This window comes from Loxodonta africana, chromosome 5 (genome assembly GCF_030014295.1).
Source record: "Loxodonta africana isolate mLoxAfr1 chromosome 5, mLoxAfr1.hap2, whole genome shotgun sequence".
NCBI classification, from domain to species: Eukaryota; Metazoa; Chordata; class Mammalia; order Proboscidea; family Elephantidae; genus Loxodonta; species Loxodonta africana.
This window is the reverse complement of record NC_087346.1, coordinates 103,839,582-103,983,760: the sequence shown is the minus strand read 5'-3', so window position 1 is coordinate 103,983,760 and position 144,179 is coordinate 103,839,582. Positions and strand designations below refer to the sequence as shown.

Here is a 144,179-nt window from a genome sequence, read left to right as displayed (position 1 = left end):
CCTTCTGGAGTCTCTAGGGGAGAGTCCATTTCTCTGTATTTTCCAGGCTTTAGTGGTTGCCCACGTTCCTTGCCTTGTGGCCTCACATCACTCCAACCTCTGCTTCCACTATTACATCCCTGTCTCAACCTCTGCTATCATCATTACATCACGTTCTCTGACTCTGACCCTCCTTCCTTCCTCTTATAAGGACCCTTGTATTTACAGTGGGCCCACCTGTATAGTCCAAGATAATCTTCCCATCTCAAGACCCTTAAATTAGTCACATCTGCAAAAGTCCATTATGCCATGTGAAGTAACATATTCATAGGTTCCAGGGATTAGGACGCTGACATCCTTGGTGGGGGCGGAAGGGAGGTGGGTGTGCCATCATTCAGCAGACAATACCACCTAATCTTTGGTACCCAGAAATTTGGTTTTTATCCTAGTTAATTGTGTGACTACTCACATTTTCTCTCTAAGCCTTGCCTGCCACAGTTGTAAAATGGAAGTAGTAATATTTTACTTGATCGCTTTACTGTGAGGATCCGTAAAGGTGATCTATACAAAATGTCTACTACTGTGCCTGGTGTGGTATAACAGTACAATCAATGTTAGTTTTCCTCTTCCTTCTCTGGCACAGGAGCCTTGTGGTGCAATGGTTAAGCACTTGGCTGCTAACCAAAAGGTCGGTGGTTCCAATCCACAAGCCACTTGGAAGGAGAAAGACATGACAGTCTGCTTCCGTAAAGATTGGAAAACCTTATGGGACAGTCCTACTCTGTCCTTTAGGGTTGTTATGAGTTAGAATCAACTCAACGGCAGTGGGTTTGGCTTTTTTGCTTTCTCTAACACATGATGAATAGGCATTATGGGTTGAGGGTTGGAAAGGGCATTGGGACTATTGGCAGCTGGTGCAGATTGAGTTCCTGGGAAAAGCAGACTCTGAGATGGAGATTTGTGTGCAGGAAATTTGCAGGGTTGGGGGCTTTTGGGATGAATACCTGTGGAGTTGTGAAAGAAGAAGGATTGGGCTGAGGGAGAGGTTGGGATGCAATGCACATGCAATAAAGGCTGCAACCAATTGCGTGAGGCACTTTGGAGCTGGGATGGCCCTTCAGAGCTAACCTGTGTTAGGGCAAGGGGCTAGCCCTAACCAGTCATTAGATATAGGCTGATCCAGCAGTGGGAGGCATGGTGTAGGCCAAAGTGAATCTCTCCCACCAAGGCAATCCCTGGAGAGGACTCATCAGACACCAACATTCCCGGCAGTTGTAGGGAGGCATGCCTCACATACAGGAGTGGTGGAGGTTGCAGAAGGGTACCATGGCATCCCTTACAGCTGCTAGCTCTCTTCTTGAGTGAAGACCGGAAAGAAAATAGACCGTAAAGAGCAGGCGGTGAAACTCAGACCTTCCCAAGCAAATAAGCCTGATGTCAAATCTTATCTGTGCTGTTTTCTGTTGTGTGATTCTGGGCATGTCCCTTAACTTCTCTGTTTCAGCTTCCTCATCTCTAAATTGTTGTTGTTAGCTGCCATCAAGTCAGACCCTGACTCATGGCAACCTCAGGGACAATGGAATGAAACGCTGCCCAGTCCTGAGCCATGCCCTGTGATCGGTGGTAGATCAGACCACCGTGATCCATAGGGTTTCCATTAGCTGAGTTTTGGAAGTAGATCATCAGCTCTTCTTTCTAGTCTGTCTTAGTCTGGAAGCTCCACTGAGGCTTGTTCAGCATCACAGCAATGCGCAAGCCCCCACGGACAGACGGGTGGTAGTTGAGTATGAAGCACATTGGCTGGGAATTGAACCTGGGTCTCTGGCATGGAAGGTGAGAATTCTACCACTGAATCAACAATGTACTCTTCTTAGAATTGCTGTAAAGATTAAATAGAGTAATCAGTGTAAAATGCTTAGTGTAGTACCTGTCATTTAGCCTGTCCCTTACTGTTAGATTTGGTGATTCACGTTATTATTCAATTACTTGAATTATCCAATTATTATTCAATCATTGAATCAATAAACAAATCCAATTGATAAATTATTTCAAGTGTACTTGTTTCGTAAGCTCAACTCACAATCCCTTACTTACTTTATTCTTTTTGACCCAAACTCAGACATTTAATATGTGAGCTGGAAAGGAAGGGGAAAAAACCCTACAAGAATGCCCAGCAGGTGACACCAGTCATGATTTAAGACACATATCAGTAAAGTCTGGGATAAAGAAGATAGAACCTGGAGCCCGGCTGCCCAGGTGACACTCCCGGTGTGCCACGAACTAGCTGGGTGACCTTGCAAGGTCATTGTGAGAACCAAACAAGATACATGTGTGAAGCTCTCAGGACACCCTTTGACACATAGTAGGTGTCATATGCGTTTGTTATTGTTGTTCTTGTACTACAATATTTCCACAAGGGCAACACTGAGGGAAGAAAACCCTAACTCAGGCCTAGCAGGCTCACCAAGAAGTTTAACACATTTGGAGTACACAGACTGAATTTCTAAAGTTAGCTGCAAATCCTTGGTGTCATCTGTTACTAAATTAACCCTTCACTAACGCCAATCCCCTGGGTTATGTGTTTAATCATTTACAATTGCAACAGGGTGGCCAAAGAAGATGTTTTCTTTAGTTGGAGGTGGGACTGGATGGAGAAGAGAGTGGAATATAGAGATGCTTAGGAAAATTCATTCCAGAGATTAGCCAAAGGAATATGGCGTTCCTTAACAATCCTGAGCCTTCTTTGAAGGTAGAGTAAGGTAGGTAAAGTAAGGTATTTTGAACCCCTTATGCATTATATGACCTTTTCCTAATTCTTCTTCTTTTTTAATCTAGAAAGATTACTAGAAGTTCTCTTACCCCTATCACAATGGGTAAAAAAGGCTCAAAACTGGGGAAACTTCAGACACTCTAATCCCTACAGATCTGCCACTTTCCCCATATTAAAGCAGTTGCTATTGAGTCGATTCTAACTCATGGTGACCCCATGTGTGTCAGAGTAACTGTATTCCAGAGGGTTTTTAATGGTGATTTTTGGAAGTAGATTGCCAGGCCTTTCTTCTGAGGAGCTCTGGGTAGACTGGAACCTCCTACCTTTGGGTTAACAGCTGAGCACATTAATCGTTTGCACCACCCAGGGACCTTTTCCCTGTCTTACATGTTACCTAATTTCTTTCTCCCAAGCCCATCCCAGCCTGGTACACATGTACTGGAAAGGGTTGAAGAAAACATGAATCGTCAGAACAAAGCTGAGACTACACTATTTGGACTTGGAAATGTGGAGTGTAGATCTAAGAGGACACTCTGTCACCAGAGGGCCATGCTCAGGGCTGGGAGCTCTTGCCCCAACCCCCTGTCTCCACTCCTTGCTCCTCCCTCTGTATTAAGTTGAAAAAACATCAGATGTTTACTTTGATTTTTCTTTTCAAGCATGCATGATTTTCAAGCCCAACTTGTTAGGGACATGGCCCCACTGGGCCCTGGCTGACTTCACTGGCTCCCTATCACACCAAGCAAAAAAAATAAACAACCTACAGAAATCCCAAGTCTCATAGCAAGTCAGTTTTTTTGGACTCATTTAAACTTTCTCCAAGAGTAATTCCTTGTTCGTTTTATTTGGTTAAGGGTCACAGTAAAACTTCTTCTGTAACTGTGGTGTCAGAGTTTTTTTAAAAGACCTAAGCCATAAAACAAATGCACAAAATGTTTTGATGAAAGGGACAATCATGCTGTTTGTATCTTTTAGAAGCCAAAGAACTTCTGGTGACCCAAAGTTTTGGCATTTAGGGAGATACTTAGCAGGCAGGATCGTGCCCCTGATTTTTATCTTTGTGGATTTAAACTCAGTAAAAGTCAGTTCCCAGAGATATTATTAATAGGCAGGAATGGACTGTATATTTCCTGCACTGACTTTCCATATCAGAAGGTGTGGCTGATTTTTAACATAGTGATTTTTACTCCACAGAAACAAATAAGAACAGGCAAACAAATAGTCGTGGGACTTAAGGGAAAATCCCCAAAATAAAACGTATGTGAATCTATTCTTTTCTATGTCCAGTGCCACCATCCTGGGGCAGTCAACACCCTCTCTTACAGAGGCTGCTGTTTTCAGTGGCCTCTAACTGATCTCCTCATGTCAATGTTTTGCCCAACTCCTGCCTGTTTTTGACATACACAGCAGCCAGAGGGATCTTCACGAACGTGTTAATAAAATCAGGTTATACCACTCCTCTGACTAAAATTTTATGGTAACGTCCCTTGCTCTTAGGATAAACCCAAAGCTCTCACTATGGGTACATGGCTCTGTGTGATCTGGCCCCTGCTTTTTTCTCCAGGTTTAACCCACTATCCTCTAGCCCCACTAGACTTTAGTTCCTTAAGTAAGCTTTTTCAGGCCTCAGGGTCTTTGCGCGTGCTGACTCTTTCTCCTTCTCATTCTTTAGACCTCAGCTTAAATGTCACTTCTTCAGGGAGAACTTCTCTGACTATACTTTGTAAACTAGGTTTCTCCTCCTTGTTTTTTTTTTGGGGGGGGGGATTTTAGTCCTCTTATATTATTTATTTATTACAATTTGTCATTATTATTAATTTTTTGAATTTTTTTGTCTGCTTACTGCAATTAAATATAGAGGGTTAAAATTAGGTGTTTCTTGTTTACCATTGTATCACTTAGGTCTAGCCAGGCACTGGGTACATATTAGGGACTCAATAAATATTTTTTAAATGAATGTCTTAGCCTGAGTTTTACCAGAGGAGCAAAACCAGTGAAGCGTATATATAAATATATATAGAGAGAGAGCGATTTACTTCAAGGAAATAACTCACACAATTGTGGGGGCTGGCAAGTACCAAATCTGTGGGTTAGGTGACAGGCTGAAAACTTCTGATGGTTCACGTGGTTGAAGGGGCTGAAAAACTCAAAATCTTCAGGTCAGGCAGCAGGCTGAAGGTTTCTGCTGGTTTACATTCCAGGAACTGAAGGTCAGGCAACTAGAAGAGTACAGGGTCAAGAAAGAGAGAGCGAGCGAGCCTTGCCAGAACATCCATTTATACACTGGAGGCAGGTCACATGCCCAAGGAAACTCCTCTTTCAACTGATTGGCTGTTCACATCAGATCACAAAATAGGTTATCATATTACATTATGGAAGCACAATCAGTCCAATGTCTGCCAAACCACTGAGAATCATAGCCTAGCCAGGTTGACACATAACATTAACCATCACAATGAATAAACACTTATTCCAATAAGGGGTTGTTAACATAGCTGCCTTTTCCACAAAGTAGCCCATTTTTAAAGGTTTAATTTGATTAAACTCTAAATAGCATTGAAGTGTCTACTAAAATTACCTAGCTCTATAGTTCACTGAGATTTTTTTCACCCCCGATTCCTTATGTTTGTCCTTTGTGAATTCCATAAATTCCATGAGTATGAATGTATGCTAGAATATGGGCTTTATTTTGCCTGTTTTGTTTACTGCTATATCTCCAGTGTCTAATCTGGAATAGTCCTTGGTACATAGAGCATTATACCCGCATACAAATATACACACATGTATACATCTATATGTTTACGTCTCTGTCTCTACTTATGGCTATTGCACATAAAATCTATCTGGGATGAATTTCTAAACTGATTTAGCAATGAGACTATAAACCCACAGAGCAATGCTTTTTATGATACAGACTTTTCAAATGGCAGTCTATCAGCTGGAACTAGCCCACAGCAGTGCATTGTTTGACCTGGTTAGGATTAAAAAAAAGAAAAATGTTTTTAATTAGTTTTGAATATTTTTTTAAAATTAGGAAATTTCATATAAAAATCTTGATGCCATTCTTCTTGAAAAGCCAGAAGATAAGGCCGTACGGGGTCCTTTTTGCCACAAGGCACATGGAGCTGAAGCTGGGTAGCAGCTGCCCCTATGGAGGGGCACATCCTATTCATTTCCTGTAGCTAATTTTTTATATGGCATCCCTTCGCTAACAGTTTATGCTCATGGAAGAGTCTGCTCCACTACATATTTCCTGAAAATAATAGTGGGTGATTTTTTAACTAGGTAAATATAGGCTTCCATCAGGAAATTCATCAGAAATGAAGAACCAACTCAGGAATATTAGTGCAAGATTGAGATGGAGTTAGGCCTGGTTAGTCCTTTAGAGATTAGTTCAAAGCTCTTTGCAAGTGGTACAGTAGGAGGTGGCTGGAATAGAAATTACTTACCCTCAAGATCTTCTACGTTGTTAAATTCTGGACAGGGAGGAAGAAGTTAAACCGATTTCTTCCTCATTACCAAGCTAACTCAGCTCATAATTATTCAAGGGCACCACGCCCCAATTGCCCAAGAAGGGAGGCAACAGCGTATAGGCAACATTTACATCTGTTACTGGTCCATATGATTTGGAAGTTGGCGAACAACTAGTGCCCTGATAAGACAAGTCCAAGTGCACATTCTACCAATTAATGATGGGTTAACAGCAGCAGCAACAGAACATCATCATCATCATCATTGTGGAAATCTGAGTTTTGACATTTGGACATTTGAAAACAAGTTAAGACCCCAAACAATATAAAAAGCTGCTTGAGCTTGATATGTTAAAGGGGCTCAAGCTACATTTGGTCAGGAAATACTTTGGCAATATGTGGGCAAAACCAAACCAAGCCAGTTGCTGTTGAGTTGATTTTGACTCATGGCAACTCTATCTGTATGTCACAGTAGAGCTGTGCTCCATAAGATTTTCAAGGCTGTGACTTTTCAGAAGTAGATCACCAGACCTTACTTCCAAGGATTCCCTGGGTAAGTTGATTGTGGAGCACTTAATTGTTTGCACCACCCAGGCCTAATATGTGGACTAAAACCCGTTGCCCTCGAGCTGATTCCAGCTCATAGCAACCCGACAGGACAGAGTAGATCTGCCCCATAGGGTTTCCAATGAGAGGCTGGTGGATTCAAACTACAGACCTTTTGGTTAGCAGTCAAGCTCTTCACTGCTATGCTACCAGGGCTCCAAAATGTGGACAGTAGGGTCAAAACAAGCAATTTATGAGGCCTAGAAATGAGTTATTGGCCCAATTAAATCTTGGTTGATTTTAAAATGATAATTTAAGCTTATTATAAGCATTTCTATTTAAAATTTTGCCTCTAGTCCCTTATTGTTTTGGTCACTGTGGGAAAAAAACCCAGGCCTGGTGAGGGTAAATACGTCCAATGCTGTGGAGTTGGATTTAGCCCAGCAATTACATACATTTTTACAAGTGCTACTAATTGTCCCTTAAAATAAACTGGGATGCTATGAAAATGGATGTCACAGTCTAAATTTACTTGTCTATTTTGAAATCTAATTCATGGCTTCCACTTAAATGTTTACAGATTATAGTGAAAAAAAAAAAAGAACTATCAAAATTATAAAATGTTTGAGCATCATTTGTGGGGAATTTATCCTTCATGATTTAATTAAGTAGTACAGCGAGGCTGCTCAGGTTCATGCCTGAATACAAATATCTTGCACCCCCAGTACTACTGGAAGCCAGAAGTTTTACCTCAACACAGCTAGTTTTTCTTCCTTCTTCTTCTTCTTTTTTTTTTTAAAGTGGGCAAAAACAAGAATGTAGGGAATTGGAAAAGAACGCTTTTTAAAACATGCACAAATTGACACAGAGTCACTGGAATCGTAGTGCTGCCCTATGCTTAAGAGCCACAATCTTGGATTGGAACTGATCTGGGATTCCTGGTCTACCCCACTTGACTCCCCAGCCTAGATCATCTGAGCTCCAGAACCAAGGATGGAGTTTATTTAAAATACAAATGGCTGAGAAGATTCTGATTGCTTAGTTCTAGGTTAATATTTGAAAATCTGTATTTTATAAAATTCCTCAGGTGTATCCGATGATCAGCCGTATTAAGGAAGTACTGATCTAGTACTTCCTTAAGAGGACGACGTAAAGGAATGGACTTGTCATCCGATGTCCTTCAAACTCAGGGGAGCTTCGAACCCATGCTCTGAATAAGTTAAGAACCCTCCAGGTTGATTTGCTACTTGCTGTCCAATTGTCTCAGATTCAAATGCCAAATTCAAGGCGAATGATTATAAAGGGATGGGCAATCTGAAGATTTGGGGTCTTGTTATCTTTTTGCTTCCAACCTGCAGTGTGGAATCATCTTTCTGGGCTGGAGCATTATCTATCTGTAAAGTGAAAGAGGTGGAATAAATGGCTCCTAATTTTTTTTTTTTTTTAAGACAAAGATCTCACTACCTGTCTGACAGTTTGTCTACTGTGGTAGCTTGTGTGTTGCTGTGATACTGAAAGCTATGCCGCTGGTATTTTAAATACCAGCAGGGTCACCCAAGGTGGACAAGTTTCAGTGGGGCTTCCAGACTAAGACAGGATAGTAAGAAAGGCCTGATAATCTACTTCGGAAAATTTGCCAATGATAACCCCATAGATCACAATAGAATATTGTCCAATATGGTGCTGGAAGATGATTCCCTTAGGTTGGAAGGCACTTGAAATACACAGTGGGCACAATAATGGACTCTAGTATACTAAGAATGGATTGTAAAAATGATGCTGGACCAGGCAACATTTCTTGCTATCGTACACGGGGTTGCCAGGAGTCAGAGCTGACTCCACGGCAACTAACAAGACGACAAAGATTGCAAACCCATGGGCCCAGGCCACATCCAACCTATAGATTTATTTGATTTTTGGTCTTTTTTTTTTTTTTTTAATTGAAGTGAAAACATACACACCAAAAAATTCTCCAACACAACAACTTCCGCATTTACAGCTCAATGACATTGATTACATTTTTTCTTGCCCTGCCACCATTATCACTATCCTCATCTAAAACATTCCATCACCGTTAACATAAACTCAATGCCTCTCAAACAAACACTTCCTCTTTTTCCCTCCCTGCCTGCCCAGGTAACCATTAATAATCTTTGTTTTCTATTATTTGCTTATTTCATGTGAGATCATATGGTATTTGTCCTTTTGCAACTGACTTATTTTGCTCAGCATAGTGTTTCCAAGGTTCGTTAATATTGCGGCACACATCAGAATGTCATCTTTTTATTGCTGCATAATATTTCATTCTATGCACATACCACCTTTTGCTCATCCACTCATCTATTATTGTACATTTTGGTTGATTCCGCCTTTTGACTATTGTGAAAATGCTGCAATGACTATTGGTGTACAGGTTTCTGTATGCATTCCTGCCTTCACTTCTGGGTACATACCTAGGATTGAAACTGCAGGTACGTTCAACTTTTTAAAGACCTGCCAAGTTGTTTTCCATAGCGGCTGCACCGTTTTACATTCCCACCAGCAATGAATGAAGGCTCTTGTTTCTCCACAACCTTGCCAACACTTGTTTTTTTTGTTTTATTTTGTGTGTGTGTGTGTGTTTTTATCATTGCTATCCTAGTGGTGGTGAGGTGCTATCTCATTGTGGTTTTGATTTGCATCTTCCTAATAACTAATGAGGAACCCTGGTGGAGCAATGGTTAAGTGTTCAACTGCTAACCAAAAGGTCTGCGGTTTGAACCCATCAGCCACTCAGCAGGAGAAAGATGTGGCAGTCTGCTTCCGTAAAGAGGATAGCTTGGAAACTCTATTGGGCAGTTCTGCTCTGTCCTATAGGGTCACTATAAGTCTAAATGAGTAATGACTAGTGAAGTCAAGCATCATTTAATGTGCTTGTTGACCATTTGAATACCCTCTTCGGTGAACTGTATGTTCAAAGCCTTTGCTCCTTTTTTTGATTGAGTTGTTCTTCTTTTCGTTGTTAAGTTGTAGAAGTTTTATATCTGTATTGGCTATTAGGTCTTTCTCTGCTATATGGTTCCTGAAAATTGTCTTCCAATCTGTAGGTTGTCTTTTCACTTTGTTGATAAAATCCTTTGATGTATGAAAATATTATTTTTATTTGTCTTTGCTGCTCAGGTTATCATACCTGATAATCTATGGCTAAACACTGGGTCTCACAGCCTCACCCCTACATTTCCTTTTAAGATTTTTATGGTTTTAGTTTTCACATTTAGGTCCTTGATTCATTTTGAATTGATTTTTGTGTGTGGTGTAAAGAAAGCATGAATCCTGATTCCTTCTTTTGCCTGTGGAAATCCAGTTTTCCCAGTACCACCTTGGAAGACCCTTCCAACCTGCAGATTTATATTTCTTGGGCCTGCCTGGTGTTGGAAAATGAGCTTGAAGAGTTTCCAAATAAGGAGATTTCACAAAATTCTGGATTTTCAGCCTGTCTTAGAAAATTGGAAATTCTGGGCAACACTGAGCTCCTCGTTCTTACCTAGCAGCTGTCACTTGGGTAGAGCAGTATCTGCCCCTCTTAAAGGGTATGAGATCTGACATCCAATAATGGTCTCCCCTTTTACCCACCAGCCTGTTCATACATGTATATTTCCTGATTGGCGCCTGTAGGTGTTGACTCTTGCCCCAGGGCCATCTTCAGTGCTAACATTCTTTGATTCTCTAGATAGCACCAAGGGGCGTCTCCTTTAACCTGGTCTGAGCCTGACTGGCACCCTTCACAGCTGCTCGAGCCTTCTTAATTTTTGAGTTAGAAAAGCAATTTCTGCTGTTCCTTTTACAGGGTATGGTATTGTTGCTATCAGCTGCCATTGTGTCAGCTCCTGACTCATGGTGACCCATGCACGATGGAATGAAATACGGGTCGATCCTGTGTCATCCCCATGATCAGTTGTGGGCCAGCCCATTGTGACACACAGGGCTTTCACTGGCTAATTTTGGAAGTAGATAACCAGGCCTTTCTTCTCAGCCTGTCTTAGTTTGGAAGCTGTGTTGAAACCTATACAGCATCATAGCAACATGAAAACCTCCTACTGACAGGCAGGTAGTGGCTGTGCATGAGGGGCACTGGCTGGGAATAAAACCAGGTCTCCTGCATGGACAGTGAGAATTCTACCACTGAACCACCACTGCCCCCTTTTCAGGGTATAAGGAGTTTTTAAGGAGGAAGCAAGAGAGTAGGCAATTAAAGAAATGTGGCGGCTGCTTCTTCAGAAGAAGGAATGAAAATTTCTATGTTTACAAATTCCTAAGTACAATATATCCAAATGGACCATATTTAGGCTGAGTGTTTATACCAAGTGTTTTAAAACTGCATGTTTCGTGCAGTTTTACCAAGAGTAAAGACATTACCAAATTACCAGGTTTTTGCAAATTATAACGAAAATTGTATGGCACTGAGTCCAAAATTCTTGTACCAATATAATAATTACCACATATCCAGCATTACTGAAAGGAAGTGGCTTTTCTGAGAAAATAAAAAGTAGTAAAAAACCTTTTAACCTTTTCAGAAACATTTTAAGCCTAAAGGTGTGAGGATTTAGGCTGAGGGGCTTGTGTTTTGGATGTTATTGAGTTGTTATAAACCTGATTGTGAAGTAATCAGATCTCATCATTATTGGAGGGATTGACATATTCAGGATATGTTTTTCACATCATTTTCACCTAAACTCCTTCAAAATAAGTTGAATACAAAAAGTGGTTAGTGTAGATATGACTCTTGGCTTACCAAAGAAAATTAATGTCAAACGCACAATCCCTGTATCATTTAACTCAGTTCAAACATTTCTTGGTCCTTAATTATGTGCATATTCTGTGTTATGTAAGATGTATAAAATCTGAGTCCAGAAGCCAGGGTATGTTACAGATATTAATGTTAGTTACAAAAACATTTGTTGGATGTTTTAAATGATTCTATTGTTCAGAAATAAACAATGCGCTACTGGAAAAGGGGAATCCCCGGGCAGTACAAATGGCTGATGCTCTTGGCTGCTAATTGAAAGGTTAGAGGTTTGAACCACTCAGAGGTGCCTTGGAAGAAAGGCCTGGCAAGCTAATTCTGAAAAACTGGCCATTGAAAACCCTATGGAGCCCAGTTCTAATATGACTTATATGGGGTCACCACTGAGTCAGAATTGACTCAATGGCAACTGGTTACAGGAAGAGAAGGAGGGTATCATTTAGGTTGGGGCTTGAAAAATAGGTTGAATTGGATGATGAAATGACAAGAAGCATTTAGGCAAAAGGCCTAACAAGAGCAAGGCATGTTTGGCGATTCTGCTGTGAATGGAACTGAAGCTTCATGCGTGATGAGAGAAGTAAAAAGGAGTGAAAACTGGCAAGAAATACAATTAAAAGCTAAGTTACAGCCAAACTGAGAAGGGTCTTAAGTGCCACGCTAAGGCACTGGAACATTATTTTTAGGTAATAGCGAAAGTCATTAAAGGTTTTGAGAGAGACATTGAAATACCATATTTTTATTTTAGGAAAATAACTCTCCCTGCATTGTACAGCATGGATTAGAGGGGTGGATATGAGAAGGGAGGAGCCAAAGTTATCTTGAGCTTTCTAACTTTCATTTGTTATTATCTTCTGCCTTAAGTCTATAAAATATCTATTAATTTGTATTTTGTTCTATTACATGGTTTAATGTTAATTTAATGTCAAATTTGAGTAGTGCCCTTCCTAGCTTACTGAGTTGTTTTGTTAAAGATACATATATCTCATTTTATTCTAAGGCATTCTTTTATTAAAAATTAGTATAAGTAAAAAAGTAACCACAGCAGCTTAATTATTTAAGAATATTTCCCCGTCTTTATGAATATCCTAAGGAGCCCTGGTGGCACAAGGGTTAGAACAGTTGGTTGCTAACTGAAATGTTGGTAGTTCAAACCTACCCATACCAGGTAATCTCCGGTAAAGATCACTGCCTAAAAAACCCTATGGGACAGTTCTACTCTGTTACATGGGGTAGTAATGAGTTGAAAATCAGCTTCATAGCACCTAACAATAAACAACATGAATATTTCTTCCTCCTCTGTCCCTCTTTCATTGTATTCTAAGCCATTTTGCAGTTCACTGAGAGCTATACTACAAGGTTTGCCCAAGGAGGCAGGTGATAGTAAAGTTTCAGATATGGTTTGGGGGCTCCGAATGATCCTTGATATCTCTGTTCTCTCTTGCGACAGCTGAGATTGTCATAAGACATATGGAATGGGAGCTATCAAGTTAAATGTGGTAGTAAACCAATAAACAAGAAATATGAATATGGAAAAGAAGTAGAAATGAAAAAAAGGGTAACCCACTGAGAAAGGGAAAAAAACAACACACGCATTAATTTTTCTGGTATGCCTTATATTGGTCCATATATATAGCACCTATTTCAGCCTCATGGAAAATGGATGATTTTCAGCAGAGTCTACCAATGACAGACCTTTGGGGACTTTGAAGGGAAAAGTGAGCCCTTACATATAAAATTACAACCATGTGAAATGTCTTCTTGCTGGGTCTGATATTATTACCGCACTGGCAGAGACATACTTAAAAGTTCAATTTGTGGAAAATATAGAAAATGACAGTTGATAAGGAATATAAGGCTGCTTCATGAATTTCATATAACTTGGGCAAGTTCTGCCCACTAGTATGCATGGCTGAAGAAAAAGTCCATGGAATGAGGGAAGGCTGAAGGTACTATTTCATTACTTTGTTAATATTTGTGTTATTTTGGAGGACTGTACACAAACTGCTTTCTGAATATTTGTGTTAAATATTACTATGACTAATTATGGAGCCCTGATGGCGCAGCGGTTAAGTGTTTGCTGCTAACCGAAAGGTCAGCAATTTAAACCCACCAGCCCAGTTCCCTGGGAGAAAGATGTGGCAGTCTGCTTCCATAAAGATTACAGCCTTGGGAACCCTATGGGGCAGTTCTACTCTGTCCTATAGGGTCACTATGAGTTGGAATCGACTCGACAATGGCAACTTTCTTTTTTTTACAACTAATTATAAAAAAATATTATATTCATGAAAATAATGCAATCTCAGAATACTTCGATGGGAAAGATGGTGAAGAGCTGTTAGTATACTGCAGTGCCCACATTCAGAGCAAAGGAAAGAGGTGGAGTTCCTTAAAGATGACAGTGCTAGGCACTAGAACCCCATGGCAACAAATTCTCTGTTATTTAATCATAAATTCTACTGATAATTCAAGATGGTCTGTCGCCTTTCCCACCAACATACAGAAGCCAAGGTTAAGACCTCCAGAGTCAGACAGGCTTGGGCTGGAAAGCTGCTCTGCTACTCATCAGCTAGGTGGTTTGGATCAAAACATCTAATCTTTATATTCCTCAGTTTCCTCATCTGTAAAACAGGGATAATAATCTCCTAGAGTTGTTCGAGTTTTAAATAGAGCATTCTTCTATAGCATGGTTTCTCAATCTGACACTATTGAGATTTTGGGCCAGATAATTCTTTGTTATAGGGGGCTGTTTTGCAGCATCCCTGGCCTCCACCCACTAGATGCCAGTAACAACCTTCTCCCTCCAGTTATGCCAATTAAAATGTCTCCATGCATCGTCAAATATCCCCTGGTGGACAAAACCACCCCATACTCTCCAACCACTGATCCAAAGTTATGTGCCTGTCACATAGTAATTGCTCAATAAATATTGAGTGACTTATGATCTTGGCTGCTAACCAAGTGTTGGAGTTTCGAGTCCAGCCAGAGGTATCTTGGAAGAAAGGGCTGGTGATCTATTTCTGAAAAATCAGTCATTGGAAACACTGAGGAGCATAAGTGTTCGCCACGAGTCAGAACTGACTCAATAATAACTTTTTTTTAATTCTTATTTGGATTGCCATTAAGGCACAGCAACTTGGCACTTACAGAATCTCTTCGTTTCCTTAGTCTTCATGAGAGTGCACAGAAAAATGGTCAAATGCAAGGAAGGAGCAGGGCAAGGGAAAGGATGAGTCACAAACTGTATAATCAGTTCCTGACAGGTTTGTTAATTTAGTGTTTTGTTTTTTTTTTCCCGCTATGGGGAAGAAGGTGACCTAACCCTTGGTTACCCCTGATATTTTCCAAGTTTTTACCAGGCTCTGCAGATGCTTGAGTAAAGAGAAGATTGTCACTGTACTAAGCTTGCTGTATGAGAAAAGGGAAAAAGATAACACGGTTAAATATGATACTCGCATCCTATCATACAAGTTTCGCTCTGGTGAGCCAAGCCGTCCTCGAATGTAATTTCCGTGTATTTCTTCACCTCTCACCTTCCACCATCGCAATCACTTAACCCACTGGCCCAGATAGCTGCATATTAACATTTAATACATGTGGAAGCGTTAGTGGGCTTTGACCAAAGCGTGGGGAAGTTTCTGATTTGCTTTTAGCTCTTTGCCCTTGAACCATTACATGAGTAATTCTTTAAAACTGCTAGGCCATTGCGAGAAGCCTAGCACATATTTTCTTGATTTAAGATAAAAATGAACAATTCCTGAAAAGACTTTGCCCCCTGATGCATGCAAGCTTTCATTCATTGAACAAATGTTGATGAGCTCTCATTATGCTGGACATTCTGTGCTAGGGAGGTTGAGGTGAACAGACACGGATTTTATTTTCCAGTGGATTGTATTGGGGGAGGGGGGGTTGGGAACCACAGACAAGTCAATGGGGAATTGCAATCCAGTGTGAGAAGTTGTAAGACGCAGGTGTGTCAATAGGCACATGGGGGCCAATTTAAACACATAGGAGGGCACCCAACCCAATCTTCAGAGGTTAGAGATGTTTCCTCTATCAAAAAGCAAATAAAAAGAGAACTATCCATCACTACCCTCCACTCCAATCATAATAGTAAATTAATTTAAAAAAATAAATTGCCGCACTGACAGAAAAATGCAAAAATCAATTTAGATCTTACACATTCAATTTGAATTCAAGAGGGAACCTGAAAGCTTGTGACATCTAAAGTGTGCCACCCCTCTTGAGACTATGTGGACAGCTCTTGTCTGGAGGCGAGACGAGAAGGCAGAAGGGGACAGGAGCTGGTTGAACGGACACGAGAAATACAGGGTGGAGAGAAGGAGTGTGCTGTCACAGTGTAGAGAGAGCAACTAAGGTCAAATAGCAATGTGTGTATAAGTTTTTGTATGAGAAACTGACTTGAATTGCAAACTTTCACTTAAAGCACAGTACAAAAAAAAAAGTGTGCAGCCCTGGTATATGCAAAATACAAAAGCATTTGGGAATAGGAATGTTTAATTTGGCGTAAGTGTTTAATTATTCCTACGTTTGTTCCAAAAAAAAATTTGAAGTAGCTATATTTGTCAAATGTTGTTGTTGTTAGGTGTCGTCTATTCGGCTCCGACCCACAGTGACCCTAGGTACAGAATGAAACACCACCCTGTCCTGCACCGTCCCCACAACCATGGTCACATTTGAGCATACCCCCGCAGAAACTGTGTCAGTTCATCTCATTGAGCATCTTCCTCTGTATTGCTGACCCTCTACTTTACTAAGCATGACGTCCTTCTCTAGGGACCTGTCCAAAATATGTGAGATGAAGTGTCCCTGTCCTTGCTTCAAAGGAGCATTCTGGTTGTACTTCTTCTAAGACAAATTTGTTCATTCATCAGGCAGCCCACGGTATATTCCATATTCTTCTCCAACACCATAATTCAAAGGCATCAATTCTTCTTTGGTCTTCCTTATTCATTGTCCAGCTTTCACATGCATATGATGCGATTGAAAATATCATGGCTTGGGCCAGGAGCACCTTAGTTCTCAAGGTGACATCTTTGCTTTTTAATGCCTTAAAGAGGTGTCACACTGGTTAAGTGTTTGGCTGCTAACCAAAAGGCTGGCAGTTTAAATCTACCAGCTGCTCCTTGGAAACCCTATGGGCAGTTCTACTCTGTCCTATAGGGTCGCTATAAGTCGAAATCATCTCAATGGCAACAGGCTTTTTTGCAGCAGGTTTGCCCAATGCAATACATCCTTTGATTTCTTGACTGCTGCTTCCATAGGTGTTGATGGTGGATCCAAGTAAAATGAAATCCTTGACAAATACAATATTTTCTCCATTTATCATGGTATTGCTTATTGGTCCAGTTATGAGGATTTTTGTTTTCTTTATGTTGAGGTATAATCCATACTGAAGGCTATAGTCTTTGATCTTCATTGGTAAGTGCTTAAAGTCCTCTTCACTTTCAGCAAGCAAGGTTGTGTCACCTACATATCCTCCAGCCCTGATGCCACATTTCTTCTTCATATAGTCCAGCTTCACTGATTATTTGCTCAGCATACAGATTCAATGAGTATGATGAAAGGATACAACTGTGACTCACACCTTTCCTAATTTTAAGCCACATAGTATCCCCTTGTTCAGTATGAATGTCTGCCTATTGGTCTATGTACAGGTTCTGCATGAACACAGTGAAGTGTTCTGGAATTCCCATTTTTCACAATGTTATCCATAATTTGTTGTGATCCACACAGTTGAATGCCTTTGCATAGTCAATAAACACAGGTAAGCATCTTTCTGGTGGTCTCTGTTTTCAGCCAAGATCCATCTGATATGAGCAATGGTATCCCTTGTTCCACGTCCTTTTCTGAATCTGGCTTGAATTTTTGGCAGTTCCCTGTAAATGTACTACTGCAACTGTTTTTAAATTATCTTCAGCAAAATTTTACTTGCATATTTGATAATTTCTGCATTCTGTTGGATCACCTTTCTTTGAAATGGGCACATATATGAATTTCATCCAGTCGGTTGGCCAAGTAGCTGTCTTCCAAATTTCTTGGCATAGACGAGTGACCACCTCCAGTGCTGCTTCCATTTGTTGAAACATTTTAATTGGTATTCTGTCAATTCCTGGAGCCTTGTTTTTCACCAATGCCTTCAGTGCAGCTTGGACTTCTGCCTTTAAAACCATCGTTTCTTGATCATGTGCTACCTCCTGAAATGGTTGACAGTCAACAAATTCTTTTTAGTATAGTGACTGTGTGTATTCCTTCTGTCTTCTTTTGATGCTTCTTGGGTCATTCAATATTTTGCCCATAGAACCCTTCAGTATTGCAACTCAAGGCTTGAATTTTTTCTTCAGTTCTTTCAGCTTGAGAGATGCCGAGTGTGTTCTCTTTCCTTTCGGTTTTCTAACTTGAGGTCTTTGCACATTTCATTTTAATCACTTTCCTTTGTCTTCTTGAGCCGCCCTTTGAAATCTTCTGTTCAGCTCAAATATTTACCAAATAGCAACTTATTTATTTTATTTTGTAAATTATGAAAATAATGAACATATTTTAATAAAAGCTCAAACAGTATAGAAACAAATAGAGCCAGAAGTAATCTCCTACCTAACCCCACCATTCTCCAATTCTGCCCCCTGGCCAGAGATGAATCCTGCTGACAGTTGGGTGTGTATCCTTTCAGAGATATATTTATATATTAGGTGGAACCATATAAAAATTGCTGTTTTTGGTCGAGGTATCAACAGCTTCATGTAATTCAACCTGATCTTTAACATAAATGCAATTATTTTACATATATTATTCTATATGTGTATATATATCCCTGGTGGCGTAGTGGTTAAGTGCTATGGCTGCTAACCAAAAGGTCATCAGTTCAAATCTCCAGGCACTCCTTGGAAACTCTATGGGGCAGTTCTACTCTGTCCTATCAGGTCGCTACGAGTCGGAATCGACTCGATGGCAGTGGGTTTTTGGGCTATTTTGTAAGTTCCTTTTTTCCCTTTAACTACACGTCTTTAAACGCTACGTGAACAAATAGAGATCAATCTTATTTCTTTGGCACATAACATCTTTAGAAGTATTATTTAACAAAAATAATCTTGAGATACGGTAAATGCTACAGAAAGGAGATACTCATGATGTTAGAGCTACTGGAAAAATTACTCATAATAAGCTACCAATGGAAAAATAATTCCTGGCCATCTGAAGTCAGCATGCCCAGAAAGCTCAGTTCTTTCCAAGTGGCCCACTGTGCCTGGTTAAGAAGTCCTTCAGAATGCAAACAAGAAAACGTTCCAGTCCTCTTCTCTGTCTGGAGCTGGATCTTGCTGGCTGGTGTAATTTACCTTTCAGCCACCAGTGTTCTCTAACTGCACTGTGCCGAGGCTCCAGGCTGTCTGGGAGAGAGGTTGGCTGGCTCCGAGACCAGGAGGCTGTAGTCTGAGACTCAGAACTAAGATGTTGTGTTAACAACAAATGTTAACTTAGTTTCTGATGACTTCCAGAATCTGAGGAGAGTGCCTGATCCTCCTACATTGTTGTCTAGTATATTTCATAATTGTATTTTTCATAATAATGCCCTCAGAGGGCAATTTGAATGGAAGCAAAACTGGATTTATAGTCAGAAAGTTTGCATCTTAATGTCTGCTCTACTGCTTTATTAGCTGATAGACTTTGGCTAAATTATTTAACCTCACTGAGACACAATTAATTTTATTAGCTATAAAATATAGTAAAAAAAATCTATAATTTATTGAGCACTTAATATATTTCAGGCTCTGTTCTTAGCATTTTCCGTGTATTAATTCATGCAATTCATATCACAGCCCAATGAGGTGGTTATGACCCTGTTCTCACCCCATTTTACAGATGAGGAAACTGAGTTGTGGAGAAGTTAAATAACTTGTCCAAGGTCACAGAGCTAGGGTGTGAGAAGAATGAAGGCAAGAGCTGCAGTGCTTGAAGAGAGATAAAGACAGAAGTAGGAGTGGTTTCAACATTTCTTGGCCACATGGCAACAAACAGGTCAGCAGCTTAAACTCTTGGAAACCCTATGGGCAGTTCTACTCTGTCCTATAGGGTTGCTCTGAGTTGGAACCAACTCAATGACAACAGGTTAGTGCTAATCCGAGTTGGTGATTTTTTTTTTCCCCTTCAACTATTGCCCCCATATCAGAGAATCAAAAAATTTGAGAGCTGTGTGGGAACTCAGAGATTGTTGAAGGCAAATTTCTTATCTTAGGAGGGGAGGATGCTGGATTCAGTGTCCTAGAGCTTGGGCAAGGTTGAGACTTGCTGATGAGAATGCTGAGCATAGATCTCCAGCTGGTTTTTCTACTGTGCTTTGCTGCCTACTGTTCTCAGCCATTCCCACCATTTTTCCCATTTGAGAAACCACTGGAGATGGCTAAGAAACAATTCCTACCCTTTGGGTCTAAACAATCAGGTATGAAGTTGAAAGCTTGTTATTAAATGTTGAATGATAGTGTACCGTGGTGTACAGCATAGAAGTTTGCTCACCTGCTGCCTGGGTTCTAATCCTACCTCTACCACTTACTTACTAACCAGGTGACTATCAATGAGTCACTTGACCTATCATTGCCTTACTTTCCTTATCTGTAAGTTGGAGCTAATAACACACCTAGCTCAGGAGTTCTTGTGAAAAAGAAATGGAAGAATATATGCCAACACTTAGATCGGCACAAGAAACATCATAATTATTCACTAAACACTAACTATTATTACTATATCTTGACATGGTTATGACCCATATAGTAGGAAGCTGGGTAGTTCTAACCATTTATGCCAGGAATAATAATAATTATAATCATTATGATAATGACGATTTTGGCTAGGAATGCAACTGGTGCTTTTGCAATTTTATCTGAAAATGGGCTTGCTTTCTCTCTCTCTCTGTGCTTACGCCCTACTCCAAGCTGGTGCCAGAAGGACTCAGTCTCTTCAGCCCCATCTCCAAGGTATTTCTTCCCTAAAGGACCTTTGCTTGGCCCTGACATAAAGGTTAGGACAGATCTGGTTCTAAGCTGAAACGGGGGTAACAGCAGACAGTTTACTCTAATCCCTACACTCAGGTTAATTCATCCTGGATTGCCCATTTTATGCCTGTTGTCCCCTTTCACTCTCAAGTGTCCCAGTGTAGATGACAAATGATAAGATCACCCCGCCTTCAACCAGTAAACCCTGGTGGCATAGTGGTTAAGTGCTACAGCTGCTAGCCAAAAGGTCGGCAGTTCGAATCCACCAGGTGCTCCTTGGAAACTCTATGAGACAGTTCTACTCTGTCCTATGGGGTTGCTATGAGTTGGAATCAACTCAATGGCAAATGAGTTTGGCCTATGCCCAACTCAAACATCGGGTGTGTTTTAAAAAACATGCATTTTGGAATCAAACTTCCTCTTTCCCCAGCCCCTGCAGAGTCAAAAACCAAACCAAACTCACAGCCTTCAAATCTATTCCAACTCAGCGACTCTGTACGACATAGTAGAACTGCCCCCATAGGGTTTCCAAGGCTGTAAATCTTTATGGAAGCAGACTGCCACATCTTTCTCTCCTGGAGCGCGCGGTGGGTTCCAACTGCTGGTTTTTTGGTTAACAGCCTAGTGCTTAACCACTGCACCACCAGATCGTCCCTGCAAAATATGCCACCCATCTCCTGTCACCCTACACTCTGAAGACCTGTGGACAAGCTATGACCAGAGCTACTTCTATCACTGGAAATGGCTTAGGCTACAGCACTGACCTAATATGGGTCATATTGTCCATGTTGTTAGCCTTTCCATGGTGGAAAATAGCCTCCATCAATCAAGACTGAGGGGCGGGTCTTAACCTGAGGTCAAGTAGTTGCAAATTTCAAAAAGTACAATGTAAACTAAACCATTCTGCCCTTTCACTCTCCCACCAATCAGGAGACCTGATTTACCTGAATTTTTTTCTGTGTTAAACACATTTTTACTCCTTGCATTTACTCGACCATTTAAGACTTTTAGTTTTAAAGCAAGTTTTGCTTACCTACCCCTGGAGCTGATAGCAATGCAACATGACTTCTTTAGCAACGTGACTTCTTTACTAGATCAGAAGTAAAATGTAAAGAGATGAAAAGGTCATGGCATTTAGCGTAAGGTTAAGACAGATTTGAAAATTATATAAACCTATGATAACAATAAGAGAAGTTGGAGCTCCTGGGACCAAAAGAAATCTTGATGAAATAAGATAGAAAAAAATTTCCCCGAATTTTTCAGTTAATTCAGTTTTGCAAACTTGAGGTACTTAATGTGTGCATGGCCTTGCTGTAAACAGGCCTTACAATGGTACACAGAGTTGAGTTATAGTACAGTCCTTCAAGGAATTTATTATTTAGTGGAGAGACTATGACAAGGTTACAAATAATTCTAATATAAGGCAAAGAAAGATATATGACTCAAGAGGTGTCTGAACCATGTGCTGTGGGGATTTATGGAACACAGAGGTGACTCAAGTTTAGAAATGCTCCTCCTCCTGATTCCGGGAAGCAGCATGGAGTTAGATAAGAGGCCCTATGCTCCTTACTTTCTTCTTTTTTCTTTGTACAGTGGCCCAGTTCTAGGAGGTTCTCAGCAACAGCGGTTGATCATTTTAACAAAGTAGTCTTCTAATATCATATTTTAAGTGCTAAACACTAAGGGGAGCCCTGGTGGTGCAGTTTTTAACATCATATTTTAAGTGCTAAACACTAAGGGGAGCCCTGGTGGTGCAGTTGGTTAAGAGCTCAGCTGCTAACCGAAAGGTTGGCAGTTTGAGTCCACCAGCTGCTCCTTAGAAACCCTATGGGGCAGTTCTACTCTGTCGATAGGGTCGCTGTGAGTCGGAATTGACTCATCAACAAGAAGTTTCAAACACTAAGGAGGCTCTAGGACTTTTAACTTGGCCCCTACATAAAACTCCTTCCCCAGTTTCTCACTAGACTCGTCCCTTCTGTTTCCTAAGGTTCATTCCTCCTCCATCTTAGCTTTAGATTTTTTTTCCATCTCCCCTTTTCAATCATTCTTCCTATCAGCTGGATCCTCAAGGTCTTTCTCTCCTGGGCTTTCACCTCAGCCTATGAACTGCTGAAGGCTTCCCAAACTCCTCTTGATCTCTTGTCCTGCCTCGACTTCCTTACACCAGCAGGCTTGTTTAAATCTTGTCAAGAAATAGACTCACCTGGGCCCACTTTTTCACTTCTCAGTGGCTGCTCCACCCCCTGAATTCTGATCCTACCAGTTGCGTGTGTGTGTTTAAGTCACTAAAGGCCTCTAGATTATTAACTAGAGAACTAAGATGCTGCAGTAATTAGGCATAGGGGCTATGGAGTCAGCCTGCTGACGATTCCGGTCCTGGTTTGATTTTTGTGCAAGTTACTTTAAGTTCCTTGTGCCTCAGTGCCCTCATCTGTTAACGGAGGGAGAATAAGAGTACCTACCTACCTCGTAGAGTAGTGATGAGGATTAAATGAGTCAGTGCATGTAAAGAATTTAGAACAGTGCTAGTCACTGTCAAGGTCCTGAGTGGCACGGTTTGCTCTTGACTACTAACCTAAAAGTTGATGGTTCTAACTCACCCAGCAGCACAGTGGGAGAAATGCCTGGCAATCTGCTTTCATAAAGATTACAGCTAAGAAGAGCCTATGGGGGTAGTTCTACTCTCTCTGTAACACTTGGGGTTACCATGAGTTAGAATCAACTTGACAGCAAAGGGTTTGGTTTGGTTTTCATTTTAGTCACTGTTAGTTTTACTGTAATTACAAACTCCAACTGATGCTTTTCTGTCCTTATTTGATCTTCCTGAGAGATATGATACAAAGGAACACTCCTAGTTTTCTGAAGCCTCCTTACCTTTGGCTTTTGTGATAGTCTTCTCCTTTTTTGCATTTTTAACCCTTGCTTACTGCGATCCCTTTTTGGGTACCCTTTTCCTTAAATGTGGGGTTCCCCAAGGTGCTGACTTCCACCCTCTGCTTTTCTTCTAGTATGCTTTCTATCTGGAGTGACCTGATCCAAATCCCAGGCTTTAACCACTTGGCTTTAGCTCCAGACATGTGTATGTGGTTTTTGAGAGAAGTCAATGGGAACCTCAAATCTAATAGGCTCAACTCTTTTATCTTTGATCTTCTACTACAAACCTACGTCCCTGTCTTGCTGAAGGAAAGCACGTGTTGCTCACACCAGAAATGGGGACACCATCCTAGCATCCCTCTTCCCACTCTCCTTCCATCATACTGCTAGTCATCAAGTCCTGAGCCTACGTCACATCTCTCTTTATTCATGCCCCCTCACCATGCTCACCTCCACTGACTTAATTCAGTTCACCATTTCTCCTACAGATCTCTGCATTAGGCTTCTCACTATTTTCTCCCTGCCTCCAGTTTTGCCCTCTTTCAGCCAATCATTCATGGAGCTTCCTCACTGTCTTTCCAAAATGCAAATCTTATCATCAGGCCCCAGTTTAAAGTCCTTTAATGATGATAGGGTTCAGGGGTGAAGTTCACATTTCTTAGCTTACACACTTCTTGTTTATCTCTGTGGTCTCAACTCACTCTCTCCAAGACGCCTTTCCTATCTCTGACGTACTACTTGTGGCTCTTATTCCTCAAGCTGTTCCATGCCTCTAGCCCTTTGCCAGGGAGCTCTGGTGGCGCAGTGGCAAAATCACTCAGCTGCTAACTTAAAGTTTGGCAGTTGGAACTCACCAGCCACTCCACGAGAGAAAGATGTGGCAGTCCGCTTCTGTAAAGGTTACAGCCTTGGAAACACTCTGGGCAGTTCTACTTTATCTTGTAAGGTCGCTATGAGTCAGACTTGACTCCAGGGCAACGTTTTTAGGCCTTCGCCTGTGCACTTTCCACTGTGCGAGCATTCTCTTCTCCCTACTTCCCCTCCGCTTTGCTGACTAAATTCCTCCTGATCCTTCAGAATCTAGTCACTGTCTCTTTGGGGAAGCCTCATGAGATCACATCACTTATGATTTAGGTGCTCCTCTGTGTTCAGACGGGAAACCCTGGTGGCATAGTGGTTAAGTGCTACAGCTGCTAACCAAAAGGTCGGCAGTTCAAATCTGCCAGGCGCTCCTTGGAAACTCTATGGGGCAGTTCTACTCTGTCCTATAGGGCCAGCTATGAGTCAGAATCGACTCGATGGCAGTGGGTTTTTTTTTTTTTTCTGTGTCAGACAGACATCACCCTGTGCGTAGCTCTGTTAGAGGACTTATGAGAATTTAATTAATTTAATCTTTGGCCCCCTTCTGTGTCTCCCCCTTTCACTGTAAACCCCATGAGGGCAGGGTCTGTGCTTTGTCTGACTTTGTATTCCTGGCACTTAATGTAGTGCATCTACATTAAGCGCCACGTAGAAGGTTTCTTATAAATACTGAACCTTTGTACTAAGACCAGCTATTATCGCCTTTCATCCTCACAAACTGTGAGGTGGTTATTGTTAGTATAAACCAGTTGCTATTGAGTCAATTCCAACTCATGGTGACCCCACGTGTGTTTGAGTAGAACCGTGCTCCATAGAATTTTCAATGTCTGTGATCTTTTGGAAGTATATCGCCAGGCCTTTCTTCTGAGGTGCCTCTGAGTGGGCTCGAACTTCCAACCTTTTGGTTAGTAGCTGAACAAGGTAACCGTTTGCAACATCCAGGGACTCCATTATTAGTATAACTCCCCCCCCAAAAAAAACAAACCCACTACCGTCAAGTCGATTCCGACTCATAGTGACCCTATAGGACAGAGTAGAACTGCCTGATAGTTCCAAGGAGTTTCCAAGGAGCACCTGGCGGATTCGAGCTGCCGACCTCTTGATTAGCAGTGGTAGCACTTAACCACTACGCCACCAGGGTTTCAATTATTAGTACAGATTCTGCAAATGAAGATTATATATTCATCTCTCCAACTTTATTGACAAAAGGTATTCAAACGGTTACCAGAAAAACAAGGACTATTAAGTAGCAAACTGGAAAAGGATTATAACCTGATGCAATAATTCCATTTCTAGAAACCTATTCTACATAAATATCAGAGTCAAGGAAGTTTTATCCATAAAGATGTTCATCACCAAGTAATTTATGATACTAAAAAAACCTGGAAAAATAGCAAAATGATTAAACATCCAGAATTATAATCCATCCATACAATTGAACATGATACTGCCATTAAAATTGTTTTCCAAATTTTTTTAATAATTTGGGCAATGCTTATGTGATGTTTAGTGAAAAAGCCAGATAGAAAACTAGCGAATATAGTAAAATCTTAAATTATATAAAGAAAAAAAAAGGTCATATATAAGCAAAGAAAAAAGATTAGAAACATACCAAAATGAACTCTTCAGTGATTATTATCTTAGGCAATTTTTGGTTTTTTGTTCTTTATAATTTCTGGCACTTTTCAAATTTTCTACAACAAGCATTTTTACTTTTACAATAAGAAACATAACATTTATATTTTTCAAGTTAGAAATTATAGTGAACATGTTCTGTTGCCCAGCATCATTCCTCCTTCTTCTGGCGAGAGTACTTCACTCTTTCTTGGAGGACACACCTTTCCCCATTCTTAGAGTGAGTGGTATGGATGAAGTAGAGCTCTGTCTTAGTTATCTAGTGCTGCTATAACAAAAATACCACAAGTGGATGGCTTTAACAGTTTATTTCCTCACAGTAAAGTACGCTAAAAGTCCAAATTTAGGGTGTCAGCTCTAGAGGAGGCCTTTCTTCCTCTGTTGGCCTTCTCATCAGTCTTCCCTTTGACTAGGAGCTTCTCCATGCAGGGACCCTGGGTCCGAAGGACGCGATCTACTCCCAGTACTGCTTTCTTGATGGTATGAGGTCCCCCTGGCTCTCTGTGCACTTCTCTCTTTTATATCTCAAGAGATTGCCTCAAGACACAATGCAATCTTGCAGATTGAGTCCTGCCTCACTGACACAACTGCCGGCCATCCTCCCTCATTAACATCACAGAGCCAGGATTTACAACATATAGGAAAATCACACAATACCGGGAATCATGGTCCAACCAAACTGATACACACATTTTTTGGGGGACATAATTCAATCCACAATAACCCCCAACATTTCCGGGGTAGACATGTGACCCAAGCCTGGCCAAGCATTATATCTTGTACCTCTGGCCTCCTTGACTGGTTTTCAATGTGCATGTGACTTAAACCAGGCCAGCAAGACCCAGTTTTAGTGCTTTTATAAACCTTTGCAGTGAGTAGATTCTGACTCATAGCAACCTTATAGGACAGAGTAGAACTGCTGCATAAGGTTTCCAAGGAGCAGCTGGTGGACTCGACCTGCTGACCTCTTGGTTAGCAGCCGTAGCTCTTAACCACTGTGCCACCAGGGCTGTAGAGTTTTTATAGGAACTGTTGATGGGGCAGAGAAGTTCTGCTTCCACTGGTATTAGAGCTGTAAACCTAGAGCTGCCCTAGTGCACAAGAGACAAGTAAACAACAAAGAAAGTATTGTTGAAAGATGGAGAAATGTATGTATGTGTCTGTACACACACACACCACCCTCAAGTCCTGCTGACTCTGAATTCCTGGATCTAGGAATGTCTAGAACTAGCACTGTTCCTGGACTGTCCAGTTATAAGAGCCAGTAGATTTTAGGGTTCTTTGTTTGCTTATGCCAGCTAGAGCTGGGTTTCTACAAGTTGTAATCAAATGTCCTCATTAACACAATTATGAAAACTATAAAATACATCCTATATAAGATACAGAATATTTGCATCATCACAAATGGTCCACTGAACAGTGCTGATCTATAGTATAGTTCAACCCCATAGCTGTTCACTCGCTGTAGTTATACATGTCTGATTTCAGTACACAGCTAACAAACCCAAAGGCCCAGGTACTGGAGGTTGTCTGCTGTGCCCTGCACAAAGCCTAGATCTAAGGAGATTGAGGGCATCTCAGGGGAGAGGTAGGGGTGAAGGGACACTTAGGAAGTGCTTAAGGCAGTGGCTTTTTTCCAATCAGTACAGAAGGATTTCAATATTCTACTAACCAATATGGCTAAATTGATGTGTAACGGCTGAGTAAGAGCCCTGTTAGCAGATATTATAGTTTCTTATTTGGATGTTTGTTTTTCCTGCTGGACTGTGAATTCCTCTAAGTAGGGATTTTGTCTTACTCATTTTTGGAGGCCTAGTGCCTACTGGGAAGCCCTGGTGGCATATAGGTTAAAAGATACACCTGCTAACCACAAGGTCAGCAGTTCAAATCCACCAGGTGCTCCTTGGAAACTCTATGGGGCAGTTCTGACTCAATGGCAACAGGTTTTCAGTAAATGTTTGTTAAATAAATGAATACAGATGACATTCTAGCATTATATAATCCCCTTATTCCGATTTTTTTTTTCCCCCTGATGGAAGTTTCCTTCCTAGAATTAAATTGCAATATGGTCTCTTTTTACCCACTCTTCTGAAGACTTGTACTCTCCAATATCAGTTGATTGAAGAAAAAAATTATAAATTTTCTCTCTCAGGCACAATGTTGATATTTTAACTCATAGTAATTTTTTTTCTCTTACAAAATGGATTTGAGTAATAAATCAAGATCCTGGAAATTTATGATTGCCTCAAGTGGTATCTTTGATCTGTCATCTTAAGAAAAAAGTATGGTCTGATGGGCCAGAGCACAAACAGAGACCTTCTGAGTTTCAGTTCTCCCACAGCTGTGTGACTTAAACCATTTGCTAGGAGACTGGGATGCGGGTTCCCACATATAATGATAATGACTGTGAGGGCAGGCCCACATCTGGCTATTAACTATTGTACTCCTGCTACCTTGAAGGAGCCCTGGTGGCAAAGTGGCTAAGAACTCAGCTGCTAACTAGAAAGTGGGTGGTTAGAACCCACCTGCCACATTGTAGGAGAAAGATGTGGCAGTCTGTTTCCTTAAAGATTTACAGCCTTGGAAACCCTATGGGGGCAGTTCTGTTCTGTCCTATATGGTCGCATGAGTTGGCGATTGGTTTTGTTTTTTTTGGACTCTCCCTGCCTAGCTTCTCCCTGCCTCACAGGTGTTTTTGTTAGGTGCTATCTAGTTGATTTCAACTCATAGCAGTCCCATGTGACAGAGTACAACTGTCCCATAGGGTTTCCGAGGCTGTAATCTTTATGGAAGCAGATGGCCAGGTCTTTCTCCCCTAGAGCTGCTGGGTGGGTTCAAACTGCCGACCTTTGGGTTAGCAGCCACGTGCTTAACTTTTGTTTCACGGTTGTTTTTGTTGTGTGTTGTAGAATCGACTATGACTCATTTTTTTTTTTTTTTTCTATCATAGAGACCCTATATGACAGAAAACTGCCCCATAGGATTTTCTAGACCCTCAACAAAATGCATTGACACAGTGGCTGTAGCAATGGGCTCAAACATAGCAAGGTTTGTGAGTTATGGCGCAGGACTGGGCAGCGTTTAGTTCTGTTGTACATAGAGTCACTATGAGTCGGAACTGACTCGAAGGTGCCTAACGACAACAGCAACAATCTTTATGGGAGCAGATCACCAGGTCTTTTTTCCTTCAGAGCTGCTGGTAGGTTCAAATCGCTATTAGGTTAGCAGCCCAGATCTTAACCACTGCTTTGCAGTGGACAACAATAAATGTTTGTTGAATGAATACATAAATAAATTTAAAGAGAAGCAATTATACATATTGATCATTTGATCATCCTCTAGTAGTGATAATTTTTAAGTGATTAATTTAAGCCAATTTAGGTTATGTCAGCATCAAACAGGAGAGCTTTCAACATTAAATGAAGTGGGGATCTGGGCAATTATAAATTTTGGATGATACTTTAGAGAGGAGTCTAGGTGTACCTACATTGTTCTATAGCTTTTTTCTGATGGGCACTTCCCATTTATTTTCCATTCTTAAGCTCTGGGGAAAGTGGGGGGAGGATGTTTGTCTAGTTCATCAGAAGGCATAGGGAAAGCTCATCATAACCTGGAGTCAGTTTTAAGATTAGGGTTCCAATCCTGGTCTCCCCTTTATTAGCTGTGTGATCTAAGGCGACTTTTAGAAATAAAATAATAAAGATATCTGCTCTAGCTACCTTATAAAGTTGTTATTGTGAGCATGAAGTAATATTCAGCATGGGGAAGAATTATAAAACTCTATACAGATATTGTTGTTACATTTCATTCAGGGGCGCCACCATAAGCAGGTGGGCGAAGCACTTTCTATGCAAAGGGACCTGGGTTAAAAGTATCATTTTACTATCATTTTGAGCCTGGCACGGGCTGGAGCAGCTAAGAAGAACGCAGGGATCCTCAGCCCTGTAACTGTCGTGATACAGACGCAGAGAAACTGCATAGAAAAAAAAAAAAAAAAGGCACCCAAAAGGCTTTGCACAAGGATTGGTGCAAATGGGTTTAAAAAATCAGGTTACCTGAGCAAACTTCGCAAGGCGCCCTTCCCCACTCCAAGGCCGCAGTCTTCAGAAAAGTCTGAGCAGGGGGTTGTTGGGTGGAGGCTACGCCGACCAATAGGGAACCAACTATGCTCTTACAGGTAACGGAGCAGGTGGAGAAACTGAGCATAATTACCTAAACTCCCTTTTAGCCTTTTACCGCGACGCCAGGCGCCACGCTAGGTCCCACTTGTCTAACAGGAATGGGGAACAATGTCGGGGTCCAATTTACTAACCACCCCCCTCCCGTCCCGGAACCACTTCCACCACCAGAAGTGTCCACGCCCTCCCTCATGAGTATGCACGAAGGCTGGCGGCCAACCTTTATTGTTTGGGGAACACCTGGCAGGTGGTGAGCCCTTGCCCTAAAGTGCCCTGGTGTTCGGCGTCCAGGAACTGCCTCCCGAGCCTCTACCACATCACAGAGGAGGAGAGGTGGAGAGATGTAGGGCTCGGGGGTCGAGACCCTGGCTGCGAGGGCCGGAGTGCCCTCCCCCGCCCCTTGGACACAGCCCCCAGGGATTAGCCAGTCGAAAGAGGTTGGGGCCAGCGACGCTAGAAGGGAGCGCAACCCATGCGGGCGGGAGGAGGGGAGGCGAGGAGGGGCGTGGCCGGCTCGCAGGGGGAGGGCACTGGGAGGAGGGGCTGCTTCTCCGCGCTCAGGCTCTGGGGGCTCGGCTTTGCCGCGCTGAATGCACTTGGACAAGAGCAGGAACGTGGAACAGAGCTCAGGTCCCAGCGCAGCCACCGCGATGAGAGGCGCTCGCGGCGCCTGGGATTTTCTCTGCGTCCTGCTTCTCCTGCTCCGCGTCCAGACAGGTGGGAGAGCACGGCGGACACCCCGGACCGCGCCCCCCAGGGCAGCCTATGCCCGACGAAGGGCTGAACATACTGGGGTGTGTCGGGAGAGGTGGCTGTTGGCCTTTCAGGTGCCAGGCGTTTTAGCCTGCGGGAAGATTCGAGGCGTCCCCGGGGACTCTCCTGCGCCCTGCCTTGCTCACCTGCGCAAGAAGCCCCCAGTCCCTGGTGCTGGGGCCACTGAGCTGGGAACCAGAAATGAGGGCAGCGAGGGGGCTGAGGGTGAGCGAGGTTGCAGGCTGAGGGCAGCCGAACTGCATGCGAGTTTGGGATTTCTTTTGTGCCGAGGGTTCGCGGGTGGTAGAGGCGGGCGGTCAGGGGTTCGCACCGAGCGCGTTATCTCCACCGTGCGAGGTGCGGCCACAGCTTCCTTTTGTTAAAAGTTGCGTGCGTGTGACCGGTACCCCAGAGGGCCGGCCGGCAGGTTCTCAGCCTTGCGTAGGGTAAAGTTCGAAAGCCTTTTTTTGCTCTGTGGCTGCTGCTTTCCAACCACGGGCGCTCTTTGTGCCTGCCCAGAGATAGGAACCAACGCGCTACCACCTCTACTAGCGGCGAGACCGGTGGAGACGAGTCGGAGGCGGCTGTGCTTCCCGGCTCCCTGGTTATGCTTTTGCAAGCGAGGCGCGCGGCGTGCGGCCGTGGGGCCGGACCCAGGGTGCGTGGAGGTGGCGACGACAGGGTCAACTTGGGCAGGGCGTATAGCAAGCAGCCGCTAGGTTGCAGACTTTTTGCTTTTGTAAATCCCGTGCCGGAGGCTCTCCCCTTTTTGCCGCGATGCCGTTTCATCCTTCCACGCGCGCCGGAGCGGCTGGAGGCTGCGTTTGCCGCCGGCTCCCGGGGAGGCAGGGACAGCGCGCTGGGGCACTACGATCCACGACCCCAGTAGCCGCGCGCGCCCAAGGCAGTGTCCCAACAGGCTGGCGGGGCCCTGGAAGCCCCTCGTCTCGGCGACCTGTGATCGCAGCTCCCAGTTTTCTTCGGGAATTTTGAGATTCGCTGCACCCCTTCCCACGTAGTATTAATACTTCAGAGCAGCCTGAGGTGGGGGGTGGGAGATGGAGTGGAACTTTCTGCAAATTCTCCTTGGTTCTTAAAGCTGTTATGGAAATCCAGTTATATCCGCGCCGGAACTTGGGTCTTAAGGTGGGGAAGGATTTGCAGATTCCTGGACCGTTTCCTGACTCCTTTTTTTCTGGGTGTCGCTGGTACACGCGGCCCTTGCGGGTCGCCTGGGTAACCCCCTGAAGCCCTTTTCTCCCTCAGGTCATTTTTTTTTTTTAAATCATTTAAGATTACCCTGATGATGTAAGGATAGAAAGTGAGTCTGAACTGGAATACAAGGGCTCCAGAGGAAGCATCGCAATGAACTATGGTGGGCTCTGTCGACTACCGGTCGTTTCTCCATAAAGTCTCAAGACGCAGCTTCCCCCTCCCGGTCCGAAAGGCATTGTGAAGGCTTTCCTGTCGGGGAGGAGAGGCCTTCCATCTGGACCCCTGTGAAGTAGGAGGGATCATGAGTCAGGGTTCCAATGCCTTGGACTTGACTGCCTAGCTAAAACGACGTATGCGGTTGTTACGTTCTTGTGTCTTATTTTATTTTTTGATTTCAGATAGGGTATGTGAACTAGACCCGAGTACGGTTCCAGGAAAGACAGGCCTCATTAAACATTTCCCTTTTTTTTTTAATTAAATGAATCGATTGTTTCCTTCTTCCCCATAATTCTCCCGCTTCATCCAGCAGATGTTTGGCAAAGGGAATTTTAAAGTCTGTGTCTCCTGGGGAGCACTGTGGTGTAGTGACAAAGCCTTGGACTTCCAATCTGGTTCGTTTTCTCTGCCATTCATTGGCTGTGTGCCCTTGGGCAGGACGCTGAAATTCTTGGGGATCCCAGTTTCCTCTGAAAGTATAATGAGGCATCCGCCTCATGAAGGTTCCTTTGAGTCCAAAATTCTCCTCCAGAGTTCTGATAGTCAACTGAGCATTTTTCTCAACTCTCTCACTGACCCCTTCCAGCTGTCTGGAAATTTCTTTGCTGCTTCTGGTCACTAGGGCCGCTTGGTGTGACCTACCTGTCTGCCCTTATAGTTTACGCTACCCACTCCTCTGCTGCCCTACAGTTTGCCTCTGACAGCTAGGAGAGGCGCCAACTCTCTAATGCCACCCCCTCCCTCCTCTAGTATTTACAGCTCCTATGTCAGGCAGGATGAACCTGGAAGGAATAGTGAATCATACCATCCCCTTGTTCCTGCAGGTGTGAAGCCAGAGTCATCGCCAGCAGCTGGACACAGGGCATGCTGGATTATTATCCTGCTGAAAATAATATGACGGTTTTATGGAGCGATCCCAGATAACTCATTTAATCCCATTCTCCTTCCTACCCATCCACTCATTTTTTCCTATGACTTTACAAATCATATATACTGGGCTTCTACAAAGCACGTTTTCTAATGTGCCCTAAATTTCATATTACATAAACTTGCTGCCCTTGAGTCGGTTCTGGCTTATAGCGACCCTATAGGACAGAGTAGAACTGCCCTGTAGGGTTTCCAAGGGACAGCTGGTGAATTTGAACTGCCAACCTTTAACCAGCCACCAAGCTCTTAACCACCGTGCATGTGTGTTATAAAATAGTTGTTGCTCTTTGATTAGAAAATGTGTGCCAGGCACTGTGCTGGGAGCTTTGCCTGTCATTTCCAATCCTCTCAGCAAGTCCAGGAGGCAGTACTATTACACCCCCAGCACCTACAGCTGAAGAAACTGGCTCAGGACAAAACACTTGCCCAAAATAATCAGTGGTAAAATCCGAGATCGTCGGACCGTACAGTGAGATTTGCATTCATTCGTTCAAAAATATTTAATGAATGCCAACTATATGCTGTAGGTTCTGGGAATAAAACGGAGTGAACAGGAGCGCCAAGGGCCTTCCCAATTTTGGTGAAAAAGACCTAGAATTGCTTGTTTTATAATGTTTGAGTTAGAGTATTCTCCGGTGCAATGGTTAAAGCGCTTGGCAAATGGCCTCTATCAAACTGGTAAAAATTGTAGCCTAGGAAACCTGTGGGGGCAGTTCTGCTCTGTCCTGTGGGGTCGCCGTGAGTTGGAATTGACTCGGTGGCACTCCACCACCAACAGCATTCACTGAGGGAGGATTATTAAATTATAGCTTTCCTGGAGGTGTGGAGGCTTTTGATCCAGTGAGGGTTGCACAAAGAAACTTTAGGTGGTAGCTGTTCATTCCAGTTATATGGAAGTGAAGATAAGCTATCTCTAAAATGTTAGTGTAAGTCAGTTGAAAATCACCCCTCAACTCCCCCCCAAAAATGAATGGTCTTAGCATTATGTACTTGTGACAGACTTGTGAAGGAGAAAACCCCCAGCAACAGCTAATATCTTAGGCTATTTACACTCCAGCCCCATGAGATATAATGACAGCTTACCACTCACAGTCTTTCTTCTCCGTAAAGAAATTCTCATCAGAAATGTGCCAAGTATTTTGTGGGCTTCCCTTGCAGCGCATTTACGTACAGCTGTTCTTGTACGTAATGGATTTTGCTGCTGTTGTTGACGGCTGCTAGAAGTTACCCTTAGGATTTTGACTCATTTCCTCAAGTCTCCTCCAGCTGAGTAAAGAAGGACATCAGGAAATGAGCCGTGGTGTCCTGCGTTGAATTCTCAGAGCCAGGCTGTAGTGCCGGGACCCCACAAAGGCAGTGGTCAAGGCTGCAGCCACATTTTCCCCAGAATGAATTTAGTTTAAGAGTTGACAGGCTAGGAAGTGGGAAGCTCCTTATTTTGCTGCAGTCATGTGTGGTAACTTTTCAAAAGTGAGGTTAAAAGACATTTGAAGAAATCCAAATATGCAAAATTTCCTAAGTAATTTAAATAAACAAATATTTTCATGGTTACAGATTTAGAATGTGGAGGGTCTGGTAGGGAGTTAAACCAAACCCAACACAACCCATTGCCATGGAGTCGATTCCAACTCATGACAACCCCATGTGTTACAGAGTAGAACTGCTCCATAGCATTTTCTTGGCTGTGATCCTTATAGGAACAGATTGCCAGGCCTTTCTTTTATGGTGCTGCTGAGTGGGTTCCAAGCGCTAACCTTTAGGTTAGAAGGTGGTTGCAAACCACTTGCGCCACCGAAGCTCCATTGGAAGGGAGTTACCAGTGGCAAAAGTTTGACTCCGGGGTAAATCCTTGTTGGAAATGGGGAGGATTTATAAGTAAGCCTGGCCCAGCCGTTCTGATTTCTGACATTTTTGGACATGAGACAACCCATAATTTCACTTAAGACTCTTAATAAATAAAGAGGAGTTGCAAGCTGACAGCTTGTGATCCTGTTTTGTTTGGCCCACACAATGCTTACAAAACATGTAGACAGTATTTAAAAATCCGGAGAATTTATATCAAAATCTAGCTTTCTTTTCTCGAAGAACTGGCCCCTCTACAAGACCTGTCCTTTAGACTCTACTGCTTCCTCCTGCTGGCCAGAGCTTCGGCATCTGAGGTTGGGCCCTGGCTAGTTTAGGCATTTGAGATTGGGACCAGGCAGGTACTGCAGTGGAAGAAGAACGGGCTTAAGTAGTCCAGACAGCCCTGCATTAGTCAGCTAGCTCCATGGCTGACAATCCTGAAGCCTGGAACAAGTTGCTTAACCTGTCCGAGCTTTGGTTTCTCATCTGAGCATTGCCAGTTAATAACTGTGTGACTTTGGGCAAATTATTTGACCCCTCTGTCCAGTGCAGTGGTTAAGCGCTCCAGTGCTAACTGAAAGGTTGACGGTTTGAACCCGCCAGCCACTCTGCAGGAGAAAGATGTGGCAGTCTGCTTCTGTAAAGATTACAGCCTTGGAGACCCTGTGGGGCAGTTCTGCTCTGTCCTATAGGGTAGCTATGGGTTGGAATTGACTTGACGGCACTGAAGTTTTCTTTAGGGCCAGTTTCCTTATCAGTAAAATGGAGATAATAGCACCTACTTCATAGACTGGTTGTGAGGATTAAATGTGTTACTACATGGAAGGGTTTTAGAATGTGCCTGGCACATAGTACATGCTCAGTGCATGCCAGCCATAATTATCATCTGTAAATGAGGAGTTATTACTGTCCCTAAATTGGGAATAATGCCAACCTAAAACCAGGGCCCTAAAGATTAGATAGAGATGCTTGTTATAGGTGCTTGGCACACAGTCGGAGACGGGTTAGCAACTACTGAATGAATGAACTTCTTGAGAATGTAGGCTTTGACTATTTCTCTTTATAGTCCTTGCACTTGGGTACCAATAAATCCTAACTTTTAAAAATGAAATAAAGTCAATTTTTGTCTTGGGTTTTACATAGCTTTTGATATCATAGTTGCGAATCACTGGTCTTGGAGATAAAACAGATCTTGGAATTTTTTCTCTCCCCAGAGGAAGAAAAAAAAAAAAAAACACATCTCAGAAGATTTCTTGAACGAAAACATTCATACTAGCTAATTTTTCCATTCATTTTATGCCTTAGCCCTCATGGTTGCATTTTGGTCATGACACACACATTTTTGTTAGATATGTTCAAGTATCTACCTTTCTTTCTGACAGCTAGATTTTCAACATTTCTGCAAAATGTAAAGTTTAATGTAAATTGTTATTAAGAGCATGTGGCTTCAGTGGAAACCCTGGTGGCATAGTGGTTAAGTGCTACAGCTGCTAACCAAAGGGTGAGCAGTTCAAATCCGCCAGGTGCTCCTTGGAAACTCTATGGGGCAGTTCTACTCTGTCCTATAGGGTCGCTAGGAGTTGGAATCGACTCGATGGCACTGGGTTTGGTTTTGGTGTTTTTTGTGGCCTCAGTGAAGAGGGTGGGCTTTGGAATTGACAGCCCAAGTTTTATCGCAGTTCCTCCATTTACCAGCTGTGTGATCTTGGACAAGATATTTCACCTCTGGCTAAGCTTCATTTCTTCATCTGTAAAATGGGGATAATAGCATAGCATAGAGCTGCTGCAAAATGATACACACAATATGCTCAGCACAGTGTCCTGCACAAAGCGAGCCCCTGTCCGGCTGACTTTCTTACATTTCTCTTTCAGCTTTACCTCTTATGAAAAATTTTGGAAATAGTTTAAAACCAGATTATGTTGGGTTTTTCTTTTTCTTTTTGTATTAAGATGAAGTTTCTTAAACTTACAATTAGTACCTAATTTAAATAAAGACTACAGCTAGTGGTTAAGGCATACTTCTCCCTGATTCTTTGTTAACCTTATTTTTGGACCACTTTCCACCATAGATTTCTGGATAAAAGTTTTAAGAGGGCTGGCATCCCTGGGTGGTGCCTATGGTTAAGTGCTTTGTTGCTAACCAAAAAGGGTGACGTCCACCCAGAGATGCCTTAGAAGAAAGGCCTGGCAATCTATTTCTGAAAAAGAAAGTTTTAAGGGGGAAAAACTGTAAATGACCATTTTCCCAAGGTAGATGAGTAAGAGGTAGGTTACCTAGGGTCCACGAACCCTATTACCTTTTGAATTTGCATTGAGAAGTCCTTGAGAGAGAGGGAGCTTTTTCTTTACTGCCTTCCCTAGATGTGCAGGGACCAAGCTGAACTTGTTCATTGCCCCAGGCTTGACACGCAGTGGTGTTCAGTAAGTATTGGTTTAATGTCTCTTCTACTCTCCAGCACTTACACCTTGCTTTGAAGGTAATAGATGCTCAGTAAACATTTTTGATTTGGTTTAACAAAGGTTTATTGATCCCTGTCCCTTGCTCCTGTAGGTACTAGAGAGAGAGGCTGGGGCTGGGATGGGGCAAGAGCACAGCTACATTCAAAGTACAATTTGATGTCAAAAAAAGTGCAAAGTGCTCTGGGTAGGATTTTAGTAGAGGGGAGCTTAGCTCTTGGTGAACCGTTGATAGAGATCAGTAACCAGTAAAAGTGTCCCTATGAGAGATAGTATTTGAGATTAATTTCTGCCCCTTAAAGGAAGGAGAGTAGAGTGTTAGTAATTGAGGCTTCAATTGGAAAAAGCTACAAAAACACAGGTCAAGACATGAAGAATTTATCTGAGCATCTTCAAGTCTTTCAGTTGATATGATGGCTGGGGGTAGGGAATCAGAGAGGAAAAGGCTGGAGAGGTAGGCTCTTTGTTTAGCTTCAAGGAGCATAAGAACCAAAAAAAAACCAAACCTGCTGCCCTCGAGTTGATTCCGACTCATAGTGACCCTATAGGACAGAGCAGAACTACCCCATAAGGTTTCCAAGGAACGCCTGGTGGATTCGAACTGCTGACCTTTTGGTTAGCAGCTGTATCGCTTAACCACTACACCACCAGGTTTTCCAGGAGCATCACAGGGAAGGTATATTTTGTGGTGAGTGTTGTCCAGACTATGAAGAGAGCTTTGAAATCGAGGCCCACGTAGACTTGAGCCAGGCTTTACTTATCAGTCCAGTGCTGCTCACACCACCATTCTCTCCTGCTACGCACGCTGCACAACCTGCTCCACAGTTTGGGGAAGTGAGACACCAAGACCTATCCCCCAGAGTTGGACATTCCATTGCTGTATTCACCTAGGAAATTCAGCTAGGAGAAAGCCTTTGAGGGGGGCTATTTTACCACCATCCATATGTCAGTTTGCTGTACTGTGGTGGGTTGCGCATTGCTATGATGCTGGAAGCTATGCCACCGGTATTTCAAATACCAGAAGGTTCACCCAGGGCAGACACGTTTCAGCAGAGCTTCCAGACTACGAATGACTAGGAAGAAAAACCTGGCAATCTATGTATGAAAATTAGTGAATGCCCTATGAGTTACAACAGAATATTATTCAGTATAGTGCTAGAAGATGAGCCCCCTGGGTTGGAAGGCACTTGAAATACATAGTGGCGGCAACAGTGGTGGTAGCATAGGACTCGGCAACATTTCATTCTTTTGTACATGGGGTTGCTATGAGTCGGAGCCAACTCAATGTCAGCTAACAACAGCAATAGTCTTAGAGCTGAGAGACATGTGGTGGGGAGTCCTGCAGAGGGATGATCAAGCAGCCTCTTTGAAACCTCTCTGGATGAAGGAATGAGGGCCTAGGTGTTGGGGTGCATGCCTTGGGAAGAAGGGAGAAGACTTACAGACACAGGAACATATAGCTGATGAGACTTCATTCAGTTGGCTGATTTATGGGTACCTTTTCTATGAGTTGGAATTGACTCGACGGCACTGGGTTTTCTATGTGTTAGGAGCCCTGATGGCGCAGTGGGTTAAGCATTTGGCTGTTAACCAAAACGTCAGCAATTTGAATCCACCAGCCTCTCCTTGGAAACCCTGTGGGGCAGTTCTACTCTGTCCTGTAGGGTCGCTATGAGTTGGAATCACCTCTTCAGCAATGGGTTTTGGTTTTCTATGTGTTAGGTACTGATGAGATGGAGGGAAAGGGGAATGGGAGCTATTGTGGGTGTAAATAACTAACTGGGAGGGATAGCAGCACTATGGAATTAACAGAAATAAAGTCAAGAAGAGGAGGAAGGCCCTTTGAGGGAGGGCATGTGGTGATGGACTCAGGGCTCCGTTCATTGATTATTTACAGGCTGCATTTACTTGAAACTCAGTTTCGCGGATAAGATGGTAGATGTAAATGAAATTTTCAGGGTCAAATCTGCCAGAAATAAACGAAACACCAAAGGTCACGGGACCTGGCTTTATTTTAACATGAGGGTAGGATTTGGGGACTATAAAGAATTGTGGGTCACCAATGTATCAGTCATATAATGAAAAGTAAATTTGATCCATGAAAAGAAATTTTAGCATGAAGAAGATTCTGCATCTCTTCTCTGTATTAGGCCATTTTTAAGGTATGCTTGTTTTTTGGTTTTCTCAAAGAATAAAGTAGACATTTTGGGTGTAGAAAACATGGAGTTGATTAAAGCTTTGGGAAATAGGCCGTTCCAAGGCAACTTAAAAAGAAATTGGATTTATTAAGCCTGGAGAATATAAGGTGAGGGAAGCTTTAGTGAATGACAGTCTTCAAATATTTGTAATGTGTCAGGGTTGGAAAGGACTTTATTGCATTACCAGAGCTAGTTATAGGGTCTTCGTTGGAGGTATGAGGGAAGGCAAGTAACTGTCATTTTGAGATGGTTAAGTCCTGCCCAGCTCAATTGGTTTGATGTTCCTTTAAAGGCGTGTCTGAAATCTTTTCTAATTAATTTGGAAAAGGAAAATAACCAGTCGTCTTTTCTTTATTTACTGCTTTGGTTATGAGAGTAAGCATTTTTTCCTAAGTGCTGGGTAGATTCTAACACGATCTACTACTATATTCACAATTTTTGGCTATATTGAAAACAGCTGATAAAGAACCCACAGCCTAAAAATGGGTTATTGATCTGTTGTGCTGTTGAGGGATCTAACCACAGAGCAAATTGTGCAGTGTGATATCTTAAGCTGAGTGTCAAAGAAAAAGGAAGTGCGAGGTCTAGAGATATCCATAATTGATTGTGTAGCCCTAATCTAAGGATGATTGTGCTCTGTGATCACCCAACTGACTGATAATTTTGAGGTACAGCCACATTACATCTAGGCTGAAAAATCTGTAAGGAAGGATGAACTACTGAAGTCCTTTTCCCTTGATTACTTAATAATGGATTGTTCACTTTGCAGTTTACCTACTACCTTGACTTCCCTTCCCATCTCTCTTTTCTCTTTGGTCATTTCATGGTCATGGCTCAATGGTACCTATTAGATGAGCGAGCCAGAGGGAGAAGGTGGTAGAAATGAAATTATGATTCAACAACTTCTAGTAGACAATGCCATTTTACCTGTCACATGGAAATGTGTGATAACATCTGAGAGGTGATCCCTGCCCTTAAGGAGCCTAGGATCTGTGGGAAGATAAGATATACATTCATTAAATGTAATTAAAATTTAAATAACAATTCTAGCCTAGAAGCTCGGACAAATACTCATTACCATTGAATTGGAGGTCATTAGGCACCTCTTCTTGAGTAGAATGGCTGATTTCGAAGGAAGACATCGAACCTGAGTTAAATCTTGAAGAATGGTTAGGGTTTGGACAAGGCATAAGACTAGCAAAAACAAAGGGTTAGAGTTAGTGAAAAGTGATGGCCAGAAGGTTCCACTGGAAAGAATCTTTGTGGAGAGGAGCAGAAGATGAGGTGGGAAAAATTTTAAGGGCACCTGTTGTAGTAATTGCAGTATTTTCTATAGTGCTGTATGTGATGAGGAGTCCTTCAGTGGTGCAAATGGTTAACACACTTGGCTGCTAACTGAAAAGTTGGAGATTTGAGTCCACCCAGAGGTGCCTGGGAAGAAAGGCCTGGTGATTTTCTTCTGAAAAACTCACCCACTGAAAACTCTGTGGAGCATAGTTATACTCTTGACACACATGAGGTCACCATGAGTCAGAATCAACTCGATGGCAACTGAAAATATGTGATGAGGTTTTTCAGAACTGTAATCTGGTCAAGTGGTTGCTTATTCAGAGAAATAACTATAAAAAACGGGAAAATACAGCTCTCACTTCTGTATGTGTTACATGTATTGTATGTACAAGGCAACTCCAGAGTAAGTCCACAGGTATGTTCTTTGAGTTGTTTTCTAAATCCAGGGCTAATTACTGCACCTTGTCCCAGCCAAGATCACAGATTTTGTGGGCTCACTATCTGATAGTGACAATAGATGGAAGACTCTTTGCTTCTTAACAAATTTTAAATTCCTTATTCTTGACTCAGTGGTAAAAAGATAAGAAGGAAAATTAAAGACAGAAGAAACCCTTACTCCTTTACTTTTATCTTTAAGTTCTTTTGTTATTGTCAGGTGCTGTCAAGTCAATTTCTACTCATAGCGACTCCATGTGACAGTGTAGAACTGCTCCATTGGTTTTCCTAGGCTGTGATCTTTATGGGAGCAGATTGTGCCAGGTTTTTCTCCCAAGTTGATGCCGAGTGGTTTCCATCCCTCAGCCTTTAGAGTTAGCAGCTGAGCACTTAACCATTTTGCCACCAGGACTCTTTTTAAGTTCTTTACTAAACCAAAACCAAACCCACTGCCCTCGAGTTGATTTCCAACTCATAGTGACCCTATAAGACAAAGTAGAACTGCCTCATAGGGTTTCCAAGGCTGTAAATCTTTTACGGAAGCAGACTGCTACATTTTTCTCCCATGGGGTGGCTGGTGGATTTGAACCGTTGACCTTTTGGTTCACAGTCGAGTGCTTTAACTACTGTGCCACCAGGGCTCACTTTTTAAATTCTTTAGGGAAGCACACTATCCAACTTAATTTGAGCTTGCCCTGGGTGACTCTAGTTATTTCAGTGGGCGTTATAAAATTCTTCAAGAGAATCCCCAAACTCCTAGTAATTTAAATATAATAGCCTATGTAGACCTTAAAAGAGGAATTACTTCGCAGAGTTGGGACAAAGTAGGGTATTATCACAGAGAACCTTGGAAATTATTTGGTGTCTCAGCTTCTTTGTTTTTAATTGGAATTACAGTATTTATAGAAAGGGATCCAGGGTCAGTATTGGCTTCTGGGGAGAACTGATTTTTAGGATTTTTGTCATTGTTAAACCAGGATTCTTTATATAAACTATGTCATTAGAATAAGCAATTGGAAATGGTTAATTGGGGTACTTAAATATTCTGTTTATTTTAGTACAATCTCTATATTTACTATAGGGAATGCAGTAGATAAGTTTCTAGCTCAAAACGCATCACTTTCATAAAAAAGAACCCCCTCCCTCTACTTATAAGAATAAACTAGCATAGGTAGAAGGGTTTATGAGTTTTGTTTTTTTTTTAGTAGACTTGAATGTGTAGCCTAATTTACACTCCAGCATTTTCAAGGAATATTTATTTTAAATGATTTTCATAGTTTTAGAACTACAGTCATGCGTTGCATAACGTCCCTTTGGGGAGTGTCCTACCGTCATCCAGCGTGCCCCCTCTGGGGGATGCCCACCCGCCCCTCCTGGCACTCAACAGCTTCGGCCCTCATAGCCTGTATGTGAAGCTCATGGCCACTATGTTCCAGAACCTATACCCCTCCATCATTGTGCACAAGGTAAACATGAACACTGTCAAGCTGCCCGCTCATCATCCGACTCCCAGGAGCTTGATGTCCGCCCGCCATTAAAGTCGTTCCTGTGGGCAGGTCACGGGATGAAGAAGCTTCTCCAGAAGTTCCCCAACATGACCCATCTGCAGGATATCAGTGAGCTGCTGGCCATGGTTGCGGGGACAGAGATGCGTAGGACCCGGGGACGCGGGAGGACAAAGCCGGCCGACCTGAGGAGGAGGAGGGTGAAGCTGAGTATTTCCGCCAGGCGGTGAGCAAGGGGCCTGATGAGGACGTGTTCCCCAGGCTGAAAGTGGAGACAGCCCACTGGTTCTCGAAGCCGGAAGAAACGGCTAAAGGATTGGAGGCCAGACCAAGGGGGTGACCGTAGGCCTCCAAAGCCCAAGATCAGGTTCCTCGGAGCCCAGACGACGCTGGGACCCAGAGGGGCTGCCTGGCGCGGCCGCCTAAGAAAGCAGCCGGAGCCTGAGCCCCAGCAAGGCCCACGGAACGCCCCAGACTGGAGCCCAGAGATGCTGCCCTGCGGCTCCCGCTGGCAGCCTTCGGTTTCCTTTTATTAAGGACTGTTTCCCTAACTCCACCCCTACCCTCATGATTGACGTCCCCAAAAAGACGGAAAAAAAAATTATCCCATCCTTTCCAAGAGGAATGCCTGCAGCCCGACTAGACACCGAGCCCGCTTCGTAGCCCCCTACCCTCGGGACCAGGCGCCCCTGCTGCTCGGTGAAATGGGCACCCGGTCCTGCTCCCGAGTGCCCAAGGTGGGCAGGCATGTCCTGGCCGGCCTGGAATCGACTTAACGGCAAAGGGTTTTTTTTTTTTTTTTTCCCCTCAACCATATTGCATTAGGGTCCACCCTACCCCAATATGACTTTATGCTAACTTATAATATCTGCAAAGATGCTGTTTCCAAACAAGGTCAAATTTACCGGTACCAGCGGTTAAGACTTAAATAGATCTTAAAAAAAAAAATCTTAGAGGAGATATAATTCAATCCGTAATGCTGACCTGATAGCAGGAATTCACAGATTTATTCACAGAAACTATTGAAGTGTTGGGAGTATAGAAGGAAACACACCAGGCAAAAATCCTTATCCTCTAGGGGCTTATGTTCTAGTGAATTCTTTTTATTTTAAGAGTCCAGGTCCACAAGGGGGAGGAGGGGCAGGAAGAAAAAAAAAATGTTTAGGATTTCTGTAGAAGGTAGCTTAATTTAGACTTATTTCAGTTCCCTATTGTGGTCAATTAAGGAAGAAAGTAGAGAAAGGGAAGGTTTCTCAGAAGGTGAGAGGCGACCGGTTCACAGGCAAAGGAGGGGGCCAAACCAAAAACCAAACCCCCTGCCGTGGAGTCGATTTCCGACTCATAGCGACCCTATAGGACAGAGTAGAGTGCGCCACAGAGTTTCCAAGGAGGGCCTGGCAGATTCGAACTGCTGACCTCTTGGTTAGCAGCTGTAGCAATTAACTACTACGTCACCAGGGTTTCCAAGGAGGGGGGCAGAGAAGGCAAACTAGGAGAAGAGGGAAAGGAGATGGGTTGCGGGGAGGTGTTAGGGGCCAAGTTAGTGCAAGCTTTTTAAGGGGCTTGTCACTTGAGCTCTATCCCCTGCTGGCCCTGTTTGTTGGAAGGGCTGAGCTCTTCCCACTTTTCACTGCTCCAAACTTTGTGACCAGAGCAGTGGGCCTCTTGCTCAAGCAGGTGTTCCTTTGGAGGACTTACTTGACAGGGGTCTAAATAAGCGTGTGAAACACCAGGGAACACAGACACTTGCCTTCACTCTCAGGGCTTCGTACAGTTTGTAGAGTGCCAAGGTGTGTGGTCAGTCTATAGACTGAAACCATTTTTCTTAGAACATGCTAGAATGTTTTCTCATACCCAAGAGATGTTTCAGGGGTCCAGGCTGAATGCTCTTCATTATCTCTTCAAGGACTGAAGGCTCAGGACCTCCTTCTAAAATTCTTATCTCTTTTGCTTGTGAAAAATCTTACCAGTTTTCATTTAATAGTGACCATTGAGTTCCTGGGCGGTGCCACCCATTAACTGCTTGATTGCTAACCTAAAGGTTGGTGGTTAGAGTCTATCCAGAGGTATCTTGGAAGAAAGGCCTGGTGATGGAAAACCCTGTGGAGCACAGTTCTGCTCTGACACACATGGGTTCACCATGAGTATAAATGACTCCTAGGTTTTCTGTAGACCATGGTGTGTGTCAGAGTCGACTCAACTGTAATTGGATGTTACACTGATGGCACTTTGCATTTTACAAAGTACTTTTAGCCACCATCAGTCATCCCGTGCTTCATGTTTCAACTCTCTTGTTACTAAAGCTGGCCTGGATGAGATGGCAGCATAGGTTGACTTCACCTGACTTGTTGCATTTTACCCTTAGGGTGGCCCTTAATAGGCCCACGAAGTGATAAGCTATCTATAGGATCAAATCTAGGACTTCCCAAAATGAGTTGACACTCTTTAGTTGCTCAGGACTACAAAGTTCCTTCTTTGACAATTCTTGCCTGTTAGAGTAGGACTCTTCCTGGCTATAGTATTGCCGGTTCTGGCCCTCAGGACGAAATCTAAGATAAAGACTGTGAAGGGACACAAAGTGGCACCCTCTTGAGTTGCAGGTAAGGGGTTGTGGTCTCCAGTGGCAACAGCCTTGGTTGAAAGTATTAAGGAAGAATCCTCAGGTGCTTGGTAGGATGTCTGGTAATATTTAGATGAAACAATCAGCTTTCCATTTACAGGTATGAAAAAAAAAATTTTTTTTGGTATGAGTACGTAGTAATTATGAAGTCAATTGCTTTAATGTACTAACCTGAAGATCGACAGTTGGAGTCTACCCAGGGGCTCCTCAGAACAAGGGCCTGGAGACCTACTTCTGAAAAATTAAACCAAAACCAAACCAAACCCGTTGCTGTCAAGTCGCTTCCAACTCATAGCGACCCTATAGGACAGAGTAGAACTGCCCCATAGAGTTTCCAAGGAGCACTTGGTAGATTTGAATTGCTGACCGTTTGGTTAGAAGCCATAACACTTAACCACTATGCCACCAGGGTTTCCTCTGAAAAATTAGCCATTGAAAATTCAGGGAAGCACAGTTCTACTCCTGACACACATAAATTGCCCTGGATTAGGAACTGGTTATTTATTTATTTTTTTTTATTGTTTCTAAACCAGAGAATTCCTTTTATCTAGTGTAATCATCATTTGTGAGCACCTATTGTTTTGGGTGAGAATTTCGGGGCCTAAATTTAAATAGATCTTGTTGTTTGAATTTACTATCCTTTGACCAGGGAAAGGTAAAAATGCAAACCAACAAAAGTAGCAGGGGACCTGTGAATTCTAGGCTACTGCCTGGCTTGCCTGAAAACCTATTAGCAGCCATTTTATTTCAAGACAGAAGAATTGAGCCTTACCTTTGACTTTAAAAATAATCTTTTTATTATGGGAACAAGACAGAGAAGAGAGTAATAAATCCCCATGTCCTCATCACCCAGTTTCAGCAATTACTAATATGGCCAATCTTTTTGCTTTATCCATTCCCTTCTCCCGTTATTTTGAAGCAAATCTCAAGCATCACAGCATTTCATCTGTAAATATTTCAGTATGTAGCACACTAAAATACAAAGTCCTTTCTCGAAACATAATGAAAATAACCAATATTACACCCTTCCAAATCAATATAATTTCACAGTGTCATCAGATATACAGTCACTGTTCACATTTCCCCTATTGAAAATAAATACGTTTAAAAATTTGCACAAATATATGTACATTTGGTATAATCCAAACAAGATCCACATTGTAATTGGCTGATCTATCCTTTAAGTTACTTGTTATCTACAGGTTCTGTGTCCCAATTTTTGCTGAAGACATTGGGTAATTGCCCTGCGCAGTCTTTTGCAGCCTGAATTCTGCTGACGGCATACCTGTGGTGGTGCTTCACATGCTCTTTGTTCCCCCTGTTTCCTGTAAAGTGGTGATTTAGAAGCTTGATTACATTCAGGCTTGATTTTTTTTTTTTTTTTTTTAAACAAGTCACTTAATAGATGGTGTGTTTTTCCATTATTCTACTTTCTCTTTTTGGTATACCTTTTGGTATTTGGAAAGATTTGTATTTTTGTCCTAATGGTTGCCTTGTTACTGATACCTTTATGTAATACCCTTTGTCCCCTCTGTTTGAGGGGCTCTTTTATGTGTTTCCTACTGTGACATTTAAATTAGCCAGTAGCCTGTTCTTCCTTCTCCCCTTTCTCCTCCTAGATTGAGATTTTAAGTAATATCCATCTACTCACTGTCGATATCTATAAATGGAGCCCTGGTGGTGCAGCAGTTAAGAGAGAGCACTGCTAACCAAAAGGCAGGCAGTTCGAATCTACCAGCTGCTCCCTGGAAACCCTGTGGGGCAGTTCTACTCTGTCCTATAGGGTTGCTATGAGTTGAAATCAACTCATTGGCAACAGGTTTAATATCTATAAAAAAAAAAAAAAAACCTGTGTTTTATTGACTGTGCAAAGGAATTTGTGTGGATCATAACAAATTAGGGGTAACATGGTGAAGAATGGAAATTCCAGAACACTTTATTGTGCTCTTGAGGAACCTATTCATAGATCAAGAGGCAGTCTTTTGAATACAACAAGGGGATACTGGGTGGTTTATTGTCAGGAAAGGTGTGCATCAGGGTTGTATCCTTTCACTATACCTATTCAGTCTATATGCTGAGCAAATAATCCGAGAAGCTGGACTATACGAAGAAGAACGGGGCATCAGGATTGGTGGAAGACTCATTGACAACCTGCCTTATGGGGATGACACAACCCTGTTTGCTGAAAGTGAAGAGGACTTGAAGCACTTACTAATGAAGTTCAAAGACTATAGCCTTCAATATGAATTACATCTCAACATGAAGAAAACAAAAATCCTCACAACTGGACCCACAAGCCAACATCATGATAAACAGAGAAAAGACTGAAGTTGTCATGGATTTCATTTTACTTGGATCCACAATCAACACCCATGGAAGCAGCAGTCAAAAAATCAGACGTTGCATTGCATTGGGTAAACCTGCTGCAAAAGACCTTTTTAAGGTGTTAAAAAGCGAATATGTCACCTTGAGGACTAAGGTATGCTTGGCCCAAGCCATAGTGTTTTCAGTCACCCACATGCATGCAAAAGCTAGGCAATGAATAGGGAGGACTGAAGAAGAATCGATGACTTTGAATTAGGGCGATGGCAAATATTGAATATACCATGGACTGCCAAAAGAATGAACAGATCTGTCTTGGAGGAAGGACAGCCAGAATGCTCCTTAGAAGCCAGAATGTCCAGACTTTGTCTCACATAGTTTGGACATGTTATCAAGAGGGAGCCAGTCTCTGGTGAAGGACATCATGCTTGGCAAAGTAGAGGGTCAGTAAAAAAGAGGAAGACCCTCAGTGAGATGGGTTGATATAGTGACTACAGCAATGGGCTCAAATACAAAAACGATTGTGAGGATGGTGCAGGATTGGGCAACTTTTCATTCTGTTGTACATAGGGTTGCTGTGAGTTGAAACGGATTTGATGGCACCTAACAACAACAACAATAAGGCAATCAGCAAGCATATTTCTACTCATACGTTACACCCCCCATTTTTCTGAGGGGTGTACTAAAACTGAGGCCTGGTGGTATAGTGGCTAAACATTTGTCTGCTAAACAAAAGATCAGCAGTTGGAATCCACCAGCTGCTCCTTGGAAACTTTATGGGGCACTTCTCTGTCCTGTAGGGTCGCTATGAGTTGGAATTGACTCGATGGCAATGGGTTTAGTTTTTGTTTTAGTGTTAAAACTACTTTTTCAGAGCTTACAGCAATCACACACTGTACTATGTCCTTTGTTACTGTTTAGTTTTAGTTCTACAGGTAAATATATATCTATTTAATGTTTGCCACCAACCCTTATGTCTTTCCTGCTTTCTTAGTTTTCTGAAGCTTATTCTCTAGTAGCTGCCTCAGGAAGCATCTTAGAAAGTATTTCCTGAATTATATGTTCACAACAGTTCGTCTGTGGCCTTTTCACTCGAAGGTCAGATTGGCTGATAGAAAATCTTTGGCCCATTTTTTTCTCTGCTTGAGTATCTTTAATATTTTACTGTATTGTCTTTTTGCAAAAAGCATTGTCAAAGTCTGATGACATTCTGACTTTGTTTCCTTCACATTTGGTTTGGTCTTTTTGTCCAGAGATAACCAAAGGAATTTTTTTTTTTCACTTTTTTTTTTCTTTAAAGTCCAATAGTTTTATAGTGTTGATTGCTTTGGGATGATTTTTCCAGGGACAGTACATGCTACTCTTATATATAATTTAAGGTTTTTTTAATTCCAGTAAAGTTTTTTTGAAGTGGCTTTTCGTGTTTGTTCTATTCTCCTTCCTTGGCTTCAGGAACTCCTATTATGTGTATATTAGATCTTCTTTGCCTATCTTTTTTATCTGTTACTTTATCTCATACTTTTAATCCCTTCATAGTTTGTTTGATTTTTAAAATTTTCCTTATTTCCATTTTCTAGCTCTTGTAAGGCAGTATTTTTTATTTAGTCTTGTGTTCCTTCTAACTACCCTTCATTTCTGAAATGATTTTTTTTCTTTTATTTCTAATTCCTTTCCTAATTCTCTAAACTCTGTTTTTCAAATCTTCATTTTCTACAGACAATTCAGAGTTTTAAAAATTCTGATTTATGCTGTTCTTTTATAGCTTCTTTCAGCTCATTTTGAAATACTAGGTTATATTTTCATTTGCTTTGGATCTTTCTGGAATGACCTTATTATCCATATGAGGCATGACATTCTGCTCCTTATTTTTTCTTCTTACAAGAACATTTGGAATTCAATTGTGATTTCTTTTTTGTCGTTCAGTGTGAATTTTTCCATTACTTTTAAGATGTCCAGTATAGCTTTTGTAGCTTCACAGCACTAGGGTACACTCTTATGTTGTTTTTAGGAAGTGGTAAAAAAGTATGGACTCTATTTTCCTATATCCTAAGGTCTTTCTTTTGTTTCCCTAACATCCCTCCCATCCAGACCTTCCTTTCGCCCCTATTTTGCTCATTTTGTATTCCATCCCCAGCAGTTATTCCTCAGTGTGGAACTTTGTCCTGGTTTATTAGTCCATAGGGATCAGACCTCCCCGCCTTAGACCATTTCAGCATATTAGACATAAATTGGTCACAATCCCTTTCTACTTACCTGTAACTTTGGAACCTACAAAAAGCCCTCTCCCTGCTTCTGTGGCTGTTCTCAGAATGCCCCCTGAACTTTCCAGAAAGTACCTGATGGCAGCTCTCATAGCCATTGGTGGTTTATCCTCACCTATTTGTATATAGGGTTTGTGGGGATACCTTGTCACCCAGTTTTATTGTAGATGCTGTTTGTGGGTTTTTGGTTCTGCTTTGCTATCTGTCTGTTTTTATGGAGGGGGGAGGACTTTGTTGGGGATACTTAATAATTATGCTTCCACCACTGCAGCCCACAGCTGTCTCCTCAGAATCTATATTATTGTGGTAAAATATCTGTAACAACATTTAACCATTTTTACTATTTTTAAGGATACAATTCAGTGACATTAATTACATTTACCACATTGTACAACCATTACCACTGTTCATCTTCAAATGTTTTTCATCCCTCTAAACAGAAACTCAGTGCCCTTTAAGTGATAAGTCCCCCACTACACTGACTTTTTAACATAAAATTTGGTAACCTGGAGCCCTGGTGGCTCAGTATTTAAGAGCTTGACTGCTAACCAAAAGGTCAGCAGTTCGAGTCCACCTGCTGCTTCTGGGAAACCCTATGAGGCATTTCTACTCTGTCCTGTAGGGTCGCTGTAAGTCAGAATTGACTCGAGGGCTTTGGGTTTGGTTTTGCTTTGGCCTCCCAAATCTGGAATAGCAAAATCTTGAAACATTAAATCATTGATGGTGGCTACCTTTAAAAATAATTTTTTTCCAAACTAAGTTATTAAAAATGTGTTATAGATATAAAAGTTAGTGGTTGTAACTATCTGAAAACTGGTTCATATGGTCTGACCACTTTATGGCCTACCTATCATTAGCTTTGTAAGCTGTTGTTCATGACAAAACGTGGTTGAAATCATCTGAGTACCAGAAAGCTCATTTCTGAACTTTTGTTTCTAAGGAAAATTTATAAAAAATGACACACTTTTGCCATTATTTGTTTGCTGTAAAGTTCCTTGGGTTCTGGAGAAGATAATGCTATTTTATAGTTTTAAAAGCATTAAGCCATATTTATACTTTTAGTATAATTTAATAAAGATAACATCATTACTTAATTAGGTGCATTTTTCCTCTCAGATTTTTTTCCCAGTGAAAAATTTGCATATCTCTAATTATAGTCATTTCATAAAAAATGCTGCCAGGGCTTGACATAATATTAATTTAGATTTCCAAAAATACTAAATTTCCTTCCTTCAACTTGAGTTTCCTCCAATTGGCCATTGATTTAAATTATATGCTAAAAGGTTACAATTTTGAAATTGCCCTCTTTTTTTCCCTTCTTTTGGGGATGGCCATTATTCTAAAGCCATATAAGGAAGAAATAAGACTTTCTCAGTGGACATATTGGAAACTTTTTTCTTTTATTCTGGAAAATAGAGCAAGATCGTTTTCAGACATTTCCTCCTGTTTTCTACAAAGAGATTGAGAAGGAATCATTTCAAACATGGGCTCGTCATTAAGAATTTTTTTTGCAAACGGGAAGCAGCCTTAATGTATTACTCTAAGTGAACGTCACCCAAGAAAAATTAAGGGAAGAGTGAACACTCATTAAGCAAATTGACCAACAAGTGTTCTGATGAATGTCGAATGAAATTGAATAAACTGATATTGTCCATTAGTGTGCTTTTTAAACCAATGTGATTGTTTTGGTCTAATTATTTTCTGTTTTGTTTATTCAAAATGTAGAATAGCTACAGAATTAACTATTACAGCAATTATCTGATTAGCAATTTAGAAAATGGGTGAATGGTATCTGACAGCCTACCAAGCAACGTATTTGATAGGGCTGCATGCAGGGGCGCCTCCAGATTAAGGAGAAGCCTGCGCTGTGTGCCCTCTTTCTCGCCCACGGCGGGCAGAACCTCGGAGGCCCTCACCAGATTAGGCATGGGCTGTAGTACAGACAGGGCTCCGGGCTTTCACATATAATGCACCAGATTGAGTTGTGATCTGCTGCAGAAGTTGTCTTTACCACCCAGTGTCACTATTCTGGAGTCCTGTAGCTGTGACTGGTGAATTCTGCAACATTTCCCACTTCTAAAGCTTGGGGATTCGTGAAATCTGTACCCGACTGGCTGCCAAAACTTGTCAGGGGGACCCAGTGCTAGGCTGACTTCTAGGTGTAAAAGCCAGGCAGATTTGCTTATTCAAGAAAATCTGTTTTTGCAGGTTTGCTTTGAGTTCCAAGATACAGATATTGGTAAAAATCTTTGCTGCATTAAAGCCCTGGGTTTTTTTCTGGTAGGTACAGGAGGGCACTACCTGATTCTCTAAGAATGGTCCTGGATTAAGAAGTCCCTGGGTGGCACAAATGGTTAAGTGCTGGACTGCTTACTAGTCGAAAGGTTGATGGTTCAAACCACCCGGAGGTGCCTTGGAAGAAAGGCCTGGCTATCTATTCCCAAAGGTCCACAGCCTTGAAAATCCTGTGAAGCACAGCTCTACTCTGCAACACATGGGGCCACCATGAGTCTGAATGAACTCGAGGGCAACTGGTTTTGGTCCTGGACTAGCAGTTGGAGCATCCCCTGGAACTTGTTAGAAATGCACACTCTCTGGCCCCACACCAGAACTACTGAATCTGAAACTCTGGGAGCAGGCCCCCACAAGCCATGTTGAAACAAGCATCTGAGGTGATTCTGATGCAGGCCAAAAGTTCGAGAACCATTGGCCTAGAATGTGAAAATTACTTGGCTTATCACTGTGTGGGGCTGTGATAGTTAAAAAGTTAAAGCTCTTGTGGCCTGTTGAATTCTCTTCATGCCAAACAAGGGTGCAATTCTTAGTTCTCCTTCTGTCGGACTAAGAAAGATAGATATGAGTTTCGGTTAGTCCAGACAGGAAAACAGACAATTGCAGTACCATGGGACAGAGCTGCGGTAGAGGCTGCAAGCGGTGTTTGGGAGCTCAGAAAACATGCACAGGCCCAGGGGTAAAGGGGAAGGGAAGGCACCTCCAGAGGTGGTGTTGTAAAAGGACTTGTGTGATTGTGTCCTTCAGACCTTCCAGGGCTCCTAGAATAAAGTTCATAATATAGATCTCTCTCAAGGCTTCCAGTGTTTCCTTTAATCTCTTTTGCTCACAGCACCTGCTCACCCTTTGCACCAAGTGCATCAGGCGTCTGTTTCCTTCACTCCTGAAAGGGGCTCTGCTCCTTCCCACTTGGGGTCTCTCTGTAGGAGGCACCCTCTGCCCACTGCCAGGGGCACCACCCTTCTCCCTGCCTCCTAAAAAACAAAACCTAACCAGCTGCCATTGAGGCTACCCTGACTCATGGCAACCCCGTGTATATCGGAGTAGAACTATGTTCCATAGGGTTTTCAACGGCTGTGTTTTTGGAAGTAGATCACCAGGCCTTCTGAGGCACCTCTGGGTGGACTTGAACCTCCAACCTTTTGGTTAGCAGCTGAGTTTGCACCACCCGGGGACTCCCCTGGCCTCCTCCTGCACCTCAAATTCCAGTTTACATGTTTCCTTTGGAATCCTTTTTGACCTCCCAGGGTAGGTGAAGGCAGCTCTCACTGTACAGTATACTTCATATTGTAATTATGTAATTATATAATTATTGGTTTATTGTTCACCCTGGAGCTAAATATAAACTCTGTGAGGGGGAGGGAACCTTGCCTTATTCTCTGCTGCCCAAGGGCTCAGCAAATGTTCAGGAAATATTTTTGGATGAATGAATAGTGGGGCCATCCCCATCCTTATCCCTAGCTTATGTGGACTGGTTAATGTATCCCATTTTGATAATGGAGTTTCATGAAGGCTGATGGGAGCCTCTGCCACCAACATCTAATCCTACCACTGGACAGGCCAGTCGCTTGCGTGGGGGCAGCAGAATTTCATAACTTCATTCTAATTTTTGGTCTGGCCTGTGGGACACCTGAGAGGAGAAGCTCTCGAGTATTAATTAGCATTCCAAGTATATGGGAAAGGACAGGACATCCTTTGATCTTGGAGACTTTCAAGGATATGGGAAAGGACAGAACATTTTGTGATCTTAGAGACTTTCATAATACATGGAGCCGTAACACAGGTAGTAATGGTGGTGCCTGGGAAGTTTTCATGCAAAGGACTGTTGTCCCCTGTCCCCTCAGGGGTTCTGAGAAGAGTTGCCTTTTTTGCTCACAGAAGTTGATGTTTGGTGGCCCTATTTCTTTCCACCTTTTTCCAAGCCCTTTTAACAGAAGAACAAAGATGTACTCCTTTGCCATATTTTAGTCAATTTATCTTGGCCAGAATAAAGCTTGGGTGTTTTCATTCCTATTTCTAGAAGGAGAAGGTTTAGGAGTTGTTTCCCAGAGGCAATGTCTCCGAGGTGGGAGTGTTTGTCTAAAATAAGAAACTAAGCCTTGCTGATATTTAATATAAAGATTAGCAGAAGTGTACAAGTGTGTGATTTATAAAAATACAGATAGGGAGGTTGAGGGGTCAAATTTTTTTTAAAGATAGAAATTTCAAAACCAACAGAACTCGGCAGTCTGTTGACTATTTGTAAATTAGTTGATTATTGTTTTTTTCATTTGGGGTTCAATATAGTTTCATATCTATTACGTAAACTCCTGTTTGATTAAGGGAGTGTAATAAAACACAGTATGTTTTAGAACAAAAGTCATAAACACAATTTATCTTGCCATCAGAATAGATAGGTCCCTCCTTCATGGCACAAATAGTTTGCATGCGACTACTAACTTAAAGGTGAGAGGTTTGAACTTACCCAGTGGTACTGCAGAAGAAAAGGCCTGGAAATCTGTTTCTGTAATCTTTGCTTCCGTAAAGATTACAGCCAACCTCGGACACTCTTCTCACTCAACTGAAGCCACTCTTGAAGCCGACCTTTCAGCCAAAGATCAGACAAGCCTGTACAATAAAGAATAACATGAGAGGAACGTGCTTCTAAGATCAATCAGGTATACAAGACCAAATGGGCAGCACCAGCCCAAAAGCAAAGAGGAGGTGGGAAGGGAAGGAAAACTGGATGAATGGAAACAGGGAACCTGGGGTGGAAAGGGGGAGACTGCTGACACATTGTAGGTGATAATTGCAACCAATGTCACAAAACAATTTGTGTGTAAAGTTTTAAATGAGAAATCAATTTGCTCTGTAAAGTTTCACCTAAAGCACAGTTAAAAAAATGAAACAAACAAACAAAAAACGCCAAGACAACTCTATGGAGCAGTTCTACTCTGTCCACATGGTTTTGCCATGCATCAGAATCAACTCCACAACAACCGGTTTGGTTTTGGTTTTGGTCAAAATAGGTACTATCTGCTGAGTGAGCCAGAAGTATTGATAGCACAAAGAACTATAATTTTGTGTTTTGCTGTCTACGTCTTTTATCTATCTGTCTAATCTATCTATTAATTATCAGGTGCTGTTTTGCATGGTATAACTTTAGTTCATTCCAACCCCCTTCCCCCACCCCCATCCTGGATAGGTGTGGGCTGTTTCAGTGATACTTTCTCTGGTACTTTAGGTTGCCTCACCTTCTTATCCTCCTTTGCAGCTGTGATGGGTGGTAATTACATGAGTGGTAGTAATAACGTGACAATTTGTTGACTATAAGGTGCATACAGGATTTAGTGCTATTGTAAGAATCCTGAAACATTTTACTCCCAATTTATAGATGTCAGCACTGAGGCTTGGAGAGGTAAAGTAACTTCCTCAAAGTCTTAAACAGCTTGCATTGGAATCCACACTTGCATGGCCCCAAAGCTCACTCCCTTTCTCATTTATATATTGTTGCTTCATTTGCTCACCTAGTATCTGATCTTACTTCTAGACTTTGAAATAATAGCTGAATAAAGTTACAAAGCTGATTCGCTTTTTTTAAACTCTTTTTTGGGGGTGAAATAATTTCAAACTTTACAGAGAAGTTGCAAGAGTAGTACAAAGAGCTCCAGTGTGCCTTCACCTAGATTCATTTTGCCACATTTGCTTTATCATCTGTTTCTATGTATATATCTTACTTTTCTTCTGAACCATTTGAGAGTAAGTTGCTAACATCATGCCCTCCCTTTTTCTTCACCTCCCTCCCCCCTGCGACCAAGACCCATCTGAAAGGCCCAGCCTTGCACTCGAGAACATTGCAGCTACCCAGTGTGAGTTCTTTCTTTCACGCTCCACCCAAGTGCCTCCCTTCCCCCTTTTGCCTATGGCTGAGGGCCTTGGATCCAAGGAGGGACACTCTGAGCTTCTGACTTGTACCCTCAGCCTGAATCCTTTAAATTGAACTCAGACCCTAAAATTGCAGTCCTGAAACATGGCCCTCTTTAGCACCTGCAAGGGAGTCCCTGGGAGTGCAAGCAGTTAAAAGTGGGAGGTTTGAGTACACCCAGAGGCACCTCAGAAGAAAGGCCTGGCAATCTTCTAAAAAAAAAGAACCATTGTAAACCTTATGAGCAGAGTTCTACCCTTATACACACGGGATTGCCACGAGTATACATGATGGCAACTTTTTTTTTGCACCTAGAAGACAGCAACACAAAAGAAAGTAAAAAGGGGCACCCTGAATGTTTTAACCTATTCCCAGAAAAGTGGAAAAAGAGGGTTTGCCTCAGCTTGTTATCCAGGACTTAAGGTAAACAGTTTCGTCCTGCTGATTCAAGTCTGTCTGGGAGACAGTAATCAATGCCAATAACCTTTTTTTTTGCAACTGCCTCAGATGAAACGCCCCCCCCCCCCTTTTTAGTACTTTTTTTTTACTTTCTGAGGTAAAAACCAGCCCCATGGCTATAAAATGACATTTTGAAAGCGGAAACAGAAGGAAAAAACTATCCTGTCTGCCCACTGTGTGGGATGGAGGGGAAGGTACAATTTCCCTTATCTGACAGGCCCATTAAGAGTAGGACTCAGAATCTACTCACTAGTAAAGTGTATTGATTTACCCATTAGGGTGAAAATTAGCTTAAATATCTATTTATGTCAAGAATAATTTGTAGCATTTTTCAGAGCTAGAAAATCAGAAAGGCCTTTCCAAATGCAGATCACAGTTGGATATAGGGTTTTAAAAAAGTGTCTCAGCATTTGATTACATATATATATATTGTTGTTGTTAGGTGCCGTTGAATCCGTTCCGACTCATAGCGACCCTACGCACAACAGAATGAAACACTGGCTGGTCCTGAGCCATCCTTAAAATAATTGTTATGCTTGAGCTCATTGTTGCAGCCACTGTGACAATTCACCTCGTTGAGGGTCTTCCTCTTTTCCGCTGACCCTGTACTGTGCCAAGCATGATGTCCTTCTCCAGGGACTGATCCCTCCTGACAACATGTCCAAAGTATGTAAGACGCAGTCTCGCCATCCTTGCTTCTAAGGAGCATTCTGGTTGTACTTCTTCTAAGACAGATTTGTTCGTTCTTTCGGCAGTCCATGGTATATAGTCAATATTCTTCGCCAACACCACAATTCAAAGGCATCAATTCTTCTTCAGTCTTCCTTATTCATTGTCCAGATTTCACATGCATATGATGCGATTGAAAATATCATGGCTTGAGTCAGGCGCAACTTAGTCTTCAGGGTGACATCTTTGCTCTTCGACACTTTGAAGAGGTCCTTTGCAGCAGATTTACCTAGTGCAATGTGTCTTTCGATTTCTTGACTGCTGCTTCCATGGCTGTTGATTGTGGATCCAAGTAAAATGAAATCCTTGACAACTTCAATCTTTTCTCCATTTATCATGATGTTGCTCATTGGTCCACTTGTGAGGATTTTTGTTTTCTTTATGCTGAGGTGCAATCCATACTGAAGGCTATGGTCTTTGATCTTCATTAGCAGGTGCTTCAAGTCCTCTTCACTTTCAGCAAGCAAGGTTGTGTCATCTGCATCATGCAGGTTGTTAATGAATCTTCCTCCAACCCTGATGCCCCGTTCTTCTTCATATAGTCCAGCTTCTCATATTATTTGCTCAGCATACAGATTGAATAGGTATGGTGAAAGAATACAACCCTGACACACACCTTTCCTGACTTTAAATCACTCAGTGTCCCCTTGTTCTGTCCGAACAACTGCCTCTTGATCTATGTAAAGGTTCCTCATAAGCACAAGTAAGTGTTCTGGAATTCCCATTCTTTGCAATGTTATCCATAATTTGTTATGATCCACACAGTCGAATGCCTTTGCATAGTCAGTAAAACACAGGTAAACATCCTTTCTGGTATTCTCTGCTTTCAGCCAGGATCCCATCCGACATCAGCAATGATATCCCTGTTTCCATGTCCTCTTCTGAAACTGGCCTGAATTTCTGGCAGTTCCCTGTCAATATGCTGCTGCAGCCATTTTTGAATGATCTTCAGCAAAATTTTGCTTGCATGTGATATTAATGATACTGTTCTATAATTTCCACATTCGGTTGGATCACCTTTCTTGGGAATGGGCATAAATATGGATCTCTTCCAGTCAGTTGGCCAGGAAGCTGTCGTCCATATTTCTTGGCATAGACCAGTGAGCACCTCCAGCGCTGCATCTGTTTGTTGAAACATCTCAGTTGATATTCCATCAATTCCTGGAGCCTTGTTTTTCACCAATGCCTTCGGAGCAGCTTGGACTTCTTCCTTCAGTACCATCGGTTCCTGATCATATGCCACTTCTGGAAATGGTTGAACATTGACCAATTCTTTTTGGTATAATGACTCTGTATATTCCCTTCCATCTTCTTTTGATGCTTCCTGCATCGTTTAATATTTTCTCTATAGAATCTTTCACTATTGCAACTTGAGGCTTGAATTTTTTCTTCAGTTCTTTCAGCTTGAGAAACGCCGAGTATGTTCTTCCCTTTTGTTTTTCCATCTCCAGCTCTTTGCACATGTCATTATAATACTTTACTTTGTCTTCTTGAGACATCCTTTGAAATCTTCTGTTCATTTCTTTTGTTTCATCAATTCTTCCTTTTGCTTTAGCTGCTTGATGTTCGAGAGCAAGTTTCAGAGTCTCCTCTGACATCCATCTTGGTCTTTTCTTTCTTTCCTGTCTTTTCAGTGTCCTCTTGCTTTCTTCATGGATGATGTCCTTGATGTTATTCCACAACTTGTCTGGTCTTCGGTCACTGGTGTTCAATGCATCAAATCTACATTCAGGCGGGATATACTCAAGGTCATATTTTGGCTCTTGTGGACTTGCTCTGATTTTCTTCAGTTTCAGCTTGAACTTGCATATGAGCGATTGATGGTCTGTTCCACAGTCAGCCCCTGGCTGGCCTTGTTCTGACTGATGATATTGAGTTTTTCCATCGTCTCTTTCCACAGGTGTAGTCAGTTTGATTTCTGTATGTTCCCTCTGGAGAGATCCATGTGTATAGTCACCGTTTATGTTGGTAAAAGAAGGTATTTGCAGTGAAGAAGTTGTTGGTCTTGCAAAATTCTATCATTTGATCTCCGGCATTGTTTCTATCACCAAGGCCATATTTTCCAACTACTGATCCTTGTTCTTTGTTTCCAACGTTCGCATCCCAATTGCCAGTAATTATCAATGCATCTTGATTGCATGTTTGATCAATTGCAGACTGCATCAGCTGATAAAAATCTTCTATTTCTTCATCTTTGGCCCTAGTGGTTGGTGGGTAAATTTGAATAATAGTCGTATTAACTGGTCTTCCTTGTATGCAAATGGATATTATCCTATCACCGACAGCGTTGTACTTCAGGATAGGTCTTGAAACATTCTTTTTGACGATGAATGCAGCACCATTCCTCTTCGAGTTGTCATTCCCAGCATAGTAGACTATATGGTTGTCGGGTTCAAAATGGCCAATACCAGTCCATCTCAGCTCACTAATGCCTAGGATATCGATGTTTATGCATTCCATTTCATTTTTGACGATTTCTAATTTTCCTAGATTCATTCTTCGTACATTCCAGGTTCCCATTATTAATGGACGTTTGCAGCTGTTTCTTCTCATTTTGAGTCGTGCCACATAGGCAAATGAAGGTCTTGAAAGCTTTACTCCATCCATGCCATTAAGGTCGATGCTGTTTTGAGGAGGCAGCTCTTCCCCAGTCATCTTTTGAGTGCCTTCCAACCTGGGGGCTCATCTTCCGGCACTATATCAGACAAGGTTCCGCTGGTATTCAGAAGGTTTTCACTGGCTAATGCTTTTCAGAAGTAGACTGCCGGGTCCTTCTTCCTAGTCTGTCTTAGTCTGGAAGCTCAGCTGAAACCTGTCCTCCATGGGTGACCCTGTTGGTATCTGAGTACCGGTGGCATAGCTTCCAGCATCACAGCAACACGCAAGCCCCCACAGTATGACTAACTGACAGACATGTGGGGGATATATATATATATATATTAAACCTACTGCCCTTGAGTTGATTCCGACTCATAACGACCCCACAGGGTTTCCAACACTGTAAATCTTTATGGAAGCAGAGTGCCACATCTTTCTCCCACAGAACCGCTGGTGGTTTCAAACGGCCACCCTTACGGATATCACCCGATGACTTTAACCACTGTGGCAATAGGGCTTCGTGTATATGTATATATATATGTATATAAATTTGTGTATATATATGTACGTATGTATAATCATATACATACGTATTCCCATACCCCATTGCTCTTGAGTTGATTCTGACTCGTAACAACCCTGTAGGACAGAGTAGAACTGCCCCATAGGGTTTCCAAGGAGCGCCTGGTAGATTCGAACTGCCGACCTTTTGGTTAAGCCACCGAACTCTTAACCACTATGCCACCAGGGTTTTCTACACATAAGTATGTAAATGTGTAAATGTTAACCAGCCTATTCCTCACTTTGTTTCATTTGATGTGGAGGCTCAAGTTCACCTAGAGGTGCATTGAAAGAAAGATCTGGCAATCTATTTCCAAAAAATCAGCCATTGAAAATTCTGTGGAGCACAGCTCTGCTCTGACACACTTGGGCTTGCCATGAGTCGCCACTGGCTTGGTAACAACTGGGATAATAATAGAGCATAGGATTAGAACTAGTACTTCTGGTGTCCAGTGCTTTTTTGTTTCTGTTAAAGTTTTTGCTGTTGCCATCACAACCTCATTTCTCCTCCTGAAGCTAAGGAAATTGGCATTTTGTAGAATTCTGGGAGAACGTGATATGGTGATCAGTTAATACTGGAGTGTTCTGCACCCATACACACCCACCCTCTGTCACATGTGTCCAGGACAACACTTAATGTGAATGCAGCTTACATTCTCACAGGTCGCATTGCAAGATCTTTCGAGGATCTGGCTACACCCATCTGTTTCTGGAGTGGTCAGCCAGGATCTGCTTGGAGGCAAGACAAGCTCACACAGGGCCTTTTCTTTGTGCTTGGTCAGGCTCAGAGGTAAAGCTGGACTTCTACCAGCTTGGCCAGAGCAGCCTACCTTTGCCATTGCTTTTCTTGACCTGTTTCTTTTTACTTTGTTCTTCAGTTGTTCTTTAGGTTAAGGAAGTCAATGTTGAAAGAAGTCAAGAGCTCCCCTTCCCCCCTCCACTTTGCAGATGGTGAGGGCCTTCTTCTGGTGTTTATTGGAATGGAATCCTAGTGCTTCTTATCTATCCAGAAATCAAAACACGGAAATCTACATATTTACAACAGGATCTGGACTGGGCTATTGGGAAAAACCCTCTGGAAATGAGAAATTTCCTCCTCGCTGCTGCAGGGATGGATCCTAATATATTGTGCTTGTCAAATCCAGACCTTATCTGACTCCCCAAAGACCTACTTCATAGCGGCTGAGAAAGGCTTCCTCTCATACATATCTCTGTCTGAGATCAAAAGGGGAAGTCCTGCTTCCTCAAACATCAAGTTGTATTTTTCTTAGGATGAGTGAGTAGGGAAAATATTAAATTGTCCTGTGAAAGCTTTTGCTGGTGATGATTTATGTGCGTCTAGGAGAAATGTTGCAAAATAATAAGTCAAGAAGGGTCTTTTAGTTTTGAATGGTGTGGGTATCTTCATAGTTATTGTTAACTTGGTAAGAGGTAAAATCTGGGATTCAGACTCCTTGTTTAGGTCCTTATTCTAATTCGGTGTTCAAACAGTAATTAAAAAAAAATGTAGATGATTAATTACATTGTTTATATCTTAAAGAGAATCACAGCTATTCATTCTTGCCACAGACATTTGAGTATTTTCTATGTTTAGACACTGGATCTTCATAGGGGATTTATCTTGTTGGAGTTCTGGGTGGTGCAAACACTTAACGCACTCAGCTGCTAATGGAAAGGAAGGTTTGATTCCACCCAGAGCTGCTTCAGAAGAAAGGCTTGGTGATTGACTGACTTGCGAAAAATCGGCTCTTGAAAACCCTATGGAGCACAGTTCTACTCTGATACACATGGGGTCGCCCTAGTTCGGAATCGACTCAACAACAACTGTTTATTTATCAATTTTTTTTTTATCTTGTAATCCTAGATTCAAACACCAAACCAAACCCAGTGCCATCGAGTTGATTCCAACTCATAGTGACCCTATAGGACAGAGTGGAACTGCCCCACAGAGTTTCCAAGGAGCGCCTGGCAGAATTGAACTGCTGACCCTTTGGTTAGCGGCCGTAGCACTTAACCAGTACGCCATCAGGGTTTCCAATCCTAGATTATGGATCCTAAAATTTTAGAGTTGTTGGTTGCTTTAGACCACCTCCCCCCCTCTTTTTTCAGATGAGGAAACTGAGGCCTAGAGAACCTAAGTGACTTATCAGAGATCTCAGAGGCAGAACTTCTAGATGTCTCCACCAGTACATTTTTCTTCACCTCTCCTCACTAACTGCTTGAGAGCAAAAATACGGAGTTATGCATTTTGCCGGAAATGTACAGATATTAAATATCTTAGCAAAAGTTTGATAATTTTGCCTCTCTTCTCCATTCTGAGGAGAAAGCTTTGACAGATGTCATACCCTAAAAGGCATTTACTGGAAACTCGAATCTACTGCTACCAGATTCTCTTAGTATGATTCCTTAGAAGCACACAGAGCATTTAACATCTGCTTTGGTCTTGGGTGCGCTTTTTAAAAAGCAGCCTAAGGGCTTCTCCTCTTGCCACCAGATGGCACGCTTGTGAATCGGGAAACCAGCAGAAGCAATCCGTTGAGGGTTCAAATACAATGAAGCTTCTAGTTGGGCAATGTTGAGTGGAAAATCCTTTATAGCAGAGAATGAGGTCTGCATGATTTGCCCAGGGATCAGAAAAATAACAGCTAGAAAAGCAGAAAATGCAGACGCTACAGAAAAGGTGTGTGTGCTTGGCCCAGGTGATTTATAAGGGGTGGGTTTGTCCATGTGGTTAAGGCAGAAAATAGAGGCGCTCAGGAGGAAACTGCTCTCGGTAGCAGAGGCAGGAAGTACCAAAACCACCGGAGAATCCACCCGAACCGAAAGCCCACAGAAAGGTGAGCGGGTAGGGAGGTGGGGTGGGGGGTGGCGCAGCCTGCTTCTGCCACCCCGGCGAAGAGCACCCCCATTTTTGGTGGGACATCCTCTCTAGCACTGGGGAGCCTTCTGAACCACTTTTCCTCTTTGTGCCACAGAGGTTTTCCTGAAGAGTGTGCCCAAAGAAAGGACGGTTTAGAAACAGTGTTTTCTTTCACCTTGCCTTTGGTGCCCTCAAGCCTAGAATGGGGCCCTTGCTTCTGGGTGCATTCATCAGGCCCCGGGGTCAGGTGAGCCCCAGGCATGTCTGCTTAGGCACGCCCCCCCCACCCCCAGTTTCTTCTTTCTCTATGGCTAGCTGCTTCTGGAAATGCAACCCCCCTAACTCTTTATTCTGCATCCTTTAGGGGGTGCCCTGTGTCTTCTTTCTACCGTTAGCCCTCTCCTCCACATACTCACTGACTCCAGGGATTCTTCCTCCACTGCCCCCGAGGGACACCAACTGGCCCCGGGACTGCTGCTCTGCCAACAGCACACGCAGGCTAAGGCTCCTCTTCACTCAGCCCACTACTACCACACCGATGTCCACGTTCCACATGTCGAGATGCTGTTTTCATTGGTGTGCGGTGGGCCTGGATGGCAGTGGAACATTTGAACCATATAGGAGCTATATGGTTCTTTATCCCTTCTCACCACTGTCGCTGACCAATCCTGTTCATTGGACACTTTGGGACTGCTTCTCTATTCTCCTGCACCTCTACCTACTGCCGTGCCCTCAGAGATTCTAGTGTCCATTTAGAAGGCACTCTGCTCTGTCTAGTCTCGAAGTTTCTGGTTCTCCTTTACCAGTTGAATAACTGTCATCTCTGTCCTACTTCAGATGCCTTGGGTCTTGTCACATCCTTCTTGGCCCCCTCTGTTCTTGGTACTCTCCATTCTCTTTCTGGGTGATTTCATGGACACTCCTGGTTACCACTCCTGTGTGTTACTAAGTAAGACTCCAGAGTATGCCTTGCCCCGACCTCTCTAATTTCCAGGGCCTTCCAGCTGCCATCTGCTGGTCTCACAATTTTTCCGTATCTGTTGGTGCCCTCTCTCCGTCCCCTAAGCCAGAAACATGGATGCCTTCTCATTCTTTTCCCTTCTTCACTGCCCACTTCCAGCCCATCCCAAGGCTGCTTATTACTCACCCAGGAGATACCCATCTCTCCTCTGGGCCCCCACCTTCCCTGGTTTATGCTGTTACCATCTCTTGCCTGGATGACTGTACTTATCCCCTAACTGACCTCAGCTCTAGTCCTGTTCCCCTCAGCGCCACCCTTCCCTGTTCCCAGAGGGTCCCTTAAAGCACATATCACACAGAATCTCATACGGGCCATCTTAGAACCCCTCAGGGGCTCCCATCAGGGCAGGCTTACCCCTTCACCCAGAGAAAGGAGGCCCGGCTGGAGTCCTGCCCTCAGTCACTCTCTAGCCTCTCATATCTTGATGCTGCAGTGCTTCGGACTGACTTGCGATTCCTCAGCTCAGCACACACTTGAATAGTTCTTGCTTCTGTGGCATTTGCTTTTGCTGTCTCCTCCTTTGTTTGGCCTTTCTTCTCTTCTACCCCTCAGCCTGTTCAGTCTAGTCTTTATTCTGAGCTGTGTTTGAGTCCCTGGGTGGCACAAACAGTTAGGCCCTTGGCTACTAGCTGAAAGGTTGGTGGTTAGAACTCAGAGGTATCTTAGAAGAAAGCCTTGGCAGTCGGCTTCCAAAAGGTCACCTGTGGAGCACAGTTCTACTCTGAAACACGTAGGGTCACCATGAGTTGGAATGGACTTGACTGAACTGTTTTTTTTCTTTTGGGGGGGGTTGTTGTTAGCTGTCTTTGAGTAGACCCCTGACTCATGGCAACCCCATGCTTGACAGAACAAGTCGATGCCTTGTCTTGTGCTGTGCCATCCACATGGTCAGTTTCGATGTATTGTGATCCATGGGCTTTTCATTGGCTGACTTTTTTGGAAGTATATCGCCAGGTCTTTCTTCCTAGTCCTTCTTAATCTGGAAGCTCCCCTGAAACTTATTTGGCATCATGGCAATGCACAAGCCTCCACTAACAGATGGGTGGTGCCTGTGCATGAGGTGAATCAGCCAGGAATTGAGCTCAGGTCTCCCACATGTAAGGCAAGAATTCTACCACTGAACCACCACTGAGGAATCCTTTTCTGAGTCCTCTGCCCTTGTCCACCCACTTGTTCCCCAGGTCAGTTCTGATAATACCCTGCCCTGTGGTTTTGCCTACACTGGCTTCTTTGTATGGTAATTACCTATCTAAGTCTGTCCCCTCCCACACCAGCTTTTTCAGGGGAGGGGCTCTTAGTCCTCATTGTACTCCTGACCCACAGCCCCACCCATGACAAAGGGTGGGGGCTCAATTACCATTTCATCAATGAAGGACAACTTTTCTGTTGTCCGCATTTTGTTATGGATCCGACTTTGTTTGCCACCGATCACTAACACTCCTAGCTTTGTTTTTCTGCCCTGCAGTTCCCTGCCGTCAATTAATTCACGATCTTTAGGCTAACATTTCAATATATTTAAAAAGCTGTTTTTTGTTATTTGCGACTTCTAACTTTCAAAAGGCTGGTCATTTTGCAGTGGTATATTGCTATTGCTTGAAACCCTAGGCTGTTTTATATCTTGAAACAGACTTGTATAATCACTAAATATCCTGTACCTAACGTGGTGCTGACAGCTAGGATGCAGATAGAAACTTTTTCATTTTTATTTTTAAAAGCTTAGCAGAAACTTGCATTGTACCAAGGAATTGTGTTCTCAGACCCCGGACATAGGAATATTGCAGTCAAAGACTTCGGACAATAAGGAGATCATGTCAACCTCACAGTTACTTATTATTTACCTCATGTCTAACCCTGAGTAAACAAGCCCTGATGGCCCAATGGCTAAGCAGTGAGCTGCTAACCAGTTTGAACCCACCAGCTCTGCAGGAGAAAAGACTTGGCGATCTGCTTCCATCAAGATTCTAAAACCTATGGCAAACCGGTGGCCACCAAGTCTGTTCTGACTCAGAGAGATCCTACAAGACAGAGTGGAACTGCCCCATAGTGTTTCCAAGGCTGTAAATCTCTATGGAAGCAGATTGCCACGTCTTTCTCTCGCAGAGCAGCTGGTGGGTTCGAACCACTGATCTTTCGGTTAGCAGCAGAGCGCTTTAACCACTGCACCACCAGGGCTCCTAGGAAACCCTATGGGGCAGTTCTCCTCTGTGCTGTAGGGCCACTATGAGTTGGAACTGACCATAAACCTGGAGATTTTACTGATGGGTTCTACCTAGGTAAGTACTTTCATCTCTACTGTCAGAGTTAAGAATATACCTGAACTCTGTTTTACCCAGAAAATCCTGTTGGAGAAAGGAGAATTTTGAATCCCTGTGCAATCCATTTAGGGCAGCTCTTGTCAGACTCGTCCATGGAGGAGCTTTTAATGATTGGGGGTGTTAGGGCTGGGTAGAGTGTTTGGGAGCATATAGTTGTCAGATATGGAACTCTAGTGGCAATACGGTTAAATGCTCAGTTGCTAACCGAAAGGTTGGCAGTGCCAACCTACCTGGTGGCTTCCCAGGAGAAAGACCTGGTGATCTGCTCCTGTAAAGGGTGTTGTTGTTAGGTGCCGTCATCTTGGTTCTGACTCATAGCAACCCTATGTACAACAGAATAAAACGCTGCCCAGTCCTGTGCCATCCTCACAATCCTTGTTATGCCTGAGCCCATTGTTGCAGCCACTGTGTCAATCCATCTCATCGTGGCTCTTCTTTTTCGATCATGACCCTCCACCAAGCATGATGTCCTTCTCCAGGAACTGGTCCCTCCTGATAACATGTCCAAAGTATGTGAGACAAAATTTCACCATCCTGGCTTCCAAGGAGCACCCTGGCTGTACGTCTTCCTAGAAAGACTTCTTCATTCTTCGGCAGTCCATTGTATATTCAGTGTACTTCACCAACACCATCATTCAAAGGCATCAGTTCTTCAGTCTTCCTTATTCATTGTCCAGCTTTCTCATGCATATGAGGTGATTGAAAATATCATGGCTTGGGTCAGGCACACCTTAGTTTTTAAAGTGACATCTTGCTTTTTACACTTCAAAGATTACAGCCTAGAAAACCTGTGGGGCAGCCTAGAAAACCCTATGGGGCAGTTCTGCCTTGTCACATGGGCTCTCTATGCATCAAAAATCAACTCGAGGGCACTCAGCAACAACCACAACAGTTGTAAGTTAGTTCAGTTTTTTTGATAGCTCATGTGTTTTCCCCCTGAAAAATACATTTGAATTTCATCTTCCATTTTACAATAGCCAAAGCCATTTTACAACACGTAAGGTAATATTTTAAAAAACCAAACCAAATCAATTGATGACAAGTTGATTCTGACTCATGGTGGCCCTATGCGTTTCAGAGTAGAACTGCGCTCTGTAGGGTTTTCAATGACTATGGTCTTTCAGAAGTAGTTCACCAGGCTTTTCTTCTGAGGTGCATCTGGGTGGACTTGAGAACCTCTAACTTTTTGAGTAGCAGCTGATAGTGTAACTGCACAACTCAGGGACTCCAAAAGTATTATTGAACGTGTTTACAATGATTTATCAGTGAAATTGACCATCAAGAAAGCTTGCAAGCAAACACCCTAGTTTGGAGAAGCATTGCTGCACAGGATGATGTCCTGAATTATCTAACCATTCTTCTCCTGTTCTGCACTTTAACATTTCCTATGCTGTAGTTTTTTTTTTAGTCCTGGTGCTGCAGTGGTTAAGAGCTGGGCTGCTAACCAAAGAAGGGGTCAGCAGCTTGAATCCACCAGCCACTCCTCGGAAACCTTGTGCAGCAGTTCTACCCTGTCCTGTAAGGTCCCTATGAGTCAGAATTGATTTGACAGCAAAGGTTTTTTTTGTTGTTGTTTTTGTTTTATGCTCTAGTCGTTCCTTTGGAGACACTGAGGTGGTGCATGGTTAAGCACTCAGTTGCTAACGGAAAGGTTGGAGGTTTGAGTCATCCTAGAGGTCTGGAAGAAAGGTCTGGCCATCTACTTCTGAAAAGTCAACCTTTGCAAACTCTGTGGAGCACAGTTCTATCTGACACACCTGGAGTCACCACAAGTCGGAATCTACTTGACAGCAGCTGATTTTGTTTTAGTCATTCATTCACTCTGCACTTCCCAAGCACTTTCTGTGTGCCTGGAACTCTGAGGCATTGAGGCTGTAGGGATAGATATGGGCCTTGCTTTGGATTCTGAGAGCTCACCGTTGAGGAGGGTAAGGTTTTCCTGTAGAATAACCTTTCCTAAATCACCATACACCTTCACCCTTTGAGAGCTTATGCTCACGTACAAACATACATACAAAGGCTTCCTGGCTCAGCTGTTGCGGACCTTCCCCCGGGTCCTTTTGTGGTCCTTCTAGTCAGAATAATAGCTGCTTCCTTTGAACTCTGTGGCATGTTCATCAGCATTAAGTATTATTTTATTTGCCTTGAGCCTGTCTCCTACACAAGACTGTAAGTTCCCCGTCAGCATCTAGTTCACTACTGTAGTAATAATTACACAATAGATGTGTGCGGAAATGAAAGACTTTTCAATGACGTTACAGTGGCATGGCCTTACTGCAGTAGAATGTAGACAGTTCTGGGATCCTCCATGGTGTGGCTTCCTTTAGTTTGTGTGGGTGATCAAGAGTTGATTTACAGTCACAGTGCCATTGGGCAAGAATGTTTTTGAGCACTTGTGTGGTTTTCACTGAGCTCATACTCCCCCTCCCTGAGTCTTATTCTATTTCCAGTATCATCTACTTGTTTCTTAAAGTCTCGTGGGTGTTGTGGGCAATTACTAGGATCTTTCCATCTTGGTTTTCATCCAGCTGATTCCTATGGGGATATATAAGAATGTCAGAACCAGTATGATATACAAATCATTAGATTTGTATTACGAATTGTGGTTAAACTATATGAGAACCAAAGAGTAGTTGAACTGCCATGTAGAGGGTTTATCATTTGTCACAGCTCTTCCTGCCCTACTTCCCCAAAGCTAGAAGAGGTCTCTCTACGTGAGTTTCCTTCCCCACCATTATTTTGCCTGGTTCCTTATATTTGTGTCCATAGGAGAAAAGATTTTGAAATAACTTCCTTACTTTCACCCTCGGCTACATATAAATCCAGTCTTTGCAGGTTTAGACATTTGTGAAGGGTGTAAAGACCTTAGGAAGACCATTGAGACACTAGATTATAGTAATGGTTGGCATGGTCCAGCCACTGTTGAAGGTGGTTGGGGACTTGCTGTTGTTAGGTGCTGTGGACCCAGATCTGACTCAGAGCAATCCTATGTTCAACAGAACAAAACTCCGCTGGGTCCTGCTTCATCCTCCCTCACAGTTGTTATGCTTGAGCCCATTGTTGCAGGCACTGTGTCAATCCATCTTGTAGAGGGTCTTCGTCTTTTTTGCTCACCCTCTACTTTACCAAGTATGATGTGCTTCTCCAGGGTTGGGGATTGGGAACCGGTAAATTGTTTCTACTTACACATTCCAGATTACTGAGAACCTTCTACAGTAGAAGCCTGATCTGAACTAATCTGTTAATTGATAGACCATAAAAAAAAATATAGGTATATCTCATACATTAAGTCCCTGGGTGGTGTAAAGGATTAAGCACTTGACTGCTAGCCCAAAGGTTGGTTGTTTAAATCCACCCAGAGTCACCTCAGAAGACAGACCTGGTGATCAGCTTCTGAAAGGTCACAGCCTTGAAACCTTATGGAGCAGTTCTGCTCTGCACACATGGGGTGCCGTAAGTCAGAATTGACTCCACGGCAATTAACAACAATAGCAGAACATTTGAACATTTTGTTTGCACTTAAGAAAAGAAAGACAGTTGCCTGTTTTTTGCTGGAGGGCCAAAGTCTTTTCATTGAACTTTGGTGGACCAGTTAGAATTCTGAGTGGTGTTTTGAGCTGTCAAATCCTTGTCATACACCACCCAAAATTTCTAACTCTAGTTTTAAGTGTAGTATTTGTGAAAGAATCTTGAATGAAGAATCCAAGTTTTTTTTTTTGGAATTGAAGGTTCTCCCCCAAGTTGTACTAATACTTCACCCACATTTAAGTCAACAGCAGTCTTACTTTAGTTGAGCCACTTTTATGAAGTCTTTCTTAGTTATCATAGAACCAACCTCTTCCCCCACCACCATCACATACTCATATTTCATTAGTTTTCATAACATGTAATTAATTTATACATAATACAATATCAAGTACAACTTCCATAAACAGATTTGGGAATAAAACCAAATGACTCAGATAGTGTGAGTAGAACAAGGATGTATTAGAGAAGAGCCTAATAGCCTTGAGCAGTCATCAGTGTGGCTTAAAGGGAAATGAAGAACTTCTAGGTCTTTATTCCTAGAGGATATAAAGAACTTCTACTGTACGATGGACTCACATACCAGCGATGAAGATGGCACAGGACTGGGCAATGTTTCCTTCTGTTATACATAAGGTCACATGAGTCAGCTGACTGAACAGCAACTAACAACAAAGTATGAAGATGAAAGGAAGTTGTCCTTGAGGAATGTGTGGGATAAATAATGACAATACTGTTTTTTTAAATGGTATGTGTCTTAGTCATCTAGTGCTGCTGTAACAGAAATACCACAAGTAGATTTAACAAAGTTTATTTCCTCATAGTAAAGTAGGCCAAAAGTTCAAATTCAGGGCGGCAGCTCCGGGAAGGCTTTCTCTTTCTTTGTTGGCTTCTTTATGAGTCTTCCTCCAGACTAGGAGCTTCTGCAAGCAGGGACCCTGGGTCTGAAGGCCAGGTTCTGCTTTCTTGGTGGTATGTGGTACCCCCTCTCTGCTCACTTCCCATTTCTTTTTATGTCTTAAGAGATAGAAGGTGGTGCAGGCCACACCCCAGGGAAACTCCCTTTACGTTGACCAAGGACATGATCTGGGTAAGAGTGTTACAATCCCACCTTAATCCTCTTTAATATAAAATTACAATCACAAAATGGAGGACAACCACAGGATACTGGGAATCATGGCCTAACCAAGTTGACACTTATCTTGTGTCAATCCATGACATTATGATTTAAAAAAAAAATGTCAAAGGGCTCATATAAAGAGCCTGGGTAGCTGAGAAAGTTTTAGAATTCAGCTGGGCCTTGAAGAATTTTTTGGCACTGGTAAAGGGGGTACCCAAAGCATGTACCTGAAGAGGTTATAAACTGTGAGGGTATGTTGGCATTTCTTTTGTCTTGAACTATTGTTAAAATCTTGCATTGTTGACTGTCCATAAGTGCCTCCTTCCTTACTTATGTTCTTTGAGAGCAAGGACCGTCTTCTAGGTTCAGCACCTAGTAAGTTGCCTGGGAGAAATATTTGCTGAATCGTTCCTGGAGTTCCTAGCCCGGAGCCATCATTCATTTAGTAGTTGGTCCCCAGAGTGGTGGGTTTTGCCATCTATCATTTATTTTTTTTTTTTGGCTCATTAATTAACATGTGTTTAGGGAACAGAAAATAACTCTTAGTATTAGCCTTAAAGCCTTAGCCAACCATAATTAGGGAAGTACATTTACTTATGCAAAAAAAGTCCTGATGTAGAAATGTGTAATTTCAGAACTACTTCAAAGCTCAGTTGGTGGAATGCCTTTTTGAGTTATATAACTTTTAACATGAATCTCTACTCTTATTGTGAGAATATTATAACAACATTCAAGACAGTTTGGAAAAAAAGAGAATAAATATTACCTACAGCGTCACCCTAATGTAATGTCTGTTTTCAGTTCATAGTGTAATTTGGAGGTTGAACTTAGAAATGATTTATTTTGAAAATAGAACCCTGAATGCTTCTGGAGGTAATTATTTTAAAATTCTAGAAATAAAGCATAAGGTAATGATCTCAAGTATGGAGGCCCTCTTTTTGGAGGTATCCATAGGGATCCCTGGGTGGCACAGATGGTTAAGCGCTGGGCTGCTAACCGAAAAGTTGGTGGTTCAAACCCATCTAGAGACATCTGGGAAGTAAGGCCTGGCAATCTGCTTCCAACAGATCACAGCCTTGAAAACCTTTATGGAGCAGTTCTACTCTGCACCCATGGGGTCGCCATGAGTCGGAATCAACTTGAAAACAATCAACAACAACAATGCAGTTACAATTGATGACTTAAATCATTCTTTTCTTGATGGTGCAGTAGAATTGACATCTGTCATCTTCTGGGGATAGCGCAGTGGACTGTTGATGTCTGTTGTAAGAGGTGGGGTATTAGGAGTCCATCTTTCCTTCCATCTTTTTTTGTTTGGGGATATTGAAGGGAATGTCTTTTGTAACTATTCTAGAGAAGAAAATTACAATTTAGAATGCTTACTCTGAGGGCTCTAAAACCTTAGAGTGGGTAAGACACACACATAGACCACTGGTGAGCCTCAGTACAAACCAAAGGGGTGGTATGCTGAACATGTCACGGGAACTTACTGAGAATAGTAAGTTCAGGTCATTGTGACCTGAAGTGGTTAGGGAACAGCATCCATGAAGAGGCTGGCCTTAAGCCAGGCTTCTAGATGACAAGGAGGTGAGCTGATGGAGTAGCTGTGTCCTGTGGACAAAGGAAGACAGATGGGCGTAGCAAGGGAGGAAGAATGTGGGTGGAATTCTTAGCCAACCAGCCAGCCTTAAAAAAAAAACAAAAAACCAAAACCAGTGCTGTCGAGTCGATTCCGACTCATAACGACCCTACAGGACAGAGTGGAACTGCACGATAGAGTTTCCAAGGAGCCCCTGGCGGATTCGAACTGCCAACCCTCTGGTTAGCAGCCATAGCACTTAACCACCACACCACCAGGGTTTCCAGCCAGTCTTAAGGGTCTATCTTTTTGGAGAGACAGGTTGGATCCAGAGGAAACCGCTAGAAGTTAACCCATGAAACTGCTTTTTGCAAATTGTACGGGGTGTCATTGTTAGCTGCCACCACCACTGTTACGGTTTCTGAGTCTGGAGAGGGGGAATTTAATTGAAAGGTGGCGTTTGAGGCTGATGGATCTGACAATGTTATGAGGTAGGATGAGATGGTGGGTTAGCAGAGACTGGTGGCAGTGAGATCACTTAGGAGAGGATGCTATCTCTCCGGTGAGGTGGTAAGTTGACTGGATTGTACGAGGGGCAGCAGGAGTTGGAAAGGGCTATAAGGCTGTGGTCAGGTGCTGAATGCAAGGTTGCTAGGATTTGCTGCTGGGGAGAGAGAAGTCAGACAGGATCTTGTTTAGGAGATGATAGAGCCTTCATATTCCTAAGTAAGTCAGAACTGATTTGGATGGATCATAAGAGTTCTGTTTCTAGAGTAATTGTGTCTAACATTTATATGTGCTTTCTATATGCTGACTCAGCAGCAGCTAACAGTAACAACATGTGCCTAAGCAGGAGTCCCTGGGTAATGCAAACGGTTAACATGTGTGGCTGCTAACCGAAAGGTTTTAAGTTTGAGTCTATTTAGAGGTGCATCTGAAGAAAGGCCGTCTGAAAAAAGCCATTGGAAACCCTATGGAGCACAGTTCTGCCCTGGCACTTGGGGTCACCATGAGTCGGAGTCAACTCAGTGGCATCTGGTGTTTGGTTTTATGTGCTCAAGCACAGTTCTAACTGCTTATATAACAGCCTTTGAAATGCAATAGGTGCTGTTACGATTGCTAGTTTATAGATGAGGAAACTGAGGGAGAGCTGATTAGTAACTTGCCCAAGGGTTACATACTTAGTAAGTGGCAGAGCTAGGACATAAATCTAGATAGTCTTAACTTCAGAGCCAAGCTCTTACCTGGTATGCTACAATGCTTTACTGCCTCACTATAATATCTAGCATTTATTAAAAACTGCTCAGTCCTGTTTTAAGCTCTTTGCATGTTATTACCTCCTTTAATTCTCATAAGAATTCCATGAGATGGAGAGGATATTTTTTTTAATCCTCATTTTCCAGATATGGAAACTTGGACACAGAGAGGTTGAGAAACCTGCCCGAAATCACACAGCTAGAACTTGCCTACATTGCCCCTTGGGTCTTGGGAAGTCAGCAATACTTGACTAGATTGTACCCTTAAGATGCCCTTAAGATCCACTCGTGCAAAAATGGAATTGATTGAAATATATTGCAATATAAATTCTTTAGAAGATATTTTGGAATGAATTTACTATCATATTGGACATATTCAGTTGGAACCACTCATTTTTTAAAGGGCATAAATAATTGAAATAATAGCATCTCCCTTTATTGCTGCCACCATCTTCATTATTTAATGCTTTGTATGACTGTGAAAATAATCTCGCCCACTCTGTTTCCATATTCTGGCTGCTTGATTTAGATGCTGTGCCGAGTGGGCACAGATAGTCTCACTCTATTTAGCACTTCTCATGTTGGTGCTTAATAACACTTAATGATTATAATTGACGTCATTGTTATCTTCTGCAAATCAAGACTGCTGGGAGTGTTTTTGATCTCTGGTGTACTTTGGCTTGAAATCATAGGGCTATAATTGATACTGCAGTTGAAAGGCATTCGGATGAAATATTCTTCTGGATGATAAATTGAAATTGAGACATGACTGGTCATCTATGCACATATGTAGTTGTTAGGTGCCATCGAATTGCTTCCAACTCATAGAGACCTTCCGTACCACAGAAAGAAACACTGCATGGTTGTGTACCATCCTCACAATCGTTGTTATGCTTGAGCCCATTGTTGCAGCCACTGTGTCAATCCATCTCGCTTAGGGTCTTCCTCTTTTTCACTGACCCTACTTTACCAAGCATGATGTCCTTCTCCAGGGACTGATCCCTCCTGATAACATGTCCCAGGGATGTAAGACACAGTCTCACCATCCTTGCATCTAAGGAGCATTCTGGCTGTACTTCTTCCAAGACAGATTTGTTTGTCCTTTTGGCACATATATGACTGATTGTATATCCATGGACTGTCTTCCTTCTACCTTCAAATGTGAACCAAACCAGCTGATGTCAAGTTGATTCTGACTCATGGCGGCCCAATGTGTATCAGAGTAGAACTGTGCTCCATAGGGTTTTCAAGGCTGTGACCTTTTGGAAGCAGATTGTCAGGCCTGTCTTTTGAGGAGCCTCTGGGTGGGTTCAAATTACCAATCTTTTGGTTAGTAGCTGAGTGCTTACCTGTTTTGCCACCCAGGGACTCCTCTTTTCTTTCTTGTAACTCTGTTTTGTTACAAATTTATTTTTCTGCCTTTTGCACCCATAGCTCTCCAAGGAGAAAGCTACACTCTCAACCTTTAGTCCTGGAGCAAACAGAAATTTCCTCTCAATTACAATTGTACTCTTGAATTTCCAGTGGTCTCTTTCTAACTAAATTTGGGATCTTTCGCGTATTGCCTTTGATCTCGCTGAGGCATTTGCCCTCTGAACCACCCACCCTCTCTTTAAAACATTCCAATGTGTTGCCTTCCTTGCCACTTCTCTTTGTTGTTGTTAGGCGCCATCAAGCCTGTTTTGACTCATAGCCACCCTATGTACAACAGAATGAAACGCTGCCTGAACCTGCACCATCCTCACAATTGTTATGCTTGAGCCCATTGTTGCAGCCACTATATCAGTCCATCTCATTGAAGGTCTTCCTCTTTTTCGCTGACCCTCCACTTTACCACTTCTCTGTAGCCACCCCCTTTCCTTCTGGTGGTGATTTGGTCTTCTCTGGTGACACTTTCCCTGGCCTCTTGACTGGAAGGGCCCTCTCAGATTGGTTCTTGGTCTCTTCCTCCTTTTCTTCACAAGCCTTTTCCCTTGATTATCTGATCCTGTCTTTTGACTTTACCAGTTATGTCTATACCACTGGCTTTCTTGATCCGAATTTCAGGTTGGAAGCAATCATTTGCTGAGAATTACCAATGGCACCTGTGAACTGGTCTCTGCCTCACTCATCCTCGTCTCTGATCATGTCCCCATCTTATCTCCCAGTTCTCACACATGCCAAGCTCATGGCTGATTTCCTGGACATGGCTTGCCCTTTGGTGCCCTTTTTGCTGTTTGCCTCCTCGCAGCCCCTTCCCTCACCTGGCTTGGATGGCATTTACTCCTCCTTCAGAACTCAGGCCTGTTCCTTTCTCCGGTCTTATATGTGTGTGGCTGTTGTTGTTAGCAGCCCTAGAATCTTTCCCTGACTCATGACAACCTCTGGCACAATGAGATCATTTCATTGTGATCCATAAGGTTTTCGCTGGCTGATTTTTATGGAAATAGATTGCCAGGCTTTTCTTCCTAGTCTGTCTTAGTCTAGAAGCACTGCTGAAACTCGTGCAGCATCGTAGCAACACGTAAGCCTCCGCTGACAGATGGCTGCTCATCCTTTCTTCTTTGTTCTGAGCTCTTTACTGTAGATTCTCATCACTTCTGCTTGGATGAAGACCAGTGCTTTTCACTGATTTCCTTGAATCTAAGTGATTGGTGTCTCATTGTGCATGTCACTTTTCTGCTGGGGGTAGGGGGGAAACCTGTAGTGACTCTACATGGTCTCTGATAAATCCCAAGTATTTATACCAGGTGTTTGGGAACCTTGATGATCTGGTTCTATCCTGCTTAGCCTAGTTACTCTGTCCTCTTATGTTCTCCACAAAACCAAAAAACCAAATCCATTGCCATCAAGTCGATTCCAACTCATAACGACCCTATAGGACAAAGTTAGAACTGCCCCATAGGGTTTCCAAGGAGCGGCTGGTGGATTTCAACTGCCAACCTTTTGGTTAGCAGCCGTAGTTCCTGTTCTCCACAAGGAACCCTATTTTCTAGCCAGCATGGTTTCTGTTTAGCTCTACGGGCCTCATGTGGCAACCTCAGTACCAACTCTTCATACTGTCTCCTCTTTCTTCACCTCTTATGATTCTGTCAAGACCCCTTACTTTTTTTTTTTTTTAAATAGACTATTTATTCAGAGTAGGTTTAGGTTTACAGAAAAATTGTGTGGAAAGCACATTTACCCCCTCCTCTGCACATTGGCCCCCTATTAGTGTCTTGCATTCCTGTGGTTCACGTACTACTATTGATGAACCAGTACTGGTACATTACTATTAACTAAAGCCATAGCTCACATTAGGGTTCACTCTTTCTGTTGGGTAGTCCTATGGATTTTGATAAATGCTTAATTAAATTTCCACCATTACAGTGTTATCCAGAATAGCTTCACTGCTCTAAAAATGCCCTGTGCTCCAACTATTCACCCTTCTTCCCCTCTCCCAGAACCCCTGGCAACCACTGATCTTTTCACTGTCTCTGGTTTTGCCTTTTCCAGAATGACAGGTAGTTGGAATCATACAATACAAAGCTTTTTCAGACTGTCTTCTTTCATTCACCCCTTACTTTTTCTTCAACTTAAATCAAAATCTTGTAGCCATGCTTCACTTATTCTGGCACTTAGGTAGTTTGTTCTTTAAGCCCCTAGAATGTGTGTAAGGACCATGTGTCATACTTATTGGATTTTCCTCAGCACCTAGCATGATGCCTTTGCAGATCATAATTCATAAACAGATATTTCAATAAATGAATGGATAAATAAATGAATGAATTGGCAGCTGTGAATTTTCTAAGGTTCAAGTTTAATATTCAGAGTCTCCAGCTGGCATCTTTAAACTTGCCTCCTCTTCCAGAACTGTGACAACTGTCTAGGCATCGTGTCGATCAAGCCGAAATGCAGCATATGCCTTGGAATGTTTCATGATCTGAGCTTGAAAATGGGATTGTACTTAGGCCTTATTGTTTGGAGAGTTTTAGATAGTTCTCCTTTTGATGAACGCTGCCACATATGGAGAATTACATAGAAATAACTGTATTCACACAGCTTTAAGAAAAACAAGCTCTGTCATGTACCTTCTTCCAAAAGTGTGACAGGCCGATAGTTTTTTTTTCCATAATGTGAGATTTTGTTTCTGTTGTTTCTAAGCCTGATTTCAGCATGTCAGTGCCATGTCGATGGCCCATATTCAGAATGGAAACTTGAACCCCATTGCATGTTTAACTCAGAGAAGTTCATGACGTCTACCAAGTCTTAGCTTGCACGCCACATGTGACCCTTAGGAATTATTTTAGGATGACAAAAAAGTAATAATTTTGTAGGTGAATTTCAGAAACTTCAGACAGAGCTATCCTTCCAGCCATAAATAGTAGGGCAGCTCTGTCCTATTTTTATTGTAGAGTACACAGAAGATGGAGATCAATACTGGAAGAAATGCTTTGTTTGGCCAAGGCACATCGTACTCAACATGCTTCTTATTTTTCCTGGCAGGCTCTTCTCAACCATCTGTGAGTCCAGAGGATCTGTCTCCACCATCCATCCATCCAGCAAAACCACAGTTAATAGTCAATGTGGGAGACGAGATTAGGCTGCTGTGCACAGACTCAGGCTTTGTCAAGTGGACTTTTGAGATACTGGGTCAAGTGAGTGAGAATAAACACAATGAATGGATCACAGAGAAAGCAGTCGCCACCAACACAGGCAACTATACGTGCACCAATGAAGGCGGCTTAAGCAGTTCCATTTATGTATTTGTTAGAGGTAAGTGCTTGGCTTTCTTTGATGCTATGCTTTAGAGAACTTAATATCCTGTTCTTAATTTTGGGTGACATATAGATGACCAAGCCGTAGATAAAATATTACCAGTTGGATGTAATAAACCTGAAACAAATTTTCTCCATCTTTTGATATGTAGTGGCTTGGCTATGACACCTAGCTCCGGGTCTGTAAGGCTGTGATGCTTTTCCTAATGAAATTACAATATGTTTAGCCCATTTGTCCTGGTGCTCCGAGTAAACCCTAAGAATAAATTAGGCCCTATGGGAAAGCTGCATTTTAATGCCCTGAGATACTAGATACTCCCATTTACTTAAAACACTTTAGGCAACCAAATGATTCTCTAAAGGCCTAAACGGACCAACACTTGAAAAGATTTGACCCATTCTCAGGGAGTAAATTCCAGAAGAATAGCTTGATCAGCTAAGCACCCCATGTCCTTCGTAGATTCTTTGTAATGTCAGTTTACTCATTTCAAAGATTGTGACCTCTTAGAAACAAAGAAAAAGAAATAGTTGTATTTTAATACCACTTTCCTCTAATGAATTCTGTGTTTGCGTATTTAACGTCTCTGACAAGAATAGGTATCTGGTGGTATCTTTGCTGATGTGGGAACTGAGGTCCTGACAGCTTCAGAGACATATCCCAGTTGTAGGAGAAGAAATAGAGTCCCTGTTCTAGTTCTGGGTTTATACCTAGACTGGTGCTGTCGTTGAAACAGGCCAAGGTAGGACCTTATCCATAGTGTTATGGAAGAATGATGGATAAATTTATCTATCCTAGATTGGAGATTTACCCAGTAACATTTGGATAAGATTGCCTGCCCTGTCTGTCTTATATAATTGTGGGTAGAGAGATAGAATTGTGCAGCCTCTAGTATGGTGTACAATGCTGACTCACATGTAAGCTGTAAAGAAGATTGCCGTGAAGTTGACTATATGCCTCTCTTTAGTCTACCAGTTGCCCTTTCTTAGGTGCATAGCTGAAAAGACATGTACAATGATAAGCCACAGTTTAGTCTCTGGGTATGATTCCATAATTGTTGAGCCAAACTGTGTGCTTTTCTTAGCATTCAAGGTGAAAACACACTGGAATTTCCAGGTGGTAATGAGTATCATTCTGCTTGTTAATAGCACAGATAGATAACTGCGTAAGTGAGGAAAACTGCTGAATTAGCAAAATCGCTAGCACAGAGCTCACAGACTTTCTTTCTAGGAGAAGGCATCCTCAGTAACTTAGAACTATACTTAATTATTACTGATTGAAGATGTTTGGACACTTAAGTGTTCTATGTTACAGCAGTGAACAAAAGCGGGGCTTTGTTGTAGGAGCTATACTCAACTGACTGAGAAAGAGTAGATGGAAAAATAACAAACTTGGACTGTAGTTCAACCATCATGAGGTAATTTGATCTCAGGATAAATTAGTAAGGCTGGGAGATGCGTAATTAATTTTGGAAGACTTTCAAAATTGGTCAAAATTAAGTAATAAAGTACATTTAAGTGATGTCAAGTTCATTTTTGTGGACCATCGGATTTCCAGATGGAAAGGACATTACAAAACCAAATTTTAAACAAACTCTCTCGGCCTAACCATATACAGTGAAACCTATGAGAGCTGGAACTTGACAGGACTGCCTTGTTTTTCCAGGTCTCATAAATTTCCCACCTTTGAGAGGGAGCTTCTTTACCACTCTTCTCTTGTTTGTTTTAGTGGAAAATATTTGTGTTTTCCTTCTCTGACAGGTTTCTGCTTTACAAACGTTCCGGCTCTCGCAGGTTTTACTGTATCTGTATTATCATTACACGGTAGAGGGTGGCAGCCTATGGCCTATACAGAATCAGCTTTGTCTTTGCTTATGTGAGGTTCCAGTTGGCCTGAGGCATCCCCAGTCCTGCCTGTTGTCCTGGCATGATTAATAATAGTGTATTTATTTGTTGCAGCATTCCTGAAACTCACAAGCTCCTTTTGTGCATTTGAAATTATTTCATTTGCCAGCTTACAGATGAAGAGAGTTAGGTTTACATGTCATTTGGCCTGCCGATAGCTTTCTAGATTCTATTCAGATGCTGAGAGATTCAGAACACCGGGAACTCTGAAAGGGGCCCAGGTGAGGTTGAGAGGAAAGAAAACCTTTCCCTATCCCTGAGAGGAATCATCAAACTGACTTATTGTTAGAAAAAAAGTAACTGTTGTAATAACATATTCTCAGAGTTATAAGAACTCAAACTTTGGTGTCGGTCAGATCCGGGTTTGGGCCCTTCTCTGCCATTTTCTGGCCGTATCACTTTACCCAGTGCCGTCTTTAGGAACGCTGCTTTTTAATGCCTGAGTTTCTTCATCTGTAAAATGGCAATAATGATAGTATCTACTCTGTAAGGGATGTTTTAAGGATGAAGTGAGATGAAGTGTGGAATGGTTCAAGTTTAGTTCCTGACACACAGAAAGAGCTTAATAAATAGTAGATATTATTATTTGAATACATTTTGCTTTTGCTTGCAAAGAAAAAGGTCAGTGGCCATTTGAGCCACTAGGAATTTGTTGTCATGAAAGGCAACATCTTAAATGTTTTTTAAATGTGTTCCATGCCTGTGACCAGTCATGCAGACTAATTTTTGATATGCTTATAGATCCTAACAAGCTTTTCCTGGTGAGCCAGCTGCTGTACGGGAAAGAAGGCAACGATGCATTGGTCCGATGTCCGCTGACAGACCCAGAGGTGTCCAATTACTCCCTTAAGGGTTGCAAGGGAAAACCTCTTCCCAAGGACTTGGTCTTTGTCTCTGATCCCAAGGCTGGTATCACTATCAGAAGTGTGAAGCGCACTTATCATCAGCTTTGTGTGCACTGCTCTGCAGATCGGGAGGGAAAGTCAGTGCTATCAGAGAAGTTCATCCTGAAAGTGAGGGCAGGTATGGGCCCTTTCTTATTTTCTTCTGGGATTTGGAGACTCTATTGATTTGAGGAAGACTTCTCTCTTAATGGAGTCCCTTGGAAGAAAGGCCTGACAAACTACTTCTGAAAATCTGCCATTGAAAACAGTATGGAGCACAGTTCTACTCTGACATACATGGAGTCCCTATGAGTTGGAGTTGACTCGATGGCAACTGGTTTCTCTCTTCACATTGGCCCATTTTTATGTAGTAAATCAGGAAGGCTGTTTATCAAGAAAGTACCCCCCAGCTTCAAAATAATGTCCTTTGCTTGTGAATTTTTTTATCCCAGTCCCAACCCTACATGACTGTTCCATGACTTTTATCTCATCTGTGACTATTTGAGGTGAATGTGTCTGTAATGGCTTGACATTTGGACTTTACTGGGGGCAGTAGTTAAACCTACTGACTGTAGGGTACCTCAAAGTTTCATAAATATAAGAAATGGTCCTTCCAAGAGAAACCCATTGGGAAACTTTATGTACCCTGTTTGAAAAGATTAGCATACAGGTTATTCACTCCTTGATTCACTGTTAATATGTAAGTTGACTTTCTAGTCACCTAATTTATTGTAAGGCACTCTCAAACTGTTTATAATTTGAGGAGGAAAGTACCAACTGACTAAGGGCCTTGTTGTTGTGGCGTTATATACAATATTTTGGAAGATAATCTAGGTTTTGTACCTCAAAGATTATCTAATTCAATGCCGGATGGCATTCAACTACTCAGTATAGATTTTATAAAGGCTTTTGAAAAAGTATGCTCATTGAAATTAAGCAAAGTGTGGTTATTTAAAATCTGGAATTTTCAGAAATGAGCAAAGTATTATTTTTACAGTGCATGTTGAAAGACACCTGTTTGGTTAAAAAGATATCATTAGTTGTATGTCACGTCCTCATCAAACCATCAAGAGTTGTCTGAGGTAAAGATTAAAGTTTGTTTCACCATGCCAGGGCTTCCACCTGTTTTGAAAAAGCATCGTCCAGAAGCTTATAATCTCCAAGTAGACATTCAGAGCTTTTTCAAGCAATATTAATGAATTTACTTGAAAGATAGATGATTTAATTGCTGATGTCTTCAGATATGCAAGTGATACAGATATGTGTTATTACCTTACTTGATATTTTATTTAAAGGATGACAGTTGAAAAATGATGAGTTAAAATTTTATGCTGTGTTAGAGCAAATTATGTGAGGGCCACACTTCTTTTTCTTCTAGCCATCAAAGCTGTACCAAGTGTCTCTGTATCCAAAGCGAGCTATCTTCTCAGGGAGGGGGAAGAATTTGCTGTGACATGTACAATAAAAGATGAGGCTAGTTCTGTGCTATCGATGTGGATAAGGGAAAACAGTCAGGTAAGTGAATTGTTTCCTTCATTCTGTGGGAGATTTTAAGGTTTTTCTTTCAAAGGTCCATGAAGGGTGTCTTGGGGATGGCTCAGCTGGTGTGTCTGTCTGAGGTGGAATTGTCTGGGAGTGTGTTAAGATGCATATTTTCCCCTTTGACACCTCCATATGTAAGTATGCATGTTCAATATCACTGGCAAATAGATGTCATTTTGTAAATGCATCTTGAGAAAGTTGAGGGAACTTTTGACCCATTCTTTCATGCCTTTTTTCTGAATGACTTTAGCAGGGAAATTAAAAAAAGAAAAAAAAACAGAATGATAAAATGTATAAATAACTTGGTTTAAAGATACTATTGATATTATTCAGGCCAGATTGTTAAAAATATTGGAAAAAGTTGCTGATTTTTTTCTTGCATATTTAAAAAATGATAAATGCTCTCAGATATGAATCAGGAAGCCCTTCCCTCCCCACAAAGGGGCTTGTCTAAGTAGTTTGAGAGATGGTGTTCTTTTTGTATGGATCTGATTTCTTCCCTTGAGGCTGGCTACCTGAGATTAAGTTGCTAATGGTTTATTATTTGTTTTAAATAGTTATCTTTAATATGAACCACTTGGACATGTTTAGGTTCTGATTCATTTCACAAATGCATATTGAGTGACTACTATAGGTCTGATACAGTGTTAAAAACCAAAAAAAAAAAAAAACCAAACTCGTTGCCATCAAGTCGATTCCGACTCATAGCAACCCTATAGGATAGAGTAGAACTGCCCCATAGAGTTTCCAAGGAGCACCTGGTGGATTCGAACAGCCAACCTTTTGGTTAACAACTGTAACTCTTTAACTACTATGCCACTGGCATTTCCAATAGAGTGTTAAGCATATCTTAAAATTAAATACATCTTAGTCACTTTTTTCTTCTTTTCTAAATACTTAGATTAATAGCAAAGTCTTTAAAATGTCTAATTTCACTAATATTTTGCTTGAAATTCCTATTGCCTGAGTTCTCAATATATTTTTTTGGGGGGGGGGAATAATCTTGGCCATTTAGTTAATTGACTATCACAGTAGTTTTTTTAAGTTTTCAATAATTTTTTTTTGAATAATCTTGGCCATTTAATTAACTATCACAGTAGTTTTTCTTCCTGATACACGTATTACATTGGAAAAAAAGAAATAATATCTTTTCTTTCTTCTCCTCCTCATGCCCTATATTCAACATTGGCAATTTCATGCCTGTTTAAAGAATTCTTTTCTAAACAAGTAACCATGGTGATTAGCATAATGCAGGGACATTATGATGGTATTTATGTAGACCTGTGATGGATGATACCTTGCTAAATGAAGCTTGCCATTGACTAGAAGAATGGATTGTACCGCAAACCAATGGTTCAGAGAAATAAGTTCAGTTTTCATATCATATAATTTAATAAAAACAATACCTAGGTATGGAATTTTGCCTAATCTTATAGAACACAATCCCAAATTAATTGACTTTCTATAATCCTTGATTTCAGCTGAGAGAGAATGTATTAGGGCCTCTGTATAACTTGAAAATTACCCTTTTTGAAATGAGAAATTAAATTGCCCCAGGCAGTTTTGTTCTGAACCATTTTTCCCAGGAGTCCTGCATGCCATTCTCAATTAATCCACTGGCGCTAGATGATAAGCCTTCAGTGTTGGAAGCTCTTTGGGGAATTCCCAGTGTGTACCTCCAAGGGTTAAGAAAAACCAAATCACGGCGGCAGACAGTATGTGATGTGTGACTTGCAGATGGGGCTCGTGGCTCTATGCCAAGGTTTATCCATCAATCTTTTATTGATATACCTTGGCTCTATTTGGAGCACTGTTAGCATGATTAGCACTATCAAATGATTTTAGAAAACTCATAGTGTTTGATTGTGAGAATTTAGAATAAGTTTAAGTCACAATGAATATCTGGGTAAAATGAAGTTTTTGCAACTGTTTGTTTTGAGCCTAAGAGAATCTCAACACTTGTAAAACCCTTGGTTTGCTTCTCTAATGCTGCTAAACTCTACTGTTTTTACTTGCTTTTAATTATGCTCTATGACACTATTGTAAATAATGGTCTTTGGGCTTGGGTATTGATATTGCATCACTTGTGACCAGGTTATTCCTTGAGACTCTGACATGTTCAGTGTTCCTGTGTAGGCCCTCTAACTGTTAGGACTCTTGTAAGAACTAGAAGGGAAACAAAAAACCTTAAATCTGAGATTTGGAATGTTATATGTCCATTGTCGCTCTGTCCTTGTAGAGGAGACAATCTAGACTTTAAACTGGAAAAGGCCAGTGTAAAACTGTGCTGTTGCGCCTTCTGAAGAGTTGGTTTTTTAAAGTTAAATGACAGATTTTTGCCAATTATTAGAAGGATCTCTTAGAAGGCGGTAGCTTCAAATCTATATAGTGTTTCAAACTGGAAGGGCCTTTAAAGACCCTCTTTCTTCTCCCTTGACGGCTACTCTGCCTTACAGGGTTGCTATGAGTCAGAATCGACTCGATGGCAATAAGTTTGGTTTTGTTGGCTGTATTTTATGTTATGGGTTTTCTATGACATTTTAAATGCAAGAAATCTTTTCATGTTTTACCTTTAGGCAAGTAAGAGTTAGAATTCACAAGGGTAAATTCACAAGCTTTTCTTCTCAGCTAATGCTTAAATAATTTGGGGCCTGGCCATATATGTCTCATACCTTGCGGAACTGCCTTCAGTAGGATGAATTCAGTAGGATGAATTACCAAATTAGTTGTAGTTATGCTTATAACTTGTGCTTATGTTTTTATATATGAAAACTATACATGTTAATAAAACAAAACCTTATTGTCAGTAACAATATGTTTTCTTTCTACTATTGGAATATAGGATAGAAAAGGCTGAAATATATAACAGAAAATACTGATATCACCCAAGTATGCTGATTCATAGTGTAAGAAATCAGTATTCTGTAATATTTATAATACAGTAACTTTTAAAATTTAGCATTGCAGTTTGGAGTTATGTATATCATTTTTACTAAGAAATATATTTTCATGTTTTTTTTTTCCAGTCTTTAATAATGACTAACTTTCACTATAACCCTGTATTATGAAGTGTTCCAGTGACAAACTTGTCATGATGTTTTATTATTCTTACTTCCCTGGTGTATAATGAATGCTAATATGGAGAAGTTAATTGCTGCTATTTTTAATTTATCTATGAAAGATCCTGAATATAAATTATATGGTAATCTTTGATTCTTTTTCCCCCCTTCCAAAACCAGCACATTAAAGCACAGGTACAAAGCACGAGCCGGCATAAGGGTGACTTCTATTATGAACGTCAGGAAACGTTGACTGTCAGCTCAGCAAGAGTTAATGATTCTGGAGTGTTCATGTGTTATGCCAATAATACTTTTGGATCAGCCAATGTCACAACAACCTTGAAAGTAGTAGGTAAATATCTCTATGGGAATGTATAAGTTACTGGTAAGAATGAAAAGAAATTACTAAGTAGTCTCTTTTTTACGTAAATGGAATGTTGAGCAGATTCTAAGAATTTTATTATCAATGAATGAATGAATGAATGAAAATTTTCTTTGTGGCCTCTTCCATGAGAGCACAGAAGCAAAAGGTACCACTTAATAGAAGCAAGTGGAAAGATGTAACTGAAGTTGTTCAAACCTACCAATCTCTCCGCCTCACCAAACTAAGCATCAGTTGAGCTTTTTCAAAAATCTGAGTCCTTGCTGAAGGACTTGAGTTTGGAAATGGACACAGGTTTTCTCTGTTAAGGAACACAGATGCTTAGAGCCTAGAGTATGTCTCTGGATCTTCTGGCTGTTTTTGCCACTCTTTGGCTTCAGTTCATTGCAGCAAGAAGGGCTGAATTGGGCTTCTCCTCTCTACTAACCCCCTCCACCTCACTCGTATCCTCCAACCCTAAAGTTTGTACCATAATCCTTCAGGAAGGAAGTCCACTGTGTCATGAGTCATCGGTTCTACTATGCATTAAACTGGAACATGGTAATCTGTTTCCTGACAGTATCACATCTGGTGTGCACAATTGGTTCAGCCTTGTCTTCCCCATCCTAGAAATCTTGCTTAATATTTATTTTCCAAGTATCTACTAAAAGAGAACAGAGTGTAGTGGGGTACTTCCTATTGTTGATTTCCTGCAAGTAATAAAAAATTACTTCCCACTTTGCCACATTTTTTGCCTTTTGAACATGGTTTGAATTTAATCTATTTTCTTGTCTTTTTAATGCAACTGTATTCTTACGGCTTTACTTTGATTAAATGCTTGTAGGGTATTGAAATTTTTCGTCATGAGCAATAATAAAATGATGCAGTATTTGTTTTAATTTCTCTCTACCCTCCACCAAATTTCTTTGATATCTATATGTAGCCATGTTGGAGGTCTCTGATTTATCCCACAATAATGTCATTCATCATTTTGGTGTTTCTGCCGTCATAATGGAAAGTATCTCACCAGACTGAACACAGAAAAGACCCTTTACTTACAATTATAGAGTCAGCACGCACAAAGAGTACTACTTGTCCCTAAATGTGATTGTGAACCATTTACTAATTTGAATAGAAGGCTATGCTTTTAAAATATTAAACTCCATAAGTGCTAATTTGCTAAATTGATTAGGGAGCATGTTGATATATCAGCTTCAGCTCCAGAAAGCAATTAGTAAGGTTGTTTTGAGCATATTGTTGTATGTAATCTGATTTTTAAAATCCATTCATCAATTTCCAAGAATGTTACTGCATAACTGGAAAGACTTGTGGCAGTGAAACCTGAATCTGGTTTTGTATTGTTTTAGGAGTGGGTTGGGGTGGGACAAGAACACGAAGAGACAAAGGAAGAAGTAATTTTTTAGAGGCTGGGAGTAGAATTTGGATACAACATGGTAGGGAGAACAAGGCTTTGGGATCACCCTGACCTGGTCTTGAATTGGGGCTCTGCCACTGACCTTTCTAATGCACCCTGCTTTAACTCTGACTGCGTTTTCTCTTCTGAGAACCACAGCCTCTTAACTCCTAAGGCTGTGGAAAGGAGAAAAGGCAATAGATTGTATAAAAGTGCCTGGCATTAGGGTTTGCACTTGATTAAACGTTAATGCATTGCCGGTTTCTTAATGCGGAAGTGGTAGGGAAATCATACGTTCTGTTATAACCTACCCACGTGGAGTTCTCTGATTCTGATAATTCTTTCATTTCATGAATTTCAAACTTTGTAGGACTTAAAACTATACTGAGCAAATAAGACTATAGAAGTGATCGTGAAAGAAAAAATTTCAATGTAAATATTGTTGTCTGAAATATTTGAATATTTTGCATTGTCTTTGAATTTCTGACCTTGTCTTTGAATTTCTGACCTTGAGGACCTAAACATGTAATGCACTATTCAAATGAAACATTTATTCCCTAAACATTCACCTAAATTAGCTTAAATAACGGTCAGGAGATATCATTTATGATTCTGGTATTAAAACAAGGTGACAGTTTCCATTTCTCCCCAGTTTTCATTTTCACGATTTTTCATTCTCACCTGAAAAATTTTTTAATTGGCACAGTGGGCAAAGGAATAGTTGGACTCTGTTTTTGATTCTGAATTTATAGGAGTTCAAAAACCAGTAAAGACTATGACAACCTCATGTGGAACTTCACTATATTTAACCAGCTAGCAGCAAAGATAATAAATAACCACTTGAATTTTATAATTATTTTTAAATATTAAAAAATAAGTAGAAGAATAAAGTTAAAATTGCCCCATAATCCCACTAACTTGATGTAATCATTTTTAGGACTGATGTATTGCCTAAATATTTATACGTAATGAGTTTAAGTTATACATACGATTTATTCTATCTCTGTCTCTCAACTTACTGTCGAGGCTCTAGGGTATGGTGTAGTAAAAGGCCAGCCTCAGTTTCTCACAGACCCGTGTTCAAATCTAGTCTCTGCCATTGGGTAGCTATCTATATGGCTTTCTAGGCCCAGATCTTTTTCATCTCTAAATTAGGGGTTATAAGACTTATCTTTCAGCATTATAATAAGATTAAATGTTTGCTATAATTATCTAATAAAATAATATATGATAAAGTGATTTTTTTTTTTAAAGTGATTAGGGCAGTTTTGTGCACATAATAAGCATTCTATAAAATAGCATTGATAATTATTTTATTTCTTTTTTGTTCAAGTTCTTTCTTAACTTATTATAGTATAACCAGTTGTAAGGGCTGCATGATGCTCTGCTGCTTGGCTGTACCATTATTTAACCAGTTCTTATTTTCTCATTTGTGAATTATTACAGCTAGTGTACACAAATAGTACTTCTTTTTGCATGTAACTTGTCCACCCTGTTAAGATGAGTTCTCACATGAGAATTATGTAATTAAAAAAAAAAAAAAAACTTTTTCTAAATGCTTTTTAAAAGTTGTGCCATTTTACAGTGTGCTTCTGTTATCACACTTGCAAAACCATTGAGTTTACTTTATAGTAGTTTTTTTTTTGCTATTTTTAATAATAAAAAGTGATGCCTTGTTTTAATTTAGTTACCAGTTTAGCTGAATGCTTTTCCATCTGTATTTTCCTTTACTCTTTTTCCTGTTATTTTAACTAATTTTAATAGATAGACATTAACAATGTCTATGTATTTAAATCAGTCTCCTATAATTTTTTTTCCTGCTGCTTCTGAAGAGCCTCTCCAGAGGTTTGATAGGAGTCAATTCTGTTGTTCCATTAAAAATATGATTTGATTGTTAAAATGCTGTCCGATACATCTTTGACATAAAGTGATGAGAAGACCTAAGTTTATTTTTTTCTAAATACTAAATGGCGTTCTTTCAATGTTTTTATTGAATGTTAGTGTTTTCTTTCCCTTTTATTGATTTGTGGCACATTTTTTTTAATCACATATACAATTACGTTGGGTCTGAACATTAGGTGTTTAATCTAAATACTTTTAACCTAATAAATGTCAAGACTAAAAGAATTTTAAGAGGGTCGCGGGTCTTTGAGATGGCTGCTTGGGAAGTAGATGGGAGACTAAGCAGTCCAAATGTGTGCCATTTTTAACCTTATGACAGTGATTGTACAAAACCAAAATAAAATCTAAAATGGTCAGTTAAAATTCTCTTACTTGTTATTGTCAATTAATGCTGAAAATTAGTCAATTAACTTTGTAATTCAAAGGTGAGGTTGTGTTCTTTGTCAGGCAGTTGGAGCTAATGGTTTCTGTTTTATTCTGTTATAATTAGATAAAGGATTCATTCATATCTCTCCCATAATGAATACTACAATATTTGTAAATGATGGAGAAAATTTAGATTTAATTGTCGAATACGAGGCATACCCCAAACCTGAACACCAACAGTGGATATATATGAATAGAACCTCCACTGATAAATGGGAGGATTATCCCAAGTCTGAGAATGAAAGTAATATCAGGTAAGAAAAGGGACTTACCGCCCATTTTCCACTTGGCTTAATGGCTCTTTCTGTGAACCTTTAAATGTATGAGAAGCCACTTGATATAGGAGGAAGTTTGGGGCTGCCTTCTATTCTCATCTCACTTCTTCCATTTTGCTGTGTTCAGAGCAGAAAAAAATTTCTGTGCCTCAGTTTTCTCAGTTGTAAAATGGAGTTAACCCCTTCTTTCCCACAGCTCTGAGGACATTTTCAAAGCATATATACTAGGGACACAATGAATAATTCTCTTCAGAGAAAGAGGAAAATTAATCTGTTTAAACTATAAGAAAACTAAGGATCTTTAAGTAGCTTTGGGCCAGGTGGTGAACTCAAGTGCTTTTACATAAGTCATGTCATTTGATTTTCAAAACAGTTATAATAAAACAATAGTAAACACTTTATATACGCTGTATGGGCTTTTTCTGCCAGGCACTATTCTAAGAACCTTAGGTATGTTAACTCATTAATTTTAGTCTTCACACAGCCCTGTGAGGTAAACACTCCCATTTTCCCTATTTTTATAGAAGAGGAAACTGAGGCACAGAAAGGTTAAGTAACTTGACCAAGATCAAATGGCTGATAAGAGGTAGGGGGCCTGGATACAGTTTATATGTTTTTCCAGTCAGAAGGCCATTGGCTGTTGTAAAAATATGAGTGAGAGAGGATAATGTCTGGGACCAAGAATGAAGGATAGAGGGAAGAGGATGGATTTGGGAGGTGTCAAGCCTACCTCCTTAACAAGACTCGGTAATTGGGGGTGTGGGAAAGATATGGGGAGGAGCTGAAGAGGCCTCTTAGGAGTCTGGTTCCCTCAGTGGGCTTGGATGGTGAGTGGTAATGCCATTCACTGAGAGGATGAGGGCAAGAATGAGGAGAAGGATCATCAGAAATAACAAATTTCTGAGGAAAGGCAGTGGGTTCAGTTTGGGCTTTGTTGAATTCGAGGTTGACTGTGGAGATGTTCAGGTAAGATATATTCCATAGAAGCAGAGGTTGAGACAGGGATTCACATGCAAGTGATTTATTAAGGGAGCAGTCTCAGAGAGAGACCTGTCAGGGAGTGAGAGAAGCAGGATGGGAAAGGGAAGAGAGCTGAGGGAGCAAGGTGGTGGTTTCAGGTGAAGCTGAGCTTCAGTCTGGTCCTAGGGGAACTCGAGATGGCCTTTTCCCATCATGGGTCACTCATGGCTGTGGACCTGACTGGATAGTAAACTTCCAAGTAGGTCCAGTCGCCCAAGGGCAATCCTTGGGAGAAGGTTGCGGATGTGAGTCAATAACGGTTGCCCTGAGAGCAGGTTGGGGATGGGGCACAAAATAGCTTCTGTATAGGAGACTTAGGACAGAGAGTCCTGGGCCAGAAGTAAAGACTTGAAAGTTGTGAGCAAACAGCAAGTAGTTGTGAGCAAACAGCAAGTAGTTCAGTGAGAGAGAGTGGATTGCCCAGAGAGCAGTGAGAGAGGCCACTGCATATGTTGCATGTAGGCTGGGGCTGCTCAGTCCTAGAGAGCTCCATCCACGTCAGAGCCCCGTCAGTCACCCCCCTGAGAGTTGTGCAGTGCTCAGTCTACACAGCCAGATCTCGAGGCCCTGCAGGAAAACAGCTTAAATAACATACTGCAGGGGAGACTGAGAAGAAGTAGAGGGGGTAGGTGGAGGACCAGGAGGTTGTGGTTTCATGGAAACCAAGAGAGAAAGTGTTGCAAGAAGGGAGGTGAGGGCAACAGTACTGATCTTCCTGAGAGGGTTCTGAAGAGGGTCTGCATGGGGACAGATGACATGTAAATGCCTGCCTGTCTGGGGGTTGCAGGTGGCTGTTAGAGCACAGTAGACAGGGGAGTTTAGGACACTGCTGAGAGGGAAGTTCAGCAAATGGGCCATGGGCAAAGGAGGAAGTGGTCATGGAGGTAGCCAGGGTTGGAGCGAGAGGCTACAGTCTCTGTGAGGTTACCTTTATGCTTAGTTTTTCTCATTCTATCTTACATTATAGGCATTTGTCTCACTTTTGAAAAAATACATATATGTGTACACACACACACACATAAATATATGTGTGGGTAATATGTATTTGCTAATGTGGATTTTAAGGATCTGTGGTGGCATAGTGGTTAAACGCTAAGCTGCTAACTGAAAGCTGGGTGATTTGAACCCACCAGCTGCTGTGTGGGAGAAAGATGTGGTATTCTGCTTCTGTAAAGATTTATAGCCTTGAAAACCCTATGGGGCAGTTCTACTCTGTCCTATAGGGTCGCTACAAGTCAGAATGGAATCAGCAGCAATGGGTTTGGTTTGGTGGGCTTAATGTGGATTTTAATTAAATGAGTCATTTTTTTTTTCCCTCAGAATGGGCATGTATTTCCAGACAGAGTCGTGAAAAAGACATGCACTCTGAGGCAGGTCATTTGTGAGTGATTGATTTATTGTTCTTTCTTTTGTAGATATGTAAGTGAACTTCATCTAACCAGGTTAAAAGGGACCGAGGGAGGCATTTACACATTTCTAGTGTCCAATTCTGATGCCAACTCTTCCGTGACATTTAATGTTTACGTGAACAGTAAGTAAAATGAATGGCTCCTTATCTTTTGTTTTTTATTATTCGGATTGTAACAGCTGCAGAACTGAGAGACATTGTGTACTATGTAAATAACATTTCATGATAATTTTGACCTTAACAAAGACCTCGTGGCTTGGTGGTTAGACGAGCATGTAAGAAAACCAATTCCTTGTCCTACATTTCACTGACCATATGACCTCGTAGAAATCTCTCAAATTCTGAGTGCTGCCTTTGAAGTAAACTGAGGAGACATCAAAGTTCAAAATAACAGTTGTTGGAGGGAAAATGTATTATTATTGATTGCTGAAATGGGGAACTAGAGGTTGAATAGGAGCTGGATCGTGTGAGAAAGAGATGCTATCAAGCCCTGACGTGATTCCTTTGTTACGATGCTTTCTCTTTTGGGGTTGTGATAGTATTTGTGTTTAGGTTGTTCACCCACTAAGATGAATGCAGTATTGATCCAGCTCAACAGGCCATTACAGAGTACCGTGTGGGTACTGTGGTAGAAGGTGGTTTAGGTGGGAGGATGGCTCTAGACATGGGAATCTGAACAGCCCTGGGTCCTGCCTGGCTACAACTTCCCACCCCCGCTGCCTACAGGGTTCTTGAGAAATGTCTCTGCTAAAGGATCGAGGCCAAGGGAGCACAATCACCAGCTGGGGCTTTTGCCTCCTGTCTCTGCTCTGGGTCCTGTTTACATTTCCAGGGAAATGTGTACAGGAGCCTGCCACACCACATCAGTCAAAGGAAGGAATTGCAAGGGAGTGGCCCAATATATGACCACTGGAATTAGCCATCCTGGGTGTGTGGGGGTAAGGAGACCACCTGAGACATCCAGAGACCAACTTAGGAACCAGGCTGTGCTTTGTGTGTGTTAGAGGTTGGGAATTGGAAGAACAAAGCATGGGAGCCAATTCTATACTCTCAAGGGAGCTTACTTGCTGTATAAAGTGATTTTACCTAATTATCTCACTAATGTTGCAGCTCAGCAAGTATGGTGGGGTGTGTAGTATGATCAATTTATAAATGAAGAAAAGAAACAGCTAGTACGTGGTCGTCTGGACAGGTTTTTGATTGCTACTCTAGAGTCTTTTGCCTATACGAGCATTTCCAAAATTGTGTTTCCTGAATAGGATTTTAATATTTGCTTAGGTAAAGAGGGGCACAGTTGTTCAAACATGTCTCTTTATTACAGGCCTTCTCAGAATCTTTACGAGGCTGATATGTATTATGCTTCCCCAGGAGGGGGCCAAGGGATGGAGTGGATATCTCAAAGTTGTTTGACCACAGAATTCTTTTTCCAGGGAACACTTGTTAATATCTGTGTTCCTTGGAACTGTTTTGATTATATATCTCATTGGCCCTGAATTCAGTTCTCTGCAGATTAATTCAGATGTTAATCAGAGGGTCTTTGTCTATAAGACATGGGCAAAATTATCTGCTTTTGAGAAATCTTAATATTTAAGTAACGTAAGAGGTAATTGTTGGTAAATCAATATTCTTGCAAGTTTAATAAGCATACTGTTCGTACCAAAATTTGTTTTGAATGCTCTAGTGCAGTGCCTCGTGCTTCTCAAACTATCTGTGGGGTAAAGGACCAGTTTTTTTTTAAATTTCTAATTCACCATGGGTCAATTGTTGTTGTTATTCTTGATTGTGGTAGAGTCCATTCTGACTCATGGCGACCCCGTGTGTGTCAGAGTAGAACTGCACCCCATACGGTTTTCAAGGCTGTGACGTTTCTGAAGGAGATTGCCAGGCCTGTCTTCCAAGGCTCCTCTGGGTGGTTTTGAACTGGCAAACTTTGGGTAATAGCCCAGTGCTGAACCATTTGCATGACTCAAGAACAATATTTCTTATAAAATACAGTAAGAGCAAATTGCTAGAAAAAGAGAGCTCTGTGGTCAGACAAGTTTGGGATATACATTCTATTCATTGGCCCCCTTCTAGGGAGGCAGGATACACATCAGCACAGTGAAGCTTCTGAAAAGGTCTGTAGTAAAGAGACATGTTTGACTGCCATGCCTCTCTTTATGAAAAAGAACAGAGGTGCATAAAGATATAAGCCAGGATTTTTATTAGTGTTTGACTCAACAGTCATAAAATTACTCTGTCAGATTGCTCCCAGTTTCTTTCTAAATATTTATTCTTGATTTCTGTCCTTATCACCTGTAGACCTGTCACAGCAAATCATGGACATGACCCCCTCCACAGACCACACTTTTTCGAAAGCTCAGCTGAAGGGAATTTTGTAAGATTAGGTGCTTTGTGTTCCTGGGTGGTATAAATGGTCAATGCACTTGGCAGCTAACTGAAAGGTTGGAGTTTCCAGTCTACTCAGACACTTCTGAAGAAAGGCCTGCCAATCTCCTTCTGAAAAATCAGCCACTGAAAACCCTGCGGAACAGAGTTCTACTTTGACACACGTGGGTCACCATGAATTGGAGTCCACTCAGTGGGCAACTGTTTTTAGGTGCCTTGTGTCTCTTTCTCTCTCTTCCCCTGACTTCAAGGCCATAGGGGTATTTAGGTCTGTCTCTTAACTCCTTTCTTATGCTTCCCGTTTACTGGTGTGTGGTCTGGTCATGAGTCATCGACCTCAAAGTTTCGAAAATAACCTGCCTTTTCTCTAGGTAGCATACTTGCTACCATTTTACTTACAAGTCTAATTGACCATCGGGCAGCATCAACTACAGTACTTTTTGAGGTCCTGCTTCATGCCACTGGGATACAGAGGAGGATAATGTGGTTCCTGACCTCTTAGGGAGTCCCTGGGCGGTGCAAACAGCTAATGTGAGCGGAAAAGGTGACGGGTCGAGTCCACCCAGAGGCCTCGATCTACTTCTGAAAAATCAGCCATTGAAAACTCTTTGGAGCACAGTTCTACTTTGACATACATGGGGCCACCATGAATCAGAGTCAACTCCATGGCAACTGTTTTTTTGCCTTTTTAAGTTAAACTCTTCAGGAAGTCTTTTTGTAGACAAGTTGATGTCAGTTGCAAACACTGCAAATACTTTGACAGAAACAGCATTTTTGGGTGAAAATGAAAACTTCTGCCTCTTGTGAAGTATGTCCTGTGAGTGTGAGTGCTCTTTACGCATAGTTAGCTAATCTATTTGTTGGGGTTATTTTAATTGAAAAACAAAACAAAACAAAAATTTAGATTTTTAAAAAAATTTAGATAAATTTTAATATCAAAAGCTCAAACTAGCTTTAAAAATTAGAACTTGGAGTGGTTACGTAAGTCATTTTAACCAAGCCAAATACATACATAAACTTACTGTGTGGTTTATCCTCTAACTCAGCTTAGCCTCATGGATGAAAAGAAATTGTGCTCTGCAATAATTAGAATGGATAAAAATCAGAATAATAATAATAATATATAGTGTTAGCGTAGAAACTCAGGGCACTTTTATCAGAGGCGTTGGTGCATCAGTGCTTAGTGGATTCAGCTGTGAGAAATGCTAGTGACAGTCCCTGATTTTGAACGCTTAAATGTTTGGTGGCTGAAAAGTCCATTTGTTTTGAAAACCCCACATGTAGATTTATTGAGTACTGTGTGTGTGTGTGTGTGTGTGCGCGCGTGCGTGCTTTAATCACTTAAGTGGGAGGCTATTGTGCTCACACAATTTGTGTTAAAAACAGTTAAATATGTAACATGTTAGGTTTGAAGATTTTTCTTTTTTCTTTTTTTTAGCCAAGCCATGCTTTACCAAATCTGTTAAATTGGCTCAGTGATGTTCAAGGAGGTTTATAATGGCCGAGAGCCATAACTCGTTTGTTATCTTTGAACAGAACTTCCAATGAAAACTGATGGGAGTTTTTATTAAAAGTAAAAACAAAACAAAAACTGGTGATTCTTTGCATTGAATTTGTATTACTACTATTATTCAAAGATACATACAGAAATCAGATCTTTAGTTCAAAAAAATTTGCTATCCTTTGGCGAAAATGATGATTTGTTCACCTTGCAGGTCAAAATTGGGAGGATAATAAAAAACAAAACAAAAACAAGTACGCGTTGCCATCAAGTCGAGACTTGCTGACCTTTTGGTTGACAGCCGAGTGAGTGCTTAGCCACCGTGCCACTAGGGCTCCGGGAGTATAATAGGGTTTTAAAACTATAAAACTTTACCTAAAATTGCTTTGTTAATACTTCTCTTTCCAGTACTCCTGGAGATGTTAGAAAAAGTGGCATTGCCAAGATTCTGTAGGTAGCCTGTGCCACTTGTTTAGGAATACATAGATTCTGGTGACAATAATGGAGCCCTGGCTGAGCAGTGGTTAAAAGCTCGGCTGCTAACCAAGAGGTCAGCAGTAGCTTGGCTGCTAACCAAGAGGTCAGCAGTTCCAGTCCACCAGCTGCTCCTTGGGAACCCCATGGAACAGTTCTACTCTGTCCTATAGGGTCACTAATGAGTTGGAATCAACTTGACAGCAATGGGTTTGGTTTTTTTTTGGTTACCATAAATGTTGCACAGTAAGATTTTAGCCAGAACCAGGACAAGTAAAAGACTAATGTGCATTTTAACCCTAATTTATCCACTTTTTTTCTTTTCTCCATCCACTATCTCTTGAATAAATATCAAATTTTTGTTGAACTTAAATGGTAATCAGTACAGTAAATATTTTGGAAGTTTATTTTGGCTTATAACTTCAAATATCCCATGTGAATCCTGAAATAATTTACATAATTATGAAAAGAAATTATGATTATGATAAATCAATTGCTTTTCAATCTTCTGGAATGGTTTTAAGAAGATCCAATAACCTTAAAAATGATACTTCTAACCATTATCTGATAGCATTTTCAGATCAGTATTAGCTATGAATTTAAAATCTGTGACCATAAGTAGATTTCTCTCTGATCGTAAAGGTACATCCTTTAATAACAAACCTAGCCAGTGACGGTCATTTGAGAGTACTGTATAGTACTCAGATGGTGGTAACAAGGAAGACAAGCGGAATGAATGAGGTATTGAAAACCAGCTTCCTTTCATCACTGGGCTGACAAACCAGTTATTGTCAAGTCGATTCTAACTCATGGAGATCCCGTGTATGTCAGAGTAGAACGGTGCTCCATAGGGTTTTCGTTGGCTGGTTTTCTGGATTGCCAGGCCTTTTTTCTGAAGTACCTGTGTGGATTACAACTGCCAACCTTTCAGTTAGCAGCTGAGTGCTTAACTTTATACCACCCAGGGACTCCTTGGTCTTACATAGAACACATTTAATTTAATGTTAAGCTAGATTGTATACTGAAATGACTGCTGTGAACCGCACCAAATTAACTCTCAAAGTCACCAATTTCACCCTGTTCATGGGAGTGTGTTAACAGGGACTTGAGAAACAATTTAAGGAAATGCTAAGTAAAGTATTATTTCTAAGTCACTGCATCATAAAATTAACATCCTGTCTGGTGTTTGCAATTATTTATAGAATATACAGTATACTGAAATCAGCCAAAGTAGTGCAGGTAGTCCCCAGATTACAAATGATTTCCGTTCTTAAGTATGTCTTTAGGTCTAATTTGTATGTAAGTCGAAACAGGTGCAGTTCGTCTTAGTATATAGTATACCTTTCTATGCATAAAAAACATTAAAGAAACACTTCCGGATATACTAAAATGCCTTTAACATAGTAATATAATAGTAATAATAATGTTTTGGTGTGCTTGTTATTAGGAACCATTGTATGTACCTTGAATTTTTAGTATAACAGGCTTTATAGTTGGTTCGTAACTAAGGATTATAAGTCAGACATTCTTCGTAACCTAGGGACTGCCTGTAAAACACCCAGAATGAGGCCTCTTGATGAGAAACTTTCCTTTTGAACACACTTGTAAAGTCTGGGTTACCTTTTATGTATTTTTGGTTATAGTTAAATTCAGTTATGGGTGGCCAAACTGATTCTACAGAGAAACCACTTTTTTTTTTCTTTTTGTATTTTTATTGTGCTTTAAGTTTACAAATCAAGTCAGTATCCCATACAAAACCTTATATACACCTTGCTATTTTTTTTTTTTTTTTTAATACTCCTAGTTGCTCTCCACCTAACGAGACAGCACATTGCTTCTCTCCACCCTGAGTTTCCGTGACCATTCAGCCAGCTTCTATCCCTTTATGCCTTCACATCTCCCCTCCAGACAGGAGCTGCTGAGATAGTCTCACGTGTCTACTTGATCCAAGAAGCCCACTCCTCACCAGTATCATTTTCTTATAGTCCAGTCCAATCCCTGTCTGAAGAGTTGGCTTTGAGAATGGTTCCTGTCTTGGGACCATGACCTCTGCGGTCCTTCTAGTCTCAGTCAGGAAGAAACCATTTTTAATTGCAACCTCTTGCAAGCAAGGCACAGGGGCGGCCTTGCATTTGCTAAAAGTGAGGGTAGACCTGTCAAGTTGACTGTAGATGACTTCAGACTGCCTGCCAGCCATCTGGATCACCCACCTGGCTGGAGGCCTCAGGGACTGTTACCTAGCCCTTGCTTGGTGGGCTTGCTTTCAAGAAGATCTTCACAAAATAAGAGAGCAAAGGTACTAGAACTTTGCCTTTTTGAAAAATGGAAATGCCTTCCTACTTCTTAACCTATTAGTCTTCTATTTCCATTTTTAAAAGATGGGAGGAACCTCTGATCAGACACTTGGATATCCAAACCTACTTGTGTTAAGGACAAAAAAATTTTAGGACATGCTGCTAACATACTTACTGATTTTGCTTGAGAGGATTGCTTTTTAGTGTTTTTGTTTTTTTCATATTAGGTGAATTTTGTTAGACCTACCCCTATATTAAATTATTGGAATCTTAAACATTAAATAAATCTAGTGCTGAGTAGGACTCCTTTCTGATTTATTTCCTTGCTTCTGAGACTTTGCTACCACCGTAACTGGAATATAGCTCGGTTTGTGCAAGTATTTGTATGCTGTTATTGTTGTTAGTTGCCGTCGAGTCATTTCTGATTCATGGTGACCCCATGTGGGCAGAGTAGAACTGCTTCATGGGGCTTTGAAGTCTGTGACCTTTCAGAAGTAGATTGCCAGGCCTTACTTCCACGGTGTCTCTGAGCGGGTCTGAACTGCCAACCCTTTGGTTAGTAGTTCAGCGCTTTTAAATTAAAACAATTCTTTCTTATTATGAAAGTGTCAAGTGGTAGGTAGAAAAACTAGAAAGTGTAAATAAGCAAAATTAAAAATCAAGGAAGTTTTAATTTCCCCTTTTAAAGCTTATTTACATTTTATAGATTACAATTATAGAATACAATATCCCTTATTGTATACATTCTTCCAGACCATTTTTTTTAAAAACATTTTTTTTTTAACTACAAAAATGGGATCACATTGCTTCGTCGCTGATGTTTTGGTGCTGAATAACAATGCATTGTGAACATCTTTTCCATATCATAAAATACTCTTCTATAGCATCATTTTGTATCTCATTTCACAGATATTTCATAATTTTTTAAACCCATGTCTGATGTAAGTTTGAGACACTATGGAGTGTGAGATGGGCTGCTGAAATGATGTGACTGAGTTTTAAAAGAAACCCAACAGACAATTGTTTTTTAAATTGTGCTTTAGGTGAAAGTTTACAGCTCCAGTTAGTTTCTCATACAAAAATTTATACACACATTGTTATGTGACCCTAGTTGCTATCCCTGTAGTGTGACAGCACACTCCTCCTTTCTACCCCGGATTTCCCATGTCCATTCAGTGAGCTCCTGTCCCTTTCTGCCTTCTCATCCCACCTTCAAACAGGAGCCTCCCATTTGGGCTCATGTATCTGCTTGAACTAAGAAACACACTCTTCACGAGTATCATTTTATGTCTTATAGTCCAGCCTAATCTTGTCTGAAGAGTTGGCTTTAGGAATGGTTTTAGTTCTGGGTTAACAGAGAATCCAGGGGCCATGTCTTCTGGGGTTCCTCCAGTCTTAGTCAGACCATTAAGTCTGGCCTTTTTACTAGAATTTGAGATCTGCACCCCACCTTTCTCCTGCTCCGTCAGGGACTGTGGGTTGTGTTCCCCTATCAGGATGGTCATTTGTGGTAGCTGGGCACCATCTAGTTCTTTTGATTTCAGGCTGATGGAGTCTCTGGTTTATCGGGCCCTTTTAGACAGTTGGAAACCCTGGTGGGCATAGTGGTTAAGTGCTACGGCTGCTAACCAAAGGGTCGGCAGTTCGAATCCGCCAGGTGCTCTTTGGAAACTCTATGGGGCAGTTCTACTCTGTCCTGTAGGGTCGCTATGAGTCGGAATCGACTCAATGGCACTGGGTTTGGTTTTCTGGGTTTTTTTTAGACAGTTGTTTTAAAGTTTATAATTACCTGGCTTAATCTCAAATGAGTGACCTTGCTTAAGTCCCTGGAAGATGATATTGAAATCTGTCCTTGTCTTTCATCTTCCTATATCTTGAACAAATAACATGAAAGGTGCGCTGTGCTGGCTTTTTAGGACAATTCTAAACTAAGGAATTTTTTTCCCACCTTGTTCAGGTAGCTGGTTTATGTAAAAATAGTTACTTGTCTTTTTTACATTTATCTTTTTATAGGTAATGTGTGTTCATTTGTGATAATCTGACAGTGTCTGAACTGTTTTTTATTTTCTCTTCCTGAGCCTGGAATGCATTTTTGTTCTCAAATTGCTTAGAATTTATGAGCGTTTTTGATATGACACTTTTAATATCTCTTTCTCCTTTTAGAGAGGATCTCTGTGTATATAAGGATTGTTATAGATATTTGAATTGGAATAGATAGTGTGGCAACCTCCTTTTAAAGTAGGGCTTGCTTTTCTTCTATTGTGAAAAAGTTTAAAGATATGACTCTGAACAAAAGAGTTTCCTTTTTCCCCCTCAAGTGTAACATGTTTTCTTTCCCTCTTATAAGAAAGTTTGTCGGGTGGGGTGTATGTCACTAATGTGGGAGTCTGTTTAAATGCTGAGCCTGTTGTTCAAGAACGAGGTAGCCTGTCTGGGTCATTTAGGCCTGATGTTGCCCCTGGTTGTGTGGTCTGGCCATTATTTTATGCTTATAGTAGAAAAGCAGGAGAAGCAGGGTTAGGCTATGGAACCATATAAACTTCTGCTAGAATTGACCCTGAACTCTCGATATATGTTTCTAAAAATGGTGTTTTAGATTTGTGGAGCTTCTTTATGGAAATTTCCTTTTCAGTTGTGCCACATGTGTTTTTATATCAAATTACTTGTAACCAGTTGCTGTTGAGTTGATCCCAACCCATAGTGACTGTATGTGCATTAGAGTACAACTGTGTCCTATAGGTTTTTAGTGCCTGATTTTTTGAAAGCAGATAACCAGGCCTTTCTTCCAAGGCACCTGTGGGTATACTAAAACCTCCAACCTTTTGGTTAGCAGCTGAGTGCCTTAACTGTTTGTACCACCCAGGGACTCTGACATCAAACTAGCCCTCTTTCATTACAAATATATTCAGGGTCACCTATAATTTGGTGGAAATTTAAAGCTGTCCAAAATTAGGTGCCTAATTTTTTTCTACGGGCATTGTGTCCATACTTGTCTTAGTAATGTTATGCTGCTATAACAGAGATAGTACAAGTGGGCGGCTTTAACAAACAGAAATGTGTTTTCTCACATTTTAGGAGGTTAGAGGTCTGAATTCAGGGTGCCGGCTTTATGGGTAGGCTTTTTCTCTCTGTTGGCTCTGGAGGAAGGCCCTCGTCTGTTTCAGCTTCTGCTCCTGGGCAATCTTCTTGTGGCTTGGCATCTCTCTTCCTCCATCTCTGCTTCTCTTTTACATATCAAAAGAGATTGACTCAGGATAGACCCTACAACTAATCCTAATCCTGCCTTATTAACATAACAAAGACAACCCTTTCCCAAATGGAATTATAACCACAGGCATAGAGGTTAGGATTTACAATACATATTTTTGGGGGGCACCATTCAATCCGTGGTAACAATACTCTTCTCCCCTACTTCTGAATTATGTGGCAAATGAATTAACTGCTTTTACAGAGTAGGAAAATAACATTTTATCACAAGCCCACACTGCTTGGCAGCGAGCAGAATGGCTTTGGAATGTGTGTGCAGACCCCCTCCCTGGACCTGGTCAGCACTGCAGTGGTGCTAGTGTAAACTGAGCACAGTGATCCTGGCTGAGGAAGCCTTTCTCCAGGGAATTTCACTGTTTTTCAACTTAACCTAGGAATTAGGAGATTTTTTTTTTTTTAAATTTTTACTGTGCTTTAAGTTTTTTAAGTGAAAGTTCACAAATCAAGTCAGCTTCTCAAACAAAAATTTATATACACCTTGCTATATACTCCTAGTTGCTCTCCCCCTAATGAGACAGCACATTCCCTCCCTCCACTCTCTATTTTCGTGTCCATTCGGCCAGCTTCTGACCCCCTCTGCCCTCTCATCTCCTCTCCAGACAGGAACTGCCCACATAACCTCATGTGTCCACTTAATCTAAGAAGCTCACTCTTCACCAGTATTCTTTTCTATCTCTTAGTCCAGTCCAGTTCCTGTCTGAAGAGTTGGCTTTGGGAATGGTTCCTGTCTTGGGCTAACAGAAGGCCTGGGGACCATGACCTCTGGGGTCCTTCTAGTCTCAGTCAGACCATTAAGTCTGGTCTTTTTACAAGAATTCGAGGTCTGTATCCCACTGCTCTCCTGCTCCTTCAGGGATTCTCTGTTGTGTTCCCTGTCAGGGCAGTCATCGGCTGTAGCTGGGCACCATCTAGTTCTCCTGGTCTCAGGCTGATATAGTCTCTGATTTATGTGGCCTTTTCTGTCTCTTGGGCTCATAATTACCTTGTGTCTTTGGTGTTCTTCATATTCCTTTGCACCAGGTGGGTTGAGAACAATTGATGCATCTTAGATGGCTGCTTGCTAGCATTTAAGACCCCAGACCCCACTCTCCAAAGTGGGATGCAGAATATTTTCTTAATGAATTTTATTATGCCGGTTGACCTAGATGTCCCCTGAAACCATGGTCCCCAAACTCTCACCCCTGCTACGCTGGCCTTTGAAATGTTCAGTTTATTCAGGAAACTTCTTAGCTTTTGGTTTAGTCCAGTTGTGCTGACCTCTCCTGTATTGTGTGTTGTCTTTCCCTTTACCTGAAATAGTTCTTCTCCACTATCTAATTAGTGAAAACCCCTTTCCCTCCCTCCCTCCCCACTCTTGTAACCATGGAAGGATATTTTCTTCTCTGTTTAAACTATTCTTCGAGTTCTTACAATGGTGGTCTCGTACAATATTTGTCCTTTTGCAACTGACTAATTTCTCTCAGCATAATGCCTTCCAGATTCCTCCATGTTATGAAATGTTTCACGGATTCATCATTGTTCTTTATCGATGAGTAGTATTCCACTGTGTGAATATACCATAATTTATTTATCCATTCATCCATTGATGGGCAGCTTGGTTGCTTCCATCCTTTTGCTATTGTAAACAGCGCTGCAGTGAACATCTGTGTGCATGTATCTGTTCGTGTAAAGGCTTTTGTTTCTCTAGGATATATTCCAAGGAGTGGGATTGCTGGATCGGGTGGTAGTTCTATTTCTAGCTTTTGAAGGAAGCGCCAAATCGATTTCCAAAGTGGTTGTACCATTTTACATTCCCACCAGCAATGTATAAGTGTTCCAGTCTCTCCACAACCTCTCCAACATTTATTATTTGTGTTTTTTGGATTAATGCCAGCCTTGTTGGAGTGAGATGGAATCTCATTGTAGTTTTGATTTGCATTTCTCTAATGGCTAATGATCCTGAGCATTTCCTCATGTATCTGTTAGCTACCTGAATGTCATCTTTAGTGAAGTGTCTGTTCATATCCTTTGCCCACTTTTTAATTTTGTTATTTGTCTTTTTGTAGTTGAGTTTTTGCAGTATCATGTAGATTTTAGAGATTAGACGCTGATCAGAAATGTCATAGCTGAAGGCTTTTTCCCAGTCTGTAGGTAATCTTTTTACTCTTTTGGTGAAGTCTTTGGATGAGCATAGGTGTTTGATTTTTAGGAGCTCCCAGTTATCTAGTTTCTCTTCTGCACTGTTAATAATGTTTTGTGCACTGTTTATGCCATGTACTAGGGCTCCTGGCGTTTTTCCTATTTTTTCCTTCCATGGTCTATCGTTTTAGATTTTATTTTTAGGTCTTTGATCCAATCTTAGTTCGTTTTTGTGCATGGTGTGAGGTATGGGTCTTGTTTCATTTTTTTGCAGCTGGATATTCAGTTATGCCAGCACCATTTGTCAAAAGACTATCTTTTCCCCATTTAACTGACTTTGGGCCTTTGTCAAATATCAGCTGCTCGTATGTAGATGGATTTATGTCTGGATTCTCAGTTCTTTTCCACTGGTTTTTGGTCTATGTGTCTGTTGTTGTACCAGTACCAGGCTGTTTTGACTACTGTGTCAGTATAATAGGTTCTAAAATCAGGTAGTGCGAGGCCTCCCTCTGTGTTCTTCTTTTTCAGTAATGCTTTACTTATCTGGGGCCTCTTTTGCTTCCATATGAAGTTGATGATTTGTTTCTCCATCTCATTGAAAAATGTCATTGGAATTTGGATCGGAATTGCATTGTGTCTGTAGATCACTTTTGGTAGAATAGACGTTTTTGCAATGTTGAGTCTTCCTATCCATGAGCACAGTATGTTTTTCCACTTAACTTATGTATGTCTCTTTTGGTTTCTTGCAGTAGTGTCTTAGGAGATTTTTTTTTTTTGATGACTCTTTAGAATAAGAATTTGACAAACTACAGCCCATGGGCCAAAACTTGCCTGCAACCTTTTTTTTATGGCCCAGAAATTAGAAATGTTTTTTATATTTTTTAATGGTTCAAAAATATCTAAAGGAGAGCATTTCATGACACATGAAAATGAAATGAAAATCAAATTTCCATGTTTGTAGTTATTTTTTCCCCCCTCTAAACAAAATTTATGATAAGGTAGTACGTTAGCTGTTTTCAGAAAGTGTGGCAAATACAGGAAAAACCTGCCAAGGTTTTTGAGCCAACTCTTCTGATGCTAATGAGAACCCTGGATTCTGGGTTGAGGAACCCATATATTTAGCGGCCAAGCTGGAGTCAGGGTTTAGAGAAGCTATGTCAAAGGCAAGTCTGGGTGTGTATTAGTTATGTACGTCCCTGTAACAAATTATCCCAAAATTTAGCAGCTTAAAACAACACATAGTGTCTGAGGGTCAGAAATCTGAAGTGACTTATCAGGGTGTTCCTGGGCCAGGGCACTGTCTCTCATGAGGTTGTAATCAAGGAGTTAGCTAGGGCCACAATCGTCGGAAGGCTTGAATGTGAGCTACTAAGGTAGCTACTCATATGGCTGGAGGCCTCAGTTATAAAGTTTTATTAGAACAAAGCTATGCCCATTTGCTTACATAATGTCTATGACTGCATTGGTGATACAATAGAGTTGAGTAGTTGCAACAGAGGCCATGTAGCCTGCAAAGCCTAAAATATTTACTTTCTGACCCTTTACAGTAAAACTTTGCTGACCCTAGTTTAGAATATTTCCTCATTAGGAGGAAGAATTTTTTTTTTTTAAGTGATTCAAAAAAAAAAAAAAATTGCTAGTATTCTCTGGGTGGCACAAAGGGTTAAGCCCTTGACTACAAGCTGGGCAGCAGTTCAAGCCCACCAAGAGGTGCCTCGGAATACAGACGTGGTGATCTGCTTCCGAAAGGTCACAGCCTGGAAAACCCTGTGTAGAGAACTGTGCTCTATAGGGTTTTCAAGGTAGTGACCTTTCAGAAGCAGATCACCAGGCCTTTCTGTTGAGTCTCCTCTGAGTGGGTTCCAACCTCCAACCTGTCAGTTACTAGTCAAGTGCTTGACGTCACCCAAGGACTCTGTTAAAAGGAGCCCTGGTAGCACAGTGGTTAAGCACTTGGCTGCTATCAGAAAGGTGGGCGGTTAGAACTCACTAGCCGCTCTGATGGAGAAAGTTGTGGCAATCTGCTTCCGTAAAGGTCTACAGCCTTGGAAACCCTATGGGGCAGTTCTACTCTGTCATATAGGGTTGCCATGAGTCAGAATCAACTTGACACTAACCGATTTTTTGGCTCTATTAAAGATAGCTGAGTGAAGGACACTATAGTACAAGCTTTGTTTCATTTACTGAACAAACCTCTATTAAAGTGCCAGTTTCTGGCTATCTTTCAGAATGTATTAAAAAAACAAAGTATGTTTTCAAAATACCCATTCTGGCAATTTGATTTAAAGGGATAGGGACCAATCGCTGAAAAGTGTTATTGCATCTCCATTAAATATCAACAAGTTTAGAACAGTGAAAACAAATTCATCTTTTTATTCCTTCTTCATTTAGTCTTTTATTATTTGGAGACTTAAGTCTGTGTTCTTTGTCCTGCTGATTATGGTATCTAGCAAATGTGGGTTTATAACAGAGTTGGGTCAAAGTGGTTAGTGATGAGAAGGGTTGTACTCAAAAATGCTTCTCCACACTCAGATGGATGAAACCAAGATCTTCCCCACCAGCTACTTGTGTTTCTTCTTCCCTCACGTCCCCCAGCTCTTGTTATCTGTGCTGTGTTCTTCAAAATTCTTTTTGTTCTTGCCTTCCGTATAGACCTGATGGTGGCGGGAAAGGAGTATTTTTAAGATTGCAAATCTGCAGAGTAAACCAGCAAATGGTTAGGAGTTTTAATTGCATAAGCAGTAAATTCTCTGCAGGGTTACAAGAACTCTGAAATCTGCCTACAAGCTGATCAGTGTTGTTGGAGACACCAGAGTGATTCAGGTCCACCATGCTTTGAAAGGAGCAGGTACTATTTTTATCTCAAAAGAAAATACATAACTTATATACCTCTTAGGCTTATCTCAACCTCCAACTTGGGAGGAATTAGGGAATTTGTCATTTGCTGTACCGCTTATTGCAGCCTATCTGAGAAACCGCAGCTCAGATTTAACCTGGAGAATTGCAGGGAGCTGATGTATCTTTAAAAGCAAAATGTCTATTTAATGCCTTACACCGTGCATTCAGGCACTTCAAAAATGCAGATGAGCTGAGATTTTCATTTTTAGGAAACAGATTTATACCTAGCTCATTCTGTATGCATTGAACATTTCCATAGTGCCACTTCCCATGTACGGGCCAAACCGTACTCAGTGGAACTTAGCTTTTCGGAATGAGGTCTCTCATCACCAGTTCCAGGGTCAGGACTGGGACTGGGGTGCAAAAATTAAGGAGGCACCCCCTAGCAGGGGCCAACTCTGTGCTTAAAAGACCTTAAGAGTGAGTGCCTTCTTGAATTTTGTGCCTTAGGTTCTTCTCCAGAGCCCTGGTGGGTGCAGTGGTTAAGCGCTTGGCTGCTAATGAAAAGGTCAGCAGTTTGAAACCCACCAGCTGCTCCTCGGGAGAAAGATGTGGCAGTAGGCTTTCCTAAAGATTACAGCTTTGGAAACCCTATGGGGCGGTTCTACTCTGTCATATAGGGTCACTATGAGTTGGAATCAACCCTCCGGCAATGGGTAGATGCATCTCTGGGAGTCCTTGGGTAGTGCAAATGGTTAAGCACTTGACTACTAGCTGAAAGGTTAGTGGTTTGAGCCCATCCAGAGGTACCTCGGAAGACAGGCCTGGCAATTTCCAAAAGGCCATTACCTTAAAAATCCTATGGAGCAGTTCTACTCTGAACACATGGGGTCACCATGAGTCGGAATCAACTTGACTGGAACTAACAACAACAACAGGTTCTTCTCTTGCCTCACCCTAGACCTAGCCCTGATCAGGGTCCCTTTGAGGTGCTTTTAGAAAGCAGATTGCTGACCCAGACCCTTGACTTACTGAATCTCTAGGGGGTACAGTCCAGGAGCCTGCGTTTTTACTTCTTCCCTTAGTGATTCTAATGCACACTGAAGTTTGAGGACCTTCTGAGCTTAGATGGCCAATCTAAGGCCCAACAGGAGAAAAGCTGCTCAACTAGCCTCAGGTTATGATCCACCTGGAATAGTGGCTTAAAAAACTACCTAATTATTTGGCACACAGGAGCAAGTAGGCCAGCCAGGTTGCACCACTTGCCAACCACGGCTGTTGTATAACTGCTACCAGGTGTTACGCTTGAAGGCTTAGATCTTTGAGCACTTGTAACTGAAGCTAAATGGAATTCATTATGTAATTTTAAGTTGTTCCAATTTTTTAATTGAAAAATGTTTTATAGGTTCATTGTTAGCTGCATGTTCATTGTTTTAAAAAAAATGAAAAGAAGAAAATACAAACTATCCATAACCCTCCTACCCAGAGATACCAGTGTTAACATCTTAAGGTTCCTTTTCAGCCACTTTTTCCTGTTAACATTTAATTCTACTAAAAATCCGTCACGTGGCATTATGGCAATTAGGAAAAGTAATATAGGGTGTGAGCGTATCTTTCTTATGAATTTGAGATTCCTATTTGAGTACTTGTTGCTGTTGAGGCATTTTCTCCTCATAGTGACCCTGTAGGGCAGAGTAGAACTACCCAATGACAATTTTCTGGGCTGTAATCTTTATGGAAGGAGGCCCCGTGGCACAGTGGTTTAAAGCACTTGGCTGCTAATGGAAAGATCAGTGGATTGAACCCACCAGCTGCTCCGCAGGAGAAAGATGTGGCAGCCTGCTTCCATAAAGATTTACAGTCTTGGAAACCCTACGGGGCAGTTCTGCTCTGTCCTACAGGGTCACTATGAGTTGGAATCGACTGGATGATAATAGGGTTTTTTTTTTTTTTTTTTAAATCTTAACAGAAGCAAATTGTCACATCTTTCTCCAGCGAAGCGACTGGTGGGTTCAAACTGCCGAACTTTTGGTTAGCAGATGAGCACTTAACCACTGCGCCACCAGGGCTCCTTTCCTGTTTGAGTATTGTCTAGTTATCTTTGCCATATATGTGTATACCCTCTCCACTCATCATTAATCTCAGTATTAAGAGGAAAAAAGATCACGTGGCCATGTGTTTTTCTTATCTTATGGCCCACTGTTGTAAAACTGTGGCCTCCCCTCTCGTAAGACCGCCATGATGCTGTTCTCCTAGGTTTGTGTGTGTGTGTGTGCACCTGTACTTTATAACTGAATTCCTTTGTGGTGTGAGAGACTTGGTTTTTTGGGATGAGATATTAATCAGCAGCTCTTGCTGTGCCTGCCATGGGTCAAGCTCTGTGCTAAGAAAGTATAGTCTGATGGAGGAGGCAGACCAAGGCACTGCATAGCAGTGGCACATGTCTTAAGTGCTGCAGGAATAGGAAGGAGAGGCCAACCAACTTGGCTTGGAAGAGTTGGGGTTTGCTTGGAAAAGGAGGTGACACTTGAATTGATTCCAGAGAGACCCATGGCACGGCGCATGCAGTCTCCAGCAAACAGCATTCTCCTAAGTTTCCCCTGCTTTTTGTGTGTGAGTTATGTCCTACTTTTCAGCCCAATCACACACTTTTCAGCCCAATCACACAGTTGCCCATGATAATTAAATGAAACTTGCCAGATGGATGCTTTCGCGAGACGATGGCTCGTCTTCTTGCTCTATTTGTGAAAGCTGGCATTGGATCCAAACTTTCAAGGATGCTCCTACCTTGAGATTGCTTTGGAGTGTTTCAGTTTTGTGTGTATGAACCAAATGGCCTGCCCATCGGCAGGGCCAGGCTGAGTGACAGGTGGGTGTGCCATGCATGTGGACACTTGGACCCCTGCCAACCTGTTTTGCCTCTAAGGAGGTGAGGTGCTGAGAGGTTATTCTACAAAGATGTCATTTACTGCTGTTACCTTTTTGGGGGAAGTAAAACTTCCTAAACTCCTGATCTGTTGTTCTTTCCTTCTTACCACATATTTTTTTCTTATCTGTTGCAACATAATTGATGTTGAATTCCCAGTGTATTGGGTTAAAATATATGCACGTTATCACGCTGTCTTAAACAAGCAATTTCCAGATCATTGAAGAGAGTGGAATAGTAAATAGAGTTAATAGTGGGGAAACCATCAAGTTGATTCCGACTTATAGTGACTCTAGAACAGAGTAGAACTGCCACATAGGATTTCCAAGGAGCAGCTGGTGGACTTTAACTGCTGACCTTTTGATTAGCAGCTGAGCTCTTAACCACTACACCACCAAGGCTCCTAACAGTGGATATTCTGATTAAAAAAGAATAACATATGACATTCTGCATTTGTCAAAACTCCTAGAACTGTATAAAAGAAAGATCGAGCCTTAATGTTTAACTGAACTGGCTCGGCAATTGTACCAAATGTACTATAGGAATGCCAGATGTTAACAATAGGAGAAACAGTGTGTCTGGTGGGGAGGGACCATATGTGGACTTTGTACTTTCTGAGTTTCTGGGTGGCACAGGCACAAATGGTTTGTGCTTGACTACTAACCAGAAGGTTAGCAGTTCAAACCCATCCAGCGGCACCGTGGATAGAGCTGGTATTCTGGTCTGTCCACGACAAACATGGCCTCCTGTAGTTCTGTACTCAAATTTGGCACAAAAAATGCTATAACACCAAGCGTACAGGGTGAGCACCACACTGTCCCTGACCCCAGCATGCTCACAGTGTAGCTTACTCATTCTCAGAGAATTGTTAGCTGCCATCGAGTCTGCTGTAACTCAAGGTGACCCAACTTACAACTGAACTAAATGCCTGGTCCTATGCCGTCTTCGTAATTGCTGGTATGCTCAAATCCATTGTTGTGGCCACTGTGTGTTTTGAATCCCTTTCTACCCAAGAGGCTCATATTCCAGCACTGCATGGGACAATATTCTGTCATAGGGTTTTTATAGGCTAATTTTTGAAGGTAGATCACTAGGCCTTTCTGCCTAGTCTTTCTTAGTCTGGAAGCTCTCCTGAAAGCTGTCCACCATGGGTGACCGTGCTGGTATTTAAAATACTGGTGGCATAGTTTCCAGCATCATAGCGACACGCAAGCCTCCACAGTACAAAGAATTGACAAACAGATGATGATCTTAAAGAATTAGAATCCTTCAAGTGTATTACCACTAGAAAAACTGAACATAAGTTAATCTCCCTTTCACGTTAGGAATAACTTCAAAAATTTGCAGCATTTTAGGGCATTCTTAAATACCAGTTGATTACTGTAGTTACACAGACATATCAAATTAGAGCGTTCCTGCTGATTCAATTTACTTTTTAGGTGATTGTACTCAGGTTTAGATGTATGTGCAAATAAAACTCTTGGGCTGGCTTTTTCTCTTCTAATTTTCTGCCCATATTTGGCATTTGAGATAAAAATTTAAAGTCAAAAGTCCATATTGTATTTTACTCTTATATTGTGGTTTCTTTCTAAACAGTGATTCAGCTCTTGGTCTGTGCCTCCCTCCACCTCTCAAAAAAGAAAATTTCTAGAAGAGAATGGGGGTTTCTCTTTTCCTGTAACTCCTAATTTCATCCATTCTAGTCTCCACAGTAACTAGAAATTTCGATGGTAGGAATTCCTTTAAACAGAGTTTCCACCTTTAGAACCACCATTCGTCTGTCAGTTTGTCATACTGTGGTGGCTTGCTTGTTGCTGCCGTAATGGAAGCTGTGCCACCGATATGTTAAATGCTACCAAGGGTCACCTATGGTGGACAGGTTTCAGCAGAGTTTCCAGGTGAAGACAGACTAAGAAAAAAGTCCTGGTGATATATTTCTGAGAAATTAGCCAATGGAAACCCTATGGTTAACAACAGAATGTTATCTAATATAGTCCTGGAAGGTGAGCCCCCTGGATGGGAAGGCACTCAAAATACACAGTGGCTACAACAATCGACTCAACACACCAACGCTTATGAAGATGACTCAGGACCAGGCAACCTTTTGGTCTATTGTACGTAAGGTCACTTTGAGTCACAGCTGACTCCACGGCAACTAAAAACAGCAACAACCTTCAGAATAGTTTGGGATCCTAGAATCTTGACTAGAAGGCATCTTTCAGATACCCCTCACTTGAAGCAGAAACCCTACCATATGGCCTTTGGGTCTCCACTTTAGCCACTCCAGGAACAGGGAGCTCCCAGGACCTTCACATCTGCAGGGTGGACGGTCCTTGCCACACCGGGCAGCCCAAACTGGGAGGGCCTTCCCTGGCTTGGCCCTCACATCCGCCTGCCTGTGCTTTGCACTCACTGGTGCAGACTGTCTCATTTGAGCAATATGTGTTCCCTCAGGGTGCTCATCAGCCTCATGATGATTCTGGGGATTAGAGCGAGAGCGAAGCAAATCTTGGTGAGGTTTCAGCAGTCTGACATATGGCCGTTTCTCCTTTCCTGCAGCAAAACCAGAAATCCTGACTTCTGACAGGCTTGTGAATGGCAAGCTCCAGTGTGTGGCAGCAGGATTTCCAGAGCCCACAATAGAGTGGTATTTTTGTCCAGGAACGGAGCAGAGGTGAGATGGGTATTTTTGGCACTGCTTAACGTGCAGAAAGGAGGGACTGCCATTCAGCTGAATTTCAAACGTGTTTTCAGACTTTTTTTTTAAAGCTTCGTTTTATTATTTTTTCTATCCATGTGGCTTTTGAGAGGGGATAATTTCTATGTTTTTCGTGTTTGACATTAATTTTGTTTGCTGAAAAATGATGACTGAATGACTTCTCTCTTTTACTGGTTATCTTTTTGGATTTATCTCGCAATTTCTAGCCTGCAGGTAGATAAAGCAATTTTCCAGGGCCGGAGTAATTAGATTTCCATTCTATACACAGGAGTAATGTGTATGGGAAATGTGGCTGTAGTTATCATGAAAAAATTACCTTAGATGTTAATTGCCAAGTTACCAAAAAGTAATGATCACGCAATTACCACATACATATGGCAATTGTAAGCTACATGTTTTGAAAATGTTTTCTCCTGATTAGGTACCCAGCCCCTGAGCAGAGCACGTCTGCATTGGTGCCTTCTCTCCCACTCAAGGCACACTTAAGCCTTAAATTGTCCTTTCACATTACCTGAAGACTAAAATGGGGTCAATAATGTTGTTTTTATCCATCAAATGCTATTTTATGCTCAGGCTTTAAGAGCCCAGTTTAACATCACGATTGCATAGTCAGGCTAATAATGGAAATTTCATTTTTCATCACATAGACCTTTTCCTCACAACAAGTTAGAAGAGGTGACATAGGATTATTGTTTTCAGTGGAGTTCTAGTAGACTGCTCTCTTTGGGGAATAATAGTGAGGGTTCAAGACCCCTGGAAAGTGTGCCCACAGTGAGAACAACCTCAGTGTTACATTCATTCATTCAGCAAATATTTATGCAGTGCCAATCTTGCGCCAGGAGCCCTGGGGCACAGTGGTTGGGTGCTACAGCTGCTAACCACAAGGTCGGCAGTTTGAATCCACCAGCCACTCCTTGGAAACCCTATGGGGCAGTTCTACTCAGTTCTATAGCGTCGCTATGAGTCAGAATCATCTCGACGGCACTAGGTTTTTAACTGTGTGCCAGACACTGTTCTGGTGAATGAAACACACCTGAGTCCCTGCCTTTGTGTGTTTATATTCTAATTGGAAGAGACAGACAACAGACAAAACAAATAAGTTAGATAGCTGTTTAGTGTTAAAAGGGTCCCTGGGTGGCACAAATGGTTAAGCGCTTAGCTACTAACTGAAAGGCTGGCGGTTCAAACCCACCCAGTGACTCCGTGGGAGAAGGGTTTGATGATCTCTTTCCATATGATTACGGCCGGGGAAGCCCTATGGAGCAGTTCTTCACTGTAACATATGGGGTCACCATGAGTTGGGGGTCAAACTCAACAGTGGCAAACAATAGCAAGGATAAAAATAAAGCAAGGTAGAGGACACGAAACTGCTGGGAACATGGGAAAGGCAATTTAAAATTGGGAGTCAGGGTCTGGCACAGAGAAGGTGAGCCAAGGCAAGGATCTCCTCCAGTGGGATTGTCTTTGTTACCTGGAGTGTAACTGGGTGGTATCCCCTACGTAGAACCTTGAGCCTCACAAACCTCACTGCTGCAGTTCTGGGGGCCTGCCTTGTCCTTGTAGACTTTTCACGCTTTCATGGAGCTCCTCCATGCTGTTTGTTTTCAGCCATTCATACATCCATTCGGAGTTTGTTTATTCCAGGGGCCTACTGAGTGTCGGAGGAGGCATTGGTGGTTGATAGGTAGAATTCTGTCTTGCATGTGGGAGACCCAGCTTTGAATCTGGGCCAGTACACGTCATGCAAAACCACCACTCATCCGTCAGTGGAGGCTTGCATATGGCTATGATGCTACGAAGCAGAGCTTTCAGACTAAGATAGACTAGGAAGAAGGACCCCGTGATCTACTTCTGAAAATCAGACGATGAAAACCCTGTGGATCACGACAGTTTGATCCACAACTAATCAAGGGGATGGTACAGAATCAGGCAGTATTTCCTTGTGTTGTGCATGGGGTCGCCATGCACAACAAAGACTGACAACTAACAGCAAGAACACTGGGTGCCAAAATATGTGCCAGGCATTTTATTTAATCCATTTATTTCTTTTTCTTTCAGTAACCCTCCAGGGTAAATATTACCATCTTGATTTAACAGCTCTGAGAACTGGGCCTCATGGGATTTAAGTAACTTGTCAGAAGTCAGCAGAATATATGCTGGAGTCAGGATTCTAACCCCGATAGCTCAATTGATAGTGCTTTTCTTGCTCACTGTGCCACAGAAGTGCTCATTCATTGCCAGTCACTGACGGTTGTAAAAGGAAATTTCTACATATTATGAACCTTTAATTTAGTTTTAAAAGCATGCCAAGTTCAAGGTGTTTCCTTTACTTTTTTACTTTCCTAGAGTGAGTCAAGGTTGTTGTTTTCTTCTGCTAGGTGCTCCCCTCCTATTGTGCCAGTGGATGTGCAGATACAAAACTCATCTGTGTCACCGTTTGGAAGATTAGTGGTTCAAAGTTCCATAGATTCCAGTGCATTTAAGCACAATGGCACATTTGAGTGTAAGGCTTACAACGATGTGGGCAAGAATTCTGCCTATTTTAACTTTGCATTTAAAGGTAACAACAAAGGTATATTTCCTTTTAATCCAATTTAAGGGGATGTTGAGGCTTTGTCTGCCGTATCAATCATGATTTTAAGCCCATTCCATCATTGACCATGTCCATTTCTGGTAATATCTGCATTGCACTGCACAGTCATCAAACTCACTATGTTTCATCCTCTACTAGCTTAATAATAAATCGTATGCATTTATCAGTGTAATTTTAACCGTGCTCTTTTCTGTATTTTGTGTGTCTGTTGTGTGTAATTGTATATTTCCAGTTGCTTTTCTATTGAAAGGGGTGGAGAAAGCAAGTAGGGGAAGAGATTTACTTTATACCCAAACAGAACTAGGACTATTTTAAATTTAAAGTCAGTGTAAAAGTTCAGTTATTTAAAATGAGTGATTTTAACACATTTGCAAACACTATCAGAAAGTTAACAATGTCTTTTTATGAAGTTAGGCTAGCAAGCTTTTTTCTTTAAAATCTTTAAAATTTGAATCATGAGTGAATTGCTCTTCTAACATAAGTTCAATGGCTCTTGTGGATGAATTGATGAATTGATTTAACGTTAGAAGACAAGGAAACTGGGCATCATAGCTTTTAGGGCTCAGTGTTTTTTGTTTCTTTGAGTCGTCAAGGACTAGTGCCAAAAGTGGTGTTTTCAGTTTTTGAGTAATGAGGGAAAGAATCTTACATTGTTCTATATCATTGATTTTTTTTTTTTTTTCCCAGACAGGGCCATGAAAAGAATACTTTAAAAATGGTTTTCTTGGTTGTGAATGAAATTCATGCTTAATGTAGAAAATGTGGAAAATGCAGGAAAGCTTAAGGAAGAAAATATAAGCCAAAGGAAACTTCTTCTTAAAAGCTGTGCAAGGCAGGAATTAGATTCATGTACAACGTCCTCTCAGATGGTGTTTTTCATTGAAAAGTGGCATAAGATTATTGTTGTGCTACAGAAATCCCAAGTTCTCTCCCCTAGCAGTCTGGCTTAAAGTTATGTTTTAAATGATTCATTTGAATAAGCAGAGTAGGATGCTAACCACAGCAAGGATCTGAGATCCACACAGCTTTGCATCCTGCCATGGGCTTTGAGTTGGGAGGCGGTGAGTTTAGGGGTGAGTGGTGGTGGTGTAAATCCAGCCCTGCTAAGAGTTTGTGATTCCACACTTCTCTTTTCATTTTAGAACAAATCCAGTCCCATACCCTGTTCACACCTTTGCTGATTGGGTTTGTGATTGCAGCTGGCATGATGTGTATCATTGTGATGATTCTTACCTACAAATATTTACAGGTAACCATCTGTATGTTTCCCCCTGTGTGCTGTAATGACTGAAACATTAATCATCAAAAGGTAATAGATACCTTTCCATGTCTCTTCCCCAGAAACCCATGTATGAAGTGCAGTGGAAGGTTGTCGAGGAGATAAATGGGAACAATTATGTTTACATAGACCCAACTCAACTTCCTTATGATCACAAATGGGAGTTTCCCAGAAACAGGCTGAGTTTCGGTCAGTATGAAGCAGGGGCTTTCCACAGACCCTTTTTGTGTACCCATAACAATGACTTAGGGAGCCCCAATCACTTCCTTTGTTTTATTTCACCTAAAATAATAAGTCATTTTTTGGTGTGAAATTTCACTTCCTTTGGTAGATTTGGCATAGCATGTGTTATAGGGGACTATCTCTAGACAAAGTTGTCTCTGTTTCCTTTGTTGATTTTGAAATTATGCAATGACTCTTCGGTCTCATCACTGCCACCCCCACTTACCTTGCTGTCTTCCTGGTTAAAGGGAAAACCTTGGGTGCTGGAGCTTTTGGGAAAGTTGTTGAGGCGACTGCATACGGCTTAATTAAATCGGATGCGGCGATGACTGTGGCTGTGAAGATGCTCAAACGTAAGTTCCCGCAGGGTGCTGCGTGTGCTCAACATTGGTTTGCCAAATTTGCTTTTTGCTAAAATAAGATGTTTCTAATTTTAGCAAGTGCCCACTTAACTGAGCGAGAAGCCCTAATGTCTGAACTCAAAGTCCTGAGTTATCTCGGTAATCATATGAACATTGTGAATCTTCTCGGAGCATGCACCGTTGGAGGTAAAGCCATGGCTAAATTGCCTGTTATTATCAAAAGAGGGGAGATTTTACTATGTTTGGACAATGCTTGGTTATAAACTCCCTCGTATGATTTTTACCCAGGTTATTATTTCTTGCTAGATATGTTTTTTTTGAGAGCAGTTGTTCTTCAGGGGTGCCCCCTGGGTGGGACAAACGATTTGTGCTCAACTACTAACCTAAATGTTGGCAGTTCAAACCCACCCATTGGTATCACAGAAGAAAGGCCCAGCGAATCTGCTGCCGTAAAAATGACAGCCAAGAAAACCCTACGAAGCAGTTCTCCTCTGTCACTGGGGTCAGCATGAGTCTGAATCGACTCATTGGCAATGGGCTTGGGTTTGTTTTTTGGTAGTCTTAAAAATGTATATTTTAGTTTTATCATTGTAGGTGGGACAGCCCTGGACATACCCTAGTTATTGTCACAAATGCCACCTTGACAACATTGCTCTCTTGAATATCTCATCTAGGCTGGAGAGCTTTTCTTTCTATCTTGCAAACTTTATATATTCCTAGATCATATTTTGTCGCTCAAGGGTTAATCCTCATTTGCATACTTTAATTAAAACTAGGCCTCTAAGCCTCCCAGTGCTTAAATATATACCAAACGAGGCAAACTTTTCACTTGTGTAAAAATAAATTTCCAATTCTGAAGCATTAGTGGAACTGTCCGTCAAGCATTTGTGATGTTTGCAGAAAGCATTTTGGCCTAAAGGAACAAAGATGTGTAGGACGAGCTGTTCCTTGAGTTCTGGATAGATTCACGGGCAAGTTGACAGCTTTATATGATTTTTTTAAAACAACCCCCACTAGTGTTGCTTAACTGCATCATGAATTGTTCATGAGCACTTCCTACCTAAATTAATTAGTTGCCTGTTATCTCTGAGCTACAGCTTTAGGCATTGGTAACACGAAGGTATTTTTCCACTGGCAGCGCTCAGAACCAGGTGATGCCCTGTCATTGCAGGTTTTCACCTCATTTCCGGTCTTGTCTCAGCTGGCTGTTCCATGCGGTTGGCTTTCCCATTATGCTGCAGTTTGTGCTCTTCATCATTTCCATAATAACCTTACAGAGAGGGTGGGAAGCCCCGCTGTAAACAGGAGTGAATCACAGTGTTCTTGTAGGAAACCTGATAATAGCATAACATAGTTTGAAAGCATAACTTCTGTCTGTAAAACCAGCCATCACACCTGGCCCCAAACATTAACATCACTTAGAAATCCAGGTAAAAGGGGTTTGCTCGTTTAGCTTTACTCCACATGATGCTGCTGCTTTTTGACAAGCAGTGTTAATAGATAGGATTGTATTGGCATTAAGTAGGTTTATTCATTTAAGCTGAATTTTAGTGACCGGGAGCACCCTTGGATGCTTTTAGGGGAGGCAGAATTATCTCTACATATCACCCCTTTCTTACCTTATATGCTGCAGGACCCACCCTGGTCATTACAGAATATTGTTGCTATGGCGATCTTCTGAATTTTTTGAGACGAAAACGTGATTCATTTATTTGCGCCAAGCAGGAAGATCACGCAGAAGCAGCGCTTTATAAGAACCTTCTGCATTCAAAGGAGTCCTCGTCGTGGTAAGACTGATTTACATAAATAGTCAGCTGTTGACAGGCAGTTCATGGGGTCGTAAGGGTTTGCAATCAAGGCTGATTCTTTGAAAAATGAACTGAGGTACTCTGAGGTGCAAAATCAAAATTATTAAATCATTTAAATGTGATTAACAGTTTAGAAAGTTCAGAGAGTGTTTTTAAAGATTCAAGTAGTCTTAAACTTAAGATTTTTGCTGGAGTTTTTTTTTTTTTAATGCATCGCTGGTTTTTTTCCTCAGCTTTAGTTCTGAGTTCCATTGAGTGAGTTCTATACCTGCTTCTCTTATCGTGGATCTGTTCTCATGTGTCATTCCATTTATACTGTAGAGCTTAGTACCATGTGCATCTTTGCAGTGAGACACTGTTTATAGGGAAAATGCTAAAACCTGTCACGTTGTCACAGTACATTCCTTTAAAACACTGAACAGAATGGCAAAGAGCTCTGAAAATATCTCCACATGTAGTTTTCTCCCCATCTACCTCTGAATTATTTTTATATACCGTGCCTTTTTTTTTTTTTTTTACTCGTCATGCTATAAAAAAGCATAACTACTCTACCACGTTAAAAAAAAATTCTGTACCATATTCTCATCTCTTGTATCATTGATAACATTCAGAAATTGAATGATGTGTAAAGAGCTTCAAGTTCTTTAGGGAGAATTAGTTTGACTTACAACCAGAACAGAATTCTTTTCTGCTAAACCTTGCCCATTCCTTCTTTCCGAATGCTATTAAGATCCACCACTTAGGAAGACTTCCTAGATTTACCTGGCCCAATAATTGTCACCCTCAACCCCTTATGCTTTATATTTCCGCTGTTGTGTAGTGGATCCCTCCTCTCCTTTTTATTCATTCCGTCTCTTATGTCCTGAGATAGCAGGACCTTGTCTCCTAAGCTCTTACCACCTAGCCTTCAAGAGACCTTGGTAAATATTATGGATGGCTAATCACCTCTTAAGGAACCCTGCTGGCACAGTAGTTTGGCTGCTAACCAGTCAGCAGTTCAAATGCACTAGCAGTTCTATGGGAGAAAAGACCTGGCGATCTGCTCCTGTAAAGATTTACAGCTTAGTAAATCCTATGGGGCAATTCTACTCTGTCCTGTAGTGTAGCCATGATTTGGAATTGACTAGATGGCATACAGCAGCACTTGGCTACTCACCAAAAAGTTGGAGGATGGAACTCACCCAGCGCCTCCGCAGGAGAAAACCTGGCAAATCCTCTTCTATGAAGATAACAGCCTAGAAGATTCTATGGGGTAGTTCTACTCTGTCACATGGGGTCGCTAGGAGTCAAAAGCAACTCGATGTCACCCAAAAACAACAATAATCATTTCTTAAGGCCATTTTCTGTACCTCTGGCTAAAGTTTAAAATCCTAAGTGAAGCTTTTAATTTTTTTTTGGTTCTGTAAACTTGAGTAGTTTCAAGGTATGGTAAATACAGGACAAACTATCTTTTGTCTGTTTCTCCAAAGCATATGCTCTTTGTAAAAAGAAATGAACTACCTTGCCCTATTTCTATAATCTTGGCTCCATGTATATTTTTTAACTTTCTGAAATAATAGCCCAAATTGTTCAATCCTGTGCAGTGTTCTTTGTGCTTTGGGATTCCATATGGGATTGGAACCACCAGCATGCTCTGAAGGAGATTGTTGTCATGGTGTTTCTATGCTAATCAGAAGCAGGAAGTACTAGAAATCTTGAAGAGTCTCCAGCCAAATGTTGCAGATTCAAGAGGTCCAGATGGTTCAGAAAATCATCCAAATTATTGGTGTTTATCTGAACCAAACTTGGTTTTTTAAACCTTTTTCCATCAGTCGCTATATGTTAACAGTCTCTGCCTTCCCCCTTAACACATCTCGGAAGTCCTTGTTCTTTATCTTTCTTTCATCTTATCTCGTCTCTTGGCTAATTTAGAGAGTTGGAAGTCATGTGGGATAATGTTTTTGACTCTCTTTTTCCTGTTAGAGCCATAGTGTCAAGAAATAGGACATTTCTTACACCAGTCCTCTCTGTTACTGAACATAAAAGAGGCCATCTAATTCCTGGGATTGGATCGTACTTAATGTTGAATATTCAAAACTCATATCCTCTAGAACAAGATTTTCAAACTCTTCATTGGAACTTGACATGCTTTCTTCAAATAAAATCAACACATTGTGTAAAAAGAAAAAGGGGGTTGGTGAGGAGATTGAGCCTGCTTCATTAGTGCCTCCGGCCCATTTCCCATCCTGTTCAGTCACGACTTGGTGAATATTTCTTCTCTTCCCACAGTGACAGTACTAATGAGTACATGGACATGAAACCTGGAGTTTCTTATGTTGTCCCAACCAAAGCAGACAGAAGGAGGTCTGGGAGAATAGGTGGGTGCCTATCAAGCAATAACAGCGATTTCATTTGCAGAAGATTTAGATGGTGCAAATGGTTTGTGCTTTGACTACTAACCAAGGTTGACAGTTCAAACCCACCTAGCGGCACCAAAGTATAAAAAGGCCTGGTGATCTGCTTCCCTAAAGATTACAGCCAAGAAGACCCTGTGGAGCAGTTCTACTCTGTACCACATGGGGTTTCCATGAGTAAGAATTGATTTGATGTCAGTAGGTTTGGTTTTGGTTTTTGTAGACTGAAAACTCATTCCTAAGAGTGACCAGTTCTCCTTTATAATAGGGTCCATATTAATGGCAGTTAAGGGTTGCAAGGAGGTATTTGAGGTAAAAAAAAAAAAAAAAAAAAGCATATGTTTTTGTATCTGAGCATCGTACTACATTTATGGAGTTTTGGTATTTGTCTTGTTTGTAACTACTCCTATCTCCCAAGGATTTTGTAACCCAGTCCAGGATTGCAATATTAACTTTGTGGTTCGACACCTACGTTTCCTCCACATTGGGGTGGTGATTGGCCTGCAAGTTCACGTTAGTTCATTCATTCCCAGCCTTTTGTGTTATTGTCTCTGTCTCTTATTTTCCTCGCCTTTAAGGTTTAAAATGTTTAGAAAACCCGTCTCCTCCTGACAGGCTCATACATAGAACACGATGTGACTCCTGCCATCATGGAGGATGACGAGTTGGCTCTGGACCTTGAAGACTTGCTGAGCTTTTCCTACCAAGTAGCAAAGGGCATGGCCTTCCTTGCCTCGAAGAATGTAAGTGGGAGCGTGCCCCAGAAGAGTCCTATTTTTTTTAGATTGGAGTATTTTAGAGCCATAGTTAGAATGCAGAATGTCATTTTGAAGTGTGGTAACTAAAAGCAGAGGAAATCTAGTTTTTTCGTGTTCCAACTGCTGTCTCCTTGGTATTCCTGTTCTAATTTACAAGCTTTAAAGTACAAGCCTGTCTAAATGAGCTTTCCATGAATATTTTTCATATGCAATGAATTCATTTAAAACTTTAGGCTTTTAGGATATAGGATCTGCTCTTAGAAAACAGAGAAATAATCATTTCATCAATAAATGAAGGGGGACCATATGTAGTTGCTGTGCTTAGGTGAAGCATATACTTGGGTTTTACTGAAGTTAGACCCCAAACATTACATGTATGGTTTATGACATATGGGGAATCAGGGATTAGATAGAACAATATGCATTTGGGAAAAGGGTGGGTATGTGAAATGAAGGATGGAACCAAACAAGGAATGTGGTCTCTAGAAGAGTGAGAGGAATTCCCTAGGATATGGCACTAACAGAATAGGATGAGGCTACTGATCCTATCCTTAAGCATCAGTGGTGACATTTCCGAGCAATTACCAAACTAAAAGGGGATGTAGGGTGGCTGAAATGAAGAGCTGCTTCCTTGTGTCCCTGGAAGGTGTCAAACTGAAGTTACGAAGAAATTTTAGGGACTTTATAAGACATTCAAAGAGCTGCATGCAAAATGAAATTTCAGTTTAAAAAAAAAGTATAAGACTATAATGTGTTGTTTTCCTATGAATGAAAGCAGTCCTGAGAAGGAACAAAAAAAGCATTTATTAGGAGTCAGTTTTGAAAGTGATTATAGTAATTAGGGTCCTCACAATTGGAAACATAAAATAGGATGATTCAAGGCATAATTGTGATTTAAAAAAAAAAAAAGGTGCATAAAATAGTTTAAGGATAAAACAAAAGTATTCAATTTTTATAATATAAGCAGCACTCTAGTGTTAAAAATAGTTTTTACTCTTTAAAAGTGAAAATGAATTTAAACAGTTTTCTTTTCTCTCCTATTCTAATAGTGCATTCATAGAGACTTGGCAGCCAGAAATATCCTTCTTACTCATGGTCGAATCACAAAAATTTGTGATTTTGGTCTAGCCAGAGACATCAAGAATGACTCTAATTATGTGGTCAAAGGAAACGTGAGTACTCACTCTTTGCCTGACAATCAAGGGAAAGATTTTAAGTCTCGAGTTTTGATCAGAATTGTTTTCTATCATTTTCATAATACAGGTCCTCCCTTGAGATTTCATGTGTTTTTGCCATCAAATTAAGTGTACTTCAGCAAAATTTACATGGTATGCTGAACATTACTACAACTAACATTCCGATAATAGAATTCCTAATTCTAATTGTGTAATTATGGGGTATGTGAAGGAAACAGAAATAGCCTTAATTTCCATTATAGCCTGAGAATAGCAATGAACTCAATTTTGCTCAAGTGTAACAAATGTGGACCTGAAGGTCACAGCAGGAGAATTTATTTTGAGATTGACATGCTATGTGGGAAAGATTAAAATCTAAGGTAATATTCAGAATTAGCTGTATAGATTGTTGGATCTTATCAATAGAAAGCTATTAGATAGGCTCATAAGTAATAATTTGTTTATAGAACATAGAGATCTTTATTTCAAAGTCCTTTATTTCATTGACAGTTTTCACTGTATCCTCAGAACAAATGCTTGGCCTAGAATACAGTGTCTTCCCGTTTTAAGAGTTGGAGAAAATGAGGCATAGTGTATTTTAGTGATTTTTGTCTGTGGTGACACAGGCCAGCAAAGGCTGAAACCAGAGCCCATGATTCCCAGAGCAGCATTCCCTTAGCACAGCAGCCCTGGTGGCGTTCAGCTGCTAACTGAAGGATCGATGGCTCGAACCCACCGAGCGGCTCTGTAAAGATTACAGCCTAAGAAACTCTATGGGGCAGTTCTCTTGTGTCCTGTAGGGTTGCTGTGAGTCAGAACTGACTCAATGGCCCACAACAACAACAAGAACAATCCCTTTAGCATGGGAAACCATATAGTCTTGAATATATATTCCTGGAATGCCTATTTTCCAGACCCATTTCTACACTCTACTTGACTTTGTTTCGTATAAGCCTTGCTGGGTTCAGGTACTAACCAAAGCATGCATTTATATAAAAGCTCCTCTGAGACTAGATTTCATCATCATGAGTATTGATAAAACCAACTTCTCTGCATCCTGATGTAGTATCGGAAGGAAGAATGCAAGGTGGCTCAGTAGGCCTCTGAATACTGACAAAAGGGTGAAGGGAAAAAGGTAATGGTCTCTGGACTCAGTCTTGCTGAGTTTGAATCTCGGCTCCATCATTTAGTGGCTGTGTAATATTTGGGAAGAACACCTCTGAAACCTTGGGTTTTCTCATCTTGGGAAAAATACTGCCATCTATCTCTTAAAATGGCTGTCAGGATTAAATGAGTTGATATATGTCAAGTGCTTAGAACAGTCCCTGGCACATTACAGCTAACATGTGTATGACATTATTATTCTTACTATTTTTTATAGATGTCTTATTTGAATTTTAAATAATCATGGCAATGGTTATACCCCAAATTCTTAATGGCTTGTTATTGCTTAGGAATCTTAGTTGGAACTTGCTAGGGTGAGTTAGGCCCACCAAGCTCCTAGATTGTGAACTTCAGCTCAGGTCAGCTGAACGAACCAATCAGACGATACTTTCCCCAAGGCAACTGGATAAGGAGAATTTATTGGACAAGTATACAACAAGGAAACTTACCCATGTTAAAAAAAAAAAAAAACCCATGTTACTGCCCCAAAATTTACATGGGGTACTGATTTGAGGCCTTGAGTCAGGCTATCTGAAAGTTCTTCTCTTCTGCATGGCTTCTTAGTCATTTTAATGCCATGATCCCTTTCATAGTATGGTGAAGCCTATGGATCCCTTGTCAGAATACGGTTTTAAACGCATCAAGTAAAATACATAGCAATTCAAAGGAAACCAGTTAAATTGAAATACGGCTATCAAAATATTAAAAAGTAAATTTGTGATATAGCAATAAATGTGCTTCCCCCCACCCCATGAGCATAATTTATTTATTTATGAACATTTTATTGTGCTCTAGGTGAAAGTTTACAGGTCAAATTAGTTTCCCGTTAAATAATTTATACACAAATTTTTCTACGCATTCATTGCAATCCTCAAAATGTGTCTGTGCTTTCTACCCTGGGTTCCCTGTTTCCATTGGTCTGATTTTCCTGCCTTCTCATCTTTGCTTTCGGGCAAAGCTCCTCATGGGTGTTATTGTTTGTTTTATTCTGCAATATTGAATAAGAGTGGTGATAAGAGGCATCCCTGTCTGGCTCCCATTCTCAAGGGGAATGCTTTCAGTCTTGAATAATGTTTGCTGTTGGTTTTGTATATATGCCCCTAGTTATGTTGAGGAATTTGCCTTCTATTCCTATTTTGGTGAGTTTTTATCAGGAACGGGTGTTGGACTTTATCAAATGCCTTCTCTGTATTGATTGAGATGATCACGTGATTCTTTTCCTTTGTTTTATTTATGTGGTGGATTATGTTGATTCGTTTTTCTGCTATCGAGGTCTCCTTGCATATCTGGGATGAATCTTACTTGGTCGTGATGTATTATTTTTTTTGGTATGTTGCTGAATTCTGCTGGCTAGAATTTTATTGAAAATTATTCATGAGGAAACCCTGGTGGCATAGTGGTTAAGTGCTATGGCTGCTAACCAGAAGGTCAGCAGTTCTAAACCGCCAGGTGCTCCTCGGAAACTCTATGGGGCAGTTCTGCTCTGTCCTGTGGGGTCGCTATCAGTCAAATCAACTCGACAGCAGTGGGTTATATTCGTGAGGGCTATTGGTCTTGGTCTTAAGTTTCTTTTTAAGCAGTGTCTTTGCCTGGCTTTGGTATCAGGGTTATTCTGGGTTCATAGAATGAATTTGGGAGTGTTCCTTCCTTTTCTGTGTTTTGGAGTAGTTTGAGTAGTATTGGTGTCAGCTCTTCTCTGAATGTTTAGTAGAATTCTCCAGTGAAGCCATCCAGGCCAGGGCTTTTGTTGTTGTTGTTGTTTTTCAGAGTTTTTTTTTTTTTTTAATGGCTTCTTCAATCTCTTCTTTTGTCATCAGTCTGTTCAGATTTTCTACTTCAGTTTATGTTAGTTTAGGTAGGTACATTTGCTTTTTTATCACACAGAATAACAGAGTCTAACTGTGCTTCTAAAAACTTACCATAATATCAAATTTGGTAGGTTTTTGTGTCTACTAAAATAACTTTGAAGACTAGAGAAATTATTTTCACAGTTTTCAATCCCAAATGAATTAAAGGACCAAAAAACCCAAACCAAACCCACTGCTGTTGAGTCAATTCTGATTAGGCAATTTAGCTTATTACGGCACAGGAGGACCCAGGAATCCAGATTATCTGTAAAAGGAATTGTCACGGAAAGTTTAGCTCAACCTTAGTGGAAAGTCAGGATGTGAGGTTGAGCTGTTGAATGAAAGCTTTGTCGTGGCCACTCACCACCTCAGAATACTCATTATCATCATAAATAACTCCTGTCTATTGAGTGTTTGCTTATGCTAGGTGCTTTTTCAGATATTAGTGAGCCAGGCAATACTGTGTGAAGCACTCTCACTCACATTATCTCATTTAACCCATAAAACAATTCATGAAATTGGAGGTATTTTTTGTTTTACTGAAGCTTAATTACAAATATTGAAGGGACTTTTCCAATGTATTAGTAAGAATAGTTTAGTTTGCATGTGATCAAGCCAGACCAGTTGCCATTCAGTCGATTCTGACTTACAGCAACCCCATGTGTGTCAGAGTAGAAATGCACTCCATAGGGTTTTCAGTGGTTTGTTTTTGTAAGTAGATTGTCAAGCTTTTCTCCCAAGGAGCCTCTGGGCAGACTTCAACCTCCTACCTTTCAGCTAATAGCTGAGCACGTTAAACATTTGCACCACCCAGGGACTCCTTGCATGTGAAAGCAACCTCTAAATAAAGGTAGAACTCTAAGGGCAACAGGCCAGGGCTGGCGTAGAGGTCCCATGAAGTATTCAGGGCTGGTGGAGAGGTCCTGTGAAGTACTCAGGGCTGGAGTAGCGGTCCCATGAAGTACTCAGGGCTGGTGGAGAGGTCTCATGAAGTACTCAGGGACCAGTTCCTTTCACCTTTCCAGTTCTTACCATTTCTGGGTTATAGCCATCATGGTCCAAGATGGCCACTAGGTATCCTGTCATATCCAGAAGGCAGAATAGAGGAAGGGACACAGAAGAAAGAACGCAAGGGGCACATGCCAACTGTATTTGCAGAAGGTTTTCCTAAAGCTGCCATATTTCACTTACAGTTTAGTGGCCCAAAATGAGTTAATGGCCACACTTGGCCACAAAGAAGGCTGGGAAATGTAATCTTTACTGAGGGTGGTTATGTGTCTATTATTAAGGAACAAGGGGGATACTGCCATTCAGTAGCAACTAACAAATCTCTGCTTTACTCAAAGCCAGTGGTGGAGCCAGGATTACAACCCCTGTCTATGTGTCTCTGAAGTCTGTGCTCTTAACCACCATGCTATACTCACTCAATGTCCCCATCTTTATGGAGATAATATAATTCTAAGCCAGTTATTCAGAGGTGGTTGGGATTATTTGCAGTCACAGAGTTAAAAGGTCTTTGTGAGATGGTGGTCAAACTCCCGCCCCTGTGTCTCATCAAGAGCAACATCTATAAGTATTTTCTATTCAGTAGTTGAGCTTCTTAATTAACACTGTCAAATCTTTTGTGCTCCCATTACAGGCTCGACTCCCTGTGAAGTGGATGGCCCCGGAAAGCATTTTCAACTGTGTGTACACATTTGAAAGTGATGTCTGGTCCTATGGGATTTTCCTGTGGGAGCTGTTCTCCTTAGGTAAAATGATCCTCGCCATAGGCACCTTGATTAGACTCAGAGCATCATTTTGAGGGTTTTAGCAGAGTCCTGCTTGCTTGTGGTTAAAACAGATTCGCACTCTGTTTGTGCCTCAGGAAGCAGCCCCTACCCTGGGATGCCAGTCGATTCTAAGTTCTACAAGATGATCAAGGAAGGTTTCCGGATGTTCAGTCCCGAGCATGCACCTGCTGAAATGTAAGGGCTCAGAAGCTTTTCCTTCAGATAATATTTCCCCTTTCATTTTTCTTTTTAAAGACAGATGTTGAGGGTTTGCACTAGAACAATTTCAAATGTCATCTGGCTCCTTTTTATAACACACCCTGGTCAAATGTCATTTCTGTAGATTATTTTCATGATCTCTTGTCACCAAAAACACAGAAGACTTCAGTGGCATCTCATGTATACCAGGACCAGTTGCTGTTGAGTCCGCCTTGACTCACGGGGAACCCCCATGTGTGTCAGAGTAGAACTGTGCTCTGTAGGGTTTTCAATGGCTGATTTTTTGGAAGTAGATTGCCAGACCTTTCTTTTGAGGCACACTTGGGTAGACTCAAGGCTCCAACCTTTCCGTTAATAGCTGAGCACTTTAACTGTTTCCATTTCATATGTACATGTATTTTATTTTATGTGCATGTCATTCAGTATGTCCATTTGCACAGCCCTGGAGTTATTATTTCAATTGTTGGATTAGAAGACAGGTTAAGGGCACTGAGGAGCAGTAGTGAGTGGCCCTCATTTTGCAGGTATGACATCATGAAGACTTGCTGGGATGCTGATCCCCTAAAGAGGCCAACCTTCAAGCAGATGGTTCAGCTCATCGAGAAGCAGATTTCAGATAGCACCAATCATGTGAGTACACTCTGCCCAGGTAGGGAAAAGCCCTCTTTTCCCAGTTCCAGGTGTGTCCCTCCTCTCAGGCTCCGGGGGATATGCACTGACCTCCTCGTCCATTCTTTCCTTGGCTTCGGTAATAAATTGGGCTTCAAGTGAGGAAGGAAAGCAATGGAAACAAGTTCTTTCTGACCAACCCTGCTGTTCTGAGCCAAGAAGGATATGAGACGAGAAGGGGGCAGGTAGGGTGCTTTGCTCTCAGAAGTGTGGAAGTAGAAGTTTCTATAAGGCTTAGTTTTCTTCCCAACCCCAAATGGTGGTGGTGGGGTCACTATGTTCTCCCTTTACCTGTCAGGGCATTCACTCTCTGGAGGGTTGGGGTGATCTGAACTAGCATAACAGCATAGAAAAGATAGCTTGTTACTGCATGAAATAAGCCTTCTGCTCAAATAAGCATAGCCAGAAAATGGCAGAGAGCTGTCATGCCCATGAGCCATAGATAATGAAGAGAGGTATTTGAAGTTGGGGAGAAACCCTCCCAGTGATTTTAGATGGAGGGAGGAATGAAAAGTCAAATCCACTATTTCTTCTCCTCCTTGTTAGGAAGAATTAGTTATCTTCACTTTGACTCAGATTATTTTAAAGCTCCTTTTTTTCCCCCCTGAGCTGCGTGCTTGAAGCTATCTTTTCTTTCTTCAAGCAGCGCATCACTGATACTTTTGGGTTAAAGCTTGCTCTTCTGGGTGTCAAAGCATATTTCAAATTAAATGGTATTTTCCATCCAGGGGCTTTGATTCTCAGGGCAAGGCCCTTGGAAGGGCCACCAATTTCCTAGCAAATTACATCTGTCGTTGGGCTGTAGTTGGCTGTAAAGATTTATATATAAACCTTTTTATTAAGTGAGGTAGTGCTCATTCCCAGATGTGTCCCATTATAAGAGCTAGGCCTGAGCATTTTCTCTCTCTCTTTTTTTTTTTTTTATTGTGGTGAAAACATACCAAAATATTTGCCAATGCGAAAACTTCTACGTTTACAACTCAATGACATTGATTGCATTTTCATGTTGTACCACCATTATCCCTATCCTCATCCAAAACCACCATTAACATAAACTCCGTAAAAAGACCCAAACCTGTTGCCATCGAATCAATTCCAACTCATGGCAGCCTTATAGGACAGAGTAGAACTGCCCCATAGGGTTTCCAAGGAGCAGCTGGTGGATGCAAACTGCCGACCTTTTGGTTAGCAGCCGAGCTTTTAAGCACTATGCCACCAGGGCCCCAACATAAAGACAAGTGCCCCCCAAACAAAAATTCCTGCTTTCCCCTCCCTCCTATGCCTTGTAGCCATTCATAATCTTTGGTTTCTATTTATTTCATATAAGTGAGAGCATACAGTATTTTTCCTTTTGCGACCGACTTATTTTACACAGCATGATGTTTTTAAGGTTCATGCATGAGATCTGAACATTTTTTGCTATCACTTCTTGTGTAATCGGACATGAGGAACAAGAAGCTTGTAGTCTGCTTTGTCAATACGTTTTGTTTTTTGGCCATCCAGGTCTTGTATAAGCCCCTGCTCTTTAAGACTCTTAACCAGTTATTTGTGATTCTGAAGCTGTAAGCATGCTGTTGTTGCTGTGTTCATTGTAGGAACCAGTGTATTGACTGTGCACTTGTTTTCCTCAGATTTACTCCAATTTTGCAAACCCCAGCCCCATCCCAGCGGACCATTCAGTGCGAATCAACTCCGTCGGCAGCAGTGCTTCTTCCACCCAGCCTCTGCTTGTGCACGAAGACGTCTGAGACAGAATGTGTCTAGGGGTCTCCCCAGCGAGGACGAGCCCCATTCTTTCAGATTCCATAGTTGTTATTTTGTTTTCCTTCGATTTGCATCCCAATCCTGCCTTTACGAGCACATTTTAGTGGCCAGTGATCTTTGTTGTCAGCCACCAGCCCATTGCAAGGGTTGCAACTGTATATATTCCCTATAGCGAGGAAGCCCAGCAAGTGAAAAAATTTGGGAGGGTGGGGGATGGGCTGGACACACTGGAGTCCTTTTGAAGGCTTCTCCAATTCTGTTCAAAAAGTAAGGTTGTTATTTTATTTGAATAAATGCTAAGTATTCCCGTTTGGCCCTCGTAATCATCCACAGTGATGTAACGATGCAACAAGATTAGAGGCTGAAACCCGAGCCCTTTACGTGGAAAATAGAACATTATTGCAACAAAAGGCAGAAGTCTTTGAACATTTGGGTTTACGAAAACTAGTTTTTTATGCTGAGAATGAGACATGGGCCATCCTGAGCACAAATAGAGACACGCTGCTGTGAACCACTGCATGAGTTTTTGTGCTACTGACCTGATTTTTAGAGTTTGCTTTTAGAGAGTTGAAATGGAGAGAAGGCCTCCCCAGCCAGCATTTGTATATAACTCATCTATAAAAATACATGTTCGTACATTAGGGGTGGGGGGAGAATCGGCAAGGTTTAGCTTCTGTATGCAACCCTGGCTCAGGGTCCGCTGTGAGTAGGCATAGATTAGAGCCATACAGGTTTGAAGGACACAGTTCTTTTTTTTTTTTTTTTGGGTAAAGCATAACTACCAAGCAAAGTCTTAAACAGTCTCTGATTTGGTCGATGAACTTACTCTACGGATTCTCCAGAACAAGCCTACCAGCTTTACGATGGCATCGTACTCAATGGATTTGATGCCATTTGACAAAGTTACTGATTTACTGCATGATTCCGGCAGGAGTGAGAAAACAGTGCTGTGTCAGTTTGGATTTTTATATAGCAGGAAAAAAAAATTTAGATTAAGCCTCCTTTACAGGCATGCCCTGGACTTTGGGCCAGTATGTATATTAAGTGCGTATCTGTGCACACTCATGTGTATACGTGTGACAAATATTTTTTCAGGTAGTCTTGCCCTGAGCCCATGAGGGTCCTTTAGCACCCCAGAAATAACTTAGCTTTTATCATCAGTACTGCTCGTGTTTCTCTTCACATGGCTGTCTGGAATAGCCTACCGAAAGCTTACATAGAGGGATGTAGGAAGCAGGGTGCTTAACTGCCTACTTAGTTGCAGTCCACCTACACTTAAGGCACTCTGTTATTTATACTCCACATACTGTAGCCGTTCCCTAGACTTTCATAATGCTACTGTCCCACTGAAACATATTTAAATTTTTACCCTTTAGGGTATAGGCTGAATACTATTCTTGTGGCTTACCTTTTTTTTAGAAAGTAAATGTACATGGCCAGGTTGATGTGTTGTCTTGCAAGATTCAAGTATGCTGTCTTCATGGTTTTTCCCTCTGTATCCCTTAGATTACATGTAGAGAACTGTGGCCATTAATCTGGAAATAACCATTTGCACTGGAGTTCTAATGCTCTCGCACCTTTCCAAAGTTAGCAGGTTTTGCGGTTGTGTTGTCATGTAAGAGATTGTTGCTGTTTGCCGTTCTTTGTCTGAAAAATTCTTTTGCGTTTCTATTGACTTTGGTTATAGTAAGAAAAGTGGTTGTTAATTGTAGATGTCTAGGTATTTCAGGGCACTTCACTGAAAGTTTGCCTTGGATATTCTTGAAAGTTTATATTTTTATAATTTTTTTTTTTTACATCAGAAGTTCCTTTGCAGTGGCTTAATGTTTGAAATTATTTTGTGGCTTTTTTTGTAAATATTGAAATGTAGCAATAATGTCTTTTGAATATTCCCAAGCCCATGAGTCCGTGAAAATATTTTTTATATATATACGGTAACTTTATGTGTAAATATGTAAGCGGTGCAAGTTTAAAGGATGTTTGTGTTCCATGTGGTCCTTTTTTTTTCTTTTCTGATATGTTGTTCAGTTGTTGACAGTTCTGAAGAATTCTAATAAAAAATGTAAATATATAAATCAAATGATTTTTTGGATTGTTTCAGTCTTAATGGAATTAAGCTTTAAAATGTTAAAGTCCATTCATCTTGACGTTAGAAAAGTTTGTACTTAGCATGTATGTATGAGATAAAAGTCCCTGGATGGTGCAAATGGTTAACTTGTTCTGCTGCTAGCTGAAAATTTGGTGGCTCGAGTCCATCCAAAGTCACCTCGGAAGAAAGGCCTGACGCTCTACTGAAAAATCAGCCATTGAACACCTTATGGAGCACGTTTCTACTCTGACACACACGGGCACACCATGAGCCAGAGTCTTGATGACAACTGGTATGTATAAAAAAAAATAGGATACATGCAATTCTTAAACCCGAGGTCTCTATTTAAATTAGAAAGTAAAGGAAACACTGTGGGAATTGTACACTTTATGATTATTATTAAGGAGCCCTGGTGGTGCGAACGGTTAAGGGCTCGGCTGCCAATGGAAAGGTTGATGGTTTGAACCCACCCAGCTGCTCCACTAGAGAAAGACCTGATGATCTGCTTCTGTAAATATTACAGTGAAGAAAACTTTGTGGGGCAGTTCTACTCTGTAAAACGTGGGGTTGCCATGAGTCAAAAATGGATCAATGGCACCTAACGACAACAATGATTATTATTAGGTTGGTTCATCTGAAAGGACCATTTTTGTTGGCAAAATAATGGTCAAAGCAGCAATTTTATGTGGTTCAATTTAATATAATTGGCATGTTTCCTCTTAAAAGAGAGTCCTTACGAATTAAGATGAATAGTAAACAAATTCATGAGGTTGATATCAGGAATCCCAATAAAGTGTTTTGTGTTTTTGTTGACTTGAGTTTTGAAGAGAGATGATTTCATCATGAGATCTTCATGCTGCACCCTTCAATCCTTATTGTCTCTTGCTTTTGGAATGGAGTTAAGTTCCATCATTTGCTTGGCGGTAGGTGCCTTGTTGCCTGTTATTTCTCCACTGTCCATGGCTAGAGAATTGGGTGTGACCAAGAGGTACTGCTCAGACCAGGGAAATTTTCAGAGAGCCTGAGAGTTCTTCCAGTTTGAAATGAAGAACCACCCTGAACCACATAATCCTTTCAAGAATGTGCTGGCACACAAAACACTAGCAGTCTTGACTTCTTTATGAACCTGGTAGGTGCCTACTGAAAGGAAAGGGAAGGAGTGAACGTTGACCTGTAATGGACAGGAATGTGTCAATACTCCATGAAGAACAGACTACATTTCATCAGGTGATTTCATTTCATTGCTCACAGGAATGAAAGCTAATTGATCATAAAACAAAGATGTCCTTTCTGAATGTTTTCAGTGTCATTCAGCCTTTTTCACGTATGTGAAATCTTGAGTTAGAAGCAGTTGACAGGCGCCTGTATTATTACTATGTTTCTATTTCCCTTACACGCCCACCTTAAAATAGCAAAGTCATACTAGGTAGTCGTACCAGGTATTTAAATTTTGGTGCCAATCCTGCCTTTACCACACTGTTGCTGTGTAAATGTTTTGGTTATCTAGTGCTGCTATAACAGAAATACTACAAGTGAATGGCTTTAACAAAGAAAAATTTATTCTTTCACAGTCTAGGAGGCTAGAAGTCTGAATTCAGGGTGCCAGCTCCAGGGGAAGGCTTTCTCTCTCTGTTGGTTCTGGGGGAAGGTCCTTGTCATCAATTTTCCCTGGTCAAGGAGCTTCTCAGCACAGAAACCCCAGGTCCAAAGGACATGCTATTCTCCTGACTCTTGTTTCTTGGTGTTTTGAGGTCCCCATGTCTCTCTGCTTGGTTCTCTCTTTTATATTTCCAAAGAGATTAACTTAAAACATAACCTAATCTTGTAGATTGAGTCCTGCCTCATTGACATAACTACTTCTAATCCTGTCTCCTTAACATCATAGAGGCAGGATTTATAACACATAGGAAAATCACATCAGATGACAAAATGGTAGACCATCACACAATACTGGAAATCATGGTCTAGCCAAGTTGACACATATTTTGGGGGGACACAAATCAATCCATGACAGTGAGGTTGGACAGATTTGTTCTTGAAATATCAGTTCCATAATAATAGTACCTGTCTCCCAGTACTAATGTGAAGCAGTGAAGAGGACCTTGTTCATGTGTGTAATACATAATTAGTGCTCAAGAATGATAACTTTACTGATGGTCAACTAGGCTTATTAATTATAATGGAAGAAGATAGCTCCTGTGATGCCATAACTCCATTGTCACCCCATATAGAACTATGCAGTCAAGAATTTGCATTTGTCTTTCTAATAAATGCAAACAAAACTGTACTAGTTTGCTGTGAAACTTGAATTTGCTATAGAGATTACTGTATTTTATTAAAATTCCAACATTTTAGCTAGGAACTCAAGGGTCTTTGTTCTTGCTTCAGCCTTCCTTGCAGGGTTCTCTCTCTGTCATACTATCCACCACCCATCGAGTCAATCTGAGCTCATGGCAACCCCATTCCCATGAATATACCTCATTCTTTCCTACTATCATGCGCAAGCTTTATGTTGTGTATGTCTGTTCTCTCCCAACAAGACTCCGTCTTTCAAGGCCAGCAAAATAATCTCAACTGGAAGCTGCCTCTGAATTCCCACAACACTCTTGCAATCTATTCTGCCTAGTACTGTAATTATTTTGGTTCTTGTCTTATCTCCTCCTCACCTTCACTATGCCCATATTTAAAATGAATTAACATAAAATACCTGTACATGATAGGTGTCGCTGATATCATTTATTTGTTAAAATATATAATTATCCAGACACTCAGAACTTAAACTGCCCAAAACTTTGCAAGAGATTAAGAAATCCCCAAGTTCACACAGGAGTACATAGAACCAGAATTTGTATTCGCATCTGAGCCTCTCCACAAGGGTTGGCAAATACGTAGTTTTTTCACGCTGGCATTTCCCCTCCCTGTCCATTCACACATCGCTCATTTATCACAGCAGTCTTTTCCATTGAGCCAAAGTGCCTTAGAGTTCTCAACCCAGCAGCCGGAACAAATCAACTGGAGTTAGCCTAAGGAGAGAGACTTACCTGTTGTCCTTATACCAAAAAACAAAACCAAACCCACTGCCGTGGAGTCAATTCCAACTCATAGCGACCACATAGGACAGAGTAGAACTACCCCATAGAGTTTACAAGGAGTACCTGGTGAATTTGAACTGCTGACCCCTTGGTTAACAGCTATAGCACTTAACCACTACGCCACCAGGGTTTTCCATTGTCCTTAAATGAGTATCAAATTTCCATTTTCTTGAGGTGCAGGTGTCTTCATCTCAGAATCTCCTGCAGCTGCTAGTACAGCACTTCATGAGTGGTTTATTAATACTTTTTGAGTGAGTAGTTGAATATTCCATCAGCATTGGGAGTGAGGAAGAGCCATCTGGGAAGAAATAGACCCAAAGGAAAAGAGAAGAAAACAAAACTTGTACCCAGAATGGCACCTATGAAGGTAGCTTCATTTCTCACTAGGGGTGGGACTTTAGGGAGAAGGAAAAAGGGGAACTAGAAAAGGTCTCTTGGGTACACTTACTGGACCCTACACAGCTGCTTTGTGGGAACCAAGAGAAGAGAAGTAAAGAAAAGGAGGACTTGGGTAGATGGGAAGGGTGTTCTGTTCTTGTTATCTGATTCCCTCTTCAGCTGTATTTGTTATTCAATCTGTCCATGTAGATTATTTTTAGCATCTTTACTGAGGCGCCCTCATTGTGGTGCAGTGGTTAAGTGCTCAGCTGCTAACCGAAAGATGTGTCAGTCTGCTTCTGTAAAGATTTACAGCCTTGGAAATCCTATGGGGCAGTTCTACTCCATCCTGTGGGGTCATTATGAGTCAGAATGGACTCCATGGCAATGGGTATATACAGGGTATTGAAGCATACTTAACATTCATAACACAATGATTTTAGTGAATTTATAGAATTGTGTAACGATCCCTACGTTCTAGTTTCAGAGCATTGTTATCGTCCAAAAAAATTTCCTTCAAGCCTGTTTACAATTAATCTCCACTCCTGCTACCTTCCCAAAGCAACCATTGATCTACCTCTATAAATCTGCCTTTTCTAGACATTTCATGTCAATGAAATTATACAATATATAGTTTTTTATGCCTGGCTTCTTTCACTTAACATAATGTTTTTGAGGTTCATTCATGTTTTAGCATATCTCAGTAGCAGAAATTTTATTGAATTTATAGATTAAAAATAGATAAGTTCATGGAATGAGGTGGGAAGTCTCCTCTCCTGAAAGAGCCAGCAGGAGAAAGAGATTGTAGGGGCCTAACATCTTGGGTATTGTAGCAATGTTTCCACATGACTTGCATAGTTAGCTTTTGCATACCCCGGGGATTTTGGGATTTGTGGTTTGTTTCCTCCCTTCCCTATCCTATTCTCCGTGATTCTGTAAAGTTTGAGATTAACCTATGTTCTTGAACAAGCAGAACAAAGATCAATAAGATCTGGGATGAGATAACCAAACGATGGGGGCCCATCTTGTTACTGAAGCCAGGATGGCATCAGAGGACCTCTAAAGAATACCCACAGAAGGTCCACATGTCTGAAATGTGGTCAACATGCCCCTCCCCTCCCCCTTCAAAGGGCAACTACCATTCTCCAGATTCTTTAAGCCTAAACCCTAACCATATAAAACCCTCTGGTCCGTCTCCAACAGGCAGACATTTTGGAGGAGCCCATTACTCTCCGACTGTTGTATACCTGTATACAATAAAGCCCTCTTACTGCTTACCTCACACCTGTCACAGTATTGGCTTTGTGGCAGGTGGCTTGAATCCATGTTTTGCGGTTAACACTCTATTTTGAAAGAGTTGGAAAGGATTGGTATTATTTTTCCTTTAAATATTTGATAATATTTCCCAGTGAAACCTGGACTTCTACTTGTGGGAAGATTTCTGACTATTAATCCCATTTCTTTAATTGTTATAGGAGTATACAGATTTTCTAGTTCTCCTTGAGTCAGTTTTTGTAATTTCTGTCTTTCTAGGAATTTGTCCATTTCATCTAAGTTGTCTAATTTATTGGCATAAAGTTTTCCATAATATTCCCTTATAATCCTTTTTTATCTCTGTAAAGTTGGTAGTGTTGTCCTTTCTTTTCTTCCTGCTTTTGGTCACTTGAGTCTTTTCTTTCTTGGTCAGTCTAGCCAAAAGTTTGTCAATTTTATTGATAATTAAAAATTTTTTTTTTTGTTTCATTGATTTCTCTTTCTTGTTTCATTGAGTTTTGCTTTATTGTTAAGTTTTTAAATCTTTATTATTTGTTTTCTTTTTCTTGCTTTTGGTTTAGTTTGCTTGTTTTTAATTTCTTAAGGTAGAAGCTTAGGTTATTGGTATGAGGCCTTTTGTGATATAGAACTTAAAGCTATAAATTGACTTCTAAGTGCTGCTTTAGCTACAGTCCATAAATTTTGATGTGTTTTTATATGTTCATTTTTTTCTGTGTTTTGTTTCAGTGTGCTCATTTTTATTCAGTTCATAATATTTTCTAATTTCTTTTTTGACCTTTGGGTTATTTAGATGTATGTTGTTTAATTTTCCCAATAGGGATTTCTCAAAATTTTTTTGTCATATTCATTTCTAATTTAATTCTGTTGGGGATCAGATAACATACTTTGTAGGGTTGCAATTTTTAAAAGTTATTGAGACTTTTTTATGGCCTAGCGTATGGTCTGTTATGAAGCATGTTCCATATGTGCTTAAAAATGGTATTCTACCGTCATTGGATGAAGTGTGCTATATATGCCAGTTATTTCAAGTTGATTGTTAGTGCTCAAGTCTTTTATATCCTAGCTGATTTCCTATATAGTTGTTCTATCTATTATTTAGCATGGGTTATTGAAATTTCCAACTCTAATTGTTGAGGAGTAGTTTATTTCTCCTTTTAATTCTGTTAATTTTTGCTTCATGTATTTTGGGACTCTGCTGTTAGATGCATATGCATTTATAATTTGTATCCCTCTGATGGATTTACCCTCTTTGCCTCTAATACTATTTCTTGTCTCAAAGTCTGTTTTATCTAATATCAATAGATATCATTATGTTTACATGATATCTATATCTGCAACCTCTTAATTTCAATCCATTTGTATCTCATACAGATAGCGTATAATTGGATTTTCCTTTCATATATCTAGTCTGAAAATCTGCCTTTTGATTTGGACATTCAGACCATTTGTATTTAATGTAACTATTGATATCATTGCATTTATATTTGCCTTTTTTCTATTTGTGCCCTGTCTTTTTTGTTCCTCTGTTCCCTTTGACTGCCTTTTTTTGTGTTAATATTTTTTAGTGTACCAATTTAATTGCTTGTTTTTTATTTTTGATGTATTTTTTGGGTTATTTTCTCTGTTTTCTTAAAGTGTTAGCTCATGCTATTCCTCTGACTAGCCATCCAGAGAGGCCTGCCTTCTCCTGGAAAGCCCTCTCTACCATTACTCTTGGAAAAAACTACTATCCTTTGATCACCTTGGTCTCTTCGCAGGCCCTTTCCTTTTACTGATTGTCACTGTGACCATTTTTTAATCCACCTGTGTCTTATCTCCCCCAATCAATTTTGAACTCTGTGAAGGGAGAGACCATGGTTTATTAATTTTGTAACCCCATCAGCATTTTTGAACAGTCTGTCAGTAGGTACTCAAATAATTTTACTTTTCAGTTTATTCTTGCCCTGTGAGATGACACCTTATATTTCACTCCCTCTTATAATATGTATTCACTCATTGAGTCATTTATTATCTCTGGGATCTTTCTAGACATTTGGGTTAGATAAATTGCAGTGATAATTGGTTAGTTACCTTGTTTGGATGATCATTGTGATGATGATTTATTTAATGCCTACAATGTTGGCCCTGTGTTGGATATTTTACTTGTTTAGCTTTGTTTAAGCCTTACAACAACCCTAGAAGGTAGGTATTATTTATCCCCATCTAAAGGTGAGAAAACTTTGCCTGTTGAGAGTCTCACTGACTTGCCTCAAACCTCACGACTGTGAGCAGTAGAACTGAGAGGAAGGCCTGGTTTGGCTGACCACAAATTCTAGAATTGGAAATAGTAACTTCACTAATATAGTTGGTATAGGAGTAAGCCCTTATTGTCCTTTCTGGGTTTTTCACCCTAAAAAATACAAGAAATACAAGAAAAGATAAAGAAATCAAATCAACCACTTTGCTTACAGTACCACTTGCTGTCAACTCGAATCTAACTCATGACGACCCCATGTATGTCAGAGCAGAGCTGCGCTCCATGGAGTGTTCAGTGGCTAATTTTTTGGAAGTAGACCCCCAGGCCTTTCTTCCGAGGCACCTCTGGGTGGATTTGAGCCTTCAACCTTCTGGTTAGCAGCTGAGCATATTAACCATTTGCACTACCCAGGGACTTACTACTAATGCTTCTAAAATGTTGAGAGTGGCAATTGTAAAAGCTCGTATGAGGACCCAGAATTATCTGTTGATTTCACAGGTTCCTGATCTGCCCACTTCCTTATGCACCATGTAATCTTCCTCATACCCTCCAGAAACACTTTTCCCTTCCTGTTTGATACAACAGCCTTGTTCATTTGAGCCTTCTGAGAGAAAAAACACTAGGTTTGCAGAAGGGGATGAGGTCTCAAGTGTAGGGAGGAGTGGTAGAGAGAGGGGACAACAAGAATTTCAGATCAGTGACAGTGTGGGTGAAAATACAACCTTTCCCTTGCTTCAGCAGTTGTTAGTTATAAGTTAACAAGCTGTTATCCATATGCCTCTTTCACTGTTGATTTCACTTTCATTGGTTAAATGCAGCTTTTACAATGTGGGTTCTTCAATGAGGGGTTTATCCTCATGAAAGGGCTGGGTCTTCAGGGTAAACGCTCCTAGTTGCAATAAATGGTCTCAAGTAGCTTGCCTCCATCAATGGTTAGCTTTGAAGTGTGCATGCTTTTTTGAGCACATCAGCAGGATTGCGGTATATTTTATGAGACGACCTTTTTCTTTGTGGTCTGTGGCTTAGCAGCCACTCTTGTTATACAGCAAATGAAAAACCAGGATAAGCAAAAGGACTTTTTTTTATGGCTGCTTGTCTCAGGGTATGAATAGGCATTCTGGGTAGCTGTAAACACTTTTGTCCACACAACAGGCTATATGGCCTGAGTGCCAAACCTCCTTTTATGGAATCATTGGACTCTACTCTGTATGCATTTTACTCTTCTGGAATGTTTGGTATAGAAAACTGGTGTGGGTGAACTGAGTTTCTCCAGGACTATGTCTAGATATTCTAGTCGGCATTATGATTTGAAAATAGTTTTCATTTGGTGAGCTAATCAATTAGCAATGACAAGGGAAGGCTGTGTTTAGAAGTATACAGAGAATCTGTAATTGCTTAGTTGTGTCTGCCTGAACATGGGTATGGCGAATATATGAGCTAACTCTTATATGTTCTTGTTATCCCTCGTTGCCATCGAGTCAGGTCTGACTCATGGCAACCTTATGTATAGCAGAATACAATGTTGCTTTGTCCTGTGCCATCTTCACAATTGCTGGTATGTTGGAGTCCATTGTTGTGGCCATTGTGTAAATCCATCTCATCGAGGGTTTCCCTTGTTTTTGTTGGCCCTCTATTTTACCAAACAGGATGACCTTTTCTAGCAATTGATTTTTCCTGATGACATATCCAAAGTAAGCAAGATGAAGTCTCACCATTCTTGCTGCTAAGGAGCATTCTGGCTGTATTGCTTCCTGTCTTAGTCATCTAGTGCTGCTATAACAGAAATGCCACAAGTGGATGGCTTTAACAAAGAGAAATTTATTTCTTCACAGCAAAATAGTCTAAAAGTTCAAATTCAGGGTGTCAGCTCCAGAGGAAAACTTTCTCTCTCTGTCGGCCTTCTCATCAATCTTTCTCTGGACTAGGAGCTTCTCTGTGCAGGGATCCCAGGTCTAAAGGATGCAATCTGCTCCCGGTGCCTCTTTCTTGGTGATATGAGGTCCCCCTGTCTTTCTGCTTGCTTCTTTCTTTTATGTTTCAAGAGACTGCCTCAAGATACAATCCAGTCTTATAGACTGAGTCCTGCCTCACTAACACAACTACTGCCCATCCTTCCTCATTAACATCATAGAGTCAGGGTTTACAAAATATAGGAAAATCACACAATACCGGGAATCATGACCCAGCCAAATTGATATACACATTTTGGGGGAGGACATAATTCAATCCATGACACTTCCAAAACTGATTTGTTTTTTCTTTTGGCAGTTCATGATATATTTATTCAGCCTTCTTCACCAACACCACAGTTCAAATGCATCAATACTTATTCCTTTTTCACTATCCAACTTTCACTTGCAAATGAGGCAATGCACCTTACTCATCAAAGTGACATCTTTGTTTTTTAAAATTTTATGTGTAACACTTACGTAGCTCTTCTTAATATTCTAAGTGCTTTACATGCATTAAGTGGTCTGATCCTCTCTATAACCATATGCAAGAGTTACTCTTTTGCAGATGAGGAAACTAAGGCACAGGGAGGTTAAGTAACTTTCTCAAGGTCACATAGTAAGTGAATAAGGCAGGATTTGAATCCAGGGAGTCTGGTTCAGACTGAGACAGACTTCCTAGTTCAATGAAGGCCTTACTTTTTCCCTGGTCTAGGATTCAAGATTCTCCACCACGATACTTACTAAACATGAGCTTCATGGGACTCTTGCCCTTCTTTCCTCCCAGACCTAAAAGAATTTAGATTCCTGACCTTGCAAAATGAGATGCTTTTTTTTTTTCCTTCAAATAGACAAGACTAAAAAGGAAGGTGAATAGGAGCTCAGAGCACATGGTGACAATTTCATCCAGGTCTCTATAATGAGTAATATCTAAGGGTGATAAGGAAAATTGAAGATGAAAGTATAGTGTAAAGAGTGATGCTTGAGAAGTTCTGAGCCCATCATCTCGCCCCTACTTGCGCATCTATTTACCACTCAGATGAGCTTTGTTTTTATGATCATTTATTAAGTACAGGTGGTGCAAAGTGTTACTGCCCTTGGTTGCCAACCAAAGGGTTACAGTTTCTAGTCCACCCAGAGGTGCCTTGGAAGAAACATCAGCCATTGAAAACCCTATGGAGCACAGTTCTAATCAGTCACACTTGGGGTTGCTGTAAGTCAGAGTCAGCAATTGGTTTAAGAACTTCTTGTTGTTAGGTGCCGTTGAGGGGGTTCTGACTCATAGTGACCCTATGTACAACATAACACTACCTGGTCCTG

The 144,179-nt window shown here is 41.2% G+C and overlaps 1 protein-coding gene across 3 annotated transcripts; it reads left to right on the top strand.

Annotated features, from left to right (window-relative positions):
* The first annotated feature begins 30,644 nt into the window (after positions 1 to 30,644).
* KIT (KIT proto-oncogene, receptor tyrosine kinase) lies at positions 30,645 to 134,700 on the top strand. Of its 3 annotated transcripts, none has more exons than XM_010595683.3 (21): positions 30,645 to 30,815; positions 78,826 to 79,095; positions 81,741 to 82,022; positions 83,262 to 83,398; positions 86,665 to 86,836; positions 90,652 to 90,841; positions 93,298 to 93,413; positions 113,656 to 113,770; positions 116,194 to 116,387; positions 117,551 to 117,657; positions 117,750 to 117,876; positions 118,158 to 118,262; positions 118,347 to 118,457; positions 119,905 to 120,058; positions 122,348 to 122,436; positions 123,088 to 123,215; positions 124,280 to 124,402; positions 129,056 to 129,167; positions 129,284 to 129,383; positions 129,932 to 130,037; positions 131,708 to 134,697. In XM_010595683.3, exons 1-21 carry the CDS (start codon positions 30,689 to 30,691, stop codon positions 131,822 to 131,824), a joined length of 2,982 nt encoding a protein of 993 aa, XP_010593985.2. In that variant the 5' UTR covers positions 30,645 to 30,688; the 3' UTR covers positions 131,825 to 134,697. The 3 variants fall into 3 exon arrangements, with proteins under 3 accessions (XP_010593985.2, XP_003415931.2, XP_064141861.1); XM_003415883.3 differs by having other exon boundaries at positions 30,646 to 30,815; positions 116,194 to 116,375; XM_064285791.1 differs by lacking the exon at positions 30,645 to 30,815 and adding an exon at positions 63,221 to 63,522 and having other exon boundaries at positions 131,708 to 134,700.
* The last annotated feature ends 9,479 nt before the right edge of the window (positions 134,701 to 144,179 follow it).

Coding starts and splice junctions, on each gene's coding strand:
- KIT (XM_010595683.3), top strand. CDS start 30,689: ATGCACTTGGACAAGAGCAGGAACGTGGAACAGAGCTCAGGTCCCAGC. Junction 93,414..113,655: donor ATTTAATGTTTACGTGAACA/GTAAGTAAAATG, acceptor CCTTTCCTGCAG/CAAAACCAGAAATCCTGACT. Junction 113,771..116,193: donor TGTCCAGGAACGGAGCAGAG/GTGAGATGGGTA, acceptor TTCTTCTGCTAG/GTGCTCCCCTCCTATTGTGC.